The sequence below is a fragment of the Pelophylax lessonae genome (genome assembly GCF_965119305.1).
Source record: "Pelophylax lessonae genome assembly, chromosome: 3".
NCBI lineage: Eukaryota > Metazoa > Chordata > Amphibia > Anura > Ranidae > Pelophylax > Pelophylax lessonae.
The window spans coordinates 393,446,747-393,590,925 of NC_138770.1; the positions used below are offsets into that span (position 1 = coordinate 393,446,747).

At 43.3% G+C, this 144,179-nt stretch overlaps 1 protein-coding gene across 1 annotated transcript; it reads right to left on the bottom strand.

Annotated features, from left to right (window-relative positions):
* Positions 1 to 8,810: 8,810 nt before the first annotated feature.
* SEC63 (SEC63 homolog, protein translocation regulator) lies at positions 8,811 to 114,711 on the bottom strand. Its single transcript, XM_082249927.1, has 21 exons — positions 114,467 to 114,711; positions 103,950 to 104,049; positions 102,563 to 102,677; positions 92,347 to 92,459; positions 89,813 to 89,874; positions 89,460 to 89,518; positions 89,151 to 89,201; positions 83,420 to 83,528; positions 70,756 to 70,850; positions 70,522 to 70,654; positions 70,337 to 70,429; positions 58,640 to 58,794; positions 56,439 to 56,586; positions 50,051 to 50,133; positions 49,694 to 49,753; positions 47,430 to 47,600; positions 45,726 to 45,875; positions 36,290 to 36,391; positions 28,841 to 28,939; positions 12,720 to 12,824; positions 8,811 to 10,362 (listed from the first exon to the last, which is right to left on the bottom strand). The coding sequence occupies exons 1-21, from the start codon at positions 114,588 to 114,590 to the stop codon at positions 10,222 to 10,224; spliced, it is 2,268 nt and encodes a 755-aa protein (XP_082106053.1). The 5' UTR covers positions 114,591 to 114,711; the 3' UTR covers positions 8,811 to 10,221.
* Between the last annotated feature and the right edge of the window lie 29,468 nt (positions 114,712 to 144,179).

Genomic DNA, 144,179 nt, shown 5'->3' on the forward strand with positions numbered 1-144,179 from the left:
GCTTTCCACGCGGCATCAGCCTGCACACCGGTCTGGCGCCATTGACAGGCTGACATATTTCTGATTTGGTATCACTGACTAACAGGTAACAGGTATTTGTACCTGAGAGGAAAAGATTCCACGACATCTTGGTGAGCCAGCCTGGAGAGGTGACGTCATCTGCGGACGGAGAGAGACATCTGGACTGCATTGGATGCACTGAAAATAACTGGCCAGGTAAGCCCATTGTCTGCTTATGTTTTTCAGTCCATTCAATGACGTCTAGGTAACTGTTTGTTTTTGACGCAATACCCTCTTAAAAGAACCTAAACTCTTAGTCGGTGTATATATTGTTGCTACTAACACTTGTTGCGAAAGGTGGGGGTTGGGTCAGCCCTCACCGCTGTGGGTGTCTTGGACACGCAGAAACGTGACCCACGATGTGTTTTGATAAGCAGTCTAATTTCGGAGTGTCCATTTGAGATGCAGCAAGCATTACAACCATGTAACTAATTAACCTGTCATTCTATATACTCCTGAGGTTTTCTGCCTCTATGCTCTAGTAATATTATATATATATGGTAATAGTTTGGTTCTAAGTGAGAAATTATCTGCCATAGTAATTGTTTGATCATTGTTGAAGAACAGTAGGGGATCGTTTTTTACTGTCTAAATGCAAACCCAGGTCAGGGACTTGAAGATCTAAGGCAGTTTTATTGGGTAATAGTGAGATAATGCGTAACAGGGTTACCATCGATTCAGCTGACCAGGGGTCAGTGCCAAGGGTCATTAGGACCACTGCCTTAGATTATATCCTCCGGGAGCATGTTTTTTTTTTGTGCGACAGCCTATTGTGGTTTTTGTAAATGAAACAAGTAGACAATTCCAGTTTTGATATATGGCAGATTCCTTGCAGAATGTAGGAAGCAGACTTAGTGGAAGCTGATTTGTTAGCAGCAGTTTTATGTGAGAGAGGGAAAAATACAGCAGGCTCTGTTTTTTGTATAAAGGAGGAAGTGACCCTCTATCTGATAAACAAACAGCATAGGATAGGATAGGAAAATTATAGCTAATGAAAAATAATATTCCACCCGTGGTGCCCATGAGAGCGGGAATCTTGGTGCAAAGTTTTGAAAATTGGCTGCTTGCCAAGGGGGTTCAAATGTAAATATCTTTGTTCCTATAATAGTTATAGAATTAATTTTTGGACATTAAGGGTTACCGCAATTAACATGACCATTGGACCCTATTTGCACTGAGCCAAAAGTTTTAAATTAGATTAGCTTTTTATCTGATTATAGTATTTAAGTGGTATTTTAAGGGCACCCTCCATAACCAAAGGGGAACCCTCTGGTCAGATTTTTGTAAAATTGTGACAGTCTTTAGAGGATATTTGTTTGAAAAATAAAAGTATGTTAATTCCTGTCATTATGGGTGTATAAAAGAAAGTGACCTACTACAAATTGTGTGAAGATGGGACATTGCAAGGATTGCAGTCTCCAAGAAGAGAGACAAGTGAATAAGGGATTCAGCCAACCTGTGTCCGCATGTCCCATCAGAAGCGCAGATTCATCGCTGATGTTCAAGCAGCTGCCTTTTTATTTTTTAATGCGATAAGAAGGTGGCTAGAAGTAAGGGGTTAATCAGTAAACCAGTAGCAGGGGTGGGGCTGGGAGTAACTTTCTGCCTTCTTCAAAGAAAAAAGGGAAGTAATTTTACAGATTAAAAATAAAAAAAAAATAAAAAAAAAGGCCTGTGCGACCGTTTCAGTTTCAAAGGCTGTGCCCATTCATTTGTTAGGAGCTGACATTCTGACTGTAGTAGGAGCTAATATCAAATATTATGACGCAGAGATAGCATTAATCCAGTGTGTAGATGTCTTGCATTTTTTGCCATCTCTGACAACCAGACGGTTTGTCTCTTTAAATCAGGAAGAGATAGTTTGTCTAAATGAACTGAAGAAGGGGTTTCAGGTTGCCGCAGCCCTTTCCCAAATTATATGAAGCCTTTTACTCTAATTTGTAATGAGTTAAATGGACATGTATCTGGGGTTATCACACAAGAACATAGAGGTAGGTAAAAGCCACTAACATATGTTTCTTGCCCACTTGACCCTGTGATAAAAGGATCCTCAGCTGTGTGTGGACTGTAGCAGCATGCAAGGAGCTGCTGGATAAAACCAAACAACTGATATAGTTTTGGGACATTATCTGATTATAATGGTCCCACATGTTGAGTAGTGACCATATCACAATAAAACAGTACAATGTGTGGAATCCTGACAGTTTACTTCCAGTACAGGAGCAGGCACTAGAGGGGGAAGAGAAAGTGTTTGTTTAATACCCCTCATGACTGCTTTGAGCTAATGATGGCAGAGTCCAAATCTTTGAGCCCTGCCAAAAAGGCTCCTCTCTCAAGCCCTGATGAGACCCTTTATGTAGATGGATCATATTCTACACAGAAGAGGGTAAGCCTGTAACTAGGTATGCATTAGTAACAACAGTAGTAACAGCAAAATAAACAAAAAGGAATGCAGAGGCATTAAATCTAAAGTTTTCAGCGCAAGCAGCTGAGCTGATGGCTTTGGCAAAGGCCTGTGAATGTTCTAAATGACAAAGGGTTAACATTTACATTGACATGATTTTGGTCCACTTTTTGAAAGCTTGTAACTTTTTGACCTCAGCTGGTAAGCCAATAAAGCATGCAGATATAATAGAGACTGTTCTTAGTCTTTCAGTGTCCCACCAAGGTGGCCATTTATTTATTAAAACCAAGGCACCTGCAAGAGAAGACACAGAAGAAGCTGCAGGAATGGCAAGGGCTGACAGGACAGCAAAAGAGGCTGCACTGGAACAAGTCCCTATACGGGTACTGACACTCACAGGAAAGCAACCAACTCCGGTAAGTATGGCAATCTTGATATCATTGCAGAAAAAGCCCTCTCACAGGAACATGAGAAGTGACGGAAGAAAGGTGAAACACAGAATGTAACTGGTTGCTGGAGAATCATTTCTGTCTGATCTCAGGCCCTATACCCGAGGGCGGCAGCCGCAGCTCACGGACTGTGTCATAACTCAGACTCTAATGACCACCTTGGTAATGAAACACTGGTTCGCACCAGGTTTTTCTGGAGTAGCTACAAAACATACTGCTTCTTGTCTTACCTGTGCTAGGTACAATGCTGGTAGAATTGTAAGCACCCCACAAAAGCACACCCCTAAGCCAGACTACCCTTTCCAGGGAATTCAAAAAGATTATATTGATTTCCCACAGTCTGGTCCCTATGCACATACTTTGGTTTATATAGACATTTTTTTCAGGATGGCCTGAGGCCTGGCCAGTTTCTAGGGGTACAGTACAAACCACAGCAAAAAAGCTCTTGTCCAAGGTAGTGTGCAGGTATGGAATTCCAGAAACTATCGACAGTGACATGGGTACTCACTTTACAGGAAGGGTCCTACAAGAGGTCCTATCCGCACTAAATATTGAGGAAGCCTTTCACACTCCATATAACCCACAGAGTAGCAGGAAGGTAGAAAGGTTAAATGGTAAAAAACAAAAAAAAACAAACCAAGTTAAGTAAAATAATAGCAGAAACAGGTAGAGTACCCACCTATTGTTTTACGTTTTTTCCTTTGTCAGGAACACTCCCAAGAGAGGTGTAGGTACTCTTTGGGTGCTCTCCTGAAGCAAGTCTCTATTTACCACAGCAATTGCAAGCCACACACTCAGATCTCACTAGATGTGTTGCAGCGCTTCAAAAGCAATTGACAAAAATGCATAACAGTGCGTTTTCATCACTACCAGATCCAAAAGAGGATACTAAAAATCATTAAGTAAAGCTTGGTGATTGGGTAGTAATCAGGAGACACGTCAGAAGGAGTCTTGACTCTGTTTTACAGGCTACTAAGAGTGCAATTGGTTACACCAACACCCCTCAAGGTAGAAGAGAGAGATACATGGATTCACGCCAGTCATTGCAAAAAGGTGGTACAATGATTTTCTTCCAATTTTTGATATGTATAGAAATGTTTGGTACAATAAGGGGGCAGGGTGATGATAAAGGGACAGACAACCCAAGGCCTTATGCGCTGTTAAAGTTTAAATACCAGGTAGCCAGGAAGTCAGAATACTCAGGGTGCTAGATATGTTCAATTACACCCAGAGTCCCAGACTATACCTGTGCTAGCAAACCCACTTGCATTAGAAGATCTAAATCAGACAAAGTTTTCAAAATCCTATAGAAACATTACCAATGCACAAAAGGACATGTTAATTCTGCTGAAAGTTGCAGGTCTAATCAAGAATCCTACAGTGTGTATAGCATTCTATGGAAATAAAACTGATGTAGGGAGGGTGGACTGTTCACAAGCACTGATAAACATATCCTGCCCACAGCTGACTGTGAACAGTCCCCATGCATTATAGAAGTGAGACTGTTAAACATAAAATATAAGCCATATTAAATGACAATATGGATATTTCTCACCTAGGAGAAGCCCCCAGGTTTCTGTTGTTCAGACAGCAACTGGGGGAATTATGCAGAAAAGATATTAATACCCATTTTCGCCCCAGGGTGGTCACATTTGGGGTTGGGATCTATTATGTCTGTGGCAAATAAGGCCCATAGTTGACTTTCTCAGTGTGCCACAGGAACATGTACCATAGCCTCTTTGATTCCAATGGTGTCCGCCCATCCTAATGAACACAGTCCTTTGGAGGATTTCCCTTATCCTATGTATCTCCTAAAATGAAGAACGTGGGGGGTATTCATATTGATGTTTACGGTAATTATGATCTCTGGTTATATTAATTAAAATGATTATGTGTTAAGGTTACCAAGGCCAAGGAGACAACCTATCAACCAATTTCAACTCTATATGGAAATAAGAAGTAATTAATGATGCTGCGTATGCTGTAATGAGACATCTGTCACCTCAACCCCCCATTTATGAAGAAACAATTTCCACCTCAGAACCGTACCAAGACTCGGACACCCCCCACGGAGGTTTGCCCTCTGGGCCAGTGTTCCAAGCGTAAGGGGCTGCTCCCTTGGAGGGATCTGATGAGTGGATAGGTAGTTAGGGTGATCAGTAAATTCGCAGGGGGAAATGAGGTGGCAAAGATGGCTGCTTGTACAAAATGGCTGCAAAGTATTAATCTTTTAACTCTCTTGTGATTTCTTTCATGTTTAATGAGCTTTAAAAAGCTAAAAATATATCTGATAAGCTGAGATATTCTGCAACTTTCAAAATTCCAAATCTCTCATAAAGAGGAACTCCGTCTGGACAGCTTGACCACAGAACAATTTATATCTGAATCAAAAGTCCCAGAAAAATTCCCTGATGAAAATCACAGACAGACATCGCAATATAGACTTTTAGCCCTATGCTTACCATAATAAATTGCTAACTCTGATTGGACAATATCATCTTAATACAACCTACTTTTTATACGTCAGATGAGAATACAACCTACTTTTTATACGTCATATGGTATATTTAAACTCCAACGCGGAATAATAAATTAGATAATTTTGATTCAGCCATATTTTGAGTCTTATCTGATCTCTGTGTAGCTACATATTTCTGATTTGGTATCACTGACTAACAGGTATTTGTACCTGAGAGGAAAAGATTCCACGACACCTCCAAAGCCAAGTAACTCAACTATGCACGAAAACATAGGAAACGGGGTGCAGAAAAATAGAAACAAATGCTCTGGCTTGATGAGTCAATATTAGAAATATTTGGCTGTAGCAGTAGGCAGCTTGTTTTGCCGAAGGGTTGGAGAGTGGTACAATAATGAGTATCTGCAGGCACCAAGAAAAGTCATTTGGTCAGGATTAATGGGTGTCCTCAATGCTTAGATATACAGGCAGATTCTCATTCACCATGCCATACAATCAGGGAGGGGGGTGATTGGCCCCAAATTTATTCTATAGCAGGACAAAAGACCCCAAACATTAAGCCAATGTCTAAGAACCATCTTCGTCTGTGTGAAGAACACCACAGAATCCTGGAAGTGATGGTTTGAGTCCCCCCGCCACCCACCTCACCCAGCTCCCCACTCCATACCAGCCAATCGCTATATGGCCAAGTAATTTAACCCTCCGTCGCCCTCTGCAAAAAAAGAAAAAAAGAGGGGGAGGGAAGGGTCGCAAATCCTTATGCAACAACAACCCATTTATATTATCATTATCTTAGCAAAAAAAAAAAAGAACAAAAAGAAAAAGGATCCAGCATGAAAAAAATGCATCTATTCTCATCCACAAATGAGAAAGTGGACATAGTCCAAAAAAATAGAGGGCCGCCAGATTCTGTCATAAATGATCTAAGCGCACATCTTCAGTAGGCCGAAGATCTTTACACGTCCTTAGATGTGGTGAGTACTTCCTCTGTCACGGTCTCTGAGTGATTCCTCTGGTGGTTTTGTGGATGGGTCAAAAGCAGAGTTGATGTGGGACCTCCAGGGCCCCCAACTCCGTAAACCCCTAACCAGTCAGGTACAGAGATAGAAGTTCCAAGAAAGGAAAACAACTCTGGGAGTTGATCATGCCACTTAAGTATAAACAACTTTTTGTCTCGCACCACCACCAGCTGGAATGGATGGCCCCAGTGGTAAGTTGCCTTTATCCTATATATCTCCTCCAACAGAGGCTTCAGTACAGCCCTCATCCGTAGAGTATTGTAAGAAAGGTCTGGCAAAAAGCGTAATTGGGCACCCTCAAAGTCCCATGGACCCTGTTTCCAAGCACACCTCATGATCTCCTCCTTGAAAGCGAAAAAATGGATCCTAATTAGCACGTCACGTGGATATTCAGTATCTTTATTGCGTGAGGTTTTAATCCTATGAACCCTATCTATTTCTGCCAATGGGCGCTTCATTAACCCATTAATAATCTTCGTCACGCATTCCTTAAGATAGGGGCTCAGGATAGACTCTGGTAGACCTCCAAGTTTAATATTGTTTCTGCGATTACGATTTTCATTATCATCATGCTTCAAATGCAGTATAGTAATTTGTTTCTGTAATAGCAGCTGTGATTGCTTTAACTCATTGATTATGGAATCAGATAGGGATTGCACCTCCTCCACCCAACCGACCCTGAAATCTACCTGGTCCACTTTTTGTTTAATTGAATTGATTTCACCCTTTAGGTTACTCACGATTGTGGTCGCCATGTCTGTGATGTCTTGCTTGGTCGGGATGTGGGAGACAAACTCCTTCCATTCAGTGACCGGTAAAAGCTGGGGTGCTAGCGTTTGTGGAGCCTGTGCAGTCCATAGTCTGTGTGTGGAGTCTGTGCTCCTCCATAGCTGGATCCCAGAGAGGGGGACCCTGTGCGGGGGGAGGAGATTCTCCTATCCGTTCCAAGTTCACCTTAGATGCCTTTTTTTTGCTGCTGCAAAGCCGAGCCAGCGGGTCCAGTAGCCGGAGATCACGTCGGCATCATTTTAGAGACATCCGTGGGACAGCAGACTGTCGCAGGAAGTATGTGGTAATATCGGACCGATTCGTGGAAATCCTCGGCTGTGTAAGAGATTGGGTTGTCGGCATGTAGGGCGGAACGCTGCCTGCAGAGGATCGAGCACCGCTCAGCCCACAGAGCTCCTGCTTACTGCGGCCTCACAGAGCCATTGCCTGGCCACACCCCCCCCCCCCCCGGATCAGGACATTTAACCAAATCCGATTGGTAACAGTGCAACACATTGCCAGAAAGAGAGATTGCCCTCTTCCAACAATTAGATAACAATATTCCCAGCAACAATTACACACTTAATTTCTTACATGATACTAGCCGCCAGGGTAGCTATTGCATGATGTTGGAACCTGTCAACAGTAATGTTTGAACCAAAACTAAATTGGATCATGATTAATGATATATTAACATGTACCCTGCATAATAACCAAGCAACCATTGATGCAATTCTTCTTACCACTACATCATGGCTTTCAGTAGACCACTGCTATTGCTATAGTTTCCCTTCCAAATCAACAATAACTACATTGCATCCTAAACTACTGAGCCTTTCTCATGGGTCGTTGTGGGTTCACCCCATCAATGATATAATATCTGAGTTAATTCATTATATCCTTTGTCACTGTTTATATGGATACGCTACTTAACATTGACTATAATGTTTCTTGTCTATTTGTATATGGTAACACTATTAATGCCTGGTGGTTACGAGTTCTACCTCAACTTTCTATTCCGTGAAAAAATTCATAGACAGATTGAAATCTTGGTGTTACACACATCCATTTTCCCCTGCATGTGTTGCAATGTGGAATCAAATAGAGAATAAAGCTCTCCTAAAATAAAATGCATATGTTAATGTTGAACTTTCTGCTTTGAAACATATGTCGCACTAGTGTGATAGGTTATTCCACAGACTTTTTAGATGATATTTTGGTGCACATTTTTGGGGTTTGCATATTACAAAAACTTGCTATAGAAAAAAAATACCTGAAATGCATTTGTTCTAATTGTTTGCCATTTGTTTCCAATAAACAAGGAGAAAAAAAGATTTGTATTCAGATCGGTTACTAAGTTAAAGCCATATTTGTCATGAAAAAACCCTCAATGTATAATAGATTAGGTAGACTACATATACCAAGGGTAAATAGTGCAGAAAGGAGACATCACTGAAATGAAAAAAAAAAAAAAAAATGCTCTGGAGCTGAAGGTGATTAGGGGGAAAAAGGCCCAGGAACTCAAATGGTTAAACAAGAAGCAGCCATCATTTGCACTGAATAGGTAACTGAAGCCCAATACACCTACCTTGATAATCCTCTTCTGGCACTTAATAATAACAAACAAGTACCAGTTAACCTCTGAAATTTTATTCACAACTATTGCATTACAAAGACTTTCGCAATGCATTTTGCATTTAAAGTGACAACCCATTTTAAAAACATGGCATTTTTTTTAAATCGAGTCTGCCCACTAAAATTAAATGGGCAAAAAGTGCATGTGACTTGCCACAAGTTCCATAGATGTGTGCAACACAGGAACAATACAATTTCTCTTCTAAGAAAGTTTGACTCCTATCTTTTACAGTTATAACTGAATAATTCCCATTTCGGCAATATGAAAAACCTGTCTCAGTGTAACAGGTATGTTATACAGGATCACAGACCACCTGAAATGCTAATTATATACAGTTTAATAGCAAATATTTAGAAAATTATTCCCTCAATGGAAGGCCAAAAGAGGTACACACTATTACAAAGGCAAAACAGTCATCAATGGTGTACTGGTTTATTGAGTATTATACAAGCTAACCATGTCTGTGTAGCCCTCTCAAATTCTCAGTAGAAAGCCAAGTGAACCTACACAGAAAACAAAATTGCACAAATGTTCCAGATGTAGATGTCACAGCATCAGGACAGACAGAGGAGCTTGGCACTGATCTGAAGACTAAGAGGTCATAAAAGTAATATTTTTTTTCTTTTTTTTTTCTTTTATACATAATTTAAAAATATCACATCCCCCATGATGAAGGCTGGTGTATCTTTTCTTATTACAGCCACAAATCAATATCTTATCCACTTGATAACACTTTCCAGAAGTATTTAGCCCCTCACTTACAGCTTAAGATAAAAAATATCTTTGCATCAAGACCACAAACATTCCGGCCACTTGTGGTCCCATTACCTGTAGAGCCACTCTTTTACCTAATCTCTATTTGCATTGACTTGCTAGTGGTAATGATAAATATTTTGTCTGCTAAAATGATTTTTTTTTTTTTTTCTCAAAAAGAAAATATTTTCAAACATTGTATTAGTGTTATATACTATATAAACACCCTGGCAATATACATTTTTGGTGGAATGTTTCACCAAAGAAAAAAATAAATAAAATGAAATAAGTCAGAGGATGGAGGAGAAAAACGCAACTGAAACGGAATTATCAATTTAATCAAGTTCTGGATTAAACTCAGGAGAGATTTTAAAAGATCTCTAGATGTGCAAAAATGAGCAGTTTTTGACCGCAGACATTGTAATTTAACAAAACAGATGTTTTTAAATGAGCCAAGGCCACTAAATGGCTTTAGAAATCCATTAGGCCTTAACCCAAAGCAAGGGTCTGTTTGAGTAAAGCCAAACAATACAAAACACCAACTAAAACTGACTTTCTGAAAAACTTCTAGGCTGTGGCTCTGGTGAATGGAATAGCTGCAATATCCAATAGATGACCATGTGCAAATCTGAGAAGTCCTTTCTTTGCCTCTTTGTTTAATCATCTTCCTCATCTTCCTCCTCTTCTTCATAGCTTTCTTCAAAGCCTTCACTGTCTCCTTGGTCATCGTCACCTTCTATGGTAGAATCCCACTGTGGGTGATTTTCTGGTACTGGTTTAGCTTCATGAACCTCCAGCTATGAAAATGAGCAGACCGTTAGCTCTATACAATGCTTGATGAGAGAACTTTGCGCAATTTGTTAGAGAAATGTTTTCTTAAAAGCAGGCTTGTGGCACGGTGGCCATATGTAAGGTAAATAAAAGCCCAACATGGACTATAATCTAGGCCAAAATAAGCAAAGTTAGTCAAACGGAAAACATAAAAGTAGCACAACAAAAGGACTTTTGTACTCAATGTAAAAAAACATTTTCTCTTTGGTGACTGTTTTGTATTGTCAAACTGTGTCTCAATAGACAAATAGGGGACTTTTGAGGTGTCAATATGTTGTATTCATCAGCTTGATAATAATTAAGCAACTCAGGGTTATTTTGCTGCCAGGGTGTTCAGTGTAATCCTGAACTCTACTTTTGGCCCCACATTCAATCACTGTCCAAATCTTATAAAAGGGATTAGCTCTTGGGACAAAAAGCTAACTACAGCGCTTGCTGAATAATGGTTAATGATATCAAATATATACCCCAATGGTTATATTAGTGACTGTATGAATAATAAATAGCAAATAATTAAATCATAGTGACAAACAATGTTAAATAAATAATAAAACGTGACTGGTCATATATAAAAAGAGTCCAATAGACAAGTTTGGAATGCATAGCGGCATTACGTCAGTCAGTTGGAATGCAAGCAGGGAGCACCGCTCGCCACTCTGCAGAGAGGACGCGCAGCCCGCAGCAGCCGACCACTGACCACCACTGCTTGTCTTATTTGTGCATTCCTATACCTTTTAACCCATTAATGGGTAATAAACTATTCTTAGTGATACTGCACTATCTGGAGCTTCTTTTTTCCTTTTATAAATGGCCAATACCATGGTGTGATGAGAAGCCAGGTACCAGTCCAGACCAGCCCAGAGGAAAGAAGGGGGAACCCATCCCAGCCCGGGGGCACCAAAGCACGAAAGGTCCTAGTGCTGTAAAGCATATAGGACCCACTGGTTCTGGTAAGTAATTTCATCTACCCACAAATCACTGCAGAACGGATTGATGTCACTGAATTATATGGACACTCATGTTTGAGCACTTGCACCTTTGAAAACGCTGAACCACACAGTCACTAAGGACTTTTGATCATTTTGAGCACTAAAGTCACTTTAATAAATCTATTGGATTCTTTATATATGACCAGTCACGTTTTATTATTTATTTAACATTGTTTGTCACTATGATTGATTGATTTATTTGCTCTTTATTACTCATACAGTCACTAATATAACCATTGGGGTATATATTTGAGATCATAAACCATTATTCAGCAAGCGCTGTAGTTAGCTTTTTGTCCCAAGAGCTAATCCCTTTTATTTCCATTTACCACCTATAGCTGTTGCTGCACCATTCACTTTATCCAATATACATACATAATTTATTCCTTTATTCCCCTTATCCATATACCATTTATACCCTTGGCGCGGGGAATATACTCTGGTATATTTTTTTACAACACTGTCCAAATCTTGCCGTCTCAACCTCTGCAACATCTCCAAAATACACCCCTTTTGAACCATCGACACCACAAAGCTTCTTATTCACTACCTGGCCATCTCTTGCCTCGACTACCGCAACTCCCTCTTTTCTGGCTTACCTTTACATAGGCCTTTCAGTCAATTGTGAATGCTGCTGCTAGACTTATCCACTTTACCAACTGTTCAATGACTGCTACCCCTCTCAGACTATCCCTCCACTAGCTTCTGCTCACCCAACAAAAATATTCTAAAACTGACAACTCAGCATTAATTAACACTGGTCATTTAGGCATAGGTGAACTGTCACAGCTCTGGTAACAATAACTCTGCAAGGAATCCCCAGATATCCTGGAGTGACCTGAAACACAGTACTTTGCTAACAAGAACACAGATGGGTTTTCACTGCAGAATGCAGGACCATTGCAGAGAGAACACCAGTATACTTCATGACCTGGGAAAACCTGCATTCTTGGCTAACTGGAAAGACTTTCAGGATATCCAAAAACCAGCCTGAATCTACTAGTAGCTGCTAATAGCAGAAAAAAAGTAGATGCTAAGCAAAAATGAGCAGGGGTGAGGTGGGAGGGGCTATAGCCTCAAGGGGGCTGGACCTCAGTTTTCTATATGCCTAATGTCCCATTTCTCCTGTAGGTGGCAATACAACCCTTGGTTTCCTAATTGTCATCAAACTATGACCCAAAATCTCAAATGGATAATAGAGAAATCATATTCATTTCATAACTACATTTTTAAAAAGTGTACCTTTGCAATTTGTTTGAAAATAAACTTATTGTGTACCTTATCATATATTATAGTTAATTCTCTGTTTTAAATGAAAAAATAGACTGCTTTACCTTCAAAGGTTTAATCTGATCCAAACCCATATAAGAATCCGACCTTAAAAACATTGTATATTGATAATTTCCAGGTTTACTAGGTGCAGGGAATTTAAGCTCAACCTACAAAATAAATATATCATATATTACAAACCAACACAGATATGTACATCTATTGAATTTCAAAACAGAATTATGCGATAAATACCTGAATCCGGATACTGCTAACATTCACCCAGATAGCATTAAAGTAATTATAGATCCAGCATAAAAATCATTGGAAATGCCTGTTTGCTATCTAGGTGGATGTTAGCAGTATCGTGATTCGGGTATACGGTGACCAGCCTGCGAACATTCAGGAATTACTACTTTGCTGTATTTGACTCCCTGTAATAGGGGTAAATAAAGTCTGGTGAGTGTGCTGTGCATTTAGATGTTGGTGGAAAGGACATCACTTTGTCTTCACTCACAGTGGATGTTTACTGCACTTTAACTGGATGTATTTTGGACTTTGATGTGGGTAATATTTCTAATTATAGTCCTTTAAATCAATTTGGTGATAATTTAACATTTTTTTTGTGATTTTATCGATGTTTGAAGTCACTTTGGGAGCGCAGTTACCATTATCAATTATCACAAAAGCAGAATTATATATGAAAAGTTTACAATGGACTTTCACCTTAAAATGAAAGTTACCCTCATAAGCTTCCTCACCCAGCCTGCAACTAAACAGTGTTTTGTTTTTTTTTGCATTCCTTTTTATCTTCAACTTACTGATCACACAAATGTACAGTGAAACTGAGCTATAGTTTAGCAGGATTTCTCAAAACATGAACATTTTCAAGGGTTCCTCTGTGGTTAAAAGGTCATGAAAGGCTGCTCCATGGTGTAATAAAATTGATCATTAAGAGGGAAAATTATATATGATTGTTTTGCTTACTGTACCATCTAACTCTTCAAGTCTAATAAGAGACACAGCTATTCAGAAACAGTTGGAGTATGCTTCCACCTTCAGGGGCACTGGACACTGGCAAACAAACGTTGAAAGACACAATCCAAAACAAACACCAAAAAGGTAGAGCAATGTAACTAAGAGATGAGGGAGAAAGACCACACAACCTCCTATGGTCAACAACGAGATCACTTTTCCTATGATCAAAATCTATGGGTGAAAAGGCCCAAGCTTTATACTTTTTGACACTTGAAAGCAATGCCCCCAAAAAGAATAAAGATGCCTGGCCAGACATCCACTTTCTCTAGGAGATATACAAAGTAGAGAGTACCTCTACCCCCCCCCCCCCCTTCAGGCTGGTGCAGGTAATATCAGAAGGCAGGAGGATGGGCAAGACCTAACACCTGGCAGTTGTTGCTGGGGCCTGAAAGAAACCCCTGCAGGATTAGTCTGCCTGACTCAGAACATGGAACCTAAAGTCATCTCAACTGCCCTGGTCCAACTAGCAACCACAGCCATGAAGTGAGAAGCAGGTACTTTATCCAAACTGCACAGAACATTTACCAGCTTAATAACCGGACTGAAGAAGGGATCTTAAGAGGCTATGGATCAGCGCCAGTAGGAAAGCCTAAATGCAGATGATCAGGTGACATAAGGGGCCCTGGGCATATACTGTCCCAAACAGGGAGTACCTGCAGCAGGATTCCAATGTGAGCGGTATGCTGTCAATCCAAGGAAACACAGGGCATGTCATGCAGAAGATAGGGCACAATCCTCTGTTTCTGGGATGGAGATTACAGGTTGAAGGGAGCCAGAAGGTAATGCAATGTCTCTAAGAAAGACCACACAGTTAAGATCAGTTGAACCTCTTCAAGGAAGGCCATTCTCAGTGTGCCACAATGGACATGCCAAGAAAAAACACTAGGGTGGACATATAGCCCAGTATATCATGTAGAAAGAGGTGTATTTGAAAAACCATGATGGATCAGGTCCCAGTTAGGGGCACGGCACAGCACCCGAAAATGCATCTAGATGAACAAATCGCACCTTATTGCGGAAGGCTTAACAGAGGGTTAGCAGGCCGAGTGGCATGCTAAGTGTTAAGAGCATGTCCAAAGAGGCAACATCTCTTGAAGGGTAAAAAATGAGTTGTTCCTTAGATGTCTCGCCAGTGTTCTACACACCTAACCAGAGTCCCCTGCACATTTGCAGGAAAAATGTTCAGAGGCTGAACATCATGATCAGAGGCAGAAGCCATCACAACTAACGTACAAGGCTCCAAACATATGCAATCCAGTCACTCTATGAGATTTTATCTATTCTGACATGCTTTCACGGATCAAAGTTACTGTCAACAGAGGAGAGACCAGTTCAAACTGGGATCAAAGGAAAGAATTCCCCTTCCTGTCAGTGAAGTGCTTAAAGCGGAGCTCCACCCAAAAAGTGAAACTCCGCTGGTCTGCCTCCTCCCCGCCTCCACTGCCACAGTCCAAAGGCCCAGAATTATTAATGGGCTCAAGAGAGTTGGAGACAGACTCTGCAGGCGATGGAGCTGGAGTGTGTTTAGTGCCTGTGTGAGCAAAATGCTCCAGCAACTGCACAAAAATAATTAAGACGACTATAGTGGACATGAAAGTATCTATGAACATGGGGAGGCCCTGATAATGCGATAACGGCACAGATATCAGTTCTGTTTAGGGATACCAGAAGGGTGAACGGCCCTAGAAAAAACAGGCGAGTATGGGCCAAGGTCACTTGGGACAGTAGGACTGTCCTCTGTGTTTCTTTGGGAAACGTAACCAGTATATTCAGGTCTAGGAAGCACCATAATGTAGTGCCCAGTGCCTGTAGGTCACATTCCAGGATAGTCCTGCAATCATCCTGTCCAGCAGTGTTCAAGTACGGCCTCCAAAGCCATTGCCGAGGAATCTGGATAGTTGCGTAAAGAGAACTCATATTGTAGAGGAATCATGACTAAAGAAAAGTCAATTTTGAATGCTGAAAACCAAAAAAAAAAAAAAAGGAAAGCAAAAGGGTTAGACCAGAGGTCCTCAAACTACGGCCCGCCAGGGTCCTGAACCAGGCCCGCCGGCCGGGATGTATTTTTTTTCCAGAGCTTTTTGCAGAGCACTGCGCCCTAGCCCGCCCATTTGTGTGACAATAGTGAAATAAAATTCGCTATTGTCACACGGATCCTCCTCCTGGCCAATCAGGAAGCAGGTCTCAGACCCGAAAGGCGAACTCATGCCATTGGCCGAGGAGGAGGCGGGAGGACTCGAGGAGACTCCGCCGCCGCTGCAGGTAAGTGCACTGACTGGTCTCTGCATTGAAGGGGGCACGGCACGCTGATCTCCCTGCATTGAAAGGGGGGGCACGCTGATCTCTCTGCATTGAAAGGGGGGGCACGCTGGTCTCTGTGCATTGAAAGGGGGGGGCATGCTGGTCTCTGTGCATTGAAAGGGGGCACGATGGTCTCTCTGCATTGAAAGGGGGCACGATGGTCTCTCTGCATGTGAAAGGGGGCACGATGGTCTCTCTGCATGTGAAAGGGGGCACGATGGTCTCTCTGCATGTGAAAGGGGGCACGATGGTCTCTCTGCATTTAATTTGTTCATATTTTTTTTCAAACTATAGTCCGGCCCCCAACAGTGTCTGAGGGACCGTGAACTGGCCCCCTGTTTAAAAAGTTTGAGGACCCCTAGGTTAGACAGTAGAGCAGAGAACAGATACCCATCCTACTAGAAAAAGGAAAAAAAAAAAAAAAAGAAGAAGAAGAGCAGGTTATATTGAACCGTTTAACCTTTGTGCAATACATTTTTGTTACGTTGGCGCCTCTTTCCCTTTCATGTCCTTGATACATTGGGGGCTTTTTTCGGTGGGAGTATTCCGGTGGGAGCATCCATCATCTATCTGACCCCTGGATATCCAATGTGAATCATTACCTCAGTCTGGTAAGGGACATATTCATCGGTGGTGGTGGTGGATCTGTCCTGCCTGTTGGAGCCTACCATTCCTATTTCTTCATACCACACTAGTGTTTATACCGCAGTTCGGTAAGGGGCTCTCTTATCGGTGGAGGATTACTTTGTCTGCTTTTTGCTGCACAAGCCTACATTATTTTTCTTTGTGGTAATGAGTATTTAGAAGTTTGAGTGTTGGTTCACACTTTATCTACACCTCTGCCTATTTGACCTTTAATTCTGGACTCCACGCCATTCACTTCCGGGAGTTTAACCATTGATATTCACAATCAAGTTGTTGAGATCCTGATTTGAACCCTGCTTCATTTACTACACGTTCTAGTAAGCACATTACCATAAGGGAGTTTGGATTGTCATCAATTATCACAACACATCATTTTTTCACACCAAATTTGGACTATTATAGATTTTTATTTGGCTAGAGACTACTTTGATCACAATTTTTCTTTACCTATCAGTTGGTACAAGGACTTTCATTTATGGTTTGATTAGCGCGACTTGTTTTATTTGTATTTGGTTAAGGGTGTGGTCACACTTGAAGTTGCAGCTATTTTTGTGTCATTTCCACTAGCGCGGTTATTATTATATCACATATAGGTTATATTGAGGCTGGCTTTTTCTGTTCATCAGTGTCCAGTTCTCTTGAAGGTGGCAGGCCAATGACTAGCCCATGCACAAACGTATGCATTTCTGGAAAGTATGAACATTTAAAACCTGTGCATATTATACATTATATATCCACAAACATCTAAAACAACAGTTTGGCACCAGACCAAAAGGCAACACTGTTAATTACATTACAAGTGCATTTCTAATGTACTTTCTTGGATTTGTTTAGTTGTTGCCACATATTAACATATGACAGCTCATGATATTGAAAACAAAATAAGAAAGAAAAAAAAAAGCTACAGCACACTACTTTTCTCTATGCGTCTATTCTTGTATACACACACATAAAAACATCACGTACATGTAGCATACAGTGCATCAAATACGGCACCAAAATAACATACCTTCTAAGAAAGCAATAAATAATAAATATTTCTCTATTTGGGGCATGGTCACACCACATGCCGTGCATTGTTTTTTTTCTGCATCAAAAAGGCATGGGAAGTAAATTATATGGGCTCCAATGACATAGTTCACACTAGAAGAGCATTCCAGTGCCAAAAAAAAAAAAAAAAAATTGTACACAAGGCACAGGCACTTATCTGCATCTGCATGTGTTTTGTCACACATCCACTTGCTATTTGTCTCATTAAGAAACCTTGTGAAAAAAACGCATATATCTAATATGTAAGTAACTGTGCTATAGTTACACTTTTTATACGTCTATATTTCAAAACGAACTCTGTCATCATTTGATGCAGATATGTGCCTGTGACTCATAACTCAAACAATTTCCATATTTTAGCTATATGCCTGACCAGCTTCTGGATTACACACACTATTTGTGTGTGTACCCAAGCATTCATCCATCCTCTCCCGTGGCTCATCTCTCACCACGTTTTTAGTATCTCTGGATATCTGCATTGAATCGAACAGCGTGATATTTTGTTAAGGAGGTATATATAGTTCCAAAAAAATGGATTTTTGTAAAATCTTACCGTAAAATCCTTTTCTCTTAGCTCATTGACAGACGTAGTCCTCGGTGATACAGCACCTTCGGGTTATGTTGCCTCCACAGGAGCAGGACTAGACAGGAAATTAAAATGCTCTGGCCACACCCTAGGGGCAGTCCCAGAGGGTATATCCTCTCGCTCTCTGCCTCAGCAAATCAGTTATGTCAAAAAGCAGTCTTTAGAGATTTTAACCCAACCCAACTCAAAAACAGAGGGGCGGGGACTACGTCTGTCAATGAGCTAAGAGAAAAGGATTTTACGGTAAGATTTTACAAAAATCCATTTTTCTCTATCGCTCATTGACAGACGTAGTCCTCGGTGATACAGCACCTTCGGGACGTCCCAGAGCAGTATCACAAATGAGGGGTGGGAAAATGGAAATCAAATCCCAATCTAGAAGGCCCAACCGGTGCCAACTAGAAGTTTACAATGCTCATCCTTAATGATGAGACTCAACAAAAAAGAAAACATTTATTTTTTTTTTTTTCAAACAGAAAAAAACCCTTGAGGTAGACCACCGGTCTCCTCAAATTGCGGCCTGCAAAACCTTGCGGCCAAATGAGGCATCCGCCGATGCCGTCACATCAATTTTATAGAATTTTGTAAAGGTATGTACCGACGACCAGGTGGCCGCCTTACATACCTGGACCACTGACGCCTGATGGCGAAAGGCCCAGGAGGTACTGAGCGCTCGAGTGGAGTGCGCCCTAACAGGGAACGGAGGACTCTGACCCCTAATAGAATAAGCCTGTACCACCGTCTGTCTAATCCATTTGGCAATGGTCGCGGCAGATGCAGGCAAACCCTTTCTGGGGCCATCCGTGATCACAAAAAGTGAATCCGTCTTACGGAATGATTCCGTAGCTTTCAGGTATACCCTGATTGCCCGAACCACATCCAAGGAATGCAACGCATGTTCCTGATGATGCTTGGGCTGAGGACACAAGGAAGGTAGTACAATATCTTCATTCAGATGAAAATCTGAAACCACCTTAGGTCGAAAGGATGGCTTAGGATGAAGTACTACCTTATCCCTATGAATCACTAGGTATGGGGACTGGCATGATCATGCAGCCAGTTCTGACACCCTGCGAGCAGAAGTGATAGCCACCAAGAAGGCCACCTTCTGGGATAAAGTAAGCAAGGGAATCTCCCTGATGTTTTCAAAGGGAGGTTTCTGTAGAACTGACAAAACTAAATTAAGATCCCAGGGCGGTAAGGGCGCGCGGACTGGTGGAGCCAGGTGCCGCACCCCCTGGATGAAATTCCGCACCAAGGACTTGGTAGCTAAAGGTTTCTGAAAGAAGATTGCTAATGCTGAAACTTGACCCTTGATGGTGCTCAAGGCTAGCTTCTGCTCAACCCCTTGTTGCAAAAAAGCCAATATTCGAGTCACCGAATAGGTACGTGGAGGAAATCCTAAAGATTCGCACCACGCAATATAAGTCTTCCATGTGTGATAATAGACCTTGCTGGAAGTCGCTTTCCTTGCTTTAATAAGGGTAGGAATGACTGAAGCAGACAAACCTCTGTCCTTCAGTACTTGGGTCTCAATGGCCAGGCCATTAAAACCAGCGACTGTAAAGCACGATGGTAAATTGGTCCTTGAGACCACAGACACTCCCTGAGACGAAGTTCCCACGGAACGTCTGCGACTAGCATGTCCAAGTCGGCCAGGCCGGCTTGACGAGGCCAGCCTAGAATTTCTAGGACCACTGGCCCTGATTGGATCTGAACCAGGCGTCCCTAGAGCTATCTGGCCCCGACCATCCGAGAAAGTCTGGTCGTTTTCTGTTCCCACACATTTATCAGATACCTGATTCCTATCAGGAAGGGTGATCTTTTCTGGTTGAACCTCAGGGACCGAAGTCACCCGACTAGAGGCTTCTTGGCCTGTCTGGTCAACCAGATCCGATTCCTGTGGGGAATTGGGACTAATCTTAGGAAAAGGTAAAGGAAAAGATCTATTCAGGGAACGGTGACCACCGCTCCCTGTAGTACTTAAATGTTGGAAGGGAAGAATCGCACCGGTAGTAGTAGTTGATGCTCGATCTAATGTCCTGAATACCGGTGAAAACGTCCCCCCACCCTGAAACCGGGTGGGGGCGCACCTTCAGGCTGTGTACTCCTTTGCTTCGGGTTTGGCTGAGTTGGTCCTCTGTTTGTCCGACCAGCCCTTCTTGAACCCTCCTGGAGGAGTCTTGCCTTTCCCGCTTGTTCCAGCCGGGCGCCCTTTATGGGCGGTAAAGAAAGGTCCTCGCTTGTTGCGAGGTCCCTTAGCTTTAGCAGCCTGTGGCAAAAAAGTGCTCTTGTCCTTAGTAGCATCCTTAATGATTTCATCTAGGGTGGCCCCAAATAGACGATTCCCCTGAAAGGGGAGATTTGTCAAGGTCTTTTTGGAACCTAGGTCAGCTGACCAGCATTTTAACCACAGCACACGTCTGAGGATAACCGCTGACATAGATGCATGCCCTAATAGGGGAGTAGTGTCCAAGGCTGCGTCACAGATAAACTGTAGCCCTTGTATAATCTGTTCCATCAAATCAGATGTCTCCTGGGGAATATCTTTTCCCCTAAGGTCTTGGCGTACCATTCTCGCCCATTCCGTAAGTGTCTGGGAAACTAGACCAATAACAATTACTGGTCTAAATGCTGACCCTATCAGAGAGAAGATAGTGCGGGACTCTGCTTCCATCTTTCGATCCACCGGATCCTTAAAGGACGAAGTGTCCGCCACTGGGATAACCGTGGCTTTATTCAGCCTGGAAATAGGTGGATCCACCACTGGTGGTACCGTCCATTTCTTAATGATGGATTCCTAAAACGGATAGCGTCTAGCAATACGCTTGGAAATAGTAAAGGTACGTTTAGAATGCTCCCATTCTCCTTTAATCTTATTACCAAAACACTTGGGTACAGGAAAAACCTTCACCGTTTTGATGGGCTTGTTAGTACCAAAAGGAATCTCTGTTTCAGTTGCTTCTGCTGGTAAAACCTCAAGTTTTAAGGTTTCCTGCACTGCCACAACTAGTGCGTCCACCAATGCTTCTTCCTGAATTATAGCGGGAGAAGAAACGTCCTCCTCACTGTCTGAGGGAGCTTTACCTGAGGTAACAGCCCTTGCAGAGGGAGCTGCAACTGCAGTGACCATCTCTGAATCTGAGTCAGAGGTGTCAGATAGTATAGGGGTAGGCGGGGGTCGCTTCCTTGACCCTCGTCCCTGACAGGCCGCCTCCACCCGAGCCACCATAGACTCCAAAATTGCTGTAAATGCCTCTACACTCTGTGCACCGGCGGGTCCCGTGGCCCCCTCGAGGGAAACAGGTGGGGGAATATGTGTGGCAGGGTCCATGATTATTCCAGTAGCTTCCTGGATAATATAATTCAAAAATAAAAAACTTTTTTTTTTTTTCAGACCCCCAGCGCCACAAAAGCCCCTTAGTGTTACCTGCTAGGGATCCCTATCGATCGAGAGAGAGAGAGAGAGATAGACCCCCAGGCTCACCACTTGATGCTCAGAGTTTAACTGCAACAGGTACAGCGCTGTCTTGACAAACAGGAAGTCTTTTGGCTGGCTGCCCAGGAAGAAAGGAGGCGGCTCCGCCCCTCTGCACGCCTTCCGGCGCCTCCCCTAGCTCCACGAGGTGTTTGGATCACCTCAAACATGGCCGCCCCCATGCTGGAGACACGAGGCTACGCCAAAATGGCGGCTCGTGCAATCCAGCAAATAAAAATGGCGGCGGCCTGTACCGAATAGCGGTGTGCTGCAGGGCACACAACACTCTCTCTGCATGGGGATTTGGCGTGGTTGGCGGTACCGGCCCTGGCGGACCGCATGGCCGTTCGGAAGGCCTGCTTATAGCTGGAGATCTGATTTAGGAAGGCAGTCTACATGTCCGTGGCTTCTGACTGGTAGGTACCTTATTCTTATCACAGTAAGATTCCCAGAATGCCACTGATTACAATGTTTTAAACATGTATACAATTAGATTGTTAGCTCCCAAACCAAGCCTCCTGGCTCTTTGCACATAAAATCACACTCAAAGTAGGGGGATCTGTGTCATGTTATAGGATAGAGGGGGACTCTATCTTACCATACAGAGAGGGGCCCGCGTTCACCACAAGACCCGTCAGGGGAAAAGGGGGAACATACTACTCACCATACCGGAACCAGGCGGGCACCAACTCCTGACAGTACCCCTCTCCACCGGGGCGGGAGGGCTGTCGACCGATACGGACGCCGTGACTCGTGGTCTTTGGCGTTTCAGCGAGACGTTTTAACTCGCGGGGTCAGTCCCTTAATGGGACTTTGTCGCGGCCGACCCAGCGCGGAGCTATGGCCTGCACGCGCTCGTAGGCTGAACTGGGGTGACCACCGGATCTCAACATCCAGCCCGTCGCCCAGTTCAGCTTTCTTGCTTGAAGATCTCACAGGAACACTGGAGAAAAAAAAAGCTGTCTAAAAAATCTTTTAAGAAAAAAATCTTGCCAGGACCGAAGATCCCAGCAAGGTATCTAGGTCCTTACTCCTAACTAGACAGAAAATAACTGATTTGCTGAGGCAGAGAGCGAGAGGATATACCCTCTGGGACTGCCCCTAGGGTGTGGCCAGAGCATTTTAATTTCCTGTCTAGTCCTGCTCCTGTGGAGGCAACATAACCCGAAGGTGCTGTATCACCGAGGACTACGTCTGTCAATGAGCGATAGAGAAATATATTTTATTATACCTTTTATCAAAATTCCATGAATACATAAGATGAATTGGACTATGTACTAGAGCTATTTACTAGAGCTACTTTATTCAATTCCTTTTCTCCCTCTTTAATCTACTATCAGCTCCCGCACTAGTTCCGCCAGAAAGTTTTTGGGCTCTTTTTCCGGACCTCATGGGTATCTCACGGTGTTGGGACCCTAGAGTGGTGACCCTAGCTGGTGTGGTGGTGCTGGGCTTTCTGGTGAACTCACACAATGATTTCTGTGTTAAAATTATATATGTAACATGTTTTAATGTAGTACCTTTATGACCATCTCCGCTGCAGCTACACGCCCCTGAGGAAGCATTGGCGAAACATGTTAGGCGCTGTTATGTGGATTGAAACCGGTGACATATCCGGTCTAGTCATTTAGAGCTACCTATGACATAAAATGTATCACTGATCTTTTGAATGTTGTTATCCATTAATTCTATAGGTCTTGTCTTTTTTTTCTTTAATAATTCTTTGTTGATTTTATTCTCAATAAAATTTGAATATTTTTATAACTGATTGATCATCATTGACAACAAGTGGTACCCTTAAAGTCCCCCCCTTTTCTCAGCCCTCTTTTTTTGACCACTATGGTGGCTACTCAGGATAGCCTGAGTAATACTTTAATTTCCTATTAGTAGTAGTAGCTGTTGCTGGCAACATTAAAGCTTATCTCCATTTTTACTGCTACAAAATGCATTCCAGTTCACTTTTACATATTTTAAATTCTTCTTACCTACTTTTGTTTTTCCTGTAATTTTCTCAGCCTTTAGGAGGGCCTGCCTGCTACGAATACCTAATTTGTTCCAGTATTGTAAGACAATCTTGGAATCTCAGTAGCGGAGTAAAATACGTGGCCATATCAAAAACAGGCTCAATGATGCAGATTGAAAGCTAAACTCAGATTTTTTTTTTTTTTTTAATACAAGAAAAGATGTGTAATTTTACTTTAATCTTGGTACAATTTTATTAGAATCTTGCTTTATGTATTTCTTCCATATATGTGCGGCATATCCAGTGTGAAACTGCCTCTGCCCAACAGCTTCCTGTCTATTCACATCGGAATTTCACAAGAATGCGTTCCGTGTTACTCTGCGATTCAATGCGATTTTCAGCCTATTCATCTGAATGAATCTTGCACCAAAAGTAGTGCATGCACTACTTTTAAAAATGCACTGAAACCAGATTGCATGATGCTGTGGTACCATGCAAACTATGTTTGAGGTGTCCTTAAGAATCTATTGACACCCGCACTAGATTGCACACCTAGTCAGTTTGGAATGCGTTCTGGTGTGAACGGGCACTAAGACCAGCCACTGCTGCCTTCTCTCCTTGTGCAGGGTGACTGGCCTTGTAATTACTCACCTCCTGTAGTTTTCTAAAGGCAGCCTGTAGAGGGCAGACCTGCTGGGTCCCTTCAATAATCCTGCTCTCTGCACAAGGGGTGCAGTATAGTGATGCTGTCACCACTACTTTTTACAAGAACTAGGTTTGCAAAGACATTTGGTGCACACATATCCTCTGTGGCTAGTGAAGACTATAATTAACTAAAGTTTTATTTTGAGCAGAGTTCAGCTTTAACGACAGCGTTTTGATACTTGAAATTTTACCGCACATTCTGCAAAGACCTCTGGAAAAAGCAATTAGCCAACCCCACATGTGCATGGAATAGGATTTCTGGGAACACTGAAAATAAACAAACAATGTACAGAATTTCCACTGTGCTTCCAAAGCCATAAGGAAGGCCAATTGTCAGTTTTAGGAAATTACACCCGGCTGCAGAATAAAATGGTAACATAATTAATAATATAAGACAACATACTGATGGTTGTGTATAAATTTTATACCGACTTTGGAGCTAAATGGGTTTCATTTAACCCCTTCATGAACAAGGTAAAAAACACAAAACCTTAAAAGTGGTTCTAAAGCCTCAAGTTTTTTTCACCTTAATGCTATCTAAGCATGAAGACTAAAAACCTTCTGTGCTGCAGCTAGACACCCCCCCCCCCCAGACCTCCACCCCCCGCCCTTTTTCTTACCCGAGCTCGATCCAACCCAGTTATGTGCATGAGCACAGGGGCTACAGCAGCTGTCTCTCAGATGGATAGCAGCAGGAGCCATGACTCCCACTGCTGTCAATCACATCCTGTGACACGGGAGCAGGACTAGGAAGTGAGCATGCAGAGAAAGCGGCTTTCCGTGGGGGCACCCGGTGAAGAGGAACCTGGAGTACCAGTAGGGAACCCCACAAGATGAGGATCGGGGCAGCTCTGTGCAAACATTATTGCACAGAGCAGGTAAGTATAGGTATGTTTGTTATTTTTACAAAAAAAAAAAAAAAATAGCGAAAGTTAGTTTACAACCACTTTAAAGTGGTTATAAAGTCCTAAATCATTTTTTACAATAATTTATTCTCTGAATTAAGGTGAATGATGTCCCACCACTGGTTTCTAAACCATAATACTTACCTTAGCCGCTCTTGATCCAGCACTGTGCCTGGTCTCTTCCTTTTCTTACAGAACAGATTAAGAGCAGCGGAACCATTAGCTCCTGCTGCTGTCAATTAATTCCTGTGAAGAGGGAGTGGTTCCGAGCTGCGATGTGTGTCTTTGGGTGAACACAGCCCGGTGCGGGGGCACATGGAGAACAGCAGGAGAGGAGAGCTCTGGCAGGGGACCCTAGAAGAGGAGGCAAGAAGCCATTCTATGCAATACTAAAGCACAGAGCACGCAAGTATAAGCCTATTTTTTTATTTTAGGACACAAAAAAAAAAAGCCTTTACAATCACTTTACTGCTCAAACTCAATTTTGAAACTTTGACAAGGTTTAGTAAAACGAAATATTCTTGCAACTACTTTGTGTACTTGGGTAAATTATACCTGCTTTTTTAGGTCAGATTTTGCTTTTTTTTGGTGGTTGTTAGCGGATATCTTCCCATTTAATTTTATTATCAAAGGAAAACTGGGCCAAAATAGTAAAAAACGTTTTAAAAGTTTTAGCTGAAAATTTTCATGCCGTTACCATGACTCATCGCCAAACAAATCAAAATTCCCCTATACCTGACAATCGCAGTATTACCATATATACGTATGTACGTATATGCATGATTTGTTCTTTGTACCAATAGTAGGGCCAAGACACAATAGTATGGAATTTCCTATTCTTTTTGTCCCACATCACTAACCTTTTTTCCCCCCCATCTAAAATACACTGATCAACACTAACTGAAACAATATCACTTAGCCCTCCTTCACAATGGAGCAACTTGTCATCCTATAGCCGGCAATCGCATTGTTCAAATGGTGCGCCAGCAACTTTGCGTTGCCGTATCAATTTAAAAAAGTAGTTCCTGCACTACTTTGGCGATTTCGGGAGCGACTTGCATAGACATATGTGCATGAAGCCGCACAGATATCTTCCAAGTCGCACCAGAAGTTGCACTGACTTACAGCTTTAAAATTGTGTGATTTCAGATGAAGTGGCACGATTTCAAAGCCGAAGTCAATATGAACAAGGGCTTCGGCTCCTTTTACCCGACTGTTCCGATCAGGTCTGCCTGTCAGTTTTTCAGGGGGACCTGATCAGATGGTTCATTCTGCTCTATGGGCTGCCACGTCTAAACTGACATGTGTCCAATTACACCTGCCTCCAATCCGATAAAAACAAAAAGGGGATCAGTTCTCCATGTAGGGGGATCGAATCAGAGGCCGCCAATAGAGTAGAGTGGGCTCTGTCCGTGTTCCCTCTGCATAAACTGAGCAGACACGGACCTGTCATCCACACGCTCTGCTCAACAAGGGATCTGGGAGCTGATCGGAACAGAGTACGTCCCATGTGAAAGGGGCCTTACACCTTTTTTTTTTGTTTGTTTTTCAACAGACTTTATTTTTACAGACTTCTCCTCTAGAGAGGAAGAAAAGAAGCAATGTATAATTTCCTCTTCACAGAGGAGAGACAGCACTGGAGCAGGTCTTCACAGTAGTGATCACTATGATTAGCTAAATCACAGTGATCACACGAACGTTAGGACAAGAATCTGAGCTGTCAGTAACAGATGGGTCTCAGTGTCGCTTCCAGCACAAACACAGGAGCACAAATACAGTGGGTACGGAAAGTATTCAGACCCCCTTAAATTTTTCACTCTTTGTTATATTGCAGCCATTTGCTAAAATCATTTAGGTTCATTCTTCTTCCTCATGAATGTACACATAGCACCCCATACTGACAGAAAAACACAGAATTGTTGACATTGTTGCAGATTTATTAAAAAAGAAAAACTGAAATATCACATGGTCCTAAGTATTCAGACCCTTTGCTCAGTATTTAGTAGAAGCCCCCTTTTGATCTAATACAGCCAGGAGTCTTTTTGGGAAAGATGCAACAAGTCTTTCACACCTGGATTTGGGGATCCTCTGCCATGCCTCCTTGCAGATCCTCTCCAGTTCTGTCAGGTTGGATGGTAAACGTTGGTGGACAGCCATTTTTAGGTCTCTCCAGAGATGCTCAATTGGGTTTAAGTCAGGGCTCTGGCTGGGACATTCAAGAACAGTCACGGAGTTGTTGTGAAGCCACTCCTTCGTTATTTTAGCTGTGTGCTTAGGGTCATTGTCTTGTTGGAAGGTAAACCTTTGGCCCAGTCTGAGGTCCAGAGCACTCTGGAGAAGGTTTTTGTCCATGATATCCCTGTACTTGGCCGCATTCATCTTTCCCTTGATTGCAACCAGTCGTCCTGTCCCTGCAGCTGAAAAACACCCCCACAGCATGATGCTGCCACCACCATGCTTCACTGTTGGGACTGTATTGGACAGGTGATGAGCAGTGCCTGGTTTTCTCCACACATACCGCTTAGAATTAAGGCCAAAAAGTTCTATTTTGGTCTCATCAGACCAAAGAATCTTATTTCTCACCATCTTGGAGTCCTTCAGGTGTTTTTTTTTTAGCAAACTCCATGCGGGCTTTCATGTGTCTTACACTGAGGAGAGGCTTCCGTCGGGCCACTCTGCCATAAAACCCCGACTGGTGGAGGGCTGCAGTGATGGTTGACTTTCTACAACTTTCTCCCATCTCCTGACTGCATCTCTGGAGCTCAGCCACAGTGATCTTTGGGTTCTTCTTTACCTCTCTCACAAAGGCTCTTCTCCCCCGATAGCTCATTTTGGACAGACGGCCAGCTCTAGGAAGGGTTCTGGTCGTCCCAAAAATCTGTGCTCTTAGGAACCTTAAGTGCAGCAGAAATCTTTTTGTAACCTTGGCCAGATTTGTGCCTTGCCACAATTCTGTCTCTGAGCTCTTCAGGCAGTTCCTTTGACCTCATGATTCTCATTTGCTCTGACATGCATTGTGATCTGGAAGGTCTTCTATAGACAGGTGTGTGGCTTTCCTAATTAAGTCCAATCAGTATAATCAAACACAGCTGGACTCAAATGAAGGTGTAGAACCATCTCAAGGATGATCAGAAGAAATGGAAAGCACCTGAGTTAAATATATGAGTGTCACAGCAAAGGGTCTGAATACTTAGGACCATATGATATTTCAGTTTTTCTTTTTTAATAAATCTGCAACAATGTCAACAATTCTGTGTTTTTCCATCAGTATGGGGTGCTAGGTGTACATTCATGAGGAAGAAGAATGAACAAATGATTTTAGCAAATGGCTGCAATATAACAAAGAGTGAAAAATTTAAGGGGGTCTGAATACTTTCCGTACCCACTGTATATTGTGCCCCGGAATTAAGTCCACTCCTAGGTAGCCGCAAATAAGTCTTACCCAGTTGTAAAACAGATTAATAAACGAGCAAGTTTATCTTCTAATTGAAAAATTTTTACAGGAGCTTACTCACCTCTTCTTGATCCTTAAGCGTACACACATGATACGGCATAGATATTAACGTTTGATCTTTTCTGTCTGCAATATAAATCCACCACCATTCTTGTTTCTCCTATACAATAATGAATTGGTTATTAAGACATGAAAGGAAATCAGGGAGGGAGCAACATCAGTGAAAAATATAAACTCTGTAAAGAGTGTAAATATTGGAAGTTACAATGATTTTTGGAGTGTTAAACTAAAGCTAGACCAAATTAAAAATGTAACCAGACATCCCTCATAGGCAAAGTCCTTAAAGCATTATTAAACCAAAAACAAAAATTTTATATTTTGCAGCTTACCAATCATTCGATGTGGTGGTTGCATCTGATTTCTTTTCTTTTTTTCTTTTCATGTGTTTTCACCTGGCCAGTAACACACCACCTTTATTAGCGTGACAACCCGGAGAATAATACAGGAGGCACAGTATACAGCAGCTTTGTCAGTCGGGAGGTGGGTGGCGGGAAGGAAAGTGTTACATGCATTTTATTTAGATACACTAACAAATTAAGGCCAAACGCCACCTCCCACTTTATGATTTGTTAGAGCAAACAGTTTTTTCCTTTTGAGATCAATTTTTTGCATAAATAAATAAAAGATGATCTTTTTAATCACCCCTGCCAGTGTTAAATAGTTGGTCTCATCCATGTAAACTGATACATTCTGTTGAGTTTGTGCTAATGAAAAAACAACAGACTTATGGGCGAGATCACCAGATGAAAATAGAAGTAAACTAAAACTGCCATCACATTTAATTAGTAAGCTGCAATATAATAAATGTTTGCTTTTGGGTTTATTACCGTTTTAAAGCAGGTTTAAACTCTGCTTTTTTTAAATTTAATAATTAAAAAAAGCCCCCAGGTGGTTTATTCCATAATGTGCTAGTATGTGCCGCATATTAGCGCATTATGAAAGACTTACCTGTCAAACAAAGTCATCCAGCGCTGAGGTGACACTGCTCCTGCTTTTCATAGGAGCTTCCATCTTCACCTGGCCTTTCTTCTGGGTTTGCATGAATGGAGAGAGCTGCGATGATGTCACTCCGGTGTTCATGTGTCACATCACAGAGCGGTGCTGTAAATGCACAATGAGCTACACATGCGCTGCTCAGTGATATTAGAGTAGATAGGCAGAGGGAAGAGCCCGATAGGTTTCCTTTGTCATACAAAACCTACCTGTCAGCATTTTTTGTTTTATTTTAAATAAGAGTTTAATACAACCAAGAACTTTATTATAGTGTTGTAGAATATTATCACAGAGCTCTACAGTGTCAACTTACCACCAAGATTACAATGTATAAAGTAAAGCCAAGAATAATTTCCATTTAAAACCCCTTGATGCCGTGGAGTAGGGTCTAGAGCAGGGGTCTCCAAACTATGACCCTCCAGTTGTTCAGGAACTATAATTCCCATCATGCCTAGTCATGTCTGTGAATGTTAGCGTTTTACAATGCCTCATGGGATGTGTAGTTCCGCAAAACAGCTGAAGGGCCTTCGTTTGAAGACCTCTGGTCTAGAGGAACTCGGCTGCTTCGGCTTTTTTGGCAATTAAAATAATTTTATTAGCAAATAAGGCTCATCCTCAGAGAAGACTCCAGAACAAAGACTGCTTGCACAACAGTCACAGCTTTACCCTGTACCATCCTGGTTAACAAGAGGAATGCCAGTTACACTGAAGTGGCATCAGTTGCATTTCCTTAAACCCGCTAACTCCTCTTTATATGGGACTTACACTAAAAACCATGTAACTTGACTGGAAACCTAAAGTAACCGCAGAGTGATGTTCTTATGAACAGGTTGACAAAACAACCAAAACCATAAACCTTGAGATAAATGTATTACAGAAAATGTTTATAATCAACTGGTAGTCAGAAAGATGTGAAAACAGAGAAACAAAAAACCCTTTAGATAAAGTCAGAGTAAACAATAGTACATTTATCTATTCCCTAGTAGGGTAGAAACAATGAATAAATCAGTGAATTTTAATTTTCTCCTAGCCACAGATGCATTATTAATTGAGGTGTCCTGTAACAAGTGACTGTGATAAATGTTTTTTTTTTTCAAAGTGGTTATACTTGTTAAAAGGAAAATCTTTTAATGGAAGAAACACAGAGCAAACAGATCTCCTGCATCAAAGTGCTCTGAAAGCTCTGGTCTCTAGAGTACAGTACAAACAAATTAGGAATTTTCATTAGCTATGCACGTCTGTACTATAACTGATAAAGTGAAAAAAAAAAAAATACAAAATGTATCTTGTGATTAAACTTTTTTTTGCTGTATGATCATATAATTTGGAAATCCAAAATAGAAGAGTAATCCACTTACAATTTGGCCTTAAAAACAATAGCCATCAAGTGGTTTGACAAAGGTTGATGTCTGGGTTTTTTGGTATTATGCTGTAAAAACAGCAATGCTTTTCTCTGCTTACCTCTGAGTTTTATATGATGGGTTTTAAGCTTGGCTTGGAAAACCCAGTGTTTATCATTTCTATTTGAATATTTTTTTGTTCTTAAAAGCTTCCAGCAGGTGGAACACTAGTCTCCTTTACATGTTTGGCTCTGTCTCTCAATCAACTTTGCTGAGAATGTTTATTGAGCTTAGCAGCTCATTCTGAAATTTAAAAGGTAAACGAGTCATAAGAGTGATTTATTCCTCTTTATCTTGTCATTTTTAGCTCAGATCTGTCTAAACAGTTTCCGAAATAGGCAAACAGTTTCAAAAACCCATAGTAATCTGGGAATCCTTTGCCATGTACAGAATATACCAAATAAAAGTGTGCCGATGAGATGCTACATTATAACAAAAAAGCTCATCAGAACTGTGCAAATTGGCAAAATAATAAAAATAAATGAAAATACAGTTCATTAATACCTATAAATTGGTATAATGCATCAAAAATGTGACACTATATTAAACTGATGTGTAAACAAAAAATGAATCTTAAACAAAAGTCAGTAATTAATCTTATAAAGTCCATCCATGTGCATAAAAAAGTGCTCTATGTTCCAATATAGAAAGTGCTTCAGTGCTCAAGGTGCTTGTAAGACAATGAGGCCTCTTAGACTGCAATGATCTCTAACTAGAAAGATCAATTGCGCTTAATCTGTATTGCTTAGAGGAGCCGACGCTCTCACCTGATCCCCACACAGCTCAGTGACCCCATTGACCAGGAATTAGCAGCTAAGTCCCAAACATGAAATGAAAACCTCAGCCTGCACTCAATCAATGAGACTTCTCCCTTTTTAGATTTCCTACATACTTCTGGTGGAATTTGTTGGAGTGCAGGCTGAGGTTTTAATTTCATGTTGGGGACTTCGCAGCTAATTTAAGTTGATGGGGTCACTGAGCTGTGTGGAGATCCAAGGGTGAGAGCATCAGGTCCTCTAAGGAAATACAGATTTATCGCAATTGATTTCTATAGTTTGAGATCATTGCAGTCCAACAAGGGGCCTCATGGTCTTACAAGCACCTTGAGCGCTGAAGCACTTTCTATGTTGGAGCACAGAGCACTTTTTTATGCACATGGATGGACTTTATAAGATTAAATATTGACTTTTGGCTAAGTGATTTATGAAATTTTCTTTTAGTTATCCATTTACTCATCAATACCATTATACCAATTAATAGGTATTGATGTATTTTTCATTTATTTTATTTTGCCAATTTGCAGTTTTGTTGAGTTTTTTTTGTGATGATATAGCGTCTCATCACATGTGTATGTGTGTGAGTTCACTTCATGTGTAAATTGTAATTTAAGGAGACAGCGCACTTTTATTTGTTCTATATTATTTTGGATCTGGTATTAAGATTTGTTAAGGTGCAGCAGCTCTAATGTTAATATAACCAAGTGCAAGGTTTATTTATAGATATGTACAGTATATAGCCTGTAATAAATGTTTAACTTGTGAAAGTAGGGTTTTTGGTTTACCAGTAAAATTATTTTCTTGGAGCACACAGAGTGCTTCATATTCAGGACTACTTGGTATGTCCCAGAGCACTGAACATGGTGTTGGGGAACAAGGCCAGACATACTCCAAACCCAGAAACAAAAGTGGCAGGACCCCCTTCCACCCAACACTGGTGTCAGAAGAGGTGTAAACATCTACCTGGTAGAACTTCATGAGCGTGAGAAGGGAAGACCAAGTAGCAGGCTTAGAAATGTGAACAGAAGTGTAATGCAGGACCCCTAAAGGGACATACACACATTTCTTTTTAATATATAAAAGGTCTAACTGATGGAGTGTGTCCCTTTAGTAAAGAGCAGTCTTCTCCTCCTAGCGTGGGACTTCCTGCACTGGACATGACATCGCTCTGGCCGGGGAGAGGTGGGTTTAGTGAGTTTTGGAGCCATTTTGTGAATTAAAATGGTTTGGGTGCCACACGCAGACAGGTGGATCTCACTTGAGAAAGGGATTTTTAACTTCCAAATGGTACTCCCCCCCCCCCCCCCTCTGCCTTATCCTGAGTGTCTGCATGCCAGCTGAATTTTTTATTTTTTTTCCTGGTATCTATTTATGTGTACTGTTTGTTAATAGGTGTACATTTAGCCTGGATATAATGAAAATGTATATGATACTTGTATCTGGGAGTTCGCCTTTGTCTAGATAGAAGAACTGTGGGGAAACCTTGTGCATATACTCTGATGTAAAAATATATGAAAATTAGAAAGTTAGCTGTTTGGAGTGCTGCCTATTTACTTAAAGAGTATTATTCCTGGGTCTCTTCTGAGGAAATCCAATTTATGGTTTCAGCAACCTTATTTATGTTATTAACCCCTATGCCCTGATGTTGTCATTTGGGTGTGCATTAGCTTACTTTTTGTTTTACAAAATGTCAAGGGAGAAGTCTGCAAAACAGACAAGGCCAAGATAAGGTCCCACTGAGACAAGGGGAGTACCCTACACAAAAGGCATTTACCAAGGAATGAGACCAGTAGCGACTAATCTTGATGAAGTCCTCGACTTCCCCCATCATGGCTTCTAGGAATTGGCCAGAAGAATGGGACTAAAGCTCATAAAAAGCTCACAAAAAGTAAAATTATTTTCTTCAAAGACACATCTGTAGGCACATCCTTCAAATAACATTAGGACACTAAATAAAACTGAAGCTTAGCTGAGCTGGGAGGGGTTATGCCTGGGCTGAAATGCAGGCTTTTTTGGCCAGTGTCCATTAACCTGAAGGTGGCAGCATGACCCAAGCAGTTATGAAGTCCTTTGTATCCTGTGAGATAGATAGAGATTATATATATATATATATATATATATATATATATATATATATATATATATATATACACACACACACATATATATGTATATATATAAATAAATATCCGGTGCAGTTTTTTTTTTTTTTTTTTTTTAAGCGGTCAACATGCGTTGCATTATGGGAGCCCAGTCAAGTAATTTTCCCTGAATGGGCTAAGTGACATTCTTTTTAAAAAACAAAACTGGACTGACATTTAGAACGTTGACAATACTTCTATCTGAAGTTAACACAGCTATGCCAACTAAGGACATATTTTCCTGCGTGTTATATTTTAAAAATACCAGAAAGTTTTCTTTAATTCATATAAAAAAGTTTTAAGTAGCTTTAATTTTACTAGTCCATTCTGTGTAAGATCTATCAAATAATGGTATAGAAGAATAAATTAAACACTCCTATCTTCTCTAAATTTTGGGCCACAATCTTTATTACAGCTGGCTCAATATAAAGCAGATGTGTGCTCTTTAGGAGAATGTTGACTTGCTGGGCTGGCTGATTGTCTTGTAATTAGAACCCCCCCCCCCCCCCCACACTCACTAATACTCACCTTTCTACTTTCTCCCATTGCTTCAGTCAGGAGTCCTAATCCTGTGTAAACTGTTTCACATGAGGTTAGGGCTTACATATAGTTAATTAATCCTCCTCATGTGACCATATTCCGGTCTCTTGCTTTTACCACTTAAAGGATAAGTCCACACTAACACTAAAACCCCTGCATCTATAGATCTCCACAATCTAGCACTAACCTATCTAGCCCTGTAAAGAAGAAATCAGTATACATACCTTTTTTGAAGCCGATCCGACTCAATCTCATGCTGAGCTGTCCGCCGCGGCTTCGCTGTGTAGGCGGGTGCAGAGGACACAGCCGACAACGGAATCCCCATAGTAACTCTATGAGTGACGTCACTTCCCATTAATTTCACCAGCCATTGTCGGCTGTCCTCTGCAGAGCTTGTGGCGCTGGAGATCAGCTTCAAAAATTTAAGTATACAGTTTTCTTCTTTACAGGGCTAGATAGGTTAGTGTTAGATCATGGAGATCTATAGATGCAGGGATTTTAGTTTTAGGGTGGACTTAACCTTTAAGATGTCATTACAACAATAAAGTGGATGCTTTTTTGCCCAGAGTGCAGCCGTCCAAGTCCCCGGCATTTATATTCCAGAATGGTGATTGGCTGCTAAGGTCTGAGCACTGCCATCATGAGAGATTGTCACATGCTTCTCCATGAAATGTAGGATTAGGTATTTACCGAGGGCTCCAACAGAGCCTTGCAGAGAGTTCTTGGGGCACTTTTGATTCGCCTTCTGGGCTTACGATCGAATGAAATGGTTTTAGGAAGGAAGCACCCAGAAGTGAGTTTTGGGAAAAGCAGAAGTCATTTGGATATAACCATTATTTAACATGGTTTACTAGAATAGTACATAATACAACTAACGGTTACCAAAGCAATCTTTGTATCTAGGTCTTCTCCAAGAGGAACATTTTATATTAATAAAAGGAATAATTTTGGATTGGCAAATAAAGCAAGCAGCCAGTGGAACTAGCTATACTCCACCTGCATCCAGTCCAGGGACATCAAAAGGAAAGCCTTTTCCAGACTTACAATACTTATAATTTAGGGTTTGTTTACACTTGTGATTAGTGAGCGGTAAAACCCCATGATTGAGCCATTATTTTAATTGCCCTTCAACCGCTGCTCCTATTGCTTCAGAGGAAGCAGTCGGGGTGTACACATGCTACAGCAGTGATGCCTCACTTTGCGGCTGTGGTAGAAATATTACCCTTTGGTAGCGCCTGCCAAGTGCAACTCATTTGAGTTAATTTGGCTGTGCTGCAACCTTCCCTGCAGCTGCGCACAACACCAGATGTCCAGATGAGGCAATACAATGCCTCCTTATGGCTTCTCTAATGCTCTCTGAAGAGCGATCCAAACACTGTTATTGCGTGTCTAATGCTCTCCGAAGAGCGATCCAAACACTGATCACGCTTCCCAGAGCAAAGCAGATGTAAACGAGGCCTTATACATATACACCGAGTAGACAGAAGTGTGTGGATCCAATATACCTGGAAAGGAGAGCTGAAAACAGTTCCCTACACAAATCACTAAAGCAAGACAAAAAGAGACTACTAGTGTATTTCTTAATGTAGGATAAAATTACCTCTGGAAAATATAGGCTATATACAGGATGTGTTACTTTTGATTTGGTTTCCAATAAGGCGCGGTCTTTTCGTTGAATGCTCTGTTGTAATTCTTGCCATTCCTAGAGAGTGAATGACAAACACAGGTTAAAGATAAATGTCAGGGTTTTACTCTAATATGACAGCTAAATTCAGCTTCAACATACACTCCCTTCAAAGAAATCTATATGCAGCTGGAAAGTGTGCTGCTACACGATGGCAAGTTATCCATTTGCCCAAGATATTTTAACGGACGGTTCAGTGGGAATTGTCAGAATGTGCTTAACTACATAGGCAGAGGTATCGCCTTAATGAGAATGACTTTACCAGTAACATTTACCGGCAATTTAGACTAGGTTTGAGTTTTAAGTCTATGTAATCTAATAAAGGGATAATTGATAAGAGGTATGAAATCAGAGTTCTTTTGCAACACTTTAACTCAAAGGTAGATTCGAGTACTTGACCACAGCAGGGGAAAGTGATGTATGGTCTAAAGGAAGGGGGGAAAAGGTGTCAATAGGAAAAGTTTGGGACTTGGTTCAGTTATTCCTAAAACCTGAAAAGCCAAAAAAAAAAATTGTTCAGCATTGGTCAGGTTTTCTTGTAGCGGTGGTCACAGGCTTGTCAAATACAGAACATTATTATTGCACAAAAAGCCTGAATTTAGCCAACACTAGGATACCAGAGAGCCAGGACAATTACTGGGACAGATGGGAGAGCCATTTTGCAATATTACAGAAGTCATATCCAGGATAAAACTCATGCTGGTTTTGACTCTTTTGCACACACAAGTCAAAATCTTCTGGTGAGTATGGTGAGACATCTATGTAACTGAGTCTTCTGGAGGGAACACACTGTGGAGCACTTCTTGTTTTTGCCTGTGTGTTTGGAGCACTATATTTGACTGTATTTGAGGAGTGGGACTGTCACTTGAAGACACTGATTGCATTGGTTTACAGCCAATGGCATTGCGTCTTTGGACATTTATCTGTGATATTTATTTGTGACAGGATTGCAGACGATATTAATATTCATGCATGCCTTTGATTATATGTTATAGGTAGTGCTGTTACCCATAGGGTTGATGAGGTTTATTTTAAGTTTTTCCAGTTGTTTTTGCACAGCATAACAGCAGCAACCTATTTTTTTTGTTTTATGTTTTTTTCCTGCATGGAAATATACATCCATAGCGTGGGTAAATTCCTTTATGCACACATTCTTCCATTGTTCTGTGGTCCAGTTCTGATGTTTACGTATCCAAAGTAGGCGCTTTTGGTTGTGGATACTGGTTAGCATGGGCACCCTGACCGGTTTGTGGCTACGCAGCTCCATACACATTGTGACACTTTTTTTTTTTTTAATACTCTTTATTTACAACAACCTATTAAAAATTCCACACATTCATAAGCCTTAATATACAACAGATCAAAAGAAGAAATATAAATATACACTATACAATCTAATTTTCAAGTACAGCATACACATTTACAATACACCCATATGAACCCGGCGTGCCTGCTTGGCTCATGGCTCTTAATAAAACAAAAAAATGACCATTATATTTCTACCTGATAACATTATGTACATGTCGTTTGCGCGGATGATACCCAGAGCCCCGCTTCCGCTCCATTTTTTTCCCCCTCTCCCTTCCTTCCCTCCCCTCCCAAAAAATGAATAACTAAATAAATAAAAGAAAATAAATACATAAATTAAAAAAAAAAAAAAAAAAAAAAGTTTTCCTTCCATAGTGTTAATGGCTGCCATATTAAAATGATGATGATATTTTGGACACAGGATCAGGGAAAGAATGCCTTATATGTCACTGTTGAGGTGAAGTGACTGACACCTTTCTATCAGAATCAGCATTACCCTTTCCCGTAATCTGAACAAAAGTAGCTCTTCTATTGGTAAAGACTACATGGGCCAGCCTTTACCCCCAACGTCATCAATGAGCTTTTGCCGTCCATAACCCTATCGCTGGTTTTCCTTCCTTAGACTACCTCCTAGAGACATGCAGCTGCTAGGACGAGATTGGCTTTTCTAAGGAGACCTCTGTATTCTACGCTTTTCATGATCTTCTATAATTTAATGATCATGAATATCTAGTAAAAGGCTAATATTTTTCTAAGGCCCCTTTCACACATGTGGACCGTTCAGATCCACCTGTCAGTTTTTCAGGCTGATCTGAACGGATGACCCATGCATCTCTATGGGAAATCGGATGTCAGTGAAGACATGTCCGCTGACATCCGATCCTGTCCGTCAAATCCGGACAGATGGAAACCCTATTTTCCATCCGTCTGGCGGATCAAATGAGAACGGACAGGCGGTCCGTTCTCATCCGATTCCCCCCATAGAGAAGAGCGGGGACCTGACAGCTCTGTCTCCGCACATAGCGCAGAGACAGAGCTGCCATCCGCCTGCTCAGCGGGGGATCGGCGGATCGATCCCCTGCAGAGAAAAACACCATGTTATTGCCAAAAGATTTGATTTCAAATATATATTTGTATGACAATTTAAAACAGTTTGATATTTTTTTTTACTCTGTATTCCAAAAGCGGTTTTATTTATTTATTTTTTTATTTGAACATGTGACCAGCAGCAGACAAGAAGCTCCTCCTGCTTATGTTTCCCTGCAGACAGGTTGGAAAAGATCTGGGTCATGTGACAGCTTTATATCGATTAGGAAAAAAGTACTTTGATTTAAAAAAAAAAAAAAAAAAATAATAATTAAAATAATAATTACAGTGCCATCATCCATATACAGAAATATAAGGGACAATGTAAATTAACCACTTCAGTACAGAGCACTTTTACCCCCTTCCTGCCATGGACAATCAATTTTCAGCTTTTAGTGCTATTGTTTTGTGAATGACAATTTTGGGGTCTTGCAACACTGTACCAAAACTACATTTTTTAGCATTTTGATCACACAACTAGAGCTTTCTATTGGTGTTAATCCCCACTGGGGTTTTTATTTTTTGCTAAATAAATGACAAAAGACTGAAAATTTTGAAAGAAAAAAAAAAAAAACAAAAAAACACTTTTTGTTTTGGTTATAAAGTTTTGCAAATAATTGTTCTTCATAAACTTAGCCCAAAATGTATTCTGCTACATTTTTCTTTGGTGAAAATAACCCAAATCAGTGTAAATTGTTTAGTCTGTAGGAAAGTTATAGAGCCCACAAGCTATGGTATATATATATATATATATATATATATATGTGAAAATTAAATCAATCATTTTATTGAGGTCTAAAATGTCAGGACAGTACAAACCCCCCCAATTTACCCCTTTTTATAGTTGTAACTTTTGTCATAAAACATTTTATTTATTTTACATACTGTCACCAGTACAGTGTCATCATATAACTGGTGTGGCGGTGATCAGGGACACTGACTGGTAACCGTACAAAAAAAAAAATATTTTTTTATTACTTCTTTTTTTTTTTTTAACACACTGTGACCAGAGCAGAATAATGTTACCATAGTAAAATTGTAGTACTCTGGGGGAAGTGATCAGGATCTCCAACCCCCCCCGCCCCCCCCCCCCCCCCCCACACACACACACACACACACACACACACACACACACACACACTTTGCTTATAGCAGTGAATTACTTTGCTATAAGCAAGCATTTTACTGCATGAAACGGATTCATTCAGTTTGTTTTGTTATTAGCTGTGATTGGTCAAAGCTAATCACATGGTACAGATGGACTGAGATTTGCCCTGTCTGTACCATGTGATCAAATTGACCAATCAAAGCTAGCAACACACTTGTACACCAATGGATGGCACGAAAGGAAACCATCCATTATGTACAACTGTCATGTGACCTGCGGTGATTGGCCACGGCAGCAAGTCGGTACACTGGTCTTGCGCTGTGTCCACAGACAGGCTGCACGGCCGGCCCCGTGGCCGTGTGAGCGGCGCTTTCTGACAGGATGTCATCTGACGTCCATCCAGAATGGGAAAGCCACTGCCAGGCAGTCATTCTGCTATAGGCAAGGCAGGAAGGTGTTAAACAGTGTGTGTTTAGTATAGTTTCAAGGCTAATAAATGTTACAGCGGACATACTGTGGTTTTGTTTACAGTGTTACTGTGTACCATAAATGCATTTCTCTGATGTTCATTGACAGACACAGCTCCTGATCTTCATAACCATTGGGTTATACTGCTCCCTACAGGAGTAGGACACTAGGCAGAAAAAAATAAATCTGGCTACGCCTATTGGCAGTCTGAGGGGGTATGCTTCCTCCCTCTGCTATAGGTACTCCGTTTAGTTACAGTGTCAGAAGAATTACAACTCCACAGTCGGGTGGGGTCTGTGTCCGTCAATGAACATCAGAGAAATGGATTTTATGGTAAGTCAAAAATCCCATTTTACTCTTTCATTCATTGGCGGACACAACTTCTGATCTTCATAACCATTGGGACGTCCCAAAGCAGTGTTAAACATGAGGGATGAGAACAGTAAAAAAAAAAAAAATACCGAAGGCTAAACAGTAGCCAACCAGGCAACAGGAGCTCACCTGAAAAAACCAATACACAAATCAAAGGGGATCAGGTCCTCTAAACAGCCTGCAAAACCTAGCTGACCATCCGTGAGTCTGACTTCCTAAAAGACTCCGTAGCTGCCAGGTACACCCTAATTTCCCAGACCACATCCATGGCATGCAAGGCAATTTCCTTTGGATGTTTAGGCCTGGGACACAGGGAAGGCAACACAATGTCTTCATTCAAATGAAAATCAGAGACAATGTAAGCAAGGGAATCTCGTGAAGATTCTCAAAGGGAGGCTTCTGGAGGACTGAAAGCACCAAATTGAGGTTCAAAAGGTGACAACAGAGACTGAACTGGAGGAACCAAATGTCGGACACCCTGAAGAAAGATACGCACCAGGGAGTGTGTGGCCAAGGGTCGTTGGAAGAAGACCACCAAAGCCGACACCAGGCCTTTGATGGTACTCAAGGCCAATTACTGTTCAACCCCCCGTTGAAAGAAGGTCAAGATCTGAGCCACCGCGAAGGAGCGAGGATGAACTCCAAGAGACTCACACCGCACAATGTACTTCTTCCACGTACAATGGTAGATCTTCCTAGAAGTAGATTTCCTAGCTTTCAACAGTGTAGGAATCACCGACTCAGATAAAGCCCTATCCTTCAGCACCTGGCATTCAACAGCCAAGCTGTCAAAGCCAGCGACTGTAAAGCAGCATGGAAGATTGGTCCTTGGGACAGCAGATCCTCCCTGAGAGGAAGCCTCCAAGGAACATCGGCGACCAGCCACACCAGATCAGTGTACCAAGCCCGATGAGGCCAGTCCGGAGCAACTAAGATGACCAGAACCCCTTCTGCCTCAATCCTGCGTAGAAGTCTTGGCAGAAGCTTTAGAGGAGGGAAGGCATAAATCAGACGATACTGACCCCACGGGGCCACCAGTGCGTCTGCAGCATCTGCCAGAGGATCCCGTGACCGAGCCACAAACCTCTGCACCTTTCTGTTGAGCCAAGACGCCAACAGATCCACCGCGGGGATGCCCCACCGGAGACACAACTGATAAAACACCTCCGGATGAAGGGACCACTCCCCTTGCTCCAACGCCTGCAGACTGAAGTAATCTGCCTACCAGTTTTCCGCCCTGGGAATGTGTATGACGGAGAGGACTGGAACAAACTGTTCTGCCCACCTTAGAATGCCGGCTACCTTCAGAGCCGCCATTCTACTTCTTGTGCCCCCCCCCCCAGTGATTGACATAAGCCACGGCCGTGGCTTAGTCCTATCGAATGCACACTGGACATCCCTGAAGACAATCCTTCCAATGGTCCAGACAGTCTGATCGTTCAGAGTTACAATACATTGACTGGAAGTCTGGACTCTTCCAGTGTCCAGATCCCCTGAGCAGAATGTTTGCCGAGGACGCCTCTCCAGCTGGACTGGCTGGCATCTGTGGTGATAACTGTCCACTACAAGGGGGAAGAACGTTTTTTCCCCAGATGAAGCGCCGGAGAACGAATCCACCTTATCAAGGACTCCTTCATTCCCCGGGTCAACCAGATCTGATTGTCCAGAGACTGCAGGCTATTGTCCCATTTGGCCAGAATCTCCCTTTGCAGGGACCTCATTTGGCCAGAACCTCCCTTTGCAGGGACCTCATATAGAACTGTGCTAACGGAACCGCCTCAAAAGGTAGACCCCATCAGGCTCACCACCTGCATGCATGTCCAAGGGGATGACCATCTGCTGGACAGCAGGAGACGAATTGCAGCCCGCAATTTCTGGAATTTGTCCAGAGGAAGGAGCACTCTGGCCAAGGACAAATCCAGAGTCAGACCCAGATAGTCTAGCTTTGTGAAGTGGACTTCTGAAAATTCAGAATCAAGCCAAACTCCCGCAGAATTAGTATGGTGATTTCCAGGTTGTCCACCAGAGCAGTAGGAGACTCTGCTCGCAGAAGAAGGTCGTCCAAGTAGCCCAGTACTGCAATCACCCGTTGGCGTAACAAAGCTAGCACCGGGGCTAACACTTTTGTGAAGACCCGAGCAGCAGATGCGAGACGAAAGGGTAGCGACACAAACTGATAATGCTCCTCTCCCACGGCAAAGCGGAGAAAGAGCTGGTGACTGGCACATATTGGAATGTAAGCATCCTTGATGTCGTTGGAAGCAAGAAAATCCCCGACACACAGATGCGACCACCATGCAAATGGACTCCATTCTGAACTTCTGCACCAGCACAAAGCAGTTCAGCGCCTTGAGGTCTAGGATTGGACGGACCTTGCCTTCCTTCTTGGGAACTGTAAACAGGTTTGAATAAAAAAAAAACCTGAAAACATTCCAAAGTCGGAACCAGGAAAATTACCCCACCTCTTGAAGCAACAGGTCTTGTACCGCCCCAAAACAGACCCAGTAAGCGGTCCGGGGACAGGCGCAAGTTGGAAGGAAAGAACCTTGCCAGGGGGACAAGAGCGAAACTCGATCTTATAGCTGGACCAAACTTCTGGACCCACTTGTCTTGTACCAGGGAAGTCAACGGGTCCCGGAACAAGCGAAGACATCCTCCCCCCCACCCACGATATGGTTGAGGGCGCACCTTCATGCTGAAGGAACCTTTGTCTGCGGGTCTGGAGAAGAACACGCTCAGCTTGCCAGACCAGGTTCATTTGGATCCTACGAGCCCTTGTCAATTGACCCTGAGGGACGAAAAAACTTCTTATGAGCCGAGAAAGAACCACGTTTACGACGAGGTTCCTTGCCCTTAGATGCCTGCGGAAGAAAGGTACTCCACCCCCCCCCCCCCCGTGAGACCTTTAATGATGTCATCCAGGGTAGCTCCAAACAGGCGATCTCCTAGAAAGGAAGATCAGTCAAGGCCTTTTTACAAGTTTGGTCCTCAGACCAGCATTTGAACCAAAAGAAAAGCCGCAGGACCACTGCTGTAACAGAGAGCCGAGCCACTAGAAGAGCCGCATCCAAAGAGGCATCACAGATAAACTGCAACCCCTAGACCAGCTGGTCTGCCAGCTCAGCAAAGGCAGGGGGGAGCCGTTCCCCCTCCAGGTCACAGCGTAAAAGCTTAGCCCACTCGGTCAGAGTTTGCGACACCAGGACAATGGTGAATACCGGCCTCAGTGCCTAACAAGCCAAGAGTGTACATATTGTAGCCACAGCCTGCGCCTTCCTGTCAGCCGGATCCTTAAAGGCTGGGGACTCTTCAACCAGTATCATGGTTGCCTTGTTCAATCTTGAAACCAGAGGGTACACCACCGGTGGAACAGTCTTCTTCTTAATAAAGGACTCCTAGAAAATTGCTTAGGAAACCTAAGGGGACGCTTTGGTCGTCCTTACTCTTTAGCAAGAATTTTGTCAAAATAGGCAGGGAAATGAAAAGCCCTTTGCCGCTCTGGATGGCTTGTAAATGCCAAAAGATCGAGGAGTCAGCATCAGGGGATGAAGGAGGGCTCCCACCGCCGAAATCGCCGCCCACAGGGCTCCACGGCCGTCGCCATTTTCAATGGCAAACCACGACAAAATGGCCGCCGGAGTACACAAAACAGGGACCACCACCCAGAGGTCCAACCGTCCCCAAGGGGGAGCCCACTTCCACCCCAAAACCCTCCAGGGGGAACAGCTACTCACCATACAAGGAACAGGGTGGGCACCACTCCAGACAGAACCCCTCGCCATCAAAATGGGGGGCTGTCAGCCAGGAGGAACACTACGACTCGGGCCGAGACCCAGACTTACGCGACCTCACAAGGCGTTTAAACTCCCAGTTAAGCCCCCGTCCAGTGGGGCTTTATCGCGGCTAACCTAGTGTGGAGCCGAGGTCTGTGTACACTCGCTGGCCAGTCTGGGGTGACCACTTGATTTAGATTATCCAGCCCGGTGCTCAGTCTGGCAGTTGATTGTAGATCCTGCAGGAAAAAAACCTGGAGAAAAAAAATAATCTATTTAAAAATAAAAAAATTGTCAGGACCAGAGATCCCAGCAAAGATCTAGGTCCTTACTCTTGACTAGGCAGAAAAAACTGGAGTACCTATAGCAGAGAGAGGGGGAATACCCCCTGTGACTGCCCATAGGCATAGCCAGATTCTTTTTCTGCCTAGTGCCCTACTCGTGTAGGGGGCAGTATAACCCAATGGTTATGAAGATCAGGAGCGGTGTCCGTCAATAGGCGATAGAGAAACAGGTATTTTTCTGTACTTGTAGGGTCTTTATAGGGATAAAACATGGTAAAATGTGCATATATTGCACAGATGTGCTTTTTTTTAATATTTTGCCCTGATATACAATCCAGCAGGACAAAAATGATAACAGAGGCCAGTGATAATCAATCCTACCCATTTTAAATTGTAGATAAATCCAGAGGCAGTGGAGCAATTTATTTTGGGCAGTGCAGCCTAACTATTGCGATTCTTGAGATAACAGAATCCATTTGTAGTTTATGTAAAGTGAGGACATCACCTTTGTCATAAAGCACAATTAAAAGGACAAGTCTAACTTTACTTTTTAAAAAATGATAACAGCAGGGCGGAGCAACCAATTCTGATGTTCAGCCAGACACCAAAAAGGCCAGTTCTGAGTGTGAGAAAAGGACACAGGAGCAAAGTGGTTCAAACACCTCTAGTATCTTGTTTTACCTTAGTTATAAATATACTATATATTATGCTGACTTATTCCGCTTGTGTTTTGTATGTCTATGTAAATGTCAATCTTTATATGAAGCAAGAATATCTTATTTATATTTCATGCCTGCATCTTCAGTTACCGTAGCACAAGGTGGAATTACAAAGTTATAATCTAATAAACCTTTTTTTTTTCAAAAGTTAAAAGAAAAAAAAAAACTGTAAATAAAAGCATAATGCATACAGATATGATGGTTTGTGTCTGTACATACAGCCACAATTCTTACCGCTTCATCATCTTTTCCTTGTTTCTCATCATTCTCTCTGTCAGATTCTTTGTCACTACCATCACTTTGGGAATCTCTATTCGTATCTTCATCTTCAGAGTCACTGCCTTTTTCAGAGAGATCTTCTTCTTCCTCCTTTGCCATGAGATCCTTGAAAATGTTTTACATTACTTATAGAAATATACACATATATTTAGCCTCTACCAAATTGGTATTCCTATTACACTTAGACAGAACACTTAAGCCTGGTACACACGGGTCGAATGTCAGGAGACATTGGGCAGTTGAAAAAAAAAAAAATAGCCGACATTCAGCCAATGTGTATGTTGGTCTGTCGGACGAGCCTACTGGAAAACCAGCAGCTGACTGACTCTCGATCAGCACTCTCAGCCAATGGTGGAAAGCGCTGATCGGGGAGTGTTCTGGCAGGGGGGCCGTCCCCCTTTCAGAACACAACAGCTCCACTGGGGAGTATCACTGTATTTACTTTGCATATTTAGTAAAGCGGCTCTGACCGAAGCAGAGTTTTTCTTGGGTTTATCAGAAAAAAACTTCCAATGTGTACCGGGCTTAAGCAGAGCATGCTAAACAAAAAAAGTCCCTTTTCAGGTTCCCCTCCAAACTATAGCACCAGTCCCAATATGCGTAGGAGTTTAAGGACTGCTCTCAGTAGGGGGCAATAACTAGTAAATAACTTAACTTGGATGTTTACCGCAAAGCATGTGCTTTATGCTATGGATATCCCTACACAAGGCAGAGAAGTTTCAATAAATACATTTACCAGCAGCCACCTTGCTATCACATATTTATGATCATACTAAAAGAAATCACTTCTCATAGAATGAACTGCTTTGGATACCTTCCCAAAAGCAAACAGTTAAAAATAGGCACAAATAATGGCTACTTCATATTCTACATATCATGCTAGAATAAGATGCAACATAAATTTGAACTGTTCCCCTAATCTTTAGCCAAGAAATTAATTTGCTAATTAAAGCAATAAGCATAATAACTCAGCTAGAAACTATAATGATCATGAATATGGACTTCTGCAACAGAGAAGAAAAATAAATAATTAAAATTTTGATTTGGTACCATTTTACCATTCTTATGCGGACAGAAATTGAAGACATTTTGGGGTTGATTTACGAAATCTGGAGAGAACAAAATTCTAATGAAAAAAGAAAGAATATCTGCGCTGTATAAAAATTAAACTCAGTGCAAGCTGCTCAACACTCAGAAAGCAGTATTCAGCGCTTCAGTATAAACGTGCAAAATTAACAGTGCAAAGCTTCACAAACAAATAAAAACGAAATGAATAAACAGTACATTAGTAATCAGATAGCAAAACTGGGATCCCAAATAAAAATGAATGCAGTTGAGTTGCTCTTTATTTAGGATCCCAGTTTTGCTATTTGGGTACTAATGTACTGGTTATTCATTTGGCTTTTGTTTGTGAAGCGCTGCACTGGTAATTTTGCACAAAATCTGGTGCAGCTCTGCAAAGAAACCAATCAGCTTCCATTTTATTTTTTTTAAAGTTTAATTGAACAAGCTGAAGTTAGAAGTTGCATTAGCTACCATGTACAGCTGCATCAGAGATTTTGCTCTCCAGTTTTAGTAAATCAACCTTTGTTTCCAGCAAACCGATTTGCTAAAATAAATGTGTGTCGCAGAAGCAAAAGCGCTGGGCCAAACACTCACATTGCCTGTTGCATCATTTCCTTGCTTCTGCTTTATTGGTTTCTGTTGAGATAATGTTGGAGGAGGTGCTGGCTTCTTTTTCACTGGCTTCTTTTTCTTAGATTTGGAGGCTTTTTTGGCTGTTTTATTCTTTTGTTGCCAACCTTTGTTTTTCACTTTGGCAATTTCTCCCTGTAGTGAAACAGTTTAAAAGTTAGGCAGACTTTTCATTCAGCAAAGAAGAACCACAGTTCTTGTATCAAGATTGTTTAGGCCTTTTTCACATGTACTCTTAGCAGCTGTGTGCTGAGGTACAAGATCCCCAGTGCTTTCTGGCACCTAGGCAGCTGCCAATACAAGCTAATGGCTGTATGTGGCTGTGCTCAGGTAAGTCCTGATGGCTTCTGCGTTTACCCACACATTAGCTCATGGCCTTCTCCCTGAACGTGCCAATTGCATTTGGGGAGAAGTGCCATATGCGCATATGTGGGTAAATGTCGATACAGAAGCCATTGGCGTTGGCTGAAGAACAGCAACTGTACGTGGAACTTGCTGCTCCCTGGGCACCAGGGAGCAGTAGGGATTTTACACCTGAGCACACAGAAGCTGTTAGGCATCCATGGGTACAAGGCCCTATTTTCACACTCTTGTGTAGATTACAAAATCTCTGTCAGATGGAGTAATGCTATTCTGCTCATTAAGCATCATAATTCTACCTTCATAGTGATAATACAGTCCGTTTTCAACTGTGTCAATATTTATCACAACAGCCATACTCTAATCGCGGGTATTTTGCAAGTACACATAGGGAAAGATCACGATGAAGATTAAACATGAAACAATGGAAGCTGCACAGTCCTGAACATTTAATACTGGTTTTCATAAAAAAAAGGTCAGCTTTACCAACTTGCCGACCACACTCTAGCCGAATGGCGGCTACAGTGTGGCCAGCTAGATCTGAGAGGCCATCATATGACAGGCTTTCCAGTATCGCGCCAGCTGCTGGGCGTGGGCTGCACGCTCTGTGATCGGTGTCCTCCGGACACTGCTGATCAAAGATTGAGGTAAACAGCTAATCAGCTGCTCTTTACTACATGATCAACTGTGTCCAATCACAGCTAATCACGGATATAAACTGAAGCTGGTTATCCGCCCTCCTTTCCTCACGCAGAGAGCCAATAACCAGCTTGTGTAAAATGGACATGTACACTGATTAACCAGGGCAGTCCCAACATTGCCCACCAGTGCCTCCTCATCCGCGCCGCCTATTAGTGTATCAGTGCAACCTCATCAGTGCACATCAGTGGAGAAATATTACTGGTTTGCAAAACAAACTATAAAAAAGTTTATTTTGTCTCAAAATGTTATGTCTATTAGTTTATTTAGCAAAAAAAACCCCAGTGGTGATTAAATACCACTGAAAGAAAGCTTTGTGTAAAAGATAAAAAATTTTGTTTGGGTAGAGTGTTGCATGACCGCGTAATTGTCATTCAATGTGCAAGAGCGCTGAAAGCCCGAAAAGTAGCCTGGGTAGGAAGGGGGTGAAAGTGCCCAGTAGGCAAGTGGTTAAATTGCTCCATCTCTTTGTTAATGAAATGCAGCAGCAGGTACTTAAAAGCTGAACTCTGGCTATGATCCTAATTGCATCTTTATATCAGCCCAGCATAGACCAGTGTAAGTATTCATATTTCGTACCTGAGTGACAGCTGTGGAAGCAGACAATCATTGTAATAGTCAGTGGTACTACAATGGATGCCACAATTTTTTGGATCCTGTGCCAAGCAGCGCGCCGACCACAGAGAGGATGCTTGCTTGGTACGGCTGCCATTCACAGAATGCCTTGGTATTTATTGTAAATGAATAAGTGTTCTCTGACTTAACGAGATGAATATTATGACTTTTGTCGCAACTCCTCTCCAAAAAAGAAGTCTGGGGGGCATTCCCAAAGAGGTCCTACTGAAGAACAATCCTGCCTATCCGGCAATAACTGTGTAGCTGCTGACTAAATTTTTGGAGGGGGAGGCTGGAACACAGCTTTAAGGTAAGAATGATAACATGCAAAAGGCAGTGACCAGAGTCAGATTTCAGTTACTCAAATATGAGAGGATTTCTACCGTAGATGACACTTTAGGCTACTGCACTTTGCATACCACACTTTTTGCTCCTTGACTTGAAAAACCAATAATATTAAAGCCTTTTTTAACATGCACTCCTATTCCACCTCTTCAAATGCTGTAGGGTAACAATGCAACCAAAACGAACACCAAAATAAAATTCTCACATACCCCTTCTTCCACTGGCTGGTCTTCTGCAGAGCAAGTGGACTGTTCTTTCTCGAACACCTCCTAGTTTATATAAGCAGAAATAAATATATTATGTTACTCAACTGACTTATTTTCAGGATATTTAAATAAACGAGTCAAGTTAGTTAAGATAAGAGCACATCTGTTATATGGTACATTGTATAGAGAATGCCATAATAGCACAAACATAGTGAAAAACTATACAATGAAAAAAAAAAAAGTAATATACTACTGCTCACACATAAAAGGCTGCAAAAACAGTCAATGACAGAATGGTTCATCTAAAGTTTAAAGTTAACATTTTAAACACAAAGAAATGTAAAGCACTGGATTGCTTACCGCCATTGTTTGTCTTCTAAGTGTTACAAGGACCGTAACAAGTGAACCCACAGTAATGTTGTTACTATCTTCATCATCTAGCACTGTGAAAGAAAGAAATGAATGGCTAGTACATTTTTCTCGCTTATTCACACAACTAAACTTTATCCAGTGTTACCCAAGTCAAAGAGGCCAAAACAGTGTTTTAATAGTAAGCAGACAATAGGAACATTATACAGGTACACCTATCTACAAATAGAAATATACAGGAGTGTATGCAAATGACTATTTTATCCAGTAGAACCAGTCTAAAAAGAATAAAATGATTATGCTGGGCCACGATTCTATCTACATTGGCTGTTCAGGGCTTTTAGCTAAAATGGAAGTATGACTAAATCTTTTTTTGAGCCTATATTTCTCCTAAACAAAAAGGAAAACATGTACTAATGTTCTCCTGTTACCCAGTGAGCTGATGGCTATTGCCTGCCATCACTTGACCGGGTCAGAGCTGTACCAAGTTCAGGAAGGCAAGATTGACAATATAGTTGGGATCGCTTTACCTGCCTGATTGACAGCTGGCTCTGCCTTTCAGGGTACAGCTCAGAGTCTGAGCCAGTGACGCCAGCCCCTTCCCTAGTCTGGAGCTCCAGTGAGCACCGGAGGAGAAGAGCTGGGGGGGGGGGGGGGGCAGTGAGTAACATCCACTGCTCTTGGCTGCTAACACACTGAGCCCTCATCCATATCGAAGATTTTTCCTGCTTGTTTCCTGTCACACTACGCCTTACTACACGGAATCCTATTCTTTCCAAATGTGCCTGATCACACTTGTACACTCCGTCCCCCTGCGCTCAAAAAAGTACATGAGCTTGTTTTTTTTTTTTTCCTTTCTTTAAGGGTATTCAGGCATTCTTTTTACCCTGTAGACTTCAATGGGAATGCTTCTAAAGGTGCAATACATCGGTTTCACGTGTATTTTTATGCCTGAAAAATTCCTTTACTCCTTTAGAACTGCTCTCCTCCCCTAAAGCCCAGGAAAGAAAGAAAAAAAAATGTATAAAAGCTTGACACATGCAAAAACAGCTGGAAAAAAAAAAAATGCCTAAAAATTACCAGGGATACGTTTTTCTCAGGTGTGAATTCAGACAGAGCTGACTGATCAGTGGTCATATGATCACTCAGCTATTTCTTAACCACTTCTGGACCAGAAGATTTTCCTGCTTAATGACCAGGCCCTATTTTGCGATTTGGCACTGTTATTTTAACAGACAATTGCGGGGTCGTGCGACATTGTACCCAAATAAAATAGACGCCCTTTTTTTCCCACAAATAGAGATTTGTTTGGTGGTATTTGATCACCTGTGCATTTTTTATTTTTTGCGTTATAAACAAAAAAAGAGCGACAATTTTGAAAAAAAAATATATATATATTTTTCACATTCTTTTATAAGACATTCCCAAAAAGGAAAATTAAAAATCAAATTTTTTTTAACATTTCAGGCCAACTTGTTTTCTGCTACATAGGTTTGGTAAAAAAAAAAAAAAAAAAAAAAAAGTCGCAATAAGCGTTTTTTGATTGGTTTGCGCAAAAGTTATTGTGTCTACTAACTATGGGAAAGAATGTCATTTTTATTGTTTTTTTTTTTAACTAGTAATGGCGGCGATCTGCGATTTTTTACGGGACTGCAACATTGCAGCGGACAGATCGGACCCCTGACTGACATTTTTGACACTTTTGGGAGTACCAGTGACATTACTACAGTAATCAGTGCTAAAAATATGCACGGTTACTGTAATAATGACACTGGCAGGGAAGGGGTTAACAATCTGGGTGATCAAGGGGTTAAAAGTAAGCCTAGGGGAGTGATTCTAACTGTTGGGGGGTTGGGCTTTTGAAATGATCACAGAGACATGCGATCCTATATAGCAGAATCACATGGGCTCTGTAATCATTGCAGGCAGAAGGACAGACGGCTGTGTTTACATCAGCCGTCTGTCCTTTTCTCTCAGCGGGGAGAGATCAAGAGTGTCAGATGGCAATAGGAGCCGCCTGACAAACGTGCCAGCTTCCCCGCGGACAATCGGGGGCGGGAGCAAGTTGGTGGTGGTGCGCGCTTGCCCCCTAGCTCCACTCAGGCAGATGACGTCGATTAACGTGATTTTGCCTGGGAGAGCCAGCTTGCCAACGTAAATAGACAGTACGCCGACGGCAAGTGGTTAAATCGAAAAGCATTTTTCCATGCCCTAGCTAGGGATCCTTCCATGATCATCTGTCTGCAAGAGACTCATCTCACTGTCCACATTTCGGAGAACTTTCACTTGAAGTAAGGAAAATCTTTCCTCTTGTTATTTTTTTTAGGATTGCCGGAAAGAAGAGGAAGTACAGAGACAATGTGGAGATATGCAGCAATTAAATCAAACTTACTAGTGTGGAAGATTTTTGGTGTTTATTATGGTCTGTGTACCCGTTAGGGAGAGATGTCCAGTCATTTCCAGTCCAGGTGACTGGTGCCTCCATCAGGTCAAGACGGGGTTTGTGATCACATCACCCAGGCTCGTCTGGAGCCGGCACCAGTGGCGCTTTTAAAGATTATGCGCACGTACATTGGAGTTTTGCAAGTAGTTTTCTTTAGTCGAATTTTAATAAACACCTGACAGGTTCACACTATTTGGAGTCTTATAACATCGGGATATGGCATGTGTTCCATACACATACAGATCCATGAGGCGAGATTTATGCAACCTCATCCTTTGTTAGACCACCTAAAGTGCAGCTGGGAAGTAGTCCCATTGCTTTACTTTTTGCACATTTTGGTATGTTACAGTCTTATTCCAAAATGGATTAAATTCATTATTTTCCTCAAAATTCTACAAACAATACTCCACAATGACAATGTGAAAGAAGTTTGTTTGAAATCTTTGCAAATGTATTAAAAATAAAAAATCCCATGTACATAAGTATACACAGCCTTCGCCATGACACTTAAAATTGAGCACAAGTACATCCTGTTTCCACTGATCATCCTTGAGATGTTTTTACAACTAGTTTGGAGTCCACCATATGTTAAATTTGGTTGATTGGGCATGACTTGGAAAGGCACACACCTGTCTATATGAGGTCCCACAAGTAACAGAGCACAAACCAAGCCATGATGTCCAAGGATTTGTCTGTACACCTACGAGAGAGGATTGCATTGAGGCACAGATCTAGGGAAGGATACAGAAACATTTCTGCAGCAGGTCCCAATGAGCACAGTGGACTCCATCATTTGTAAACGGAAGAAGTTTGGAACCACCAGGACTCTTCCTAGAGAGGGCCATCTGACCAAACTGAGTGATCAGGGGAGAAGGGTCTTAGTAGTGGAGATGACCAAGAACCCGATGCTCTGACAGAGCTCCAGCGTTTTTCTGTGGAGAAAGGAGAACCTTCCAGAAGAACAACAATCTCTGCTGCATTCCACCAATCAGGCCTGTATAGTAGAGTGGCAAGACGGAAGCAACTCCGTAAAAAGGCACATGACAGGCCACCAGGAGTTTGCTAAAAAGGAACCTGAAGGCCTCTTAGACCATGAGAAACGAAATTCTCTAGTCTGATGAAACAAAGCTTTAGCTCTTTGGCCTGAATGGCAAGTGTCATGTCTGGAGCAAACCAGGCACCGCTCATCCCCTGGCCAATACGATCCTTACAGTTAAAGCATGGTGGTGGCAGAATCTTGCTACGGGGATGTTTTTCAGCGGCAGGAACTGGGAAACTAGTCAGGATTGAGGGAAAGATGAATGCAGCAATGTACACAGACATTCTTGATGAATAACCTGCTCCAGAGCGCTCTGGACCTAGAACTGGGGCGAAGGTTCAGCCTCCCAACAGGAAAAAGACCCTAAGCACACAACCAAGATAACAAAGGAGTGGCTACGGGACAACTCTGTGAATGTCCTTGAGGGGCCCACCCAGAGGCCAGGACTTGAACCCGACTGAACATGTCTAGAGAGATCTGAAAATGGCTGTGCACCAATGCTCCTCATCCAACCTGATGGAGCTTGAGGGGCCCTGCAAAGAAGAATGGGAGAAACTTCACAAAAATAGGTGTGCCAGTAATACTCAAAAACACTTGAGGCTGTAAAAGGTGCTTCAACAAAGTATTGAGCAAAGGCTGTGAATACTTATGTATATGGAATTTTTCTCCTTTTTTATTTTTAAAAAAATTGCAACGATTTTAACAAGCTCCTTTCAAGTTGTCATTATGGGGTATGGTTTATAGAATTTTGAGGAAAATCATGAATTTAATCCATTTTGGAATAAGGCTATAACATAACAAAATGTGGAAAAAGTTAAGTGATGTGAATACTTTCCGGATGCACTATAATTTAGGATGTAGCAATCTGGTAAGAGGCGGTATGAATAGCAGTGGTGGGTACACTGGTCACACACCATTGCTTTAAAGGATACAAAGAACATTAATTTGTTTTCACATTGAATGTATACATTTATGGACAATTTACTATATGTGGACTCCATTGTCTTTACCACTCAGTTTTTGGTGATCATAATTATAAGAAAAATATTTGATACTTATTGTCTACATATTGACACATTTATTGTTTTGCACAACTTGGTAGTATTAGTATGCACAGCGCAACAATATTAGGTTAAATGGCTTTTGAGCAATTGTATTCTTTTGCTTTTTGAGTGCAGCTGTGCCATTCTGGTGTTTATTTAATTTATTTTTTAGCACTTTAGCTATTTCTATCTATTTACACTGGTGTAAGATAGAATGGGAAAAGTAAAAGAAAAGCCTTAAAGTGGTATTAAAAAAAAAAAAAAAAAAGGGGCTTTAAGTGTTAACAGACATGGTTTTTATGACAGAAGAGAGGCTATTAGTCTCTATCATAAATACTTCCTCCCTCCGGTCATGCACACTGAGCTGCACAAGTGCAGATCAGTGGACACATAGGGCAGCTGATCTTTGCCACATCCTCTCATCCATGCACTATAACAGTGGTGGCGAACCTATGGCACGCGTGCCACAGCTGGCACGCAGAGCCCTCTCTGTTGGCACGCGAGGAAGAGCAGCGCACACTGATCGGACATCCTATACGAGGTGTATTTCCTCCACACCGCACTCCCCCTCCCATAGAACTACATCTCTCATATGGCTCTGGGGCCAGGGAATGATGTATCTGGGATGGGCGTGGTGGAAACAAGGCGGTGCTGCCAGGTTCGATGAAGTCACATCGACAATGGAGTCAGGTAAGATTCCAATAGGCTGGTCTCACCTTCAGCCGGCCGCTGTTTGTTTATGGTCTCAGCAATTGCCCTCCCCACTTATTAGATACTCTGCTAAGGACCAGCGACGGGAGTATACAGGGGGAATAGTGTAGCAGGATGGAAGGAAAATTACAGGACGCTGCACTGTGTCTCTCCTTCCAGCAGCTGAAGGCCAGCTTCTTCTCCTCTCTCTCCTGCCAGCTTTCAGCTGCTGGAAGGAGAGACACAGTTCAGCGTCCTATAATTTTCCTCCCGTCCCTGAGCCCTTCACTATTTCTGCCCAGTGCTGCTACAGTGTGATTCATAAAAAAATAGGAAAGTATTCATGTGTAAATAGTATGACATTCCCATGTAAACAGCACTATTTATATATAAATAGCACGGCATTCATATGCAAATCCCGCCCTCCCCCAGTTCCCACCCTCCTTTATCTCCTGCATGGTGACAGAGAAGTGGATGCAAACAAACAGAAGCAGGCTTGAGAGTCCTGCTTGTCACTACAATGCTGGATGTTACATAAGGTAAAAAACATTCAGGTTTCTGTAATACTAGGTCAGCGGGAGGGGGGTTAACTATTCAGAGTGCAAAGGTGAGCAGTAGGATGGAGTGCAAAGGTAGGCAAAGAGGCAGTGTAAAGAGGTCAGCAGCTTTGTGGGGGTGCAATAGTGGAGCAGAGGAGGTCATGTAGAAGTAAGCTAAGAGTGGGGTTTTGGGGTGCAGAGGTGAGCAGCTGGATTTGGGTGCATTTGCATATGCAGCAGCCCTTGCTGTCCCTCTGAGAAGCAATCTGTGGTGGATCAATATTCAGAAGGCAGTTGACAGGTGGCTAGGAGGTGATATATCACCTTCCCACCCCCCCCCCCCAATATTAACCCACTGGCACTTTGAAATAGATAAGCTGGTTTTGTGTTGCAGTTTGGGCACTCGGGCTCGAAAAGGTTCGCCATCACTGCACTATAAGAAGCACTCTTCTCCACCACGGATAACAATGCTATCCACAGGCCTTTCCACACTGGCTCCCAAACTGCTCTGTCTCCTGGGTTGTTTTGAATACAACAGAAATGGATACACAATGCCTGACAATTCATAAAGAGTGCAAAGCAAGGAACTAAAGAGCAGAACTAAAATAATGAATTTTGCACATACCCTGAGGCTTTATCTCCATTGTGATGTGTGGAATGCTGCCAAGAACTGCTACTAGCTCCTCATAGCTGCTGTCCTCCAGAAAGCTCAAAAGCAGGCGACGATCTGACTCCTTCATGCTAACTAGGTCACGAATCGTCTTAACTTTAAACTGTTAGAAAGGAATAAGGAGTATAGAAAAATAAATCATAAGAAAACAACTTGACCTTGAATTCAGTAAAATGTACATAATAAGCATACAAGTTTGACTCTTACAGAGCGCCAATATGCAAGTTTGATCATTTATTCACAATATTATCTCTTACTACAACTCAAATTCCAAAAAAGTTGGGACGCTGTGTAAAATCTAAATAAAAACTGAAAGCAATGATTTGCAAATCTCAAACTCCTATTTTACAATAGAAAACCTAAAAAAATATCCAATGTTTAACCACTTGCCGACTGCTCACAGTATATTTACTGCGGCAGTCAGCCCCTCACAGGCAGAGCGACGTAGGTCTACATCGCTAGCCTGTGAGGGTCTCAGGAGCGAGCGAGTGCGCGCGCCGCCGGAGGCGCGCTCCCGCGCGGTCACGGACCCCCCCACGCGTGTGACCGGCGGACACGATCGTCGGTAGAGAGGGAGAAAGTCAGGCGGCTAATGTAAACAAGTCTGTCATTCTCCCCGGTCTATGTAGAACCGTTGATCACTGTTCATACATCTCAAGCCACAGCCAATCACAGTTAGAATCATGCCCCTAGGGACACACATAGCCCCTCCCTCTCAAAAAAAGTTAACCCCTTCACTGCCAGTGTAATTTTACAGTAACAGTGCATATTTATAGCACTGATTACTGTAGAAATGTCACTGGTAACCCAAAAAGTGTCAAAAATGTCAGTCAAGGGTCCGATCTGTCCGCCGCAATGTCGCAGTACCGCAAAAAAAAAAAAAAAATTCGCAGATCGCCTCCATTACGCGTTAAAAAAAAAAAAAAAAACAACAAAAATTACAAAAATCTTTCCCTTTGTTAGTAAACGCGATAACTTTTGCGCAAACCAATCAAAATACGCTTTTTGCAATTTTTTTACCAAACATATGTAGCATAAAACAAATTGGCCGAAAATGTTAAAAAAAAATTAGATTTTTACATTTTTTGGGGGGGGGAATTTCATATAAAAAAATGTGAAAAATATGGTTGTTTTTGCAAAATTGACGCTCTTTTTTTGTTTATAGTGCATGGTCAAAAAAAAAAAAACAAAAAAAAAAAAAAATCGCACAGGTGATCAAATAACACCAAAAGAAAGCTCTGTTTGTGGGAAAAAAAGGACGCCAAATTCGTTTAGGTATAGCGTCGCACGACCACGCAATTTTCCGTTAAATTCACGCAGTGCTGAATCGCAAAAAACCCCCTGGTCAGGAAGGGGGTAAAATCTTCCGGGGCTTAAGTGGTTAAACTGAGGAAATGGACCATTTTAAGCAAAAAATAAGGAAATTTTAAAATTGATGGCAGCAACAATTTCTCAATAAGTTGGAAGAGGGCCATTCTGTGAATGTGAAAACTACAAGTACTAACAGCTTTTGCAGCCGTCAGCTTGTTGTTCTTAATGAACTACCAGGGCACTGTTCAGCACTCTGGTAGTCCACTGATTCTTCCTATCAGTGTAAAACTGCCTGCCTGTACGTGGGGTATGGGCAGACAGCTTACACTGACAGTATGTTAAGAGTCCTGCATGACAATGCAATGCCTTCCTGCCTTCCAGGCTCCTACAAATAAAAAATAGTAAAAGCACATTGACCCTCAAAAAATCTGCACACATTTTTTATTTTAAAATAACTTATCCTTTAAAGTGGTACACATTCTCAAGACACAAGCGTTCCAACTTTTTTTGGAATTGGGGCTGTGTAAAAAAAAATATATATGCAAGGGTGTGTTTGTACATTTTGTAAAACATCTAAAAAGCTAGGTACTTGGTATATATTTTGTTGGGTTACTGTTATGTAATTTACCCTATTATAAGGAGCAGGGGAAACAAAGAAAATAGACTTCATAAAAAGGGCGTGTGTGTGTGTGTGTGTGTGTAAATGCAATGGAATAAAAGAGATCTGCTCAAGTAAATGACCATATAAAAAATGCTTGCAACCTGTCTGGCTATAATGCAAAAAAATAAAATCAGGACAATAACCAACAATAGACCACAATAATACAACAACCTAGGTCACACACCTTTTTGTGGTTAAATACTCGTCTCAGATGATCCTCTTCTATAAACGGTAACTGTAAGAATGGGGATTTGAATTGTTGGAGGCCCTGAACAGTCATCTGGCAGAGCTTCATACAGTTCTCCAGAGAGGCCAATGAAGGTGGTCTCAGCTCCCGCTCTAAATAAAAAGCAATTTATTTTTATGCATTTACAAGCCTAATGTGAATCCAAACCCCAATCTATAAATGTAACATACTGCAGCTTACTAGTCCTTGGTGAGGCGGGTGTCTTAGTTTTCATTTTTTAAGCGCCTTTGCTTTATTTTCAACTGTAAAGTCCCAAAATAACACAATTCCCAACTATGGAGGCAGCCATGGTTGTCTCCTTAGGCTGCTCTACAGATCTGGATATCATATTCATATATCTTAACACCCATCCAATGATAGGAAGGGTGGTTGGGGGGGGGGGTCAAGGCAATTGGTGGTTTACAGAAGATCGCAAAAGGAGGAAGATATTTTATTGTACAGATAACAGGAAGTGGCCTGGACATTGCATTACTGGCAGGATCAACTGGTATTTTCTGTACTTGAAAGAATGTTTTTCAAGAAGAACTAAAAGGCAAAACTTTTTTTTTTTCATTGGATAAAATAAGGGAGGGTTATAATCGCTGTCAGTTTTTTTTTTTTACCATCTGTGTTCCATTGGGGGAAGATTTACCGTCACTTCTTGTCCCCTAGCCAAAACAGGAAGTGAGAAAATCCCTGTAATTTAAGGGAATCCCTTGAGGACCCCAGGTCACCAGAACTATTGTACCTATTGGAAGATTTCCCCTCTACTACTTTTCTGGGGACAAACCAAAATTTGGGATTTTCTTTTACTTTCAATGATAACGGTAAAAAGGACAAGAAAAGGGTGAATCTCCCTAACAAGGGCAAAGGGCAACAATGCAAACCTAATAGGTGTTCTAACCCTAAGGTTTTGCTTTAACCACTTAAGCCCCGGAAGATTTTACCCCCTTCCTGACCAGGGGGTATTTTGCGATTCGGCACTGCGTGACTTTAACGGACAATTGCGCGGTCATGCGACGCTGTATCTAAACGAATTTGGCGTCCTTTTTTCCCACAAACAGAGCTTTCTTTTGGTGGTATTTGATCACCTGTGCGATTTTTTGATCACGCGCTATAAACAAAAAAAGAGCGTAAATTTTGCAAAAATAGCAATATTTTTCACTTTTTTTTTTATATGAAATTCCCCCCCAAAAAAATGTAAAAATCAATTTTTTTTTAACATTTTCGAACAATTTGTTTTATGCTACCTATGTTTGGTAAAAAAAAAAAAAAAAAAAAAAAAAAAAAAAAAAAGAATCGCCAAAAGCGTATTTTGATTGGTTTGCGCAAAAGTTATCGCGTTTACTAACAAAGGGAAAGATTTGTCATTTTTGTTGTTTTTTTTTTAACGCGTAATGGCGGCGATCTGCGATTTTTTTTTTGCGGTACTGCGACATTGCGGCGGACAGATCGGACCCTTGACTGACATTTTTGACACTTTTGGGGTTACCAGTGACATTTCTACAGTAATCAGTGCTATACATATGCACTGTTACTGTAAAAATACACTGGCAGTGAAGGGGTTAACTTTTTTGAAAGGGAGGGGCTGTGTGTGTCCCTAGGGGCGTGCTTTCTACTGTGATTGGCTGTGGCTTCAGATGTATGAAGAGTGATCAACGGTTCTACATAGTAGAACCGTATGATCATCCTTCATATAGAGGGGAGAATGACAGGCAGCTTGTTTACACAAGCCGCCTGACTTTCTCCCTCTCCCCCGCCGATCGCAGAGTGACAAACACGCGCGGGGGGGGGGGGGGGGGTCCGTGACCACGCGGGAGCGCGCCTCCGGGGGCGCTCGCTCCCTAGACCCTCACAAGCTAGTGACGTAGCCCTACGTCACTTTGCCTGTGAGGGGCTGACTGCCGACGTAGATCGGCGTTAGGCAGTCGGCAAGTGGTTAAAAAGAAAACTAAGGCAGCCATCAAAGCAAAAGGAATGTAAGCTGAAAAAAATATAAAATAAAAAGTTATTGTATTCACTAAGGATGCACCTAAATTTTAGCAGATGAAACATAGCGACCGAAAAATTGGATTTTTGACTTACCATAAAATTCATTTCTCTGATGTTCATTAACGGACACAGCGCCTGAGTCTTCTTAACAATTGGGTTATACTGCCCCCTACAGGAGTAGGACACTAGGCAGGAAAAAGCTTTACTACGCCTATGGGCAGTCCCAGGGGGTATACACTCACACTCCGCTATAGGCACTCAGTTTTTTTACAAGCAGTGTCAGAAGAAAGCCAACTCCACAGAGGGGTGAGTGCTGTGTCCCTCAATGAACATCAGAGAATTGGATTTTACTGTTAAGTCAAAAATCACATTTTCTCTTTCGTTCATTGACGGACACGGCTCCTGATTCTTCCTAACCATTGGTACATCTCAAAGCAGTGTTAAACATGAGGGTTGGTAAAAAAAGCAAAAAAAGATTCCCAAGGCTAGCTAACCATAGCCAATCAGGTAACATGGAGCTCAACCTAAAAAATATGGAGCTCACCTGAAAAAACAATACACCCTCAAAGAGGACCAGGTCTTCTAAACAGCAGCCTGCAAATACTTGCGCCAAAAGAAGCATCCGCAGATGCCAACGCATCCACTTTTTTTAAACTGATGATGGAAGGCCCAGGAGGCACTAAGCACTCAAGTAGATTGTGCCTTAACAGAGAAAGGGGGAACCTGAACCCTAATTGAATGGGCCTGAATCACTGTTTGTCTAATCCATCTGGAAATGGTCGCAGCAGAAATGGCCAACCCTTTTCAAGGTCCAACCGTGAGTACAAATAGTGAGTCTGACTTCCTAAAAGACTCCGTAGCTGCCAGGTACACCCAGATTGCCTGAACCACATCCAGGGAATGCAGAGCAATATTGTTGAACAACAGAAGCTGAATTGCCTCCTGCAATTACTGGAGTTTTTGCAGAGGAAGCAACACTCTGGCTAAATCCACCAGATAGTCCAGCTTTGTGGACGGAACCAGAGCAGACAACTGAAGGTTCAGAATCCAACTGAACTCCCTCAAAGATCACAGCGTAATCTCCAAGGTGTCCATCAGAGCAGTTGGAGACTCTGCTCGCAGAAGAACGTCCAGGTACCCCAGTACCGCGATCCCCCACTGATGCAACAATTCTAGCACCGGGGCCAAAACTTTGTGAAGACCCGAGGAGCAGAGGTGAGACCAAAAGTTAAGCACCACAAACTGATAATGCTCCCCGCCCAAGGCAAAGCGGAGGAAGCCACATATTGGAATGTGAAGGTAGGCGTCCTTGATGTCGATAGAAGTGAGAAAATCCCCCAGATGTAGGGAAGCCACTACCGTGCGAATGGACTTCATTAGGAACTTCTGTACCCGCACCAAACAGTTTAGTGCCTTGAGGTCCAGAATTGGACATGCCTTGCCTTCCTTCCAAGGAACTGTAAACAGGTTTGAGTAAAACCCCTGAAAACATTCCAAAGCCGGAACAATCACCCCATGAAATGACAAGTTTTCCACAGCCCCAAAGTGACCCCGTAAGTGATCTATGAACAAGTGCAGGTTGGAAGGGAAGAACCTTTCCGGAGGAAAAGACCGAAACTCGTTCTTGTAGCCGGACCGAATTACTTTGTGGACCCACTTAAACTGTACCAGAGAGGTCCACGGATCGGAAATCAGCAAAGACGTCCCCCCACCCCAGATGTGGTTAAGGGCGCCCCTTCATACAGAGGAAGCCCTGTCCGCAGGTCTGGAAGAGCCCCTCGTGGCTTGCCAAACCAGGTCCTCTTGAAACCTCCAGGGGAGGCCCTGAAGGACTTTTATCCCCAAACAGGCGATCCCCCACAAAGGGGAGATCAGAAGAGGCCTTCTTAGAAGTCTGGTCAGCAGACCAGCATTGTCAGCCAGATAAGACACCGTAGGACCACAGCCTAAAATCGAAGAAGCTGCATCCAAAGAGGCATCGCAGATAAACTGTAGCCCCTGGATCAACTAATTTGCCAGCTCCGCAAAAGGCAGGAGGAAGCAGTTTTCCCTACAGGTCCCGGCATAAAAGTTTAGCCCACTCGTCAGAGTTTGTGACACTAGGGCAATAGTAAATACCGGCCTAAGCCGAACCAGCCATTGTGAAACTTTAAAGGCCAAGGACTCCTGAACCAGAATTAAGATAGCTATATTGAACCTGGAAACCACTACAGGTGGGACCGTCCACTTTTTAAGTAGGGAATCCTTATAAGGTTACCGCAAAACGCTTAGGGACTACAAGAGTGCGTTTTGGACAACCCCACTGTTATGGGACATTGTTGTCAAAGTAAGCGAGAAAGGGGAACACCCCCGCCACAGTGGAGGACCTGTGGTGCCAAAAGGGACTGGCACCTCCGATGCAGCATCTCTGCCAGGTTTAAAATGTCACGCTTTGACACAATCAGTGCATCCACCAGCGCCTTTTCATGCACGGCTAGAGGAGGAAACATCCTCACTGTCTTGAGCACTTAGGGTGCGTGGACGCAGAACCAGTAGGGTAGCTCGCATTCACGGCGGACACTATATACTAAGGTCACCCGAAAATAATAATCAGGGGAGGGCCGCTGACTGCGATCCTGCAAGGGGGACACCGACCCAGGGTCCATGAATGAACCACGTACCGGACCCAGCAAAAAACAAGGGGGGGGGGTCGCTCTCCGAGCCCCTCCATAGAGGCAAAAAAAGGGCCGCCCGTTGTGACGCAGACGCACAGGCAGGGTATACTGATAGTCCCGCAGCGCTAAAAGTGGTAGGTGCCCTGCACAATAATTGCAGCATAGTTGCCATCAAAAATTCAACTGCCTCCACAGCCCCACCCCTTCCAAGGGAGGTGCCAAGCTGGCTGCATGGCCTAGTCGTATGCGCCCTCATGAGACGTTTAACTTGCAGGCCAGTCCCCGTCCACTGGGGCTATGTCGCGGCTGACCTAGCGAGGAGCTGAGGCCTGCTGGGACATTACATTTCTGTCCATCCAACGCCGCCAGGTGGCATCTCAGTGGTGCCCTGGTAAAGATCTGGGAGGAAATACCCCAGGACACCATCCATCATCTCATTAGGAGCATGCCCGCCGTTGTCAGGCATGCATACAAGCATGTGGGTACCACACAAACTACTGAGCACCATTTTGAGTTGCTGCAATACCATTTCAGCAAAATGGACTAGCCTGCTGCATCATTTTTTCACTTTAATTTTTGGAGTGTCTGAATTCAGCGGTGTGTAGGTTGATAAATTTAATTTCCATCAAACAATATGGCATCCTTTCGTTCCCAACACATTACCCAGTCCATAGCAGTACAGATATCCAGCATGAGATTTTTCCCCATTTGAGATCTGATGTGTTTTTTTTTTTTTTCCAAAACAGTGAGGTTTATTGAAACTTTTGGTACAATACAAAAATAAACCGTGCATTGAAACTTCGATCATAGTCATAATACACAGGGGTACAAGAATACAAATATTCACAGTGATTAACACTTAGAAACAGAACAGACATAGTAAAAAAAATAAGGCAGTAGTCAGTTACTTTCTTTCGGCCCAACACTCGAGCAAACAATATTGGTTTAACAGGGACGGTCAGCATAAAGCAGTTACCTACTTCACTACTGAGCCGTATCAGGGCACTGCACCCATTTGTCCCAAATCTTGTTGAACTTCTGAGGGCACCCCCTATGTTTATATAAAAGTTTATGAAATGGGATGACACTATTAATTTCCTTAATCCACAATCCTAAAGTAGGAGGAGTAGGTCTCATCCACCGTCTGGCTATCAATTTACGTGCTATAAACAAGGTTTCCTGGAGAAATATGACAGTGGATTTGGGCATCTCTCCATCCGGATAGACCCCCAGGAGACACTCCTTAGGAGAGAGTTGTAGAGGAGACCCCATTTTGTCATGCAGAAATGTGACTACCTGTTGCCATAGAGTCTGTAATTGGGGACAGCTCCACAGTAGATGAAAGGAGGAAGCATCAGGGTCTCCGCACATAGGACAAGATGGGACCAAGTCAGGGTGATATTTGGACAGTCTTAGTGGGGTGAGATAAGCCTGGTGTAATATAAAGGTCTGGGTTAGGCGATCCGACAGTTTTGGCGACACTCTGCGGCACGTCTCCAGGGCATCCTCCCATTCCTCATCCTCCATGGCCCCCACACTGCGCTCCCAGCGGGTCTTAAGTGCAAAAGCCATAGTGGTCGAAGAAGGTGTGTGGAGCTCAGAGTAAAACATGGAAATGAGGTGACTGGGTTCTGTACTTTTAACAATCTCAAGGGTGGTAATCGATTCCATCTCAGGAGGGCCGTCAGGGAATTGAGATCTATAGGCATGGGAGAGCTGTAAGTATCTGTAGTGCATGGGGCCCTGGAGCGCAAACTGGTTTCGCAGGGTCTCGTAAGACCGTAGACCAGTGGTCGTGGAGATATGGCTAAGGAGAAGAATACCCCTCCCACTCCATACCGACAGGTCAGGGATGGATAGGAACTCACGCGATGTACTATTATGCCACAGAGGGGTAAATGTGTGGAATGGAGGGCACCGAAGCCTGGACGCCACCACCTCCCAGATCCGACAATAGTGATATAGAAGAGATCTGGGGCACAGGGGCTCCGGCGAGCCCCTGACGCCCCTAAGGATAACTAGAAGGGGGTCCCCGAGGGGATGAGCCCACCCAGGGCAGAGCAGGGTCAAGAAGCGCTCTCTATCCGTTTTATCTATGTGAAAGAACTGGGACAACTGAGCTGCCAGATAGTACAGATTAAAATCCGGCAGGGCCAACCCCCCTAGATTTGTAGGATTCTTGAGCTTGCGCCAGGAGATCTTGTGCCGGTTAGCACCCCAAACAAAGGTCTTGAGGAGTGATTCCATCTGCTTAAACAGCCTGAGTGGCAGATAAATAGGAGAGTGCCATACAGCATAGAGAATTTTGGGAAGGAGAACCATTTTAATTAAATTGACTCTACCCATCACTCCCAGAGGTAATTTGGACCATACTTGAATTTTAGCCTTAAGCAGAGGGAACAAGGGTTGAACGTTATCCGGGACATAATCTGCTGAGCTAGCTGTCACTTGAATCCCTAAGTATTTAATGCGGGATACACATTGTAGGGCCGGGTTTGCGGGGGCGATCGCCTGCGGGCTCTCGTCAAGTGGAAGAATTTGTGACTTATCCCAGTTTATCTGAAAACCGGAGAATCGTCCGTACCGTTCAATTAAAGAAAGGGCTGTGAGCAGGGATTCTCGAGAGTCCTCCAAATACAACAAAGTGTCATCAGCATACATGCTGATTTTCTCCTCTAGCGGTCCCCTACGTAGGCCACGAATCCCGGGATGTGCTCTAATGGCCATCGCCAGGGGTTCCGCGGCCAGGGCATACAGCAGGGGGGAGAGGGGGCACCCCTGTCGAGTGCCACGGGATAAAGGGAAGGCGGTCGACTGCCAGCCGTTGGCCAGGACCCTAGCTACCGGGGCGCTATATAGAAGTTTGACCCACTTAATAAAATTAGGTTCAAAGCCGTATCGGTCCAGGCAGGTCCATAGGAATGGCCACTCTACCGAGTCGAATGCTTTAGCTGTGTCCAAGGAGACCACCACCCTGCCACCCATTCCGTCGTGTTGTGCCTGGAGATTCATGAATAACCGGCGAAGGTTAAATGAGGTGTTCCTCCCAGGCATGAACCTGGCCTGGTCCGAGTGTATGAGCGAAAGGATCACCTTGTTAAGACGGAGGGATAAAATTTTCGCAAGGATTTTAGTGTCTACTGGGAGCAAAGAGATGGGACGGTAAGACTCTGGGGCGTGTAAGTCTTTGCCCGGCTTGGGGATGAGCACAATTAACGCCTCCCGCATAGAAGGGGGCAGGGCTGCATCTCTGAACAGGGATTGAAACAAAGCCAATAATTTAGGAGAAAGGAGTTCCGAATATTGGGAGAAGAACTCAATCGGGACGCCGTCTAGGCCGGGGGCCTTAGATCTAGGGAACTTGGACACGGCTGCTGCAATCTCCTCCACAGAAATGGGTGCCTCGAGGGTCGCCAACTGGTCGGATGTCAAAGTGGGAAAGTCAATAGAGTCCAGAAAGTCATGCATGTCAGTGCAGTCAGCAGGGGCCTTAGAGGTGTAAAGTGTACTAAAAAATGATCGGAAACACTGTGTCACCGCAGCAGGATCAGTGATCTCATTACCCAGGTCATCCTTTAAAGTAATAACTACCGGGGGCCTATCCTCACAATGGACTAAATATGCGAGGAGTTTCCCCGCCCGCTCTCCATGTGCAAACAGATTCTGCTTCTGAAAAAACATCTTAGATTTCGCCTTCTCATATTCAAGTTGGGAAAGGACTTTAGAGGTCAATTTATACTGGGATTCATGTGTCGGAGTCGGGTCCGCCATAAAGGCCTGTTCAGCTTCAATTAGATTTGTCGTTGCCCTGGAGATCTCCTCGGCAGCCCGCGCTCTAACAGCTTTGATTTTGGAAATCATAGTGGATCTGGCGAACAGTTTAAATGCCTCCCACACCGCAGCCGGGGAGGCAGTGCCCTCATTATCAGAGAAGAATTGTGTCCAGGTCCCCTCAATGTCGTTCCCATCAGACACCAAGGGGAGCCAGGCGGGATTCAGGCGCCAGGCCGGGGGAGGTCTATTGCAGGGCAAGGACAACAGTATCCAAAAAGGGCAGTGATCAGACAGAGTCCGTGGGGCGAAGCCCGCCGCCAGTAACCTGGGGAGCAGGGTTCGAGACAACAATATCAGATCAATGCGTGACATAGAATGGTGTGCAGTCGAGAAGCAGGAGTACGCACGCTGAGCGGGGTATTTGCTGCGCCAGGAGTCGGCCAAACCAAAGCTCTCCAACAATCGGGAGAACCTGGTCGGGGACGACCCCGGCGGCGCCTGGGAGGCGCCACCGGATCTATCCAGACCCGAGTCCATCACATTGTTAAAGTCGCCCAGCCAGATCACCGGGGCCCCCGGGCATTGTGCCATAAACGCCAATCCCTCCATTATTACCACAGTAGAGTAAGGGGGGGGGGGCACATAGAAAGCCATCAGCAGCATCAATTCCCCATAGACTGACGTTTTGAGAAAAACATATCTACCCATTGGGTCAACCCGAGATCCTAGGAGCTGGAAATGTACCGATTTGGCCACCAGAAGCGCCACACCCCTGGAGTGCGAGCTATATGCTGAGTGCTGCACCCAGCCAACCCAGGGCCGTTTGAGAGACTGCTGTACGCGGCCCTCCAAATGTGTCTCCACCAGTACTATAATGTCAGCCCGGACACGGCGTAAAACATTAAAGACAGCCGTCCGTTTAATCTTATCGCGCATACCCCTGACATTCCACGTCAACAATTTCAATGCGGCCATGGCAGGGGTAATACAGAGCGTGGAGCGGAGGCTCCCAGGATCTCAGGCAATAAGGCCACAGAACTAACAATTCCACGGTCATACACTAGCATTAATAAACGGCAGCAAAAGAGCAGGCAGTTATTACTTGAGGTCAATGTGCATAGAACAGAAACAGTATAGAGATTGTACCAAATATAAACTGTAAACAATGGTAATACCCCAATCCCCCCTCCCTGCCCTGCACCAACCCCAACTTGTGCGGGCATGTTCCCAAACAAGCGCCTCAACCAGAACAGGCCCACATGCGACTGGTAAAGAGCAAAATCAGGAGGCCAGGGACCCCCAGGATAGTCAGCAAAAATACAGCAAAATACAACTAGGATAAGCAAGGGGGCCCGGGGGCCCAGGTCCAACAGAAGTCGCAAGGGGCAACAGGGGAGTTGGGCACAAACACACGCCTGAGCGGGTGTAGGGGGCGAAAACCAACAGGTGTATCGCTGGGTAGCAAAGCCTATGGGCAGGTGGAAATCCATAGGAAGAGAACAGAAAAGTCAGTTCCATCTGTGGAGCTAGGACGCTCCGCCGGTCAAACACATGAGCAGCAGTTCAGGGAAATGAGGGGGGAGGGGGGGAAGGGGGATGCAAAGTCTTGAGTTCCGCAGGATCTACAAAACCCCCTCCACCTCTGCAGCAGTGAAAGGCATAGGCAATCAGGGAGAAAGTATCATGAAGTCGCCAGGGCAAGGTGGTCAGGCCCTAGCTTCCAGTCCTTCTAACCAGGAGATGGCGGCTTCCGGATCCTCAAAGAAGTGGGCTCGGTCCTCACCCTCCACTCTAAGACGGGCCGGGTACAACATAGAGTATTTGATATTCTTGATACGCAGCCTGCGTTTGACCTCCAAAAAGCTCTTGCGGCGCCTCTGGACCTCAGCAGAGAAGTCGGGGAAAATCGCTATTTTGTGATTTCCAAATGGAATGTTCCCCTTAACTCTGGCCAGGCGTAATATGGCATCCCTGTCCCGATAGTTCAGGAATTTAGCGATGAATGTGCGGGGGGGTGCACCCTGAGGGGGGGGGGGGGACGCCCTGAGAGGCGATGTGCACGTTCCACAACAAAAGTGGGTGAGAAGGATTCTCTGCCATATGTCTGAGTGAGCAATTGTTCCAAATAGGATGAGGGGTCTGCACCTTCAGAGCCCTCCGGGAGGCCAATGGTTCGCAGGTTACAGCGGCGCAGCCTATTCTCCATGTCATCTTGTTTTTGAAGGATAAGGTGTACTTGTTGCTGCAGCCTGTCTGAGGAGCTTTGCAATGGGGGGAGGGAGTCTTCCACCTCGCTAATTCTGTGTTCAGCCTCACCAACTCTGTCCCTTAGCTTCTGCATATCCTGACGCATCAATGATATATCTACCTTCACCTCCTCGATTTTAGTTGTCAGCATGGTCTGGCAAGTGGCAATCGCTTCCAATACCTTGGATGTAGCAGGGCTCTCAGGCTCCTCCACCACGAGCGACGGGCCGGCGCCATCTTGGATCGGGGCCTCCTTCTCCAGCCTCCGGAATGCAGCTAGTTTTGCCGCAGCTTCAGAGCCTTTCTTCGGCGGAGACATGCGGAGGTCGGTGCCGCGGGTGTGTGGGAGGTGAAGGGAGGATTATCGTGCCCGAAGGGCTGCAGGATTAGCGGTAAAGGATATCGGTCCGGCGGAGCTCCTCTCACACACGTCCTCTTACATGCTGCGCCAGGCCACGCCCCCATATGATGTGTTTTTAAAGTGTTCCTTTTATTTTTTTTAGCAGTATATACACCCAGCCCGTGACACAGATGGTCGCAGAGATGGGGTAAACCCAAGCACCCCCCTGGCGCTGCCCCTGGATCAGGGTGTGCCCAGGCACAGCCTATGCCTATGACTAGCCCACTCTCAATCCAGTGTGACTCACACTGGATGACAGAGAGCGAGTGCACGCTGGATTGAGAGAGTGGGCTCACGCTGGATGACACACACTGTGTGAGCCTGCTCTTGGTCATCCTGCGCCCCTCTAAATGGTGTGCCTGGGGAGACCACACCGGTTGCCCCACCCCCCAGGCAACGCTACTGCAAAGACATTGATTGAAATGGACAACATGCCCATGGAAATCAAATTGGAGAAATAATGAAAAAAGGACAGGAACTTCAGGTGCTTGCAACAGGACCACAGGTTTAGAGACAATAGATATTAGTACTTTCCCCCTATAAATATCTAACAGCTATGCTGAATTAGAGGCAGTTAACTAATCTTACCCTCTCTACTCCGCGCCATTATAATTAGCTGGCATATAACATTAACCATTTCCTGGAGCAGAGCTGGACATTTCTTCAAGATAAACTGCTGATCTGCAAGACCAAAAACCAGAAAGATTAGCATAAATGCTCCAAACCAATGGTTCACTAATTCTGCAAAAAAAAAAAAAAAAGTCTAGGACTACCTTCTTTTAGGGTCTCTGGTATTTGCATTCGTGATAAATGAGCCAGTAAAAGCACCCTTGCCTTAAGACTGTAGGGGCAGGTGAGTGGAGGTTCATTTTTCTTTAGATTGATGCCACCAATCTCTCTTATTAGCTTAAAAAAAAAAGAAAAAAAAACATGTACAATGTTAGCAAAACCAATACACATGATTTTATAAGGCAACATATTCTCATAATATTTATGTTTAATATTACCTGAGGTATTAGTACATTATCTGCAGGTCTGCTTGTGGCATCCTTATTATACTGTGGGTCAAATTCTGATGCTCCTGCTAACACCATAATTAGGCCTAATAAAAAAAAAAAAAAAAAAAAAAAAAAAAAAAAAGAAGTAGAGATTGAATTACAAGTGCAGGCCATGAATGAACTACACACTGCAAAGTAATGCAGTCCTCTCAAATAAATCTTCAGTGAACAATTGCTATATGTCCGCCAAGCTTTATTTTGACACAGTTTCTTATTTGTATACTTTAGAATGGCCGTCATTGTGTTAGCTGCTGCTTGAAACAGAGTGAGCCAAATCTCAATACAATTATAATGACTATTCGTTAAACAAAAAATTATTTTAGTGCCCAATAGGCTTGGGACGGTATCAGATTTTCATGCTGCGATTAATTGATTAGGGTTTTGCCACGGTATACGGTATTATCACGGTATTCAATTATTAAATTTAAATTATTAAATTTCCACCTCACTTCAATTTCATTGCTGAATTTAGGGGCTTTGGTTCACTTATGCACATTATTATATAGTCAGTCAGTACAGACTCTGTGAACCAGGCCTAAAATAGGTCATCAAGCAGTGTCTGGCCTAACTGGTGATAACTGGTCCTGGCGCTCGGCTCCGATCCGATGGCCTGGTCATTAAGAGGGCAAATCCTTGTGGTCAAGAAGTGGTTAAACCTGAAGGAGGTGTTGTTTATAAATTACTTTACTATTGCTTTAGGCCTGGTTCACATGTATGCGGGTTGGTGGTTCACATGTATGCGGGTTGGTGGTTCACATGTATGCGGGTTAGCGGTTCACATGTATGCGGGTTAGCGGCCCACATTTGCACAGGCATAGCAGCTCATTGATTTGAACGGGCTGCTATGCCCTCATTTTCCGCAGAAAAAAGGTGCATGCAGCATTTTTTTAAAATTCAGTGGCCTTGAAATCTATCCTGCTTTTGCACCATGCGACTAACCTGCAGTTCCTGCTCTGGCAAGCTTTCTGCATTTTTTGTATACGTGGGCACGGCATTTAAAAACAGTTTGCGTGTGCAGCAACTGCAGGTAAGTCGCATGGTGCAAAAGAAGGATGGATTTCATGGCCACTGCATTTTTTTAAATTCTGCATGCACCTTTTTTCAGCTGAAAACGCAGGCATAGCAGCTCAAGCCCATTCACATCAATGGGCTGCTATGCCTGTGCAAATGTGGGCCCCCAACCTGCATACATGTGAACCAGGCCTAAAGCAATAGTAAAGTCATTAATTGGTTAAATCTGCAGGAGGACCGGTGTTTTTATCTTGATTTGCCCCTTTAAAGACCAGGCCATTGGATCAGAGCGCCAGGACCAGTCATCACCAGGTAGGCCAGACACTGCTTGATGGCTATATACTAATGTAATGTGGGCTGCTATGCGTGTGTGTATGTATATATATATATATATATATATATATATATATATATAATATATTAGAGCTGCACGATTCTGGCCAAAATGAGAATCACGATTTTTTAGCTTGGAATAAAGATCACGATTCTCTCACGATTCTCTGTGTAACAAAAAAAAAAATTGGGATAACTTTACTGTTACGTTTTTTTTTTTTTTTTTATTCATTTTACTGAATAAAGTCTACTCAAGTCTATTAATTGCGGTTGAAAGACTGCTGCGCAAATACAGTGTGACATAAAATATTACAACAATCGCCATTTTTTTCTGTAGGGTCTCTGCTAAAAAAAATATATAAAATGTTTGGGGGTTCTAAGTACTTTTCTAGCAAAAAAAAAACTGATTTTAACTTGCAAGCAACAAGTGTCAGATAAAGGTCCAGTCTTTAAGAGGTTAAACTTCCTTTCTCCCTGGCAGAGGGAAGGAAAAGATACAATGTAAACATTTTTGTTTATAGTTAGGAGACTTATGCTAGCCATACACGCACAGAATTTCGGCCGGGAATATTCTTTGAAAATTCTTTGAACATTCTTTGAACATTCTTTGAACATTCTTTGAATAGACGAATGTCGTTCGAAAATTGTCTTTTGCTTTTAACATTTCATTTTAAAATGAATGTAATTTCTGAACGATTACCACATACACTGCCCGAAAATTCGTTGATCGAGAAAAATTTTCCCTTCTGCCCCTACGAATTTTCCCGTTGCTGCAGTCGAAAAAGGACATCGATTTAACCCCACTAACGATTAGAAAATCAAACGAATTTTCTTGAAACGAAAATTTCCGGACGAAAATCTATACGTGTATGGCCAGCATTAGGCTCCGTTCACATCTAGGCGTTTTGGGGCGTTTTTGGGGCGTTTTTCTGCTCTAGGATCAGCTCTCAAAACGCCCAACAAGACAAATCCTATTCATTTCAATGGCCCCTGTTCACATCTGAGCGTTTTGACGCTGTATACAAAACGCCCAACGCTCAAAAAAGTACATGAGCTTCTTTTTGGGCAGATTACAGGCGTTTTCCATTGATCTCTATTCAATCTAAAAACGCCTGCACAAAAATCGCGGTAAAAATCGCGGTAAAAAACGCCGCAAAAATCGCGGTAAAAAACGCGCGAAAAACGCTACGCTCAGGTGTGAATGTAGCCTCAATGCTGAAAGGCTTAGCTGTGTGAGTGAATGAGTCATCCAGCTCACTGAAATGTATCAATTCACAAGTCAGACCCAGGAGCAGATAAACTCGGTATTTTAAAAATGCCACAATAACAATACCGTGGCTATGCAATACCGCGATATATCGAATTACCGAAAACCGGCATATGTCTAGTGCCCAATAGTGCCCAATAGATGGCTTAGTAGATCAATTATGGCAACTGATTTGAGCTTGAATCAATGTCGGTTGTCATACACACAGTTTGCAACATTTAATACTATGTTTAAAATCTTAAAAATAATTGGGAAATCATCAGAGATCCCAGCCAATATATGAACATATAAGGAAAGACTGGTCTAGGTATTCACATATGTAAATGTGATACTATACAATTAGAACACCTGTAGAAAAATCCGCGCTTAGGATAAAAAACTAGAAATCAATTAAGGCTGCTGCCCACTTCAGAAAGGGAAGCATCAAATGTATGAATAAAGAAGGAAGTGATTGGCGCTGCCGGATAAGTGTCAGGTAATGGGAAATAAAAATTGGATTACTTAATGGTGGTTGATCACTCCTCAAAAGTGTTACCTGGTGGTTTTGTAGAAAAATTGCACAGTATAGAAAGTAGAGAATATATATGTATAGTTTCCTAGTTAAAATTGGGTAGTGATTGAATAAGAGCTTAAAATTAAAATGTATGTGCATCCATGTTGGGTAAAAACAAACAATTCAAGTAATATAAATGTGGTATAGGTAGTCCAATGCGTAGTAAAAGGTATAAAGGTGATGCACAAATGGCGGTGTGCGTGTTACTGTAAGGAAATATATAGATAAAAGTATGTGCAGACCCAAGACTAAACGTGTGCAAATCTAGCGGAGAGCGTGACCAAATCACTTCCGTCTAACGATCCCGAGGCTCGGAACGCACATCCGGCGGTTGGCACGCACGCTAATCCCAGGCGTGCACCGCGAGAGAGGAAGTTGCGGCTCCTATGCCAGACGGACGCGCTACCTGTTGATATTTTTTGTGAGTACATGTCTATTTTTATTGAAATAAAAAGTTTTTAAGCGATTCTTCACTATTGGAGGCTTCTTTTCCTTTTTTATACCCGGGGATTGTACTGGATATTTCCCTAATTTACTGATGCCGTAAGCCAAACACCTACTTTATTGCGGAGTGGAATCGAGTTCAGGGAGGAAGGATAGGAGAAGTGACCAGGTTCCTGGTGTATGGGAGCGATCCCCAATATCGACCCGCTACTCACCCCTGTAGGGGTACTTGAATCTGGTAAGCGCAGGACCCCAGGAGAAGGGGAGCACCCTACCTTCCGCCCACTCACTGCACTCCGGGCCATAGAGAAAACAGCACTTTAACAATTTCTATATGGACTATACATCTTTAGGACTTTTTGGATTCACTCACCAACTTTGATTGCATGACACCTGGATTTAATCGGTTTTGTCTTTATATAGTGACATTTATTTATTTTGCGGAGTTTGCACAGTTTCACCTTCTAAAGCTGCACTGCTGCATCCATGTATGGGCAGCTATATCTGTTTCTTTTATTGAACTCCCACCGTATATTCACCACTGAAGCTATATATACACCTTATGTGTATGAGTATATACTTTCATCTTGTTTACCAATAAGGCATATTTTCCATTTACCTGTATTTAAAACTGCAAAGTATTTCTTCACCTTGGTATTTATATGCACATTACCACTTATTTTTTTATACACATATGTTTATATGCACATAGATAGCGGATTTGCACACACCTGGATATACATTTATTTATTTTGTTGGACCTGCATGATTTTATTGCCGGTTCTCCACATATATTACGGTTAGCGGATTTGCACCTATTTGGTAACATATTTATTTATTTATTTTGTCATAAGCTACACAGGTTTATTGCAGATTTTGCACATATTTATTCGTCACCTTATTTACACCCATTGGGTAGTATATTTATTTATACCGCTAGATTTGCACACGTTTAGTCTTGGGTCTGCACATACTTTTATCTATAGATTTCCTTACAGTAACACGCACACCGCCATTTGTGCATCACCTTTATACCTTTTACTACGCATTGGACTACCTATACCACATTTATATTACTTGAATTGTTTATGTTTTTACCCAACATGGATGCACATACATTTTAATTTTAAGCTCTTATTCAATCACTACTAGAGTTGAGCGGACACCTGGATGTCCGTGTTCGGCAGGTTCGGCCGAACTTTAAAAAAAAGTCCGGGTCCGTGTCCCGGACTTTTGCCGAACTTTTCCCGGACACTGAACCCCATTGAAGTCAATGGGGACCCGAACTTTCAGGCACTAAAATGGCTCTAAAACACCAATGGAAAGGGCTAGAGTGCTGCAAATGGCAGCAAAACGTAGTTAAGAGCATGGCAAGTGCTCTGCAAACAAAAGTGGATAGGGAAATCACTTAAAACAAAAAAAAAAACAGAAAAATAAAACAATTTTCTTCATCTGTGAAGGACGAGGCCCATATGGGAGTAGGAGAGAGGTTGAGGTGGTGGTGGATGTGGCGGTCTCAAAGGCCCCTAGGGCACATAGCATTATCGCTCTGTTTGCCAGTGAGGAGATGGGAAAGATCTCCCTCGGACCTGCTCTGCTCTATTTCTCTTTGCCAGCAGGGAGAGTAAATGTATCGGGGCCATGTACATGTAGGCAAACACATGCATGTGTATTTCAACTTTGGGGTGCACACCCTAATGCAATAGGCTGCGCACACCTATGGGCGGTGTAGGTGGAAGCGGCGGTGGAGGAGGACCAGGGCCGGATTAAGAGCATCATGGGCTTGGTGCTGAGGATTGTGAAGGGCCTTAAGGGCCGTGCCTTGGCATGCACCCAGAGGAGGAAGGGTGCAGCCATGCATGCCTAATTCAACATGGGATGCTGTCTCTGAAGCCCATAAAACACATCCATGCATCGGCAACTGTCCCTCCTTGTCCAGCCTTCGTGCTGTGTGGGGAGGTTCTGAGGGAGCTGCCTGGGGAAGCGAGCATAGAAGCCAGACTTCTGTGTTTACAAGTGACAGAAGAGCGGTAACCGTGAATATGGCCAACCCGGGGCCTATATAAAAAGGTAGGGGCCTGGAGCTGCAGCTCCAATAGCCCCTACGTTAATCTGGCCCTGAGGAGGACGAGGTAGCCAACACTGCTTCTTTTCACAAATTTTAATTGAGGGTACACCCCAAAAGAGTGAGAAAGAGCAAAAATAGAACAATGGCTGGGTAAGGTCGGTATCCATCGCTATTCTGCACAAGGTACGGAAAAGTCCCGTGGGATCCATGCCTGGTTCATTTTAATGAACGTGAGCTTGTCCACATTGTCTCTGGACAGGCGGCTGCGCTTGTCTGTGATAACGCCCCCAGCCGTGCTAAATACCCGTTCAGATAATACACTGGCTGCAGGGCACGCCAGCACCTCCAAGGCGTAAAGGGCAAGCTCAGGCCATGTGCCCAATTTGGAGACCCAGAAGTTGAAGGGGGCAGACCCGTCATTCACTACATGTAGGCGTGTGCACACATACTGCTCCACCATGTTGGTAAAATGCTGCCTCCTGCTAAGACGTTCCATATGAGCTGCTGGTGCTGCTGTTTGTTGTGGCGTGCTGACAAAGCGTTTCCACATTTTGGCCATGCTAACCCTGCCTTCTGAGGTGCTGGCGGTGCCCTGGTTGCGTTGGCGACCTCTTCCTCTTCCTCCTCCTCCTCTGCCTTGTGCTTCCACTGTGGCCCCGCTGTCAGGTGGGAATGCCAGCAGCATCGCGTCTACCAGAGTGCGCTTGTACTTGCGCATCTTGTGATCGCGCTCCAGTGAGTGAATTAAGGACGGTACGTTGTCCTTGTAACGGGGATCCAGTAGCGTGGCCACCCAGTAATCAGCACAAGTTAGAATGTGGGCAACTCTGCGGTCGTTGTGGAGACACTGCAGCATGTAATCGCTCATGTGTGCCAGGCTGCCCAGAGGCAACGAAAGGCTGTCCTCTGTGGGAGGTGTATCGTCTGTGTCCTCTGTATCCCCCCAGCCACGCACCAGTGATGGCCATGAGCTGGCCTGGGTGCCACCCTGCTGTGAACATGGTTCTATCTCCTCCTCCAGAACTGTGCCCCTGCTGGACAATTGTGTCCCTGGCGTTTGTGTGTGCAGGAACCCACCCTCGGAGCCCCTTGTGAATGACTGCCCTGAAAGCCTTGGAAATGTTACCTCTTCATCCTCCTCCTCCTCCTCATCCTGTGCCACATCCTCTTCCATCATCGCCCGAATTGTTTTTTCAAGGAGGCATAGAAGTGGGATAGTTAAGCTGACAACGGCGTCATCGGCACTGGCCATGTTGGTGGAGTACTCAAAACAGCGCAACAAGGCACACAGGTCTCGCATGGAGGCCCAGTTATTGGTGGTGAAGTGGTGCTGTTCCGCAGAGCGACTCACGCGTGCGTGCTGCAGCTGAAACTCCACTATGGCCTGCTGCTGCTCGCACAGTCTTTCCAGCATGTGCAAGGTGGAGTTCCACCTTGTGGGCACGTCACATATGAGGCGGTGAGCGGGAAGGCCGAAGTTACGATGCAGCGCTGACAGGCGAGCAGCAGCAGCAGGGTGAGAACGCCGAAAGTGCGCACAGACGGCCCGCACTTTCTGCAGCAGCTCTGACATATCGGGGTAGTTTTTAAGGAACCTCTGCACCACCAAATTCAGCACATGCGCCAGGCAAGGGATGTGCGTCAAACCGGCTAGGCCCAGAGCTGCTATGAGATTTCGCCCGTTATCGCACACCACTAGGCCAGGCTTGAGGCTCGCTGGCAGCAACCACTCATTTGTCTGCTGTTCCATGCTCCTCCACAACTCCTGCGCGGTGTGTGGTTTTTCCCCCAAACAGGCAAGTTTTAAAACTGCCTGCTGTCGTTTACCCATGGCCGTGCTGAAGTTGGTGAAGGTGTTACGCTGTCCGGATGAGGAGGCGGTAGAGGATGAGGAAGCGGAGTAGGAGGAGTTAGGAACAGGAGGCAAACTGAAGCGCCCTGCAATCCTCGGTGGTGGAAGGACATGCGCCAAATTGCTATCCGCCTCAGGCCCATCCGCCACTGCATTTACCCAGTGTGCCGTTAGGGAGATATAAACGCCCCTGACCGTGCTTACTGGTCCACGTATCGGTAGTTAGGTGGACCTTGCTACAGATGGCGTTGCGCAGTGCACACCTGATTTTTTCCCCCCACTTGGTTGTGCAGGGAAGGGATGGCTTGCATGGAAAAGTAGTGGCGGCTGGGCACGACGTACTGTGGGACAGCCACTGACATAAGGTTTTTAAAACTGTGCGTCTCCACAAGACGGAATGACAGCATTTCAAAGGCCAAGAATTTTGAAATGCTGGCATTCAGGGCCAGGGATCGCGGGTGGGTAGGGGGGTACTTCCTCTTCCTCTCAAGTGTTTGGGAGATGGAAAGCTGAATGCTTCCACGGGACATTGTGGAGATGGTTGGTGACCCAGGTGGTGGTGTTGCTGACAGATCGTCTGTTTGCGGGGTGGCAGGTGCCAGTATCACTACAGATGTGGCTGGAGCGGCCGAGACTGCAGCAGAAGAGGAAGCAGGATGAGCCAGAGACGTTTCTTGGTTTTGAAGGTGTCTACTCCACTGCAGCTCATGCTTTGCACTTAGATGCCTGATCATGCAGGTTGTGCTCAGGTTGAGAAGGTTTTTGCCTCGCTTCAGGCTCTGATTGCACAGGGTGCAAACCACTCGTGTCCTGTCATCAGCACATTTTCTAAAGAACTTCCACGCTAGAGAACTCCTTTGAGCTGGCTTTGGTGCGCTCGTTCCCTTGCTGCATTGGGCAGTAGCAGGCGTAGTGTCTAGGGCACGGCCGCTCCGCTTCTGCACCCTGCTCCCTCTTCCGCTGTGCTGGTGGCTCTGTGTGACCACCGCCTCTTCCTCCAAACTACTCAGGTCACCTGCATGACCTTCATTCCATGTAAGGTCGAGGACCTCATCGTCCTCCACATCATCTTCCACCCAGTCTTCACCCGTGCCCTCCTTGTCGGTCTCCAAAATTCTGAACGCTGCAGCAGTTGGCACCTGCGTTTCGTCATCATCGGAGACGTGCTGCGATGGTCCTTGCATGTACTCATCTTGAGAAATAAGTGGTTGGGCATCGCTGCACTCAATCTCTTCCACTTCTGGGGCAGGGCCAGGTGGATGGCCCTGGGAAACCCTGCTGACAGAGTCCTCAAAAAGAAGAAGACTGCTGTATGGCTTGGGGCTCAGACTGCTTGCCTGATTTGCAAGGGGGTGAGGTGAAAGACGGTTGGACATCGGCTGCAGGTGCCAACTCTGACCTTTCTGCAGTAGACTGGGTGGGAGACAATGTGAAGGAACTGGAGGCACTGTCAGCAGCAAACCAATCTACTATCGCCTCTACGTGTTCTGGCATCATCACTTCTAGAGGCGTATGATGCCCTACCAAATACTGATGCAGGTTCTGTCGCCTACTAACACTTGAGGAAGGTGTTTCACTTGTGCGTGTAGCTGGCACAGATCGACCACGTCCTCTCCTTGCAACAGGAGCTCTACCAGCAGCACCACGGCCCCTATTTGACGGTCTCCTCATATTTCTGTAATTTAAGATCTTGCCCTAGAAAGGTGTTTATTGAATAGCGGAACAAAAAGACAACAGTATCGCACGGGTGTATCTCACAGTCAAATATGCAAACTATGCCGCAATTTAATGTTTTTTACCCTAAAAGGGTGTATATTGAATAGCGGAATAGGAAAAAGGATAAAAAACGGTGTATCTCACACGTACAAACAAAGACTAGGCCCTGATTAAAATTTTTTGTACCCTAAAGGGAGGATGAGGAAGAGGAGTAGGAGGAGTTGGGAACAGGAGGCAAACTGAAGCGCCCTGCAATCCTCGGCGGTAGAAGGAGATGCGCCAAACAAATTTAAAAAGGTGTATCTCACATGTACCGATACAGACTATCCCGCAATTTAATTTTTTACACTCAAACAGGGTGTATATTGAATAGCGGAATAGGACAAATTTTACAAAACGGTGTATCTCACACGTACAAACACAATCTAGGCCCCGATTACAATTTTTTGTACCCTAAAGGCAGGATGAGGAGTAGGAGGAGTTCGGAACAGGCAGGAGGCAGACTGAAGCACCCTCAAATCCTCGGCAGTATGAGATGCGCCCCAAAAATTGGAAAGGTATCTCACACGTACCGACACAGACTATCCCGCAATTTAATTGTTTATACCCAAAGGTTTTTATTGAATAGCGGAATAGAAAATATGATCAAAAAATGTATATATCTCACACGTACACAACCAGACTAGGCCCCAATTACTATTGTTTGTACCCCTAAAGGCAGGATGAGGAGTAGGAGGAGTTTGGAACAGGCAGCACCCTCAAATCTTCAGAAGTATGAGATGAACCCCAAAAACTTGGAAAGGTGTATCTCACACGTACCAACACAGACTATCCCGCAATTTAATTGATACCCAAAGGTTTTTATTGAATAGCGGAATAGAAAATATGATATAAGATTGGTGTGATTTATCAATAGCACATGATGTGAACAGCAGTGTCTTATATCATTCAGCTCTGCTGCAGGCCACAATTTAATTTTTTTTAACCCAAGGCTGTATATTGAATAGTGGAATAGAAAAAAAGTGTATGATTTTTGAAACCACTCAATAATAGCACATGTGAACTGAACACTGAACACAGCAGTGTATGATCAGAGTCAGCACAGCACAGCTGAAGGACAAACGCTGCACACAGTGACTGATAGAAAAAGACTTTTCTCCCTCCTCCTCAGTGGGCAAAAAAGATTGTGTTCACTGCACCCCACACACAGCAAAATCGATGTGGACCACTGACACCTGCCTATCTCCAGCCTCTCCCTAAAAGGATTGATAAGATCGGTCACTGCAAACCCCCCCACACAGCAATATCGATTGTAGAACACACTGTCTGACCCTAAAAATCAGCAGCCTCTCTCCCTAAAAGGATTGATAAGATCGGTCACTGCAAACCCCACCCCACACAGCAATATCGATTGTAGAACACACTGTCTGACCCTAAAAATCAGCAGCCTCTCTCCCGAAAAGGATTGATAAGATCGTAGATCGGTCAGTGCAAACCCCACCCCACACAGCAAAATCGATCGTAGAAAACTGACCCTAAAAATCAGCAGCCTCGCCCTAAAATGCCTACACAACTCGCCCTGCCTAACACACTCCGACCTGTCCCTCAATTCTATGCGGACACAAATGAGTTTTGCCTGCCTGTCTGTCCCTAATCAGCAGCCAGCACGTATAAGGTGTGCTCTGTCCCTGAACTACACAGCAGAATGACGCCGCAGCGGCGCTGGCTCGAACTTATAAAGACTTGGTCACATGCTTCAGATGGCCAATCACAGCTACTAATACATTTGTAGGCATGGCTGGGATGGCTTAAGGCACACCAGTTAAACGCTTGTTGATTGGCTGTTGAAAGCCAACCATGAAAAGCGCGCCAATGCATACAAAACCCAGAAATAAAACGACCGAACATGGATTTTTACCCGAATATACATTAAAGTTTTCGGATCCGTGTTCGGGTAACAAAAATCCAATTATTCGGTATGAACACGTATAATACAGTCCGTGTTCGCTCAACCCTAACCACTACCCAATTTTAACTAGGAAACTATACATATATATTCTCTACTTTCTATACTGTGCAATTTTTCTACAAAACCACCAGGTAACACTTTTGAGGAGTGATCAACCACCATTAAGTAATCCAATTTTTATTTCCCATTACCTGACACTTATCCGGCAGCGCCAATCACTTCCTTCTTTATTCACACCTGTTTACCTGGGCTATGGAGGAAAAAAGGACTGGACTGTTGCTCAGTGGTCCAAAGTCCTCTTTTTAGATAAAAGTAAATTTTGCAATTTATTTGGAAATCAAGGTCCCAGAAACCGGAGGAAAAGTGGAGAAGCACAGAATCAAAGTTGTATAAGGTCCAGTGTGAAGTTTCCAGAGTCCGTGAGGATTTGGGGAAGATTTGAAGGAGGGATGTAATCTGCTCTTGTTGGTCCACTGTGTTTTATCAAGTCCAAAGTCAACGCAGCCCAGGAAATTCTAAAGCACTTCATGCTTCCCTCTGCTGATCAGCTTTATTTAATTTTCCAGCGGGACTTGGCATCTGTCCACCCTACCAAAAGTACCAATACCTGGTTTAATGATCATGGTATCACTGTGCTTGATTGGCCAGCAAACTCGTCTGACTTAAACCCCATAGAGAATTTGTGGGAAATTGTCAAGGAGGAAGATGAGACACCAGACCCAACAATGCAGATGAGCTGAAGGCCGCTATCAAAGCAACCTGGGCTTCCATAACACCTCAGCAGTGGCACAGACTGATCCCATCCATGCCACGCCGCACATATGCAGCAATTTATGCAAAAAGGAGTTCCGACCAATTATTGAGTGCATACTTTATTGTACATGGACATATTTTTCAGTTTTACAACATTTCTGTAATAAAACCCCTTTTTTTTTTTTTAATTGGTCTTTTGTAATATTCTAATTTTCTGAGATACTGCATTTTGGGTTCTTACTAGCTGTAAGCCATAATTATTAAAAATAAAATAAATTCTTAAAGTGTATCACTCTATGTGTAATGAATCTATATAAATTTAGGAGTTTCACTTTTTACATTGAATTACTGAAATAAAAATACATTTTTGATATTCACATTTTTTTAAGTTGCACCTGTACATACTCACACAGTTGAACATGCCAAATATTTTCAAGTATTTGCTCAATGAAAAAACACCATTTAAAATACTGGAGTGTTAAAGTTACATTTTCTTGCAACACCATTACTACACATAAGGTGGTATACCAATACAAATGAAATAAACCTGCACATTCACAACATAAAATTAAATCCCTTCAAAAAAAAAAAAAAAAAAAAAAAAACATGAAGCAGGCTCACTCCTATGCATTAACAACTTTACTCACGTTTCATATCCATGTTCCTCGTCTTATACACAAAATAGGTGTAGATCTGAGTGGTACGGATGAGGATCTGATCACCACTATAACGAATTGATTTATACCACCATGAACCCTGAAACAGCAAATTTTTTTATATATTTATAAAGAATGTTATATACTATTTACCACCATGCATATACAGCGCTTCACTTTTGCCACATTTTGTTATGTTACAGCGTTAGTCCAAAATGGATAAAATTCATTATTTTCCTCAAAATTCTACAAACAATACCCCACAATGACCATGTGAAAGAAGTTTATTTTGAAGTTTGAAATCTTAGCAAATTCATTCAAAATAAATAAACAAATCCTATGTACAATAAGTATTCACAGCCTTTGCCATGACACTCAAAATTGAGCTCAGGTGCATCCTGTTTCCACTTATCATCCTTGATATGTGTCTACAATTTGATTGTTGTCCACCTGTGGTAAATGCAGTTGATTAGACAGGATTTGGAAAGGCACACCCCTGTCTATACAAGGTCCCACAGTTAACCACTTGCCGACCGCCGCCCGACTATATACGGCGGCGGTCAGCCCCTTCCAGGCAAAGTGACGTACCGGTACGTCACTAGCCTGGGAGCGAATAGGGGGAGAGCGCGCGTCGCCGGAGGCGCGCTCCCACCCCCGCTCGTACCCTAAGAAGCCCACGCATGTGACCGGCGGACCCGATGTCTGCCGGTCCCTCACGATCGTCGGGTGGAGGGAGAAAGGCAGGCGGCTAATGTAAACAAAGCCGCCTGTCATTCTTCCCTGTGTAAAAGCACAGATCACTCTGTCCTGCTATGTAGGACAGTTGATCTGTGCTGTTACACACACAGCCACATCCAATCACAGTAACAAACACGCCCCTACGGACACACTTAACCCCTTCCCTCCCAGTGTATATTTTATAGTAACAGTGCATATGTATAGCACTGATTACTGTAGGAATGTCACTGGTACCCCCAAAAGTGTCAAAAATGTCAGTCAAGGGTCCGATCTGTCCTCCGCAATGTCGCAGTTCCGCAAAAAAAAAAAAAAAAAAAAAAAAAAAAAAAAAAAAAAAAACACAGATCGCCGCCATTACTCGTATTAAAAAAAAAAAAAAAAAAAAAGACAAAAATCTTTCCCTTAGTTAGTAAACGCAATAACTTTTGCTCAAAGCAATCAAAATACGCTTTTTGCGATTTTTTTAGCAAACATATGTAGCAGAAAACAAATTGGCCTAATATGTTAAAAAAATTTTGATTTTTACATTTTTTTGGGGGGGGGGGGGGCATTTCATATAAAAAAATTTGAAAAATATCATTTTTGCAAAATTGTCGCTTTTTTTGTTTATAGCGCGTGATCAAAGAAGAAAAAAAAAAAAAAAAAAAAAAAAACACCGCACAGGTGATCAAATACCACCAAAAGAAAGCTCTGTTTGTGGGAAAAAAAGGACGTCAAATTCGTTTGGGTACAGCGTCGCACGACCGCGCAATTGTCCGTTAAATTCACGCAGTGCCGAATCACAAAATAGGCCCTGGTCAGGAAGGGGGTAAAATCTTCCGGGGCTTAAGTGGTTAACAGTGCATGTCAGAGAACAAACCAAGCCATAAAGTCCAAGGACTAGTCTGTAGACCTCTGTGACAGGATTGTATAGAGGCACAGATCTAGGGAACAGGACAGAAAAATTTATGCAGCACTTAAGGTCCCAATGAGCACAGTGGCCTCTATCATTCATAAATGGAAGAAGCTTAGAACCACCAGGACTCTTCCTAGAGTGGGCCGTCTTGCCAAACTGAGCGATTGGGGAGAAGGGCCTTAAGTCATGGAGGTGACCAAGAACCCTATGGTCACTCTGACAGAGCTGCACCGTTTCTCTGTGGAGAGAGGAGAACCTTCCAGAAGAACAACACTCTCTGCAGCACTCCACCAATCAGGCCTGAATGGTAGAGTAGCCAGACGGAACCCACTGCCCAGTAAAAAGTACATAACAGCCTGCCTAGAGTTTGCCAAAAGACACCTGAAGCACTCTCACACCATGAGAAACAAAATTCTCTGGTCTGAAGAAACAAAGATTGAACTCTTTGGTCTTAATGGCAAGAGTCATGTCTGGAGGACACAAGGCACCGCTCATCACCTGGCCAAAATCATACCTACAGTAAAGCATGGTGGTGGTAGCATCATGCTGTGGGGAGGTTTTTTAGCGTCAGGAAATGGGACACTAGTCCAGATCGAGGGAAAGATGAATGCAGCAATGTACAGAGACATCCTTGATGAAAACCTGCTCCAGAGTGCTCTGAACCTCACACTGGGGCAAAGGTCCATCTTCCAACAGGACAACAATCCTAAGCACACAGCCAAGATAACAAACGAATGGCTATGGGACAACTCTGTGAATGTCCTTGAGTGGCCCAGCCAGAGCCCAGACTTGAACATCTCTGGAGAGATCTGAAAATGGCTGTGCACAAACGCTCCCCATACAACCTGATGGAGCTTGAGAGGTCCAGCAAAGAAGAATGGGAGAAACTGCCAAAAAAATAGGTGTGCCAAGCTTGTAGCATCATACTCAAAAAGACTTGAGGCTGTAATTGGTGCCAAAGGTGCTTCAACAAAGTATCGAGCAAAGGCTGTGAATACTTTAGGTACATATGATTTTTTAATTTTAAATAAATTTGAAAAGATTTCAAACAAACTTCTTTTACATTGTCGTTATGGGGTATTGTTTGTAGAATTTTGAGGATAATGAATTTAATCCATTTTGGATTAAGGCTAGAACATAAAATGTGGAGTGAAAGTGAATACTTTCCGGATGCACTGTATGCATCAATATAAAAATATTCCATATTATATAAGCAGCATAGTTCTAAAAACCAAACTAAATCACTAACATTATCCCATAAACCCAAGATAACTAGGAGGGTTAATTAGACTCCCTGAGATATAGCAGGAAGTGTGCAAAGGACACATGACAGCTTTGAACTTTTGCCCTGATCTACAGGTATTTTTTGCAATAATTGAACAGAAAAACAAAACACTTTCAGTTGTATATTTAACAGCCCGAAAGGCAGCAAATATTGAAATGTATTAGGGTTTACACACACACACACATTCATTGAGATGTACATTAATGAATATCACATTCTCTCTACTACCTCCTTCTATCAATGCTACTTCAACAAACAGTACACTAGTGTGTACTCATTGGCTTCATGTATACTGGCAGCTCCTAAACTTGAGTTTAGGAGCTTTTGGCGGTTTTCTTTTGCCAATTCTCCTAAACTCCAAAAAAGCCTGTGTCCACGTACACAGGTTTTTACCAGAGTTTAGGAACTTCCAAGTTTAGGTGAGGTTAAACCTCCCTCCCGAATGCGGAAGAATTGCGCTTTACCACGTTCAGGGTAGACTAGTGTTCAAGTAGCCTTAGAAGAAACAAGCACAGTGTCCGACCCCTATACTTTTACAACATTTATGCTTACTACCACTAACAATTCTACCTCTTTTAAAGGAACATAGAGCTGAAGGATCTCAATACATTAAAACAAATCACAAAGACTTCAAAAAATAAATCTGTACAGAAGGTGAACATGATGTAACATTTCTATGCTAGCAAAAAATTGAGTAAAAAAATCTTCAACGAAAAATACTGTGTTGGCCACAGTATGCAGAAATTGCACTAGAGGAAAGCAATGGAAAAGGCAGACATTTTCATTCTCGGTCGTTTCATATCAAAAGGCAAACCTATTCTTTTGTATATTGACTAGATCCATAATTCTCCATAAATGCAACTAAATAAAAATGATCCCTGATACATTTTACTTTCCAAAAATTAAACTTTTTTTTTTTTTTTTTTTAGTAACAAACTATCCCTGGTTTAGAGGAATGGCATTTGCATGCTTCAGTGTTAAAAAGCAAAGTTAATCATGCAGATGGAGCTGCCTGTTCAAATGTCTGCCATCTGTTCCAGTTCATTAAGGCGCTAACAATTCCTACTGTTTTTAGCTAGAAAACAAATTCTGCAAAAAAGAAAAAAAAAAAAAAAAAAAGAATGAAATGCCTTGCCAAGATTGTGAATCACTCCATTCAGCTACAATGTGCAATTTTTATTCATTCTAGGGGTTTCACAGTTTCTGTTGCTCAGCTAAATCATGATCACAATAGAAAAATAGAACTCTTACAGGTTTCGATCTAATCATCTCCATGACAGCACCTTAAAAAGGAGAGGAATGGAAACAGAACTAACTTCTACCTGTAGTGCTAGGGAATGTTTTAAAGGAGAAGTATGGCCAAAGTTCTTTTGGTCAGACTTGTCCTGTAGGTCACACAAGTGCACTTAGTACTGCACTACAATGAGCCAAACTCAGCCGACGGCTCTGCTGTTGGTTGAGGTCACTCAGCCGATGCAGGCTCTGCAGGGATCCTGACAATAATGTCACGATCCATCCAGATACCTGACCGCCAGCCGGCTCAGCCTCTAGCATGCTGCTTAGAACCTGAGCCAGCTGCTCACACCCCCTCAACAGTTCAGTGCTCCAGTGAGAAGAGTAGACCTGAGAACTGAGTGATTAGCCAACTTTGATTCTTGAGTTCTCAGTGTGGATCGATGCTGCAGCCATCTAGTGAGTATGTGGGTTTCCTTTTTTTAGAATCCAGCACTTCTCAACTCGAGTTCTTACATTTTATTTTCTTTTCCTGCTAAAACAGTAAGACCTTGTCCTGTGTTAAAAATATCTCCCAGTACCTCAACAAACACTATAGATTTCCAGACAGGTAAAAAGAGGACACACAAAAGAGGGAGATTTATCAGGTGCTGTCAGAGCGAATATATGGGAAAACTGTAGTGGCCTTCCTTCGTCAGTCAAATCTAATCTGCAATTTCTAGAGAGTAAAAAAAAAAAAAAAGTGAAAGCCTAACCACGTAGCGGATTGACAGATCTGACCTAGTTGTACAGCCGTGGCCTCTGAAATCCCCCTGGTGGAATGGACTTGGAAGACCAGGCAGACTGTTGCTTTTGGTTACTTGGCTACTATAGTTTTTCGTTTTTAAAGGGTGACTCCACTTTAATGTAAAAAAACAGTCATATTGTAATTGGTTATTCAAAACTAAATATTGAAAAGGGGTAATTATCGGCGCAAAGTGGACACCAGAAGTGAAAACACTGTTCAAATAAAAAGGAACCAATTCAAGAATCAGCTAGGGTGAGAACACCGCTGGATGCCTGGACAGGTAAGTGCCCGAACAGGTAAAGTCAGCAGCTACAGTATTTGCAGCTGTTGACTTTTATTTTGGAGGGGGGGGGGGGGGGGCCACCGAACCCCTCTAAGAACTGCTACCAAACTGTCACACTTATGCGCAGGAGGTGATTTTTTCTTTTGTAAGGTCAACCTAAGCAGCCCAGGGAGAAGAATGAATCTAGCCCCCCGGTACCTGGAGTCAAATGTTTTGTACCTCCAGTTCTGACATCTTCCCAGGAATGTACCTATACATGGGTCGCCGGTTTAGGAGCTTCCAGGAAAGTAGTGGTAAATCTGGGGAGATAAATTCTGAGGAGGCAAGCAATCAACTGACCTTTCGCAAAGGAAACAAGACAAAACTGAGGCACTATACTCTTTTATTACTGCACCTTTTGAGTAGGTAGGCCAATCTCATTCAAGTACTGCCAAGGAATACATAGAAAACTAAATTTTTCGTTACAGTCTAAACAAACAAGTTGCATTGCAAACTACTTACCACAACAACTGGAAGGATAACCATAAAAGCCAGGCCATATACAAGCAAAACCTAAAACAAAAGGATATGGAATTATCCCACGCTGCACAAGCTCATGAAGAGTCACTACTACAATTTAATACAAGAGTCGAAATCCAGAGAATGGAATTTAGATCACAATCAATATAAATTTACTACATAAACCGTAATTACAAAAACTATAATCCAAAAAACAAAATCACACTTGATTTTAGTTCACACTAATTTTGCTAGATGGGCGTTCTATTACAAAGCAAAAAGACAAATTAAAATGATTCAACTTGTAATTACCAGCATAGAATTTTTCTGGTCCACAATCCAGGCAGGCAATGCAATGCCAAAATTCGTAGCTAAAAAGAAAAAAAAAAAAAAAAAAAAAAAAAAAAAAAAAAAACACAAAAAGCATCATGTTTTCAAATTGCACAAGTATTCATATTCTTATACTGTAAAAAAAAAAAAAATGTATGTATGTATGTATGTATGTATATGTATATATATATATATATATATATATATATATATATATATATATATATATATATATATATATATATATATATATATATATATATATATATATTGAAGTCAGGTTTCAAAACAAAAAGGATGGTAGCATAATACAGAAAAAAGGTATAGTAATTTACCCTGTGGCCCATCAGGATTTCCATATTCTTCCCAATTCTTTCTAGATTGTTCATCTGTCAAACTAGAAATAAGTATTTAGACATATTTATATACACCAAGGGGCATATTTATAAATCAGTAGTTCTGACATTCAGCAAACAATAAAAGGAGTTGTAAAGTCTGAAGGTTTTTTTTATCCTAATGCATAGAAAAACCACCTGTGTGCAGCAGCCCCCCTAAAACTTACCTGAGGTCCCTCTCTGCCAGCAGTGTCCACAAGTGTCTCAGCCGTCCGAGATTGTCCCTTCTGATTGGCTGAGAAACAGCAGCGGCGCCACTGGCTGCCGCTGCTGTCAAAAACAGCTAGCCAATCTGGAGATAGAGGGGGTGGGTCAGGGCTCAGTGTCTGAATGGACACAGGGAGGTGTGACTCGGCTCGGGTGCCCCCCATAGCAAGCTGCATGCTGTGGGGGCACTGAACAGGAGGGAGGGGCCAGGATCACAGGAGAGGGATCCGAGAAAAGGAGGATCCGGGCTGCTCTGTGCAAAACCACTGCACGGAGCATGTAAGTATAACATGTTTATTTATTTATTTTTTTTTTTTGTCCTATAAAATACCAGACTTTACAATCGCTTTAACTGCCAGTAAATCTTCCAGGTGTATGTGTTTTAACCCCTACTTTATAAAAAGGTACATTTATAAACATTCTGGTATTCAAAGGGTTAAAACAAGCTCACAGCTGGGACCGGCTTTAATGTAACAGGGATACAGGCAGCCGTAGAGTCATCTGATCACTTTCAGGGTACAGGGAATGCGACTCCACCCACAGTGGTTCCCAGTCTCTTCCATTCTTCCTGGACCGCAGTAAATACATTGAGGATGCCAAGCATGGGCGAATTGGAAACATCTATTACCCAATATTCTATGGGACTAACTAACTGGTCTATTGTAAAATGACGGCAAGGCGGGAGCACGGTTATTCTGGGAGGACGTCATATGATGTTCTCCCAGGATCAGGCTGCGGTTCAGCGCAATCTGTCACCTGCCATGTCCACCATACACGGTCAATGACAGATCACTGTATCGGCCGGCTGCCAGTACTATGTGACCACTGTGGCCAATCACAGCACGTCTAATGACAGTTGTACACAATGAGAGGCTTGAAGAAGAGATATATATATAATTTTTTTTTTTTTTTTTTTTTTTTTATTAACCAGTCAGTGTGCCTGATCACAGCCACACTGGTGACAATATGTAAAAAAATAAATTTTTTTTATTTTACATTTCCAAAAAAAAAAAAAAAAAAAAAAAACCTCGCCATGCCTCTTACTAAATACCTTGGACTGTCTACTTTTCAAAAAAAAAAAAAAACCCAATTGTGAATAAATACCACAAAAACAAAGCTCGATTTGTGTGGGAAAAAAAAAAAAAAAAAAAGGAGGATAAAAATTTTTTCGTTTGGGTACAGAGTTGCATGACCACGCAATTGTAATTCAAAATGTTACAGTGCTGAAAGCTGAAACTTGGCCTAGGCAGGAAGGGGGTAAAAGTGCCTGGTATTGAAGTAGTTAGAGAGGAAGTAAAGCTTCCTCTGTAACTTGCATCTATAGGTAAGCCTATGATAAGGCTTTTTTTGGAGGTTTACAACTTCTAAGGGTCTAGACTCCAAAAGAGAACCTGTCACCTGCCCATGCTTGTAGTTAAATGAAAAAAGTGTATTAAATTCTAAAAAAAAAAAAAAAAAAAAAATTTTAAAAATAAGCCCATCGCCCATGCCCGAATGCAAACATGCATATGTATGTATAACTGCAATTGTGCAAAACATTTGTGGTATCATAACAGATACATATCACAGTTCAGACCAGAGTGAGAGCAATGATTCTAGGGCAATAGTTCATAGTCAACTCTAAACTGATAACCTGTAAAGGCTGTAAAATGTGAGCTATGGACAATTTCGGGGTCTGTACTTTTGCCATTTTATGTGTCCATGCAATTTTAAGGCTTGACATGCTTAGTATCTATTTAAATCGATACAACCACATATTTAAAATTTTACCCAAAAAATAAATCTAAGCCCCTATTCACACTGGTGTGACTTCGACAGGTCCAAATCGCATGAAAAGTCCCACCCTATTCTCGGCAACGGACCTGTTCAAATGGGTGCGATGTTGACTCTGCTGAAAAAGAACTTAATGCACAATTTGTGGCGATTTCAGGTGCGACTTACATAGACATCAGTGCATGAAGTCACACAGATGTCAGTCAATTCACACTGACATGCGGCTTTGCAATCATGCAATTTCAAGTGAAGTTGCACGATTTCAAAGTCGGATTCGGTGTGAACGGAGGCTTATTATTTCCTGAAAATATGCATTTGACAGAGTTGTGCAAATATATTGAAACATAAAAAAATACAACAGTTACCATATACTATAGAAACTATATAATTAAATATGTTAACTCAAGGTTTCATATTCCAGATATGTGCCTGCTCTCTCAACTCTAGGCATGGCGCTCAATGCATGAATGAAATCAGTGGTTTGAACTACTTACGCCGTATAAGCCTTTGCTATCCTCATGAACATGACTTCATCTCCTCCTTTATCAGGGTGGAATTTTAGAGACAATAAACGGTATTGTTTCTTAATTTCTGACACTGTTGCTCCCTGAAAACAAAAACCAAGTTACACAAATTTTCAAGGATGAGACACAGATCTGTTACATATGGGGAATATAATGCTACAGTTGACAGAACAGTATTTGTGCAATTTAATTCAACACAAAAGAATACATATGTTCCACAGTTTTGAATCACTGGGATGAATAAACAAATTAAGCTGGTCACAGATGGATCGAAATGCAGCCTGTCCCTGCTGAACTTTGATCAGTGTGTGGCCTTCCCTGTTCGACAGAAGTTAATTGTTAGATCCAAAAAAAAAAATGTATACGTTGTAAAGCTTTTGTCGATCCAGCATTTGCAGCCGCTGATCGCTGTATTATGACGGCACGGGGCCAGAGAAAATGAAAAAAACTACAGTAAAACCTTGGATTGTGATCAACTTGGTCTGCGAGTGTTTTACAAGACGAGCACATTTTTTTTTTTTATAAATTTTAACTTGAGAAACGAGCGAGGTCTTGCAATACAAGTAGGGTCACGTCCCATTTTAGTCAATAAGAGCTGTCTTAATTAGCACCACTGAAGTCGCTCCGACTTTAGAAAAGTTTTCTGTACTACTTCAAGGCGACTTCTATGTGACTTGTGCACACGCTTCTTCAAGCTGAAATAAAAGCTCAAATACTTGTAAAAGTAGATTTTTTTTTTTTTTTTTTTAGCTGCAGTTTTCCTCATGAGGAAAAATCGCTTTAAATATACGAGTGCTTTGGATTACAAGTATGTTTCCGGAACAAATATTTCTCGCAATCCAAGGTATTACTGTACTCCACTATTTCAAGCTTTAACCACAGACACCATATTAGACATTTTTAGTTACTTCCATTTTCACATTAAAGTTTCTGGTAATGTAATAAATGTTTCCCACATATAGAAATCATCTTAAAAATCATCATCAGCAGGATTTGCATAACAGACATGAACAGAAAGCACAGGACGAAGTTTATATATACACACACACAATGGTCTAGAAAAATGGGAATGTTTACTTACCTGTAGTATAGTACAGCACACAGGAGAACTGCTTTTAGAGCATATGTTAGATGCCATTACCTTTAGGTAATTGAACCAGGGCAAAAGCTTTGTTGGGAAAACCCCCCCAGTGCACCCTAATAAGCCCACCCACTTCTAGGAACTCCAAATATGGAAGCAATCAAAGAGTAACTGAGAACAGAAGAGAGGGATTTGTGCCCTGCACTATACTCCAAGATATGCAATTAATAGGGAAGTCAAATTCCTATTATTTTTTATCATACAGTACAGGTCACAGGAATTGTAGCCATAGACCATGGAACACCCCAAGGCAATAAACTAAGGGGTGGGCAACCATATGATAACAGAATACAGACCCACAGAAAATAGTGGTAAATGGAACCCAAAGATTCAGATGACTAGAAGAACCTTGCGGCCAAAACTCTCACCTGCAGAGGCCTAGAGACATACCTTGTAAAACTGAGCAGATAAAAATAAAAACAGAATAGTGTAGAAACTTCTTCACGGGAGAAGAGGTCCACCACCTTAGGATACAGACAAAAACTTGAGTCCCATAGATGATGGGATAATGCCAGCTCTATATCTCGAGCATTCAGGGGACGGTCCCCCTCAGTAACACTGCGCCAGGGGAGATCCCCCCCATCAGGCCTCCCCCAGTACCCCGCAATCAACAGGCTACCATGGGGCGCGCTCTCGGTCTGGCCGCTCATCTGGCTCCTCCAAGAAGAAGTCCCATAATAATGCACCCTGCCAGCGCTCCCAGGGTCCTCATGCTACTTCTGCTTTCTGCATGTCTGCGGGTGTTCGCACAGAAGCCACAAGAGACCGACACAGACTCTGAAGCCTATACTTCCTGATGGGATTATGTTTGCTGTATGCCTACAAAACAAGATTTCCACGTGCGCATCCAGGTGGTGCGTGAAACGTGTAGGTCTGAAATCAATATGCTATGTAGTGATCTTCATCAACTATCTACTTGAGTAAGATCTCTAGGAGGAGGATGTCCATGACACTAAGCAAGAACTTTCACAAATTCACAGTCACCTTGCTTCTCAGGCCCCTACTTTTCATGATTTTCAACGTCATCTTGAGGACTTTGATAACAGGGGCAGACGCAACAACATCAGGGTCTGAGGCCTCCCGGAGGTGACCCATGACAAAGATCTATCTTGTCTTCTATTTATCAAAGTATTGGGCCGTCCGACTCACCAGAAAGTCAAATTGGACAGTGCCCACTGAGCCCTTTGCCCCCCGTGGTCCAGCATCTAGGCCACAAGATGTGATCTGCAGGGTCCACAATTACACCCTCAAAGAGGAAATCATGCGAAAGGCAAGGATTATGTGCTCTACTGACTTTGAAAGAGCCTCCATACAATTCTTTCCAGACTTGTCATGGATCACACTCCCAGCAACATCATTCCCTACAACTGCTCCTCACTTCGCTGAAAGATCATGATTTCCGATATCACTGGGGTTTTCCTTTCAGTCTGACGGCTAAAAGATGATAGATCCGTAACACTATGATACCCAGAAGATCTTCAGTCCTTTTGCAGAGATCTGGATATTCCTGTACCGGCCACCCCCGGCTGGGATCCTTTTCCAGTCCCTCCTCTGCACCCTAAGCCTTGGACTCAGGTCACCTGGAGGAAGCGCCCATGCCCACATTCCTCTGCTGCTTCTTCCCCACCATCTCACCATGGCTGATTGGGTCTGGCCTAAAGTGAACTTTTCTATTTAGAATTCATTATCTGGTCCTATGCCCTGAGCTTTCCCAGATATGTGTTGCTCAAACACTGGACAATGATCCAGGTCTTTATCACTCAGAGGCTGCACTTTTTATATATACCCCCAAAGACTTTCTAGTCATTTCTATGCTATGGGCATTGTGTCTGTTTGATGACGTTCCTCTGTTGACAATTGTTTTAACTCCCTAGGTTTGTCGACCTCCCCTCTCCCGGCGTACTTTCATGGGGTGCAGGTATAGGGGAAATAATTGTATTTGACCCTATGGACCTCAAACCCCTCCCCCCCTTACATTAAGAAGTAGGTTATATTTTTCTTGGGCTACAGCTAGTTGAAAATAGTAGGTTTATTCTTAGCTACTTTTATAGGCAGGCCCTAGAATGGGCTTCTTGCCTCCTTGGTCTCGCTGCCTTTCCCCCTCGGAGGTTCTCCGAATGGTTCCTTCTGCTTTTTTTTTGTTCTCCCTTGACTGGAGGGTTTTTCATACTCCTTTCGGGAGGGACTAATCGGACACTTAACCCGCCATTCCACCTGGGCAGGTTATATTGTGAAGTGTTGAACATATTTGTTTTTTTTTGTTGCTCGTCATGTTTTTTTTTTTTTTTTTGTCTTTCTTCTCCCCTTCTTTGGCTTTCCTTCTCCCTCACCTTTGTTACTTACCACCTGGACGCCCACCGTCTCCGAAGTTCTACCTTCAACTGACTGATCCTGGTCAACCAGCTCAGTACCTCTCATGGGACCTCCTTTGACCACCACCAGATTGTCTAGACAGCTCCTAGACTTTTGTATGCTGCTCTCTTTTCTCTTTCAGTAGCCACCATGATTGACATACTGTTGTTAAATGTGAAAGGTGTTAACGCCAATGTTAAACATGGCTTGTTTGTTTTTTCGCGAGATCAAGCGATCCACAGCAGACATTTGTCCAAGAAACGCATTTAGATAAATCTGGCACTATGGCATTTGCCCTCAAAAATATCCCTCAAATTTACCTCACCTCTAACCCACGGAAATGGGTTGGCGTGGCTATGCTTTTTTTTTTTTTTGTTTAAACTCTTTGACAGAGAAGCAAGACATCAATACAGTCAAATTGCTCAACATGAGCATGAAAAATGTACATTACATGTAGAATTGACATGAATCAAGTCAAGGAAAATCATGAACACTATGCTTAGAATCGCAATAAACGGCTCAACATCTACTAAACACCTGGGTACATCAATAAGCAACACAGCTAGAGAGTTCCATGGTCCTGATATGCAGAGATACATTAAGATTTCCTGGGTTACAGAGCAAACACAAAACAGTTTTTAATCACTGATAATGGTAAGAGGAAGAGCACCATGTATCCCAGATCTTATTATACTTCATAGGGCAACCTCTTGATGTTCATAAATTTATTTTTCGTATGGTAGTATACGATTCACCATCTGTATCCAAATACCAATAGATGGGGTCGGGAAGAGATTGAATCCACTTAATCGTTAAAGCTTTTCGGGCTAAAAATAATGTCTCTCTTAGCATGGTTCTATTGGATCTTTGCCACGGTTTCTCATCTAGAATTCCCAGAAGACATACTTTCGGGGTGTTTGGTTCCAGTACAGAGAGAATGGAGGAAATAATATCAATCACTTTACCCAAACACCTAGCAGTTACAGGGCATGGCAACATAATATGAGCGAAGTCAGCGTTTGTACAATCATACCTAGTACAGTTTAGAGCAGGTATGCAGTGCATGGCATATAGTCTAGTTGGTGTGAGATACGATTGATGTAGCATATAGAGTTGTATTAATCTATTATTAATAGCTGGGAGAAACATATCTTGTGATAGATCTAGGATATGTGGTTGACATTTGGAGAAGACCGTTAGTGGAGTTTTATTAATGGTGGCTGAAAGCAAATAGGAATATATCTCTGAAATAAGACCTTTGGAACTCTACGACCGCAGTATCCCTATTAAAAAGTAGTTCGATAAGGTAGTTAGAGATGTTAGTGATGTTTACTCCAAACTGTGTGTGCAAAATGTGCCGAAGTTGGAGATACCTATAAAAAGGCGCTACGAAGGCAGTCATATTTTCTTTGTATCCCAGCAAAGGGAGACAGGATATTAACATCATATATGTCTTCAATAAAATTAAGACATTTTTGCTGCCAGAAAGAGCAGTCAGTGGAGCAGAGTAAATGGAGTACTGTAGGATTATGCCAGATAGGTAGCTCAGCAATAATATCTTGAAACCCCATTATATGTTTAGCTTCTCACAAAACTGCGCGAGCCAAATTCAAAATGGGCAGACATACCTTTTCCAATGTGGTTATTGGTGCTTCTAGTGCTAATAATAGATGGTGCAGTTTGAGAACAAAGGCTAAATGCGACTTAACCACTGCTGGAATATTTGGGGTCAACCAGTCAGACCGATGTCTCAGTTGTCTAGCTAAGTAATAATAGTACAATTTAGGTAGTGCCATACCTGCTGCTTCTTTGGGGAGTTGTAAAGTGGCAAGTTTAGGTTTTCAACTAAACATTGCATCTACATTTTTAAAGAATGCTTTAGGGACTACAACCGGCATATGCAGTCACATACAGGCATTTAGTCAAGATAATTATTTTGATCAAATTTATTCTGCCCACCACAGACAGCGGGAGTTTAGCCCATACATGTAATTTAGTCTTAAGAACATGCAGTAAAGGATCTAAAATTCACTTTCAAGGCGTCTTAAGAAGAAAGTATGATCGTTATCCCTAAATCTTAAAAAAAATTATACAATTTTAGGAGGGCTTGCTGCTCCCTGTGACAATTCTCTTTAAACAAGGTTCCCTTTTCCAACTACACTTCTTGTATGCTGATCCTTGGGGCACCATCATATTCTTGGAGGCACTTGGAAAGGCTCCGATTTTACGCTTTGCAACATTTAGGCCCTGAATCTAAACCAAATATCTTTTTTGTCCTTAAATATATAAACGTTTGTTCGCTTCTTCCCACCAATATTTGGTTATTGGGGGAGACTTTAGTTTACCCCTTTTTCTCTGGTTTAGACAAACGCAATGTGGGACGTGGAAAGCCCTCTTCAGCCCTAGACAGACAATCTACCAGTTTCCGCCAACTGACCAGACGGTATGCTTTATTTGATGCATGGCGTGCCGCTTATCCGTCAGCTAAGCAATTCACATTCTACTCCCATCCTCATAAGTCCCATTCGCAGCTAGACTATTTCTATTTCTTTGTAAATGCCCCCACTCTTAGACGGATCCGACATCCAGGCGCTATCATGGTCCAACCATGCCCTGATCACACTCTCCTTAGCATTCTCGCCGGGATCCCTCAGAGCTCGTCACTGGCATCTAAACAAGTTTCTGCTTAAACATGCTCCTTCCAAAACTGAGTTGGAGAACACCTTGAAACTATACTTTGCAGGAAATAGTTCTGATATCTCTTATGCCTCCTTATGGGAAGGTCATAAAGCGTTATTTCACGGCCAATGTATATATCAGTCTCTACCACCTTAAAGCGAAATGCTAAAGCGACTCGTCAGCTGCTAGTGGATACATTTCAGCGGCTGGAAGCACGTTTGTGGTCTTGCTCTTCATTGTTCCCCCTGTGGGATATTAACCTTTGACAGGCTTGACTGGCCGTTCACGTTCACCACCCTCCGACACGTTGGTGTTACATGTCCTTTTCTAGGAGCCATTACCCACTTATACTACCATGTCCCTTAGCCTGATTTCTCATATTTACCAGCTCCTAATTACAGATCTGTCATCGCCCAGGCATCGTGGGGCGCCTATATGCGAAAATGGGAGTAGGTCTTGGGTGTGGAGCTACCTTCGAAAACATGGCAACTTGTTTGGTTACAGGTGTCCAAGAGACAGATCTGTACCCGGTATAAAGAACTTCTACAAGATTTTCTATCATTGGTACCAAACCCCAGACTTGCTCCATTTCATATATCCTTCTGCCAACGATGCTGGCGTTGTAATAAAGTCATATAGGTACATTGTATCACATTTACTGGTCTTGCTCATTGATCATCCCCTATTGGCGGATGGTTCATTCCCTCCTCCATTCCATCTTTGGATCCTGGATGCCTTTCAATCCAAAAACCTCTCCCCTAGGTCTCCCACCAGCTTCATTTTCTAAAATTGTCTAAAAAAAGAAAAAACACTCCATCCATGTACATGTGCTGATTGCTGCATGATGCTTAGTTGTTCTAAAATAGAAGAAACGGGAGCCTCCCTCTCTGTTTGATTTGCCCTCCAGGATCCGATATTGTGAAGAGGATGGAATACCTAACTGCTTTGCTGACTCCCTTGAAGCTCAAAACCGAGTATGGGAATTGTGGGATCTTTTGGAAACTCCCCCAACCTGACGCTTCCCTAATATATTGAGGCTGTGTGTGAATGGTTACTCCGGAATTCGGTGGGGTTCTGACACAGGTGGATGTTTTTTACTACCCTCTCACCTTTGCTTTCTCTTCTTCTTGCCTTCTGGATTTGTTTTGTTTCTTTGTTTTTTACTAATGTGCTCTTGCCATTTCCCGCTGGATTACGCACAACAGTGTAGCCGGGACTTAGTTCAAATACTGCTGCTTTGAGCAGCTATTACCAGGGTTGAGGTTAATGTTAAGGAATGTTATATTCCTCTTTGGGATCCATTTTCCTTAACCGTGCTTTCCCGTTGAATGCTTTGTAAGTTGCACTTTTTTGGCTTTTGTCAAATGAATGGTCTAATACCTGTTTTTACTATTAAAAATTAATAAAACTTGTCAGTTTTCAAAAAAATAAGTTTGTATAAGTTCAGTCACAAGATGAAACAACCATAGTAAAGCAAACCGCTGATTTTTCGCAGATTTTTAGTTTATATATTGTAGAGGTTACATGACTCCACCAGAATGCCTAAAAGGAGAAGTACAGTCAACGCTTGTTTGTACTACTTCACGCCCGCTGTTGTCGGCTGACGTCACAGAGCCAGTCCAAGCTGGGGAATGATCAGGACAATACGGTCAGGATCTGCCCACATCCCTGGACTGGCACTTGGCTCAGCCTCTCAGCGAGCAACAGAACCTGAGCCAGCCGCTCCAGCCCCCTCCACAGACCAGCGCTGCAGTGAGCTTGGGGGGTGGGTGCACAGCTCTCGGCTCATGGAGCTCTGAGAACCGATCGATTGGTGGTGTTTGATCGCTTGGTTCTCAGTCAGTCCATGTATGATCAGTTATTTGTTATGCACGATCACAGTATTTCACTGGACATACAGTATCTCACAAAAGTGAGTAGTACACCCCTCACATTTTTGTAAATATTTTAATATATCTTTTCATGAGACAACAATGAAGAAATTAAACTTTGCTACAATGTAAAGTAGTGAGTGTACAGCTTGAATAACAGTGTAAATTTTATGTCCCATCAAAATAACTCAACACACAGCAACTCATTTATATTGTAGCAAAGTGTCATTCCTTCAGTGTTGTCACATGAAAAGATATAATAAAATATTTACAAAAATGTGAGGGGTGTACTTTCTTTTGTGAGATACTGTATGTGTTCTGCTGTATTTTCTGTGTGCAGTCTTTTAAAAAATTCTGAAAAAAAGAAAAAATGGCATGGCACTGCAGTACCATATGATTTGGTACCCACAAACTCTACTATCTGCATTTGGGGTGCAGTTAACAATACACCAGAGATGCAGATCACAATGGCAGCGTGCTTAAACGCAGTTCAGGAAACGTGCACATATGCACCTTTCGCACACTGCGATCTGGCGTGAACCAGTCCTCAGTCAGTTTCCAACAGTTTGGGCATCATTCACACTTCCCGATTTGGAATCGTGGGCACAATCGTGGTAAAAATGCGCCTTTAAAAATAAAATGAAGCTTGTTGCTCAAAAAAAAGAGCAGGAGCTTATTTTGGGTGCCAAACGCACATAGGGTAGCCTATTCAAGTGAATAGCACTTTGAAAATCGCGAGCGGGAATGCTCGTTCCCATTAAACGTAGTGTGAAAGGGGCCTAAGGAGCACCTTCTGCTTGTTTACATTAGAAGGCTGGCAGGCTGCCAAGATGCTCCTGCAACAGAAAAAAACTTATCACTGGCAGCAGTTCTGAAAGTAAAAGGTGAAAGGAGAAGTTTGTTGGGCTGTACTTCTCCTATGGATCACAGAAGTGCAGTTCGTTCTGCACTCCTGTGACCAGTCTTCAGCAGACAGCAGGCTGAAGCCCGCTATCGGCTGATGTCACAGAGGTGGTTCAGGCTCGGGCAAGATCGCAACCATATTGTTGGGATCCACCCACATGCCTGGACCAGCACCCGGGGCTCAGCCTCTCAGCGAGCCACTGAGAGCCTGAGCTGGCCGCTTCCACCCCCTCCACAGCCCAGCGCTCCAGTAAGCGAGGAGGCAGCACAGCAGACAGCAGCTGACTTATTCACCAGCTCTCTGCTCAGGGAACTCTGAGAACTGATCAATCAGTGGGGTTTATTCGCTCGGTTCTCAGCGTTAAGAGCCGGCAGGGGACAGATCCATCATCGGACCGATGCTGCATTCATCTAAGCAAGTATGATTAATTTAGCACTTGAGAAAAACTGGTTGGTACTTTGATTGCGCACAATAAAAAAAATATAGCAAGTTAATTGGACATACATTAAAAACCAGACCCCAAGTATAACAACATTAAAAATACAATGTCATATTGGCATCATGATATATCATAACAGACAACCAAAAACAAATGATTGAACTCCAATGAGTTTCAATCCATCCAGAATCTTCATCAGAAGGTATACTGATTTGGCAACTGAATTTTCTCCTTTATGCTTTACACCTTGGCATGATCATTGTGTCTCCACAGAGATTGGTGCTGCAAGTTATTTTCTCACCTTATATGGTTGATTGGTACATTTTTGCATTTTTTTTTCCTCCTTTATAGACCTCCAGCTTGTTAACCTTTGGGTTTCTCATGCCATTTGTGTTCCATTATTTCTGGGAATTCTATGCTGGGATGGGCTATCTACATTTTTCATATTGAGTATTATGTACCACAGGCATAAGTAAAAGTTCATTCTCATCTATGTGTAACTAGGGGATGGAGAGGCAGCCTGTGTTCTAACGCCTGTATCTTTAACGTGATGACACAAGACCAAAGTCGACCACAATAGCATGGACCAGCAGCCATGCAAGCGTGGTCAGTTTACTCTAAGGAGAAGGGCCACAAGCAGGATCAACCAGGTAAAACAAGACATCGGCAGGGAGAAATGTAATAATGACATGACAGATCACATTTAAAACACATTAAAAAGAGACCATGCCATTTTTTTTTAGATTTACAAAAACTTTAGGCTTATTTATTGCGGTGTTTACCTAAAACTGGTTACTTACCGGATCCAAACCCAACACCTCATATGGGTTGTATTCTTGATATTCTTTATCGGTTTTTGAAACTTTGTAAGCAAGAAAAAGGAATAATGCCCATCCTAAAAGCAAAACTATTTTCCTAGTAAATTGGACATAAAGAGAAACAAAATAAATAATGTTTTCATAGGTAAAATATTATAAACTATTGCTCTATAAAAACATGTTATGGGATCTGTGGTTGGTTCTGTTTAACTGCAAATGCATTTATTGCTTTCAAACAACATGCCTCTCTAAGGTAAATGCAAAGTTCAATTTGTTAAAAATCAGATGCAGCTTAGGTGTTGTGTGTCAATATGGATTATCTTCATTCCACAGTGGCCATGTATGTTTTACAGATATTCTAGAAGAGGTTACTGATTAACCCTTTGAAGACATTATTAGCAAAGCTGTGTTGCGGCCTGGAAATAAAAAAAATATATACAATCTGAGGAGTGGATATGAGAAATGCTGCTGTATCAATGGTGTTCATCATTCATCTATGTGTCAGTTAATGCCAAGGTAATAAATGGGTCCCTCCTCTGAAAGTATAATTTCTTTGTTATGTGAAGCCTGAAGGATTGAAAAAGCCTCCACCGGTAAGATCTCCCTGCCATGATCCCTTGCACGGTTTCTATTCCTGGCTTTTTGAATGCACCTGACCATCTTTGGGTGTTTTAGCAACTACTGGAAAAAATTTAAAGGTGCATGGAATGGAAATTGTGGTGCCACACATGAAAACTCAGGATGCACTTAGCCAAAAATGACAGTCTTTTTTAAAAAAAAGATATATATTTTTATATTAAATTGTATTGTATGACTTTTTAATATCATGAATTTAAATGACTATGAACTTATTGTCAACACTTTTAGTGCAAGAAAAGCTCAAGAAAAATGCATCCCTTTACATTCTATGCATGTCTTCACACTGGCCTGCTGCGCTTCCATTGTGGTGTTAAAAATCTTGCTTGCTGCATTTTTAGTCAGTGCAAAAACTGCACCAAAAACGCACCACCCCATTAAAATGCAATGAAAACGCACCTGTGTTTTTGAGTCACATGACCTATGAAAAACACATCATAAGCACAGTAAAATAGTGGCAAAATCATGTGCGTTTTTGGCGCCATTATCAGCACCTTTTTCTCCATCAGAAAAATGCAGATCACACCACTTTCGCCCACCGAAATTTCAGTGCATCTCTAGAAAAAAAACAGGGATAGATGGACCCCTAATACTGGCCACAGCAGTTCTGGGTGATGCCACATTCTGATGCATAAGAAACCGACATGTGGTTTGCCTCTCCTGCATCAAATAAAGAAAAAAAAATACAAACCACAACCACCAATATGCATGTATAACTGAATAAAGCACTTACTTAATTGTGGGGACTATATTTTGTTGTGGTTTGATGGACTTCAGCTGGTACCATAAACAACTTCGATATACATGGCGTATGTTTTTTAGCCTTACTTGTTCTAAAAAGAAAAAGAAAAGAAGAAAATAAACTTTAGATTTGTAGATTTCCACTTATACATCACTGCATAATGCTAGAATGAATTATCAAAATAAAAAACGAACCATGAATTGGTTGAAAATGTTAGTGCGCAGCTTTGCCCCGGTTCACATTTGTGCGATTGCGGAGTTCGCATGTAATTCGGAGCGCACTATCTAATTTTTTGTTTTCAGGGCGGAACTCCGCTTTAACATTTTTTAGTGACTGTGGTGTTGAAACATGACCGAAGGATTTTGAGCCGTTTGGGCATTCAAAGTGTTTCTTTAATATGCCAAGAAAAAAGCACTAAGCAGTTTTGTTAATGTTAAAAATAAAACAAAACCTTTCCTGACCACTGACTTAACTTATTTAAAAGGTGAAAATTGGAGTAGATCAATATTTTGACTTGATATGTGACTTGACCAAAATAAATGACTTGACTTGCTTGACTTCTAGCAGGGATTCGACTTGACTTGCTTGCTTTTTGCCACAGTAACTTGGGACTTGCTTGAGACTTGAAGGTTAAGACTTGAGACTTGCACATGTGTGACTAAAGCCTCGTACACACCAACGATTGTTGGCCGACCGATCGGCCGTCTTTTGTCCAGTGTTGTTGTGTTGGTTGAAATGTGCTCTAGACTGCACACAAAATTTTCTCGGCCAACAACAACCAACTTCAGAAGTGATGTCATGTGATGGTTTACTTTCCGTGTGTTTTTTCTTCTCTGAGCATGCCCAGTCTTGCTCATCTGATGTTTGTCTGCCGAAATCTGTACTGACTGACGAAAAATCGGCCGTTGTGGTGACGTCCAACAAAAATTTTATAGCATGCACAGCAGATTTTGTTCGACCGAAAAGTCGCAGTCGGTTGTTGGAATCATCATACTAACAAGCCGACAATCGGACGATCTGACATTGGCCGAAAATTCACGGCCAACAATCGGTGCGTGTGTATGAGGCTTTACTCCCATGTCTGGTGGTTACCAGTTCTATATTGCATCACTCTGGCCCTGGTTCGAATCCTGGGTAGGACACTATTACGCACAGAGTGTGCATGTTCCCCCTGTGCTGGCATAGGGTTTCCTGTGGATACTCCTGTTTCCTCTCACACTCCAATAGCTTGCTGGTTGGTCACTGGATCCTTACTAAATTGTCTTTATTATGTGTATGTGAGTGAGATGGGGGCCTTAAATAGTAAGCTCTGAGGGCAGAAGCTAATGTAAATGTACAGAATATAAAGTGCTAAGAAAATGCCAAACAAAAATAGACCTCTTGTTATGCCCTGCAGAAGTAAAGCAGAGACTCACATTAAAACTTTTTGTTTTGAACACTTTCCTCTTAGATTACCGAAGGCTAGGTTCACACATGTACAGCGCAAATTTACCCTCAGTTTTTAATGTGAATTTTCAAAGCAGCTGTTTAGCTGCAATTTAGATACGGTTCAGATGCAAATTTTTGGAGCCGGCGCCCACTGCCGTCTAACATTGGCTGGTTAAGGAGCAGGCTGGGAAGCCAGCCGTCACATCCTTAACAGATGACTCCTCAGCTGTCAGCGGAACTCCCTGCTGACAGCTGAATGTAGAAAAAAAAAAAAATTGCCAGCAATAAACAAAATTGTTCCAAAAAAAAAAAAAATAATAAAAAAACCCAGCATGGCACCGCCCCCTTGTGATGTCATCGACTGGTACATGCTGGGTCAGTGACATCACAAGGGGGGAAGTGCCACCAGGTGATGTTGCTGGGTGGCCTCACCCCTTAGCTATTTAAGAACTGTCAGACAGCAGAGCTTTTTTTTTTTTTCCCCCTCCTTTTCCGGGTCGGCCGTGGTGCTGGGCATCGTGATTGACAATAGATCTACACTAGGGGGACATTGTTTTTTAATAAAGAAATTGTCAAAAACGGTCTGTGTTTTTAAATTTTTTGGCAAATGAGTAGGGGTACAATGTCAATAAAAGGGAGCTTCCAGATTCCGATAAGCCCCGTGACCACAGACTCCCACACAACCACCAGCCAGGGTTGTGGGGACACCCCAACATGGGGACAAGGTGCTTTGGGGGGGGGGGGGTGAGCCACATTTTGAGGGTATATGGCCTGGTATGGTTCAGGAGGGGGGGGGCTTGCTCCCCCACCTTTCCTGGCCTGCCAGGCTGCATTCTCGTATAAGGGTCCGGTATGGATTTAACATTTTGGCATGGAGTTCCTATTAAAATCCACACCAGACCTGAAAGGGTCTGGTAAAGATTGGGGGGGGAGGGGGACCCCCAGACTGGGCTTTTTTTGGTTCGCATTTATGCTCAAAACTGATGAGATGTGCAATTCCGATGCGTTCCTATAGAAGGCAATAAGCCTAGAATTTGCATCTAAATTGGAACTCAGAAGACGCACAGGACTCTTTCTAAATTTGCCGCAAGTTCCCCAGCTGCTGCACCGCATATATGTGTTCCGGCTCCATAGAAAGCCGTTTTGATTCAAATGTCCTGTGAATCGGATGAGGTTCTGATATTCTAATATTTTCCTAGGTGTTCCAAAATTTGTCATGATATAAACAGTTCCCCTTATGTTCCATTTCTTAATAACATGACATTCTGGCAAATGGATATAGAAAGTAGGAAGCAGATATCTTTTTATAACCTTCCTCTGCCTGGTAAGAGTCAATTATCTTGATTATCAGATGTTTATTAAGTGCATTCATTAAGATCCTGAACTTTCTTTATCTGACCTAAAGCAAACCTGTGATTCAGATTAAAGCCGAGTTCCAACCATAAGTGGAACTTCTGCTTTAAGGCCTCCTGTCCCCCTGACATGCCACATTTGTTATGTCTTTTTTTTTGGGGGGGGGGGGGAGCGGGTACCTATAGGTGACAGGTACCCGCTCCCACTCCTGCTCCGGGGGCTTGAGCAGAAGTTCCCCTCTCCCTCCCTGCAATCTTTTGGGACACGTCACAGGTCCCAGAAGATTGCCCATCTACTCAGGATGCGCAGCGTGACTCGCGCATGCGCAGTGCGCACCCGGCTATGAAGTCGCAAGCTATCACACCCGGGTGCCCACACTAGAGATGACTGCGCCGCGGGGATAGAACCGAGGCTCCCGTCAGCCGTATTGCTGGACCAATGGACAGGTCAGTGTGTGTTAATTAAAAATCAGCAGCTACACTTTTTGTATGAGTGGAACTCCGCTTTAGGTGAACCAGATGCTCACAATGTAGGCCTTTCACTGAGTAAGTCAAGAAAACATGTAATACAACCAGGGGTGTCCTAACTTTTTAATAACACTATGAAATACAGCAATTTAATTTTGTAATTCCAGCGGCAGCAGGAGAAAAAAAAAGCAGAGACAGTACAAAACAGGAAATACCGTACAAAAGTTTCATATAATCAGCTAAATTTTAAAAAGGAGAAGTTTAGCTAAAGCCATTTTGGCTATCATTCTACTGCAGGTCACAGGTGCATAGTTCGTTCTGCACTTCTGTGAGCCATTTTCAGCTGACAGCAGGCTAAAGCTGATGTCACAGAGCCGGTCCAGTCTCTAAAAAGATCCCGTCCATATGGTCAGGATCCATCCAAATGCCTGGACCGGCACCTGCTAAGCCTAGCAGGGCTCCGCTGAGAGCCTGAGCCAGCCACTCCCGTCCCATCCACAGTGCAGCACTCCAGTAGGCGCTGGAGGGGCAGAGTAGAGAGCCGGTGACTGACAGTCAAGGCTCTCTGCTCAGAGCGAAGGAGAAAACTGAGCGATCAGCAGTGTTTGAGCTTTCTCTTCTCACTGCAGAGTCGGCTGAATAGATGAATAATGTACAATGTGAATTAAGGGATGGAGTTAAATTCAATAATCTTATACATGTTTGTTCTAGAAAGCTTGTTTCCTTGTATAGCTTTGTAAACACATTTGTTCATTGTGGTAAGTATGACATGTTTTTTATTTTTAAATTCCAACCTTTAGGGTCCTTTTACATGGGCGGTCCGTATGTCCATTTTTCATCCCATCTGTTTGCGGATGAAAAACGGACATAATGTATGTCTATGGGATTGCGGATGTCAGCGGATGACCATCCGCTGACATCCGTTTTGCGTCCATTACGTTCAGTTACGTTTTTTTGAGACGGAAGAGAACCCTATTTTTCTTCCGTTTAAAAAATGGAACGGACGCAAACACAGATGTCAGCGGTGTCATCCGCAATCCCATAGACATACATTATTATGTCCGTTTTTCATCTGCAAGCGGATGGATGAAAAACGGACATACGGAACAGACCCTCCAAAAGTGCATCCGTGTCTGTTTAAAAAAAAAAAAAAAACCTCACTGAGAGGAACAAAAATACGGACCGCCCAAGTGAAAGGACCCTTAGAATCACTTTAAACCAGATCCTTTAGGATGTTTTTCACTGCAAATTTGCTATTGAGTGCATTTAGGGCTGGTTCACACCAGATGCAGTCCAGTGCGTTTTAATTCTGCATTAAAAACACATGGAAAGTGTTTAACATGGATTCCAATAGCCCTAGTTCACAACAGTGCAGTGCAATCTAGTGCAGTCAACAGGAGTAGAACGTGTTGCATTTGTTTCTGTATGGAATAATACATCTGGAACGTATCAAAATGCACAAAAAGCACCGGAACGTGCATATGCTCTATTAAGATGAAGAAAAAAAAAAAAAAGGGGGGGGGGGAACACAATGGTATGCATAAAAAACGCATGTAAAGAAACGCATCAGGAAAGCAGAAATTGTGGTGTTAAGCCCTCAGAGAACAGTCACAGAACACAAGGAAATGTGTCCATATAGGATTTTTTGCTGGAAATGTTCCAAGAGAGGAAAAATGGAGGGGGGGCTAAAGCAGAACTTTCTATTCCCTTTAGGGTAAAGTTCTGCTTTAAAGTAAGAGACATCTCCACACAAGACGGGAGAAAAGTCAATATGGACCCCATGACAGTGTCAGGATGCAACTTACGAGCTTTACACCAGGCGATAAAAGCTTTCCATATACAATGCTACACTTTCCTGTAGGAGGATTGTCTAGCATTTAGGTGGGTAGAAATGTCAGATCAAAAACACCCCTATTTCTTAAAACCTGGGCTTCAACAGCCATTCTCTCAAAACAAGCAACCCTATCGCAAGATTAGAATCATACCATGCAAAAGTAAATCTGGATGATCTGGAAGAGCCCATGGCTCACCTGCCAAGAGATTTACAGTGTCTGCATACCATGTTTTTCTTGGCCAAGCTTGCATGATCATAATCACCAGAATGACCTCTAGCTTTATCCTGCACAACAGACAAGGAAGAAGGGAAGGCATAGATAAGGGAAAACTGATCCCAAGGAGTCACCAGGGCATCCATTTTAAATACCCAAGGATCCCTGGTTCAGGACACAAACCTGTTCAGTCCGTTGCTGAACCTGGAGGCCAAAAGATTCACATCTTGTTCCCCCAGTAGCAGAGAAATCTCTTAGAAAGGTCCATTACCAGCGAATCAGAGGCTGTCTGCTGAGAAAGTCCACCTGCTATTTTCCATAGTGCTACTGTCTGCTGGTCATTTGACACTGGCTTCTGAGCTGACTGCTCCCTGAGAAGCAGGTTGTCCAGGGGATACCCTGGTCCTTAATCTCAGAACCAGAGCCAATACTTTGTTAAAAACTCTGGAGGCCATGAAAGGTCAAAAGGCAATGCCTCAAACTGGGAGTAGCAATCCTCCACTGCCCACACTTAGCCATAGGGTCCTTCTCATGCATACAGACATGGTCCTCATCCCCAAAAGCTGTACATAGGGTCATTCAAGGAACCTACTAAGGATCTTGGAAAATCTTCAAGGAACATCAAATCCTCAGGGTCTGATTCTCTGGGATGAAGCATAGGCAGACGTTAAGAGCTTGGCTAACTCCTAGCAGAATTCCTAGCCATTTTCAAGCACTCCCTACAGCCACTCCCTGACATTGCATGATCACATGACCAGAGGTAGCAGGAAGGAGGAGTAAAAAATGTTTAAAGTGGTTGTTCCCACAAATATGTAATTGCCTGCCAGCTGCTCTATTATATCTAGGCTTAACACACAGGGTTAGTATTTTATTAAAACTAAGCTTGTGGGTACCTTTTTAGAGCCATCTTCAGATGGTTCACGTGACTCCCAGCCAGTCTCCTACTCTGATCCAAGGCCCTGTGTGTTATACCTAGACATAATAAAAAGGGCTGGCAGGGAAATTTCTAATATATTTTTTTTTTCTACCAATAGCAAGTTAGCAACAGGAGGTGGGGGGGGGGGGGGTGGAGACAAACACAGAAACTGAGTTGATAGGCAGGGAGGGGCTAAGAGGAGAGCTGGGGATGATGGAGGCACGCAGGCGGACCACGGTGATCAGAGATCAGCAGCCATAATTATCGTGGTCAGATCAGTTTAGAGATCAGTTTAGACAGCACAAGCACTGTGCTGTTTAATCTGCTATAAGGTAACAGGATCTCTCTCTTTTTTCTTTAAGGGTTACAAACACTAAGTAGGAAATAGCAATCAGCAGTCGAAGAACCTCATATTTTGTAGAATTGTTTCTCCATGGAGTACTGGGGAGCAAAACGCTTTGTGCCACAACCCAAAACTATTGACTTTATGAGAAAAGGGTTCCAGCAGCAGTAACATTGGATTAGTACTATGCACCACATATGCCAGGAAGCCCACTATGGTCTTCTGGAACCTGAGATTCCTCCTACGTTTACTTGTCCACAGAGGATTCCAGGTTCTCAACAACTTCCTCCTCCTTATCACAAGGATTGTTGTCCGACGCCTCATTCTCCCTCAAAAAAGGGAGAAGAACACCAACACTTGCATCCAATGCATTTCACACCAGTGAGAACCCCTGGGAGCAGATTACACAGCCCAGATATAGCTGCAGAACATTCCTCCCTTGACACAAAGGAAGTGGAAAATTGTGCAGCTGAAACAAAGAAAATACCAGATAAGGTCACCGATTAAGAGTTATTCTGACCCACTGGGGAGCTAATGCAGGGAAAACTTTACAGGAGGTCATCCCTGATAGAGGGATTTGGGTGCCCAGCCCATAGTTTGTCCTCCACCTCTTTTTCTGCATGGGGCCACTGCTTGCTGAGGGTTAAAAAGGCCTCTGAAACCCGGGAGGGAAATGATCACCCAGATGGGAGGAGTGTCGGCCCATGCAAGTCACTCCCAGTAGACAAATGTCGTAATACTTTCTGTACCTGGTGTTGAATAGCATCAACTGCTTCCAGTGGTGCGCAACCAATGCAGGACCAAAAGCTCAGAATGCACATGTACTGTTCACAGGAACGAGTGAAAATGTCTCCCTGGTGTCAGAGAGACATCTGTAAGCACTTTCACAACCTAAAGACACTTGCTAAAAACTGAGAAGAGAATGTATATGCCTGGGCAGGGAATTTTGCGTTTTTTTTTGCCAGTGTCCAAACACTTGAAGGTGGCAGCATAACTCAAGTAGTCATGAATATCAAGTCTTCTGTGTCCTGTGATGTACAAATGCAAAGACAAATGCATTAAAATTCCAGCAATACTTCACAGAATCATTCAATGTATGGTTAACCAATAGGGATGCACCGATACCAATAGTGGTGCCGATACAGAGTATTTTCACGAGTACTCGTGAAAATGCTCCCGATACCTGAACCGATACTTTGCAGTGCGATCTGCGTCAATACAAAGTGAATGGGTGCAAATCGCACGGCAAAGAATTGCATGTGATTTGAACAGGAATTCGCTTTGATTCCTGTGCGAGTTGCATGCAGTTTCCCCCATCGCTCCTGTGTGAACTCAGGCTTGTAGTAGTGATTTTGAGCCAAGGTTCACACAGGAGCGGTGCGAGAATGGGTCCCTGCATGGTGGGTTCCACCAGCTCCGGCTCCCAATCTGACTGTGGACATCTGCGGCTTGGGCTCCTCCTGACTCTCCCATGGCTTTGTTCCCCACATCTTAAGTGGATTTCTCCCTCCAACAGTTCAAACCATCCACTGGACCCCCTCCTCATCCCCACGTCCCGATGTACCAGATTGCCCATCTAGATGGCTTCTGATTGATCAGCGCCATCCATGCGATGTTGCTGACCAATTAGAATCCCTGTAATCCATACTGTCAGTACTACAAGGGAAGGAAAGAAGCAGCTTTTCAACATCTGACAGCGGGGAATCGGGCCAATCTGGTACAGTGGTACTGGGGGGGTTTGGGGTCCAGTAGATGGACCGCTGGAAGTCATACAGGGAAGTTTCCTGCACAGCTCCAGTGCAAACCCAAAATCACTATGGCAAGCCTGGGTTAACACAAGAGCAGTACAGGAAACTGCACCACATTCCTGTTCAAATCGCATGCATTAATTTTGTATGAACGCAGATCACACCGAAGAGTATCGGTACTCAGTATCGGCAAGTACTTGCCTAAAAGTATCGGTACTTGCCGATAAAAATAAAAAAAGGGTATTGGTGCATCCCTAGTAATCAAGGAAAAGAAAATGCTTTAAATATTGATAAGTCATCTTCCAAAGAAATAAATAGTATTATTGCTCCCTACTATTGGCATTATCTAACCATTGATGTTCTCCCTTGCAACCATCATGGACAATCAACAACTCAATCCTGACAGCAATGACTATAGTCTCAAAAAGACAATGGCAGATCTACAACCTGAGCAAGTAAAAATGGAGCCTATGAGGTCCTGAGGCCCATCATAAGCAGAGACCACCTTTGCGATTAAAGTTCCTTAGCTTGCTTTTGGGCTTACTCAATAGGCGGATTGTGCTCTGTGAGGTTGTGTAGTTCCAGGACCAAAATCATTAGAAGGAGCCTCATGGATCACTTTTCAGGGTTGTACCCACAGAACACAATAAATGTGGATTGTTCTCCCAAGGAACAGCTTTTTGTCTTTCACCACTGACCACCATTATTTTACAGCCATTAGTGATCTTAGTAGAATCCCAATGAGACACTGGTGTTTATTGGAAATGACCAGTTACAATGGTTTTCAGTGTAAATGATGCCATTATTGGGGATTCAACATTGGAGTGCCATTATAAAATGGGCAAACGCCGGCCGTGCATCCGGGGGGGAAAGGACAGCCGCCGGCCGTGCATCCGGGGGGGAAAGGACAGCCGCCGGCCGTGCATCCGGGGGGGAAAGGACAGCCGCCGGCCGTGCATCCGGGGGGGAAAGGACAGCCGCCGGCCATGCATCCGGGGGGGAAAGGACAGCCGCCGGCCGTGCATCCGGGGGGGAAAGGACAGCCGCAGCCACCAGCAGTGTGTCTGGGTTAAAGAGCTGTTACACTGACCAGCATTGAATATGGGTCCAGGGGAAGAGGGCAACTACATCAACCAGCAACATATATAAGGAAGGCAGCTACACCAACTAACGGCATATGGGGAGGGCAGCTATACAAATTAACAATGTGGAGAAGCAGTAAACGGACCATTGGTGTATCCCGGGAAAGAGGCAGCTATCCCCACCGGCGGCCTACCCGCGGGAAGGGGCAGCTACAACCACCGGCGGCCTACCCGCGGGAAGGGGCAGCTACAACCACCGGCGGCCTACCCGCGGGAAGGGGCAGCTACAACCACCGGCGGCCTACCCGCGGGAAGGGGCAGCTACAACCACCGGCGGCCTACCCGCGGGAAGGGGCAGCTACAACCACCGGCGGCCTACCCGCAGGAAGGGGCAGCTACAACCACCGGCGGCCTACCCGCGGGAAGGGGCAGCTACAACCACCGGCGGCCTACCCGCGGGAAGGGGCAGCTACAACCACCGGCGGCCTACCCGCGGGAAGGGGCAGCTACAACCACCGGCGGCCTACCCGCGGGAAGGGGCAGCTACAACCACCGGCGGACTACCCGCGGGAAGGGGCAGCTACAACCACCGGCGGACTACCCGCGGGAAGGGGCAGCTACAACCACCGGCGGCCTACCTGCGGGAAGGGGCAGCTACACCCACCGGCGGCCTACCTGCCAGAAGGGGCAGCTACACCCACCGGCGGTGATGACAAGTTGATGACACACTGATAATCTCCTACCTGGGACACCCTGATGATATCTTACCTGTGATGTGAGACGTGATGATGATCTCCAGCCTGGTATGTTGGACACAATCTCCTATCTGCAATCTGTGACACACTGATCTATCTGAGATGCAGGAAACACTGCTGATCTGATACATGCAATCTGTAACAGGCTGATGTGAGATGTGGAAACACATGGGTACTGGTCACCATACACTGAGGCTTCTTCAGGTGACACACCACTAATGATTTCCATTCTGGTGAGAAGACAGTCACAGCCAACATGTCCCACATGTAAAGCCCTAGTCATGTCTGCATCATGCTCAGTGCCATTTCAGTAACAACTAAATCCTGACAATAGACACTATTATGTACAGGACTCCCCAAGCACTCACCCGAGTTCTGGTCCCGGGGCCACAGGTAATATGTGGCCGGGATGACAATGAGCCCCACGAAGGATGTCAGGAAGTAGAGGAACGTGTTGCCACTGTCGTCATACTGGAATTGCTGTCCGGCCATGGCCGCCCCTACTCCTCTTCACCGGGACAATCACCGGTAACCCGGATCCTCACAGTACTACACCACCGACACACCGATGGCCGTCACCCGGCGCAGGCCCCGCCCACCGCCTCCTCTCTGTCACGCCCCCACTTTACGTTCCAGCATTGAAACCTCGCGACAATGCATATTGGAGACGTGTTATTTTATTCAAAAAAACTTTATTTACAAACGACACAACGTGACGTGTGGGAGAATTGAATAAACTTTACTTAAAAAGAGGCATGCATTTGCTGTTGTCATGGCAGGATGATAATCAGTGCTCTGCGATTATCGTTAAAGCCAGCGGTTTTTTTTTTTTTATCTTTGGAAGGATTGGGAAAAGTAAAACGTATGGCAAGCAAGGGAAAAAGAAAAACACACATGTATTACTAATGTTTTATTGTTTTTCTTTTTATTGCCCATTGCTTATCTCCTGGTACAGAAAATACATATGGATCTGACACAAATACAATCAGCTCCTAAAGTGACACCAAACTCTGTTTACAAAAAAAGAATATATTTCAAGTGTTTATTCTTATAAGTAGAACTTAACCACTTGATCTCCAGAAGATTTACTCCCCTTCATGACAAGGGTATTTTTTGCAATACTGCTTTGTTTTAACGGACAACGCTGTATGTTATGCTTCGGAGATTCTGATGGATCCACCTCCATCCAAGCCAAACAGAATGCATAAGTAATCTCCCAAAATAATGAATTGACATGTTAAAAACGAATATAGCCAATCTTTCTAAATAACTTCCGAAAATACTAATCGAACAATAAATATACAGAACAAATTCCAAAAACAAATAATTCTAACATAACAAATATGACAAAATAAATTGTTAACATAAAGTGGAGCTCCACCCAAAAGGGGAGGTCCTGCTTTAAGTACTCCTCCCCTGCTACACTTGGCATGTCATTTTATTTTGGGGGGGTGGAACTTAGTTCTCCTCCTTCCTCTCTGCAGTCTTCTGGGACATGTCACAGGTCCCAGAAGACTGCTTGACCAATCAGGAGGCGCAGCACAACTCATGCGCACCCAGCTGTGAAGCTGCAAGCTGTCAGAGACAAGTGCCCACAATTGAAATGCCGGTGTTCCGTGAAAAAAACCTACCCGTGAAAATGTCATACCCTCGTCACTTCCGGTGCACCTACATCAGCACCTACGTCATTGAACAGCTGAGGAGCTGACTAGTGCGCATGCTCGAAGGGTATAGATTTTTCACGGCAGTGTGTGTAACGTTACACCGCCTCAGCTGTTGCGGCGGTTACATTAAAACAGCTCGGCTGCTACCCCTGTCACTTCCCTGATCTGGGCTAGTAAATATAAAAGCGGCGGCGGGTGTATGAAAAGATAAATCACGGAGCCGAGATCTCCGTTCATTTAGATTTCATACACCCGCTGCCGCTTTTATATTTACTAGCCGAGATCAGGGAAGTGACAGGGATAGGAGCGGAGATGACGCATATTGCAACCGAGCTGTTTTAATGTAACCGCCGAAACAGCTGATACGGTGTAACGTTACACACACTGCCGTGATAATTTCATACCCTCCGTGCATGCGCACTAGACAGCTCCTCAGCTGTTCAATGACGTATCCGGGGCTATGAGCATGCGCACTGCTACGCTGCTCAGCTGTTCCTCACAGGAAGTGACGTGGGTATGGATTTCTCACGGGGTATGGTTTTCTAACGTTACACCGGTGCCGGGGAGAGAAGCCCATAGGAAGTGACGGCTCGGGTGAGCACATAGCTGGATCCTGGGACGGGTAAGTGTGTGTTTACAAAAAGTTAGCTAAAGTTTTTGTAGCTGCAGAGTTTATTAAACACAAAAACAACTGGAGCGCCTCTTTAATTAATGAATCTGAAACAAAATAAAATTTTCTGCTGTGCGCATCTCTAGCGCTGAGTAAGGGTCCTTTCACACGACTGCTCCGATCAGATCCGCCTGTTAGTTTTTTAGGCGGATCTGATCGGATCCTCCATGCATCCCTATGGAGCAGTGGATGTCATGACATGTTTGTTGACACCCGCTGCCATCCGCATCTGATCCTGTCTGTGAAATCCGGACGGATGGAAACCCTATTTTCCATCCATCCAGCGGATCGGATGGGATCGGATGAGAGCGGACAGACGGTCCACTCTCATCCGATTCCTCCATAGAGATGCATGGGGCTCTGACACCTCCCTCTCCGCTCACAGAGCAGAGAGAGAGCTGTCACCTGCCTGCTCAGCAGGGATCTGTGTTTACGATCCCCTGCTGAGCAGCACAGATCCGCCTACGGAGGCGGACCGTGTGAAAGAAGCCTTAGTGGGACTTGCCAGAGGCAAATACCTCTTGTTATTGTATATGTTGTCAAACTTACTCATTCACAATATAACTCAACTATTCCAGATGAAATACGAATCGATTTGGAACAATGAATATACTAAACGAATCCGAATATACAAAACAAATTCCGAAAATGAATCATTCAGTGCCGGGTCACACTTATGCGATGCGGGAAGGCTGCGAATTCGAAGCCTGTTCCCGCATCGCAAACGCACCCTTGGCAGTTCACACTGCCATATGCGATACACTGGGGGTGTCAATGAAATGTTAACGACAACCCCAGTTTGATCGCATATCACAGTGCGATCTTTACAGTTCGCACAGGGTCGGATCGCACAAGTGTGAACCACTGTGCGATCCGATCCTGATGCGGCTGAAAAAAAGGGTCCTGTGCGACTTTGGTTCGGGTGCAGTGCGAATTTAGCCATACAAAGTGTATGGCTGAACTCGCACCGCACAGCCGATCGCATGTAATGAAGGAGCAGTGCGCTCCGATATTACATGCGATCGCCGCAGCCGGAAGAGTGTGAACCGGCACTCAAGCATAACGAATATGACAAAACAAAATTATTAACCTAATGAATTACTCCAAAACAAAATAACAATTTCCTTTGTGCACATCTCTAGTATATACCTCTTGTCATTGTATATGTTGCCAAACCTGCACATTCGTGTAAAAGTGCAATGTTTAGGGGCAACGCAGGACCCCTTCTTCAGGTCAGACAAAGGGGTCCTGTGTGTCCCAGACGCATTGCACTTTTCTGCTACAATAATAAAATATGGCCTGATGCACCCCTTGATGCAGGACCAGGACAAGGGATGAGCAGAAGGGGCAGCTGCCCTGGGCACTGTGGTATCATGTGAGGTGGGGGGCACAGGGGGTAAGGATTACTCTGGAAGAGGAAATTTCATAGGGGGGTGCTTTGGGGAAGAGGATTTGTGCTAGGAGGGGGGGATTTTTTGGGGGGAGAGTTACTTGTGCTAGTAGGGATATTTGGGGGGGGGGGGGGTGGATTTGGAGTGGGGGGAAGAGGATGTGTATTCAGAGGGGAAATTTGAGGGGTAGAGGATTTATGCCTGGGGAAGTGATTTTTTTTGTGTGGGCTTGTGCTTTGGGGATTCGAGAGATTAGAGGATTTGAGCTGAGATGGGGGGGGGGGGGGGGTTGTATTTCAGCAGGGGATGTATTTGTTCTGGGAGGAGGGGAAATTTATGCTTAGAGGGTTAGCATGCATTAGTGCTCATTTCATTTTTTTTGGGTGGGGGGAATTTTTGCTGTCACATAATGCTCATACATCTTGGGGGGTGCAATTTTGTATGCTTGCCCTGGGCTCTAGATGACCTTGTCTCTGCACTGCCTTGACACACCGCCATCATCTGACGTTGGGTGGGGTCCACAGGGGCTCAATATAGGTACAAATAAGAGAGTACAGCACTGCACTTGCCTTCAGTGGCTCCACAGTGATCAGTGATGGTACACGCAACCTCTTGCCAGAGCATTGCTTCACTATAGTAGGTCACTTTCATCCACTGTTTCTGTCTTTGAGATTGGAGTCTTGGTGGCCGTTTATCCTCCATTTTTCTTTTTCTTTCTTCCTTACCACAACCACTTGGAGTCTATTTTCATCTTCACTCTTTCCAATTCTCCCCGACCCTTACATAGTATGATATATTTATGCATCTAGGGCTAGGCCAGGACCGCCATCAGGGGGGTACAGCCCATACAGATATAGGGGGCCCGGGCGTCCCGAGGGGCCCAGTCCTGAGGGATGCCCAGACTCCAAGTTGACACCTCCCCTTTTTTCCTTTCCTCCCCTACACTGGCAACGCTGCACTGGCTCCTGACTTCCAGCCTCCCACTGGCTGCCACTGTCTTAATTAACAGTTGCTAGGACCGCCTGGCATCCTAGCATTCAATTATATGCATTCACAGGCCCGGGAAGAGGAGGAGGAAGTAACTTGGTGGTCAGGCCTGGGGGCCCAGGCCTACAGCTGTGTAAGGGCCCCAACATTTCTGATGGCTGCCCTGGGCTAGGCAGTCATGTTTATCCCACTTTGATTGCACATCAGTCAACATAGTACTTTGTTGCTACATATTCCCACTTAGGTAGGTCACCCTGATTCACCACCTCTTCTTCTGTGGCCTCTGGGCCCTGGGGGTTATTGGTTTTGTTTTTTGTTTTGCTTTTTGCTTTAACTTTAATCGCACACCATTGATCCCTTTTCACACTTTTTTGCTTTATTGCTCACTAATAGCAATTACTCTGAGCATCAGATATATATTTTTTTGAACTCAGGCTCACTCCTAATGTTAATAGTTGATACCCTTGTATTGATTACTGATATTACATTCATATACACTTTAGCAATTAGTCTGATACATAGATATGTGTCCTATAGCCATCACCGTAGATGCCACACTATGTTGGTCTGTGCTTGCATATGGCCCTGTTTGTCCTGCTCGGTCCACGTGGATCCCACACCCACAGCTCCCGGGATAGACATTCCCAGCGGGCAGCCAATGGAATATGAGCATGCGATTTTTTTTAACAGATTTGTAAGTATGGGCTCCTTGGTGATCCCTGAGTGTTTTGCATTAGTACAACCTTATCTACAATCGTTATTACATACCACAAACTGTTTTATTTCATAGAATTTATGTATCGCATCAACCCCTGAGGAAGTGAACAGTTTTTCACGAAACACGTCGGGCTACCAGCATGCATTTTCATACCTTCCATGGATTGTTCTATGGAATAATGTACTTGACTATGAATATATAATATACTATGTATAACATCACAAATCTGTTTAACAATATGGTACTTGTCAATGTTCACTTGTTGACATTGTATGTACCAATAAACTTGCATTTTATATCTCATCATTGGGCATGTAGCACCTGATTTAAAGTCCCATGGGCAAACTTTCTATGCACTTTTCTGCTGTGATGTGATCTTTCTAAGGGCTGGTTCACACCAGGAATCACAAAGGAACGCTCTCGCGTTCCTGTGCGATTTGAATGCAGTGAGTTTTTATAGCCCATTCATTTAATTAGGCTGAAATCACACTGCATCACAACAATAGTAGTGCATTAACTATTTAAAAAAAAAACACGCTGCTACTGGTTTGCCAGGTACTTCTGGACCATGTGATCCGGTGCAGGCATACCTGCATTTAGGATGTCGTTAGCATTGAATCGACACCAAAAGCAGATCGCAAGGGCAGTGCGTTTTGAGCGTGGTTCAGGAAACACGCACAGAATGCGGCTTTCCTACACTGCATTCTGGTGTGAACGGGCCCTAAATAAAAGGTTTAGACGTCAGTTAAGGATCCATTGTGTGTGGAATATATGTACGCTGTCCAGTCTCCAGCTCCTTGTTGCTGCAGCACCCAATTAGCTCTCAGCCTTTCAGGAATGCGTGCAATGGGAATATTGATAGTTGCATAAATGTCTGTAAGGTTGTTTTCACACTAGCACTTTTGGTGCGCACCTGGGTTCAATTGACGTCAGAATTCGGTTCTTTTTGATGATGTGAACACTGTCTTTGAACTCAGGTGCGCACCTGTGAACCGTACCCGAGTCCAGTTAAAAAGGGTGGCCTGGGGTACGGTTCATGTGAACTCCAGTACGGTTTGCTTTTGATGAGAACGCAATCGTACCAAAGCGAGCAATTCTATCCATTTTGGCACCTGCAGCTTGATGACACAAGTGTACCACGGTTCGGATACAAAAATCAAATGTGAACACAGTCCATCGGGGGCAGGGGGAGGGGGGAGCAATCAAACTCGGGTTCAGACCAGGCAATCGCACCAAGTGTGAAAACACCCTAAGTCTCTCTATGAGTATTTTGTGAGCACAACGATTACATGCAGTATATACTGTGAGTATTCTCAGACTATATTAAGCCTACCCCCCATATATTCATTGTAATATAACCATGGCAACTTTTCATACACTCCACTGGTCCACATCCCCCTAACATGTCGTATCTCACTCTTTAGTTCTAAATTTGGAACATATGCCATTGTCCATTGCTAAACTACTCAAACACTCCCACTATTGCCATCTGGCCATAGAAGTGATTGGGTATACACAGCTGTACTTAGGGTAGAGGTAAACAGTTATGCTTTTTTGCATTAGCATTTACACATGCCTGTGCATATGACGTATTTCCCAAACATGGAACATCCGTGTTTATATGCACATGTACGTACAACATCTTCCTATGCAGACTTCATTGCACACTTTCAGTCCATTCTAGGCATCTGTAAAAAGCCAAGAATGAAGTTGGGTTTTAGGATACTGTAACTCCAGCATGCATGTGCAAACAGTACCTTAGTAGGTGCCCAATGACCAAAGAGAGAAGATGGAAGTGGTGAAGATGAAACCTGGATCTATAAGCAGTGGAGGAGTGCAAATTCAGCAAGAAGCTTGCCGTAATGTGCAGGTATGCACATTGGGGGACTGGGAAATTTAGACTCCTGGGACTGTTGGATTCTGCATGATTTTCATCTTGGAGCTTCTCCTCAGTTCCTCAGTTCACAAAGGTATTTTTAGATTTCTTCTACACATATTATATTTCTTCTACAGGGAGATAAGTATTTTTATACTTCTTGTTTGCAGGAATATAATGGTTTGCTTGGGATATTTATTTTAGCAAAGGAGTGGTTTAATGAATGCTCTTTAAAAAGACTATGTAACTGTTTTGCAAATCATTTCTTAAAAAATTTTGGTTGAAGTGGTCTAACATGTATATATTTTTCTAGTGGAATGTGTTCAAATCATATTAAGAAACCAAAGCCATGGGTTTTCTCAAAATTCTTTTTAACCAACTCTGTGGCTGAGACAGGACAGATTTTCGGAGGAGCCGCTTAAAGCAGTAATAAACCGCTGAAGAAAAAAAACCCCTGCAAGACAATAGCATAATGTGCTAGTATGCAATGCATACTAGCACATTATGAAATACTTACCTTGGAACAAAGCCCCCACAGCGGTGCCCGGTCATCTCTGAAGGAGCTGACATGTTCCCTCATGCGCGCGGGAGCCCTCCGTTCTGGCAAGGAGCTCTGAAGTTTCGGCACGATACACTGGACCTTCAGAGCGCTTGGCGGGTGAATATCTCTATAATCCCACAGGTTTAGGAGATATTAATTTTACCTAAAGGTAAGTCTTATTATAGGCTTACCTGTAGGTCAAAATCACCAAGCGAGGTTTACAATCGCTTTAAGTATTATTGGTTCTGTACTTTGCCTCTCGAACCCAAGAACAGTGTAAGTGCAAGCACAGTAATAACGGACACACGTTGTAGTAAAACCCAGAAATAGTCTTTACTGTGCTGTTTCTGTGGAATGGTAACAAGCAGTAGAAGTATAGTTCAAGTAAATAACTGTAGAATAAAGAAGGAGAATCAAGAGCAATATACTCAATGGTACTGTCAGGCTGCTTTCAGGGGATTCCTCAACAGCGAATAACCCCAAGAGCAGAGGCAAACACTTTAGATAATAACAGATGACAAATGACAAACTCTATAATGTATTGGTCACTTCCTTATTTAGATTTGACTCTATGAGTCCAGGTGGGAGGAGAGCAGAAGAATGTCAGACATCTCTCTTCTGTCTCCTGACACCACAGGCCCACAAATTATAAACACTGCACTCAGTTCAGTGGTCAATGGCCTAAATCCCAAGACAGACTAGCCCGCTCATGCATCGCATATACTGAGCCCTGGGGATGTGTGCATGTCCGTATGGCCACAATAACTTCAGTTCCTTTGGAGAAGAAGGCATTGAGTCTTTGGCTAGCCACTTTAGTTGGTTTCACTTTGAACTCCTATTGGGTAGAGTGTAAATGCAATATGCAGGCATTGACTGCTTAACAGGGCATCCATGTGATCCAGGTTCTGGCAAGTGTGGGTAAAGTAATAACAACACTGTCTGCATGCATTGGCTTTGTTTCCTGCAAATGGGCAAGTGCTCGCTCACCAATCCTGTGATCAAGGCCCAAACTAAATGTTCTGGAACAGCCAGACTCTTCATGTAGCCCAACTTGCTGCCTCACAACTGGTCACGTCGTCAGTGCAGATGCTCCTGGGATCCCCCTCTCAGGCAGGATGTCCCCTGACTGACCGTAGATGTCTGACAAGAATGGTACGCCGACCCGGGAGGCAACACTTCTTCCCAGGTCTGGTCTTCTCTTCTGCCTCGTAGAGTCTGACTCGCTCCCAGTCAGCCCCTTGTGTCCTTTTCTGCTTTCTCCCCAAAGCATGCAGGCGTAAGTAGTCCTGTCACCATAGGAAACTATTGGGCTTTTTGTGTTAGTGACCACATGTCCCACATTCCTGTGCTGCAACAGCTTTGGCTGATGATTGGCTCCTTCCTTCCTGCCAATAAAGAAGCAGGGGAGGAAGCAGAGTGAGCAGCTCTGTGTGTGTGTGTGCCTCTCCTCACTGCACAGAGGAGAGGAGAGGAGAGGAGGAGAGGGAACAGGGAATTCCCCCACAGAAGCTGACAAGCTTCTCCTTCCCGGCTGAAAGTGCAGGGCTGTGGGGCACTAGCTACACATGTACGTACAACATCTTCCTATGCAGACTTCATTACACACTTTCAGTCCATTCTATGCATCTGTAAAAAGCCAAGAATGAAGTTGGGTTTCAGGATAATGTAATGTTCTAGGATAGTTGGATATTGGAGGGCTGTTAAAGACCTCTTAGGGGAGCTTACTGATCATGTCATTCCGGACACCCCGGCCTTCTTCCTCCTCCAGCTATCGAACATTCCGATCCCAAAATATACGTAAAAAGTCGACCCTTCCCCATGTTCTGTGTGCAGCTAAGTCGTGTATTCTAATGTATTGGAAGACCCCGTATACACCCTCTATCAGGGACTGCATGTGCAAACTGGAAAAGATCAACAAAATGGAGGACTTTACCCTAACAGCTCAATACAGGCGTGAGCGCTATGAGAAGATTTGGGGTTTCTGGAATGTGTTTATCCTCTCTGACAGGGAGAAATCCCTGATGTGCTCGCAAAACTCTGCTTGTCGAAGCTTGGATGCATCCATACCCTTTGCTTGGCCCTTGGCCCTCTCTGCTACCCTCCCCCCCCTTTTTTTTTTCTTTCTCCCCCCCCCCCCCCCCTTTCCACTGTCTATCCCTGGCTTCTTTTCTTTCTCCTTTTCTCATCTCTCTGTGTTCTCTTTGTCCTGATATAAAATGTAGCCAGGACAGCTGGGATTGTTTTACAGCCTTATTGATCTATATATGGATACTCAAGTCCCATTAAACGGTCAATGCACCCTTGGGAGTACGATGATATGACCTTATTGTCTTGAATGGGGATCCTGCTGCCTCTCTTTCCATGTTGGACTCCAATGTGTTCACATTTTTTCTGATTTGGTGTGTATGCACTTTGTGATTCAAGTTATTTGCACTGTATACCAATGTTTTTTACCACTGTTTCTGACTTATTAAATAAAATATTTGAAAGTGAAGAGGTTACTTTCATACGTAAATTCTCATACGACAGAATTCAACTTCAGAAGTGATGTCATGTGTTGAATTGTTTTGTATGTATTCTTACATTCCGAGCATGTGTAGTCTTGCTCTTGCGATTTTTTTCGGATGAAAACTGTACTAACGAAATGAAAATCAGACATTGTGTTCACGTACGATAAAAAAATTCTAACCTGAACATCCAGTTTTTGTCGTACGAAAATTCGTAATTGGCTGTAGAAAGCACCATACTAACAATCCGAAAATCGACAGATTGTTCGTCGGACGAAATTTTACTTACGATATTCTTATCCTGTGTACGGGCCTTTAAACTAGTAAAATCTAGATGAGGGAAAACTATGAAGTTGACTGTACATGTATTAAAATTCAGCCAGTTCAGCAAGGACTGTCCGAATTTTGATCCACATATGGCTACTCTGGTTAAACAGAAGTCAATCTACCAATCAATTTCAGTTCAACCACCCTGTTGGAAAATTTCCACATGATCAGCACTGATCAATGTAGTCTGATGGCAGGAAAGTTTCCCTGCTGTGAAAATACAAAGACAAAACAGGGAGGATTCCCCCAACCACCGTGAATGTGAAGATGGGTAAACTGGGCCAAAAAACTGACTCATCTATGGCCAGCCTAAGAGGTACACATTCCTCTAGTTCACAGGTGTCAAACACAAGGCCCGTGGGTCGAATGCGGCCCCCCCAGGCCATTTCATGTGGCCTTCACTCCTCTCCTGCAGCTGCGGCACCCCCCTTGTCTCTGCCCCCACCTTGTCTCTGTAGTCGGCAGAAAAAAGGACACAGCTATTTTGCCAGATCCTGCACTCCTCTGTGCAGCTGCAGAAAGGCTTGTCTTTGTCCACCCCCCCCCCCTTCTCAGCAGAGAGGAGGGCAGAACCCCTTCTACAGATCTTGCACCTCTCTGTGCAGCAACAACACCACCTTGCCTCTGCTTTCCCTGGTCTCAGCATTCAGCAGACTCTGGAAGCTGACTCCAGCCCTCCTCTGGTCCTCCTCCAGACCCTGCACTTCTTTCCAGATCCACCCGCAACTTCTTCCTGGCAGCAGTACAAGGTAAGGGGGTGCATTGTGATATAAGGAAGAATGGGTGACTCTTAATTTCTAATGGTGGGGGGCTCTTGACATTCCATGTAAGGGTGTAAGGGGGTGTGGGGTGCTCTGGACATCTAATCTTCCAAATATAACCGGCCCTTTGAGGGCAACCATAATGCTGATGCGGCCCTCGATGAAATTCAGTTTGACATCCGCTGTTCTAGTTGAATGTGTTCAAATAATATTAACCACTTACCGACCGCCCGCCACAGTTTTACATCAGTCCTTTGACGCTAAATACCGGGGTTATGGCAGCAGATAGCTGTCACAACCCTGGTATTTTTGAAAATGGCAGGCGATCGGCTTTCAGATATGGGTGGTCCCAGTGGAGGACTCGCCGGCAGCGGGGAAAATGATCCGGTCCCGGATCCTCAGAGACAGGAAGATGGCCCTCACTCGACTCTATGGTCTTGGAGGACCGGAGCGACATCAAACATCGTTGCCTAGCAACCGGTTTAAAGGGCCGATTTTTTTTTTCAGCGTTTTTTTTTTTTTTTTTTTTTTTTTTAGTGTAGTTGTGAGATCTGAGGTCTTTTTGACCCCAGATCTCACAATAAAGAGGACCTGTCATGCCTATGTCTATTACAAAGGATATTTACATTACTTGTAATAGGAATAAAAATGATATTTTTTTTTAAAAAACTGTGTAAAAATCTAAAATAATAAATAAAATAAATAGGAAAAAAAAATTAAAGCGCCCTGTCCCCGTTAGCTCACGCGCAGAAGCGAACACATATAGAAGTCCCGCCCACATATGTAAACGGTGATCAAACCACACATGTGAGGTATTGCCACGATCGTTAGAGCAAGAGCAATAATTTGAGCCCACGACCTGCTCTATAACTCCAAGCTGGTAACCTGTAGAAATTTTTAAACTGTCGCCTATGGGGATTTTTAAGTACCAAAATGTGTCGCCATTCCGCAAGCGTGCGCAATTTTCAAGCATGACATGTTGGGTATCTATTTACTCGGCGTAACATTATCTTTCACATTATGGAAAAAAATTGGGCTAACTTTACTGATTTCTTAATTTATAATTCAAAAAAGTTAATTTTTCCCAAAAGAATTGCGTTTGGAAGAGCGCTGCGCAAATACAGTGTGATAAAAAATATTGCAATGATCTCTATTTTATTCTCTAGGTTCTCTGCTAAAAAATATATATATACAGTATAATGTTTGGGGGTTCTAAGTAGTTTTCTAGCAAAAAAAAACTGATTTTAGCTTGTAAACACCAAGTGTCAAAAATAGGCTTAAAGTGGTTAAGAACCTAAAACCTTGGGTCTTCTGAAAAATCTTTATTAACCGAGGCCTAATAGCCCTGGTTGAGACAGGACAAGTTCTCTTTGCCCCAAAAGGAATGACAAAAATCGTCTGTGAGACTAAGTAAAACTTAAAAAAAAAGTAAGAGCCTTCAAAGTAAAACTAGTAAAACCTAGTTAGGGAATAATATAAAGTACCATGGTTATGTCAATCAATTTTTCATATATAGCTAGCTTACACAGCATGCCTAAAAAAAATGTATGGGCCACTCTGTTGAATGTATTTTCCACATCAACTGAGAAAAAAATAGATAACTGTGTTCCTAAGCCAGAAGTCAAGCAAATCTGTATTTGTGTAATTACTAAATAATTTACCTACACTACAGACATCCCAGCACTCTACACTAGAGGGTGCTAAACTTATAAGATATCAGGTTCAGAAAGATTTATGTGCCATGATTCAGCTTCATTTTTATAAAAATGTCCCTTTGTGGGGAGAATGTTAGACTGAAATCATGGCTTGAATTAACCACTTAAGCCCCGGAAGATTTTACCCCCTTCCTGACCAGGCCCTATTTTGCGATTCGGCACTGCGTAACCTTAACGGACAATTGCACGGTCGTGCGATGCTGTACCTAAACGAAATTGACGTCCTTTTTTTCCCACAAACAGAGCTTTCTTTTGGTGGTATTTGTTAACCTGTGCAATTTTTACTTTTTGCGCTATAAACAAAAAAAGCATAAATCTTGAAAAAATAACAATATTTTTCCCCTTTATTTTATATGAAATTCCCAAAAAAAAATGTAAAAATCAAAATTTTTTAACATTTTAGGCCAATTTGTTTTCTGCTACATATGTTTGGTAAAAAAAAAAATCGCAATAAGTGTATTTTGATTGGTTTGCGCAAAAGTTATTGCGTTTACTAACTAAGGGAAAGATTTCTGTCATTTTTGGTGTTTTTTTTCTTTAACGAGTAATGGCGTCGATCTGCGTTTTTTTTTTTGTGGGACTGCGACCTTGCGACGGACAGATCGGACCCTTGACTGACATTTTTGACACTTTTGGGGGTACCAGTGACATTACTACAGTAATCAGTGCTATACATATGCACTGTTACAGTAAAAATGACACTGGCAGGGAAGGGGTTAACTTTATTGGAGATGCAGGGGTTAAATGTGTCCCTAGGGGCGTGCTTCTAACTGTAAAGGGGTGTGGCTTTTCATGTAACCACAGAGACATACGATCCTACATAGCAGGATCGTATGATCTCTGCAGTTACACCAGGGAGAATGACAGGCGGCTTTGTTTACCTGCCTTTCTCCCTCTCCAGTGGGAGATCGCGAGTGACGGCGGACATCGGGTCCGCCGGTCACACGCGCGGGGATGTGCAGGAACGAGCGGCGGCGGGAGCGCACCTCCAGCGGCGCGCGCTCGCCCCCTAGAGGCTCACAGGCAGAGCGACATAGTACTATGTCACTTTGCCTGTGAGGGGCTGACTGCCGCAGTAAATATACTGTGGGTGGTCGGCAAGTGGTTAAGCAGGATGAAGCACAGGGGTCTTCCATAGGAATCTATTAAGAATTAATTTCATTTTTTAAAGAGAGTAAAGCCATATATTAATGTTTTTGAGACCTCCATTTCACATTGAAAAATGGGTAATTCAGATGTTAGACAAATAGAAATGAATTTGACTTATAGACAAGTAAAAGTGTGGGAAAATCTAGCTGCTGAATCTGGCTTGTGAATGTGCAAGTTGCAGTGACTACATTTTCTCTTTAGGTCACAGGGCAATTTAAGAGACTTTTCTTTAACTTCAGGAAGGGGGCATCCTCGGGATCCTCCAGGGCCACATGATTCACTGTGCCCAAGCTCATGTGCAGCACTTAGGGGCTCTCTTAGGGTGGGGTGCCAAATCTTCAACCCTCCTGGAAGACACATTCCTTCTGCATAATAAACTGCCATTCGCTCTTTAGGCTCACTCGTGGAGGCCTTGCATATCATCCCCCAAGAGTTCAGTCCCTGCAGACTCCTGTAACCACATGGAAGACACTGGGGCGCGAAGATACCTCAACCTTTCTTGGTGTTATTGCTATTATGTGCTTGTTTGACACACAAACCTATTTTGCCAACACACATAGTTTTCATGCTCTGCTCCCAAATGCTCAGAGTGCTTAGGTTCTTTGCTAATTGTACAGCTAAGTTAACTAGCCATATTCATCTGGATGCAATAAACCTATACTGGAATGTATCTTGCAATGTATAAATATAACAAGATTGATGATCAACAGTTTAGGTTCTCAGACTTGGGAAAACAAGATTGTCCAAGCACATTCATCATGAATATTCTTAGGGTCCTTTCACACGGGCTTTCCGTCCGATCCGTTGATCCCCGCTGAGCAGGCGGATGATAGGTCCGTCTCCGCTCACTGTGTTGAGATGGACCTGTCAGAGCCCCGCTCTCCTCTATGGGAGATCGGATGAAAACATACCGCCTGTCCATTTTCATCCGATCCTTCAGACGGATGGAAAATAGAGTTCCTATCCGTCTGGATTTAACAGACAGGATCAGATTGGATAGCAGCGGGTGTCGGTGGACATGTCACCTCTGGCATCCGCTGCCCTATAGGGGTGAATGGAGCGTCCGATCAGGTCCACCTGAAAAACTGAAAGGCGGATCTGATCGGAAAGACTGTGTGAAAGGGGCCTTAGTGTGCTTTGTGTATCTCTTCCAGATCTGTGCAATAATCTAGTGTGACTTTGCCTCTGAGCAGGAGCTTCCTGTAATACGAACCAGTAATTTCTGATTTCTCTCCTTGTGCAGAGTGATTGGTCACTTCTCTGTCCCATTCTGTAGGTTTTTTGCAAGCAGCATGTATTGGGTGGATTCTCATGGGCCCCTCCCACAGCTCTTCTGCTTACACAGAACAGTGATGATGTCACTGCTATGTTTACAAGTTAAGAGCTGGATTTGCATAGACATTTGGTGCACACAAAATATATTTATATAATGTGTGGTTATTGAAGAATATATTTAAATGGGAGTTTTTTTTTATGCCCAGAGTTGACCTTATAGGCTGAAGTAAATGATCTGGTCCACAAGTGAAAGAACTCCAAACCCCATTGCCATACGTAGCACACTACAGGTAGGTGCTAGGTAAAGATATAGCGGGTCTTGTCTGCCTAACAGCAGGGCTGTGATTTATTAGTCAGGGTGTCATGGTTTCCAGGTGTGCCTGCTGAAGGGGGAGTCTCCCCACTGGCTCCGGTGAGAGGCTTCTCATAGGGCGGTGGAGGAAACCCAATCAAGGGACACATTCAGGCTTGTAACTACCCCAGAAGGCAGATTGTGCTGCAAAGGATTCTGGGAGTGGGTATAAGTTTGGGGGTGGCACATGACACAATGTCTTTGGCGGGAGCAGAGTCCCAGGTTGGAGAGTGCGGCTGTCTCTCCTCCTGTCTGAGGAAAGAGGATGTCTCGAGGTGTCGCCTGAGAATCCAGAGAGAGCTGAGTTGAGCTGAGGGGATCCGGTGTGCCGAGAACCTGGAGAGAGAGAGAGAGGGATTCAGTCCCAGGAAAGCCTACACAGGTCGTGAGTACCTGGGGGTCTCCCAGAGTTAAAGGGGACCACTCCAGTAGAGGTTCTGGGATACAGTGCCAGCTAGCGGAAAGAGGGTACCTAGGTTGAGGACCCTGAAGATACAGAGGGGGGTGCATAGACAGTGAACCCCCGAAGAATTCAAGTTTGAAGGTTAAAGGGGGCATCTACTATTGGGCCCCGAATTGTACAGAGAGTGTGCCAGTTGGGATTTACAGTTCTTCAACATACTACCTCAAGCCAGAGCAAGGCGGGAGGGAAGTATTCATTGACTTGTTGCAGTGTACCAGTGTCGGTGGTTCTACAATCTTCACAATCTTGGATCTTTTGGACTTCAAGTCAAGGATTCAGCACTTCTATTAAGTTACAGAGTATTCTCAGAGTTAGTGAGCGTTGGCTGGCACCGGCTGACATCAAGGAAGCGCCAACGGGCATTTTTCAGGAACCAAGTCCCAAGTGTAAATAGTTGAAGCCTAAAAGAGTATCCCACTCATTCCCTTCTCCCACCCCCTTTAACTACAATAAAATAACAAAACCAAGATGCCAGAGTTGTCCATGTCTCAGTCTCTACATCCAGGGCCGCAGCTCACATGGGCTGGAAAGGTAACCAGTAACAGTGGCAGACCCACATCAGGCCACAGGCCTGGAAACCTTGCTACACATAGTTTTCCAAATGTCTGGTAATGAGTCAATATGCCAATTTTTGCATTGTTTCTGCATATAGCAATGAAGGCTGCACTACGTTTACTAAAGCCAGCTCCATTTTGGATGTATCCCAGCTACTACTTCCTCCATTCCTTGGAGGAAGTAGTAAGGAGAAAGTACAATGGGGAGTTGGGGACAGTATAAGGGAACAGTAGAATGCAAGTCTAATTGTCATCTTGGCAAAGAGCATTAAAGATCCCAGCATTGTGAGAATGCCAGAATTGAGGTACACACTGAGTACGTACAGGTGAAATTCACCTGCTGAAATAGTGGGTATAACTCAAGTTGGCAGATACCTCCAGCATTCTGCAGCCAGGTGCACTCTTACTTGTCCAACAGTGCTTGGTCTCATCAGGGAGCTGGCCATAGTCTTTCTCTCCCTTTCTGTCTCTGGGGAATCCAGGCTGTCCCGGGGCGAACTCTGCCAGCAATGTCATGTTCCTCCAAGACAAGGAAACATTATACCTATCTCAGGCTCATGTGGTGGAAGGAGTGAAGGAGAAGCAACATACTGAAGATCATCCCTGTGCTCACACTGCTCTCTGCTTCTGTCACTAAGTTGCTTGCCAGCACACTTGCATGTAGAACAACAAACACTGCAAGAGTTGCCAGGCCTAACAGGATGACAGGTCTCCACTATTCTGTAATAATGCACTACATAGATGAATAGTAATATAGAGGATCAGTCATAGATACAGTATATTGACCAAAACACCAGAGAGGGCTACAGATAACGCCCAAGGGGAGGGCGAAATGCGTCTAGCGAGGAAGAGCATACATCGTCACTTCCGGCCGTATTGCGCTGTTTTTAAGGGATCTCTATTGTAAGTGGATTTCTATATTTTAAATAAAGATTGCTACATACTTTACTATGGCGAGTTTTATCTTCGTGTGTCACCGAGCGGCCAGCATTTGCACATAGCAGCCTTTTGCAAACCTACACGGGAACAGTGTTTGGGACACAGACTCTGGCTTAAAGGGCATCCTGGTATAGAGCATTGGAACCCCCCCCCCCCCCCCAGTCTTTTGTGTCATACAGGTGTGGATATCATACTGTTCCGGTGAGTAGGGAAGCAGATGGGGAGCACAAGCACTTTTTTCTGATTGGAGCACAGAAGCCCTTTTTGGCACAATTTGCACTTATGAGCATCATATATTGACTTTTTGGAGTACATTTGTATCTATTTCCTGAAGGACATTAATACACTATATTTGGCACTGATTGCACTAAGGACTTTGTAGTAATTTATTTGATGATCATTAATTTACTTATTGTATTGAGTGTTTATATTGAGCATGTCAACGGGTCTGTGGTAGTGAGCCCTTATAGATCCCCAGCTCAGGATTCCCCAGGGCACGGAGTCTAAGCCCCAGCCTGCTTCTTCACCAGGGCCCCTGATGGTGGGGATGGACTTGCAGCAGACTGGAACCAGGTCATGCCCCCCAGGTAGGCCCAGCTGAGAATGTGGAGACCGCTGGCGTGTGCAGGGTAAACAGGAGACTATAAGGAGATCCAAGAGACAAGCCGAGGTCAGGACAGGCAGCAGACAAACGTAGACGGAAAAACAAAGCCAGGTCGGTACACAGGAGATCAAATACAATAGCCAAGGGATACACGGATGGGAGCTCAGAGAACAGTGAAGTTGCTCAAGCAAGGAACAGTGCACTGAGCATGTGTATATATAGGGAAGCAAACAGGGAGGTGACCCAGGAAGTAATTGACAGGAACAGGATATAACCCACAGTGGAGCAGGCGACGCCCATAGGAAACAGAGAAGCCCAAACACCACATGTGAAGGGAGGCAAAACAGAAGCACTACAGCAAGGAGGTAAGAATATACAGACAAAACTATAGGCTAACTTGTGACAGAGCAGCGCTGACTTTCACAAACTCTCAACGTTAAAGGCACTTTCACCTTATTTGTCAGCAGCAGCTTCATTTATCACTACTCACATTATTAGCACATCACTGAATCCATAAGCGCGAGGATTTTCCTTATTTTCACCAGAGAGGGCAGCCTAGATTTCACTTTCTTTTCCCTAGGTCAGGGATTTCCAAACTATGGCCTTCCAACTGTAGCGGAAATATGCGTCCCATGAGGCATTGTAAAACTCTGACATTCACAGGCATGACTAGGCACGATGGGAATTGTAGTTCCTAAACAACTGGAGCGCCATAGTTTGGAGACTCCTGCCCTAGGTCAACTTCCTAGTGTTTCCCCCTTCTAGCCTTTGTATCATCATAATACCAAGATCAAACATCAAAGGAAAAGAAGGTATGTCGAGGTTGGTGGCAGAGAGGCTAAAAGAGGCAGTTTGTCCACTCTGCACACAGAGAATCATTATCTAGAGGCATAGGGCAGCCAAGCCCTATGCTGCTATAAATGTAATCTTAGATCAACAAATCCTTGTTCATGCAATTGTACTGTAGCAGTGATGTCCCCTAAGGAAACAGAGGTCAAAATCTAGGTAGGAATACTTTTTATATACTAACCAAAGTGCAGGGTCTTTTAGCCCAAAGTATATAGGCAAGGGCCTTGCCCCTAATTACATGGACCACGTAGAATAATATGGAAAAAATGATTCTTTATACTGTTTTTGCAATCAAACTCAATAGTAAGAGGTTGAATGAAAGGTTTACTGCAGTATAGGTAGTTACAATTTTTAATAGAGGTCTACACAACAGATCAAAAAGAGACACACGTGAGGAAGTAAAAAAAAGTATGCTTTTTTCAAGATTTGCCCGTGTGCTTATGCCAGCCATTACACCCTCAAATGGCTGATCTCATAGCTAATTGTAACAACTGCAGCTTTAAATCAAGACTAATGCCCCATACACACGTGCAGATTATCTGCAGACTTTTGTCTGCAGACTTACCTTTTCTATGTAGTGCAAGGGCCTGCCGGATTGCATACAAATTGAAAGTGTTTAGGTTTGACCTCATATTATATGGTTTTGGTAAGTCTGCAGACAAAAGTCTGCAGATAATCTGCACGTGTGTATGGGGCATAAGATGGCACTATCTCTGGGAAATTGCAGCATGAAAAAGTGTCCAATGTGAGCAAACAAATTATAGTAATAGATGCAGATATTTGTACATCTCTGCAAGGTCGACACATTTCTTCATGTTTTATCTTTTAAAAACACTGCAAGTACAGGAAAACACCCCTTGATTTGCCTGCAATCTGGTGTCCTTCATATGTGGGCTGACAACACAGTGTCTTTTCTATAGAAATTCTATAGAATAAGAGGCACAGGCTATCAGTGTCTTTTCTGCTCTAAAATCTGCCTGTAGTTCTGCCTGCTGAATTACAGATCGCCTATCCCTTCATATTCATTGATACAAAGTACTTTGCTGCTGCCTTGACAGCTCGTTGTAGATGTAGCTCTTATGGTTCCCCTATATCAGTAGCAACTGACCTCCCAGCAGCTGCCACCGCAAGAATTTTACAAGCCTGATGATGATGTCACAGGGAGTAGTTACATAGTTAGTCAGATTAAAAAAAAGACACAAGTCCTTCTGGCTCAACCAATAAAAAACAAAACAAAAAAAAACCAGTAATGAAAATCCAACCATACAATCCCATATACACAATCCTATTCCCGCAATTGATCCAGAGGAAGGCAAAAAAAGCCCAGCAAAGCATAATCCAATTTGCTACAGCAGGGGAAGAAAAATTCCTTCCTGATCCCCCGAGAGGCAATCGGATATTCCCTGGATCAACTTTACCTATAAATATTAGTACCCACTTATATTAAGTATACCCTGGAAAGAATCCAGGCTTTTTTCAAAGCAATCTAGTGTAATAATGCGGCTCAATGCTTCAAAAACAAGGTAAAACAAATAATGCTGGGACATGCTCTAGAAGGGGAGATGGAGGTTTTGGGGTAATTGTGGGTAATACCAGGTAATACATTTTAATCTGTGTATAAGTCTGTGCTTAATGTCTCTGTAATTTGCTTGCAGAAGTTGCCATGTGGCCTCAGGTGGACAACTTAAAAGTCAGAGAGGAGCTGAACCCAGAGGTTCTGCAGCGCTGACTGAAAGAATCTGATTCTGCATATAGTGAGTATAGATCTGTGTCATGGGGCCTGTCCTGAGAGGGCCATCTCTTCAGCTAGAAGAGTCAGTGGATGGGTGTCAGTCAAGGGGATGCCAGAGAGTGTCCTGAAGATAATGTAGTTGCATCAAGTCTGCTGCTAGAGAGAGTAAGAAGACTTAACCCTTCCATACAAGTGGCAGTATAGTCCAAGCAGTGTGACTGCTTCCACAAGGAACCTGGTGAGGTCAAGTGAGAGTTGTCCTTTTCTACTGTATGTAGTTCAGGTTTGAGTATTCCACTATTCCCTTCTCCCATCCAAGTTCCACAATAAATAAAAAAATAAAAAATAACCCTGAACTGTTTATTGAGCAACGAGCAACTGAGAGTAAGGATGGATGTGTGAACTGTCCCCTAGTGACTGTCTGCAGGTAATCAAAGGAGGCCCAAGAAGTCATCACACAGCAAGCCCTACATTTGGGGGATTTCTCCTGAGTTACAGCAGTGTTTGCTACCGGCAAGGACTGGACATTTACCTAAGAAACGCCATGTCTTCTCAAGTAAAGTGCTGGACTGTCAGTGAATTGTGGGGGAAAGTAATGTCTGCTTTACAGTGATCAGTGCAAGTGTTCTTTCAAGTCATGGTCACAGCAGTGGTTGCTACCGGCAATGACTAGACATTTATCCAAGAGATACCATGTCTTCTCAAATAAAGTGCTGGAGTGTCGGTGGAGAAAGGATGTGCTGTATTGTAGGAGGAAATTGTGTCTGCTTTACAGTAATCAGTGTAAGTGTGCTTTCAAGTTATGGTTAAGAAAGCAGTGACCCATCTGCGGTGCTCCTATATAAGTGTCCATGAGCAATAAACAACCAGTGTTCCACCTCTAGTGATATTGTGAATACACACAACTAAACCCTATGGTCCCCAGGACCAATAAAGCCTTGTTGTAAAACCAGTGGCCAAATGTCAGAATCACTCCTGCTGTGGCAATCGTTTCTTCCTTTATTCTCCCCTCAGATGGTTAATATTAGTCACCAAAAGAAAAGATAACAAGATAATCGTGCAAAACTGTTTATCTTAAAATACTTGAAATAATATCCCCAGTCAATTGTGCTTACATGTCAATGTGCCCAGACCGACACCAGCTCGATCAGCCCGAAACATGCACTAATAGTGCCCAAATTCCACAGAATGCTCTGTATGACTACCGTTTACCTTCCCAGGCCCTGGCATGCATTCCACCTTGCCCGGAAGTGATGTCACTTACTATCCACGACCGACCAACAGCGACCCGGGGTGAGTGTATTCACACTATCACTAGGGGCGGAGCACTGGCTGTTTATTGCTCAAGAACACTAAGGCCCCTTTCACACTTGTTCAGATCCACCTGTCTGTTTTTCAGGTGGATCTGAACCAATGCCCCATGCATCTCTATGGTGCATCGGATGTCAGCGGAGACATGTCCGCTGGTCATCCGATCTGGTCCGTAAAATCAGGAGGGATGGAAACCCTATTTTCCATCCGTCTGGCGGATCGGTTGAGAATGGAAAGGCGGTCCGTTCCCATCCGATTCCCCCATAGAGGACAGAGGGGACACAGCGCAAAGACAGAGCTGCCATCCACCTGCTTAGCGGGGGATCGGCAGATCAATCCCCCGCTAAGAAAAACGGAGTATGAGAATGAGTACTTTGCTGAAGAAAATTTGACTTCATTTAAGAACTTTCACAATAATTGATGTTTAAATAATTTTCAGAATTTTTTTTTTTGGAATCATATGTTCATTGCACTGGTTTATTTGACTTTTCATGTGAAATATTTGTAGCAAATTTAGCAGACATGCAATAATTAGGGGTGGGTTGTTTGATACATGAACTTACAGTATGTTACGGTTTACTTTTTGGAGGGTGTAGCAACTTACCGTACTTTATTTTTTAAATTTATACAGTTAAATAGTTATGGCAAGCCCACTTTAATTAGGATAGATAGATAGATAGATAGATAGATAGATAGATAGATAGATAGATAGATAGATAGATAGATAGATAGATAGATAGATAGATAGATAGATAGATAGATAGATAGTGTGACTGGTGATTATACATATTTTGCACATTTAAACAACCTGCTGAACATTTTTAAAAAGTAGCCAGCAGAGGGCAATGGAAGATAAACTGTGGAAACTGTAGAACCGGATGGCATGACTGACACCTATATTTAAGTAAAAACTACAATGAGATAAATACAGGCACAGTATATTCATTTAAACATGTTAGTCCACTGATCTCCATTTAAAGGTGCTGTCATTCTGATCCTCTGACTCTTTGTGCATTACTGACATGAAAATAAAACACGTTGATCAGTAGTTCAGACTTCTGTTGTTTGTTGTTCGGTATCTTTACTCAAATTATTGAAGCAACTAACATTTTCAGAACAAAACAGTGGCAGTCCTTGTATTTTGCTTGTAGCAGGTTCATATTTACCTTAACCACTTAAGCCCCGGAAGATTTTACCCCCATTCCGACCAGGGGGTATTTTGCGATTCGGCACTGCGTGACTTTAACGGACAATTGCGCGGTCGTGCGACGCTGTACCTAAACGAATTTGGCCTTCTTTTTTTCCCACAAACAGAGCTTTCTTTTGGTGGTATTTGATCACCTGTGCGATTTTTTGATCACGCGCTATAAACAAAAAAAGAGCGTCAATTTTGCAAAAATAACAATATTTTTCACATTTTTTATGTGAAATTCCCCCCAAAAAAAATGTAAAAATCAAAATTTTTTAACATTTTCGGCCAATTTGTTTTATGCTACATATGTTTGGTAAAAAAAATCGCAAAAAGCGTATTTTGATTGGTTTGCGAAAAAGTTATCGCGTTTACTAACAAAGGGAAAGATTTTTGTCATTTTTGTTGTTTTTTTTTTTAACGCGTAATGGCGGCGAACTGCGATTTTTTTGCGGTACTGCGACATTGCGGCGGACAGATCGGACCCTTGACTGACATTTTTGACACTTTTGGGGTTACCAGTGACATTTCTACAGTAATCAGTGCTATATATATGCACTGTTACTGTAAAAATACACTGGTAGTGAAGGGGTTAACTTTATTTGGGAGGGAGGGGCTGTGTGTGTCCCTAGGGGCGTGCTTTCTACTGTGATTGGCTGTGGCTTCAGCTGTAAGGACACTGATCAACGGATCTACATAGTAGATCCATGTGATCAGTGTCTTTGCAGCGAGGAGAATGACAGGCAGCTTGTTTACACAAGCTGCCTGACATTCTCCCTCTCCCCCGCCGATCGCCGAGTGGCCGGCGGACATCGGGTCCGCTGGTCACACGCGCAGGGGGGTCCGTGACCACGCGGGAGTGGGAGCGCGCCTTCCGGGGGCGCGCGCTCGCTCCCTAGACCCTCACAAGCAAGCAACGTAGCCCTACGTTAGTTTGCCTGTGAGGGGCTGACCGCCGACGTAGATAGTCGTGCGGCGGTCGGCAAGTGGTTAAAGACAGGTTTGCTAGAATGTTTAAATCTTGGTATTTTTACATGTTCTTGTTTTCCTGAAATAGTGTTTAGGCTTATAAATAACCTTTACCCTTTATAAAATCAACTAGTCTTATATTTTCTAATTGTTTTAACCACTTAAGCCCCGGAGGATTTGGCTGCTAAAAGACCAGGGGGTTTTTTGCGATTTTTTACTGCGTGACTTTAACGGACAATTGCGCGGTCGTGCGACACTGTACCTAAACAAATTTGACGTCCTTTTTTTCCCACAAACAGAGCTTTCTTTTGGTGGTATTTGATCACCTGTGCGATTTTTTGATCATGCACTATAAACAAAAAAAGAGCATCAATTTTGCAAAAATAACAATATTTTTCACATTTTTTTATATGAAATTCCCCAAAAAAAATGTAAAAATCTAAATTTTTTAACATTTTCGGCCAATTTGTTTTATGCTACATATGTTTGGTAAAAAAAAATCGCAAAAAGCGTATTTTGATTGGTTTGCGCAAAAGTTATCGCGTTTACTAACAAAGGGAAAGATTTTTGTCATTTTTGGTGGTTTTTTTTTAATGCGTAATGGCGGCGATCTGCAATTTTTTTTTCGGTACTGCGACATTGCGGCGGACAGATCGGATCCTTGACTGACATTTTTGACACTTTTGGGGGTACCAGTGACATTACTGCAGTAATCAGTGCTATATATATGCACTGTTACTGCAAAAATGACACTGGCAGGGAAGGGGTTAACTTTATTGGACAGGGAGGGGTTAAGTGTGTCCTAGGGGCGTGCTTCTAACTGTGCAGGGACATTGCTATTGGTGTAAAAACAAAGATCAACGGTTCTACATAGTAGAACCGTCTGATCTTCATTTTTACACAGGGAGAATGACGGGCGACTTGTTTACATAAGCCGCTCCGCCTTTCTCCCTTCACAGGAGCGATCGTAGTGTGACCGGCGGACATCGAGTCCTCCGGTCACACGCACTGACTTGTCTGTGAACGAGCCGCGGCAATTGTCTCGCAAGTCAGTGACAGGCGAGTGACGTATCCATACGTCACTCTGCCTGGCCGGGGCTGACCGCCGCAGTATATAGTCGTGCGGCGGTCGGCAACCGGTTAATGTATTTAGGTCCATGTTTCTTAACTTGTTAACGGACCCCTTTGAAAATCTGATAAAAGATATGAACCTCCCTTCCCAGAAATATGAAAAAAAAAAAAAACACACAACTTGGCTTAAATGTGCTTTATTTTATTGAAATTGTATCACCTCATACAAATACTGTAGGACATACAAAAAGTTTGAACAAAATAAACACAGTTAACAAAGATGCAATCATTTTCATGCAAAAGGTAATAGCCACTGATTACAAAAATATAAATACAATCATCTTGTGCAAATAAACAAAACAATTTTAATTCTGCTTAAATCTAATACTACTACTATAAAAATGAAAACTAGCACCTGCTCATATGGAGTGGCACAGGATGGCGGTTGTGCAGAGAACAATGATACAAATTTCAATAGTAAACATGGGCCAATAAAGAGTCAAGGGACATTAAGCGGTCAGCGCTATATGCAGTGGCAGCGTACATTTTCTTTACTTTCTTTCTATGGGAAAACATTGATTTGGACAAGGGGGAGGGCTGTATTGTAAATGCTATTTTTTTTATCTCGCCCCTAAAACCCATCCATGGACCACTTAGGGGTCCATGAACCCCAGGTTAAGAACCACTGATTTAAGTGCATACAACATTCTTTTTTTCTTTTTTGCTGTTCTGAAGGCTCTTTTTAGCCGTTTAATCAAACTAAGTTCTCAGTGGAAGGACTTGCTTTCACTAATCGGCACCTGGTCAGTCTCCCTGTGTGCGTCCAGCCACAATCACTGCAGGCTGTTGGCAGCCGCAGCTATTCACTCACAGCTGTCAAATCCAGCAGCAGGAATCAGCAGAAGCTAAATGCCCGTGTGAATGCAGCCTTATTTCCTTTTTGCTTCATATTGTTTTTTATTCAGTGTGCAGACCTTCTTCAATAATTTTGGGTGTGTCTCTGGCGTCCATTTAAGCATGCAAAACAATTTCAGGTACAGTTTCCACTTGCTGTTTGGGGGGCAGTAAAAACAGGAAGTTGATTTGTACTTTTAACCTTAACACATGCCACAATCATAATGCATTGCATCACAGCATGGCAAAGATTATCACCCCTCCATTGCATTCAGCACTCAGCACCACCCACCCGAATGCAACCAATCAATCAAATATTTACGTACATTAAATCATGAGTGTAATACAGAATAAATAAATGATAGTTTCTGATAGATCAAAATTTATATTCAATGTCATACAGTATGTGATGCATTGTTCAATATTTTTAATGCTACACTGCTTGTTTGCAATTGCTTGTACCTAAAGTGACTACAAATAGATATGTGTAAATTCACCTTAAAAGTCTCATGCATATTTCTAAGAAAAGCAGTGAGCCAAACACATAAGCAAAAAATCTTTTTTTTTTTGGGGGGGGGGGGGGGCGTTTTGTACAGAGGGTACAGAATGCCCCTAGACCATAGGAAAATACCCCCAGCAGGAAAACGGTAATCATAATGTACCACTTTGTCTAAGAGCTAGTGTACTGCTCATTCCTCCTTATGTTCAGGTTCTTTTCTTTAATCTTTCTCTATTCAAACAAGTTTGATAGACTTTTCTCTAAAAGTAATGTAAGGAAAGTTCAAATTTAGTGTTTGCAGCCTGGGTCTAGCCAGCTTTAGCTCTATTTTTTAGGTGGTTACTGGGTTTTCCCTAAACCCAAGGGATTTCCCTTGAAAGTGAAGAAGGATCCTGCTTAGTCAATTGCCCATCTGGGCTTAAATTTCTACAGTGACAAAGTTCCTGGGTTTAAAGGTCCACAACTGGCTTGAGAGTGGGACAAGTACTGCTTAAAAGGTAGATGTTTTTATGGCTTATCAAACCTGCACTAGCCAGTGGCAGAGGTTAAAAAAAAATACAAGATACTATGATCAGAGGGAATTTTTGCATTGTACCCCAAGCCTTCTCTCCCCTCAACAACTGAGCCAATACAAAAGAAAAGAGAAGATGGATTAAGTGGAAGTCGGCCTGTTCTATCTGTTGCTGTCAGTGGGCAAATCACCAGCATGAAGACCACAAAGGCCTGAAAAATCCAGCAGCTTCTTCACTGCTCATTGCTACTGTAACCAAATTATATATTGAAGAAAGAGGCTTTGTATGAAGACACCCAGTTCTTAAATGTGATAATTTGTATACAGATGCAACGAGTAGGAAAATGCAAGTCCCAACAGTGAAACTCAGTTTTTGAAGCATCTATGAAAAATGTAGCCTCAACATACATACTGTATATTTAGAGCCCGTTTTGTTTATTCGGTAGAGGGCAGTGATGATTGGCACTGGTAGCACTGCCAAAATGAGGCCACACTGAGCTCCAGCTGACAATAATGCTTGATACACACTATACAACTTTTGTTTAGATTTACCTTCAACTATGTATTACAAGGGCCTAAATGATTACATACAAATTGAAAGTGTTTAGGTTTGACCTCATATTATATGGTTTTGGTAAATCTAAAGGAATAAAATCAAAAGATAGTAGTATAGTGTGTATCCAACTTTAGTCTTCCATGTTCTACTTACTAGAGTACTTCCTGTACTTGGCACAAACATAGGCAATTTTGATCTTTCCTTCCTTATGAATAAAATTGACAAATCAAGGGCCACTGACCATGACAATGAAAGATTAAAGAATAAGTAAACCCTTACCTATTAAAAAAAAAAAAAAAAAAAACATCTTTGTTTGTGATTTTTATTATAATTTAAAGGGGATGGGAGAAGGGAATGAGTGGGATACTCCTTTAGGCTCAAACTAATTACAATTGGGACTTTTATCCTGAAAATGCCCATTGGCGCTTCCTTGACGCCAGCGGGCACCAGCCAACGCTCACTAATACTGAGTGCACATTGCAACTTGATAGAAGTGCTGAATCCTCGACTGAAAGTCCAAAAGATCCAGGACTGTGAAACTGTAGAACTCCTGACACTGTTATGCTGTACAATTCACTGAATACTGTCCACCGCTTTGGCCAGCTTGAGGTAGTATGAAGTAGAACTCTGCAAATCTGTACTTGCAACTGACACACTCTATACAATTCAGGGCCCAGATGCAGATGCCCCCTTGACTGTAACTCTTCAGGGTCCACTGACTATGTACCCCCTTTGCAGCTAGCCGACACTGGATCCCAGAACCTCTTCCGGAGTGGTCCCCTCTAACTTCAGGCAGACCCCCAGGGGCAATCCACAGTACTCACGACCTGTGTAGGCTTTCCTGGGACTGGACCCCTCTTGCTCTTCGCAGGTTTTCGGCACACTGGATCCCCTCAGCTCAACTCAGCACTCTCTGGATATTCAGGCGACACCCTGAGATATCCTCTTCCTCAGACAGGAGGAGAGACAGCCGTACTCTCCCTCCTGGGACTCTGCTCCCGCCAAAGACACCGTGACACGCACTTCCCCCCAAACTTATACCCACTTCCAGAATCCTTTGCAGCATAATCTGCCTTCTGGGGTAGTTACAAGTTGGGAGGTGTCCCCTGATTGGGCTTTCCACACTGCCCTATGAGAATCCTCTCACAGGAACCAATGGGGATACAGTACTTCTCCCCTCAGCAGGTACATCTGGAAGCCCTGACATCCTAGCTAAATAAATCACAGCCCTGCTGTTAGGCAGACAAGGTCCACTATACATTTACCTAGCACCTACCTGTAGTGTGCTACACCAGTCATTATATAATCTCTGTTCTCAGCTGCATAAGGGGCTTAACAAGGTGGGGTGGAGACTGCAGGGGGAGCGCTGTCAGCAAAAGGCTGAGAAACATCGATACACTGATCGCCTCCGTGAAAAGCTGTGCATGGGGTTTTGTCTGCATAAGTCTTGGCCATTGAAGTATAGTTAGGCTGTTCTCCCAGCCACAAAACTGACCATGCTGGGAAGGATATGCTTCTATGTCTAGCATGGTCAATTTGCAGTGGGGAAGCAGGGGGGCTGGTTAGATCACCAGATATTTCACACAAAGGAAGCAATGCAAAGCGAACTGGATACTTTTTAAACACATGTATATGGTACAACGGGCACATTGAACATTTTGAAATGCGGGGTAACAAACACTTTCTCAGGAGGGCCCTGAGAGTATGAGATCTGGTCAAAAAGGAAAAGCTGCAGGCTTGGTTGTTTCTAGGTTGACAACCACATTGTGGATATTATACAGAGGAATCCATGCTACTCAGAGTTTTCATCCAGTGGGCAAGCAGACAGTGATCATTGCTGAGTCTGAATAGGCAGTCCCTCTCTGCCAACCTAATTTATCATCATGCCAGCAATACCAGCAAATACTTATTTTCTCTTACGTCCTCCGACAGTCGCCGCCCACTCACAAGTCTTCACCAATGGGTATTGATCTTTGCTCCGCAGGAGTAGCTAGGCAACAAGAATTG

What these genes read in the sequence shown, in the direction of transcription:
- SEC63 (XM_082249927.1), bottom strand. Translation starts at nt 114,590, where the DNA reads ATGGCCGGACAGCAATTCCAGTATGACGACAGTGGCAACACGTTCCTC. An exon ending in AAATCCTGATGGGCCACAGG is followed by an intron (nt 89,519 to 89,812) that starts GTAAATTACTAT and finishes TTTTCTTTTTAG; the next exon opens with CTACGAATTTTGGCATTGCA. An exon ending in AATGGCGCGGAGTAGAGAGG is followed by an intron (nt 58,795 to 70,336) that starts GTAAGATTAGTT and finishes CTTTTTATTTAG; the next exon opens with AGCGGGAGCTGAGACCACCT.